The 144,179-nt window shown below is 42.6% G+C and overlaps 1 protein-coding gene across 2 annotated transcripts; it reads right to left on the bottom strand.

Moving 5' to 3' along the window:
- Positions 1-38,382: 38,382 nt before the first annotated feature.
- On the bottom strand, positions 38,383-143,647 carry MYOM2 (myomesin 2). 2 transcript variants are annotated; one of them, XM_054982628.1, is made up of 37 exons: positions 143,566-143,647; positions 132,998-133,133; positions 131,845-131,967; positions 128,919-129,057; positions 128,169-128,326; positions 126,472-126,564; positions 110,561-110,649; positions 110,427-110,477; positions 107,756-107,920; positions 97,189-97,350; positions 95,237-95,378; positions 93,816-94,015; positions 92,347-92,400; positions 89,476-89,603; positions 87,997-88,180; positions 86,144-86,318; positions 84,940-85,061; positions 83,610-83,797; positions 79,925-80,051; positions 74,878-75,056; positions 74,676-74,790; positions 71,548-71,704; positions 71,338-71,444; positions 67,251-67,295; positions 66,650-66,786; positions 62,107-62,251; positions 61,935-61,994; positions 61,366-61,433; positions 57,659-57,772; positions 54,340-54,427; positions 51,623-51,661; positions 50,337-50,442; positions 45,127-45,290; positions 44,791-44,827; positions 44,656-44,678; positions 41,035-41,090; positions 38,383-39,341 (listed from the first exon to the last, which is right to left on the bottom strand). In XM_054982628.1, the coding sequence occupies exons 2-37, from the start codon at positions 133,102-133,104 to the stop codon at positions 38,994-38,996; spliced, it is 4,395 nt and encodes a 1,464-aa protein (XP_054838603.1). In that variant the 5' UTR covers positions 133,105-133,133; positions 143,566-143,647; the 3' UTR covers positions 38,383-38,993. The 2 variants fall into 2 exon arrangements, with proteins under 2 accessions (XP_054838603.1, XP_054838611.1); XM_054982636.1 differs by having other exon boundaries at positions 143,562-143,646.
- Between the last annotated feature and the right edge of the window lie 532 nt (positions 143,648-144,179).

Here is a 144,179-nt window from a genome sequence, read left to right as displayed (position 1 = left end):
AAGCAGCTTATAATGCCATTCTCCCATCCTCCATTTTATCCTCACAAATTCACCTTGTGAGGTATGTTAGACTGAGAGAGGTGACTGCAGGAGTAGAGTGGTCCCTAGGGGGAAAGGTGGCTGGGGAACACTCAAGCTTACCAGAAGGGCATATATGACAAAGGAACCCAAGTTTGATCCTTCCAACAGGGGAAGAAGGTGTTGGTCCATAAGACAGCGTTCCCCTGGAGCAAAGGGGATCCGTGACATGGCCCATATGAGTTAACCTGCGTGCTTGGGCCACTCACCTATGAGGTTCAGTGTGGCCCTCGGGACAGGTGGTGCAAGACGCTCCACATGAATCCTTTGAAAAAGTTGCATGACCGGAAGGTGGGATAATGCTGGCTGGCAGAAGATACCCTGGAGCTTCCTGGAAGTGACCTCCTCTGGGACCTTGGGTTCGCATCATAGGTGGCCACCTATGACCACCCCCAGACATGGTGACCTCCATAGCAGATATCCCCCGCCCTCACTCCCAAAAGCAGGTGCACTGGTACTATGGCCAGTTCATCCTCCATTTTGCCTCCAGAGTTGCGCCCCTGACTGTCTCAAGAAGGGGGCACCAAACCAAGTGGCCTGCACCTCAGCCCACAAGACAGCCTTCCATGAGTTCTGAAGCACCTTAACCACCAGCTCTATGCTCTGGAACTCAAACTTTGAGAAGCCTTTCCAACTGGCCACAGACGCATCTGAAACCGGACTAGGGGCAGTCCTTACACAGGAACATGATGAGACAGAGGTTCCCATTCTTTTCATCAGCTGAAAGCTCTAACCCCCGGAGCAGCAGCAGCAGCAGCAGCAGCAACAACAACAACAACAACAACAACATCATAACAATAACAACATTTGATTTATATACCACCTTCAGAACAATTTAATGCCCACTCAGAGCAGTTTACAAAGTATGCCATTATTATCCCCACAACAATAAACACCCCATGAGGTGGGTGGAGCTGAAAGAGCTCCTAGAAGGTGTGACTGACCCAAGGTCACCCAGCTAGCTTCAAGTGGAGGAGTGGAGAATCAAACCCAGTTCTCCAGATTAGAATCCTGCGCTCTTAACCACTACACCAAACTGGCACTCAGCAATATGCCACAGTGGAACAGAAGGTGTTAGCAGTCAAGTGAGCAGTGGGGGCCTTTCAATATTACCTGGCAAACAACCCCTTTGTGTTGGTGACCAATCACAGCCCGCTGCAAAGGATACACCAGATGAAGGACCACGACCAAAGGGTCTTAAGGTGGTACCTCTTCCTCCTCCCTTACAGATTCTTGATTCGCTACCAGCCTGGCACCCACCACGTAGACACCATTTTAATATTTCACATGTTTGAGGCTGACAACCCGATGGCAGGGCCTGACCCTGGGGGGGGGGAGTGTCTGCAAGGGAAGAGACCTGGCCCTCCCTGACTTGAGGCGAGGTGATGGCTGGGCCAGGTCAGGAACAGGGGGGAGGTGACAGGGCGACTGAGCGAGACAGTTCCAGCATGAGGACAGCCAGGAAGAGAGTACCAAGCAGCAAGGAGGCCCCTGAACACACTGCTGCAGCGGTGCAATGTGCTGCAAGGTGTGGGAGTGGCCCATGGCCTGTGAGCATTCCAAGGGCCCCGGAAGATGCCAGGGGGACAGCCCAGCATGACGGTTTGGCGCAGGCCCCAGCAGATGCAGTCCAAGCTCAGGGCACAGTCCCACAGTTGGCCCAGGGACCCGGAAGTGACAGCCGGGAGGTGCAGGCCCCAGAGGCCCCAGCAGAGGGCACACTGCCCAGTGGCCAAGTCACACTCACTGGCGAGGGCCAGCCATCCCACCCTGCAAGGCAAAAGGAAAGGCAGGGAGTAGGGCCAGGGACCAGAGGATGCTTCAGCAGAGGCATGGAGAGGCCAATGAACCTGATCATCAGGAGAGCCCACACAGCATCCAACCAGACAGGGTGTCGCCTGGGGGAAAGAAGGGGGCTTCTTTCAGAAGGGCTATATAGGGGCAGAGTGCCAGGATGGCTGATGAGAAGTCGGTAGGAGTGGACCTAGGTACAGAGATAGAGCGAGGGTGAGCATGACAAGCAAGAGAGAGAGAGACCACTGGGAGCTAAGAGAGCCTGACCCACGGAGGGAGAGAGGGAACAAGGATGAATCCAAACCCCCTCCTTCCTCCAGTTGTGAGGCCATTCCTGAGCTCTGCCTGCACATAGGCCATGCTGGAGGGCCAGCCCCCACCCCACCCCCCAGGCTTCAATGACTGGCACCAGGAGCCTGACACTAGCTCTAATATTTTCAGGCCCAAAGATGTTTAGAATTTATTGAAACAAAAATCATTTTCAAAACTTATTGACAGCTGCTGATGAGGAAACACTTGCAATAAAACAGCTAGACAACTCAACAGCACAGCTACAGCAAAAAAAAAATGAAAGTGCCATTAAAAGTCAAAACCATCTGGTCTTCTATAGAACTGAAGTAAATAATGGCTGTATTTAAAACCAAGCCTCCATTGTTCGGTGAATATTTTACCATAAACATAAAATGTATTTGCTTCTTCCTGTAATTAATAGCAAAAATCTTGTACCATGGGGCGAAATCACAAGGACAAAAAAACCAAAACAAAACAGGAAAGTATCCTATAGACATTCAACGAATGGCAGGAACTATAAAGTGAAGCTCAGTTGAGAGAATAGGTGTTCAGCATTTAGATTTCCCCAAGGTCTTTAAATCAGGCAACTCTCCATGGGATATTTTTAAAGCCAAGGGCCCATTTCTCCACAGTAGCTGCACAGGGAATGTTATTTTTACAGCCTACAGGAGCCCATGGAGTGGGGGATGAGGGGTACCTGCCTCCCCAAAGCTAATCATGCTCTCAAACCAAAATGGCCCTGCTAGAGATTTCTTTGTTTTACATTGAAGATGCATGTTGAGCATTCTGTGTTCCAGGGACCTGGCCTTACTCATGAAAAATAGCCTCATGTAGTTTTGCCCTCAGTGTATTAACAAGACTATGGGGCCCTGCTCATCAGATTAAAGGCAAGTCCCAGCAACAAGAGGTGCCACAGCAAGGGATCTCAGGTTACAGGTCAAAGTCAGGTGACATAATCCAGAAGCACAGTCCAAGGTTCACAGTCCGGGGTCAGGTAACAGCTTCCCAAATTAAGGTCCATGGACAGCCCAAGGTTTAGGCAGCAAGGGCCCAAGATCTTAGCTACAGGCAGACCAAACAACTAGTAGACTCACCAGCAGAACTGCAGACAAATTAATCCCACTCAAGCACCAGCCTCCCTGTAGCTTTATATAGGGAATTTCCCCTACAAATGAGGCTGGATTCCTCATTAGGAGCCTACTGAGGAGTATTGGGGCCCAATTCCTGGAATGACTTAGGTCTCTCCGGGCACTTCCACAGCAGGGGCTGTGCCAGGCACGCCTTAGCTCTCCACCTTCTCTGCTCCTGGGGCTTCCTAGGAGACCATGAAGTGGCTGGCAGCAGGAAGCTCCATGCTTAGGCCTCGTGGCTTGAGGGCCCTGCTAACTCAGGGGACAGCGCTGGTGCCAGCTAAGGGTCGCTTGGGTGGGGAGGGGTTCTGAGGAACCTGCCTCACAGGAGGGCTCTGCCAAGTCAGAGCTTTTGGGCAGGTTGCCGTCCTCCTCTGATGAGGACTCCTCTTCTGACTCAATACTTGGGCAGTCCATCACATAGACAAAACTAACTGGATAAAAATCTGCTCCCAGAATTGCTAAGAAATTTCAGCTTTTCAACTAGATTTCACTTACCAATAGAGCAGGGACCACTCTTATCTCAGATTACCACCAGAACAGTATTTTCTCTTCCACTGTCTATCTGCATAGAGATTGATTCACACCATCACTTTCTGCAGGCCTGGCTGTGTTGGTTTTAAGCAGCCTGGACTACACTATGCATGCGGCTAATGGGTTATCTGAATAATTCCCCACACAAGTAGATATCGTGATTTTGATGCTCCTGCACAACCCAGATAAGAAAGGTTTGCCGTAGTTCACTGAACTGCAATTTATATTTCCAATTAATGATTCGGCTGGCTCATTCATCATGTGCACAGGGATGGCAAGGCATCCCAATGCTTGACCTAGACCACTCACATTTTTACAGGCATTTCTACCAAACACTCACAAATGTTCAATGGGCATTTTAAAATGAGCAACAGCACTTGCCCCTCTCTGTTATTGTGCATTGTCGGGAGACACGCGTGTGGTGCATGTGGCCTACTTACCAGCTCAACCCAAAGGCACACTAAAAGAGCCTCTGAATGAGGAAGAAAAACCTCCTTCTGTGGTTGTTGTGGGTTTTCCAGGCTGTATTGCCGTGGTCTTGGCATTGTAGTTCCTGACGTTTCGCCAGCAGCTGTGGCTGGCATCTTCAGAGGTGTAGCACCAAAAGACAGAGATCTCTCAGTGTCACAGTGTGACACTGTGACACTGAGAGATCTCTGTCTTTTGGTGCTACACCTCTGAAGATGCCAGCCACAGCTGCTGGCGAAACGTCAGGAACTACAATGCCAAGACCACGGCAATACAGCCCGGAAAACCCACAACAACCATCGTTCTCCGGCCATGAAAGCCTTCGACAAAACCTCCTTCTGTTGCCTCTCATTTGTATGCCAAAGGAATAGCATTACTCCGGTATAAAGGGAAGCTCCAAATCTGGGCAGGTCCTGCAAAAGTGTAATCCTAGCAACCAGAAAGCAAATAATTTTTAAATGATACAAAGAGATAATAAGAGCCCCATGGCGCAGAGTGGTAAGCTGCAGTACTGCAGCCCAAGCTCTGCTCATGACCTGAGTTCGATCCTGGCGGAAGCTGGGTTCAGGTAGCCGGCTCAAGGTTGACTCAGAGCTGAACCACATGATACGAATTACACGCGAATGACACGGAAACTTACTTACATGTGTTCCAACGTTGTTTTCAACTACACGAGCCAGGACTGCAGGACCTCCATCGAACCCGTGTTCGCGGTGGCATGAGTTTTCTCCGTGTACCTCCAAGATATTCCATCATGCATCTCCACTCTGCACAGATAGGAAGCGGAAGATATAGGAAATAAGGATGCTCTATATTGCCAACTTACTGATCATGACCGCGTACACGCGCCGTCGTGGCTACCCTGGAGCAGAAAATTTTGAATGCATGCCTGGACCAGGGCATGTGCTCATCAATAGAATGCTGGACACGGGCATTTGGGGTAAGACAGGACTCCTGACACTCGCTCTGTCTCATGTAATTCGTATCGTGTGCCTTCCATCCTTCGGAGGTTGGTAAAACGAGTACCCAGTTTCTTGGGGATAAAGGGCAGATGACCAGGGAAGGCAATGTCAAACTACCCCGTAACAAAAATCTGCCAGGAAAACATCGTGATGCGACGTCCCCCCCACCCATGGGTCAGTAATGACTTGGTGCTTGCACAGGGGACTACCTTTACTTTTTAAAAAGAAAAAAGGGTAAGATTTCCAAGAAGTTATGGCAGAGGACAAGCCTCTACACGAAGACAGTCTTGGGTCTTATGACACCGTTTCCTTTGTGTTTGTCTGGTCACTGCAAAGGTTTTCCTCTGCTGTGGTGCTCACTTCCTCTGCTACTGGTACTTCTGCATACATGAGGGCTCACTGAAAAACATTGCTCTTGTGCACACCGAAGTGCTAGCAGGAGAGGAAGTGCATTCCACAGTGGAGGAAAGCCTCCTCTGCAGCCAGAGAGAAGAGCAACTGGAACAGTGTCATAGGATCTAAGCCAGATGGCTTGGAGCAGGTCTTGGGAACGCCACAATTATAAAGTGAGAGGTACATTGAACTCCCTCACTGTCACTCTGAGTGGATTTATAGGAAATAAAGATCCAACTCCATCAGAATTAATCTTCGTGTAATCTGTCAGGCCTGGTTGTAGTGTCTGACAGGGCTTTTCATATGGCCTTTAATATGCCATCTTAATCTTGCATAATCAAGATTTGTGCCTGATAATAAGCAAATATATGTGACAAATTAGATTTAACTGCTTCATACCAGTTACCAGTCTGCTTTTGTTGTTGATGCCTTGAACTGGAACAAAATCCAAATCTACACATCTCAACCAGAATGAAATCGACACTTAATTAAAAGAAGCTTTCTGCTCCTGGCTCTTATTTTCAGGCTGACCAGTAAGCAGCACGTCCAGGGTTCTCCTGACAGTACAGAAGTCCACACCTATGATTATTTTCTGTACTAAATAATGATCTCCTGTCACAAAGTCAATGGATGCAACTCCAGTAAAGAAACCTCGACACGTGTTCTGCAGCATGTGCAAACCTCACACAGGCTAAGAATGGATCCACTCCTCATTTCACCTCTATTAATTAGCTGCAGGGGTGAATAGATCCTTTGTATTGCTGACAGAGATGCATAAACTCTTAACAACTCTACAAATTAAACCAAATTAAAACTCCAGCTATGAATTCCCTTGACCACTTCAGGCTATGCAGCCAACTCAAATTTATAATCCAGCGAAAAGCAAAGGAATTAGCTTTCTGTGAGGAAGGCATGGGGGCGGGGTAGAACGGATGCTTTTTTTCCTACGCAATCTCTCTCTAAAGTAACACGACAACATTCATTCTTAAAGCCTGCAAAGAATTTTCTCTATTTTTTGGTATTTTGTTTTAAACCTCTTTTTAAAAAGTGATGAATTCCCATCATTATAATTACCCTTTAGAAAAGAAAAAGGCAGAGTGAAACTGCAGTAAATTTCATTAAACTTTCAATACATTTTGAGTGTCTTATTAGCTGCATAATTCAATGATTCAGAGGGAAAAAAGTGGAAACCCCCTTAGCTCAATTTCACCATTTTCATGTTGAGTTATCAGCTGTATCACAGGACCTTTTCATGAAGCGGAAAATAATTTTATTTTGCCCCATAGACATTAACATGCTGTTAAGTGTAGATTCTTTGCTATTATATCATTATCTATAGCAGTAGTAAAAATGAGACATAATTCCTATTCCCAGGGAACTGAAAGTCTTCTTGCTTCAGCTATATTACCCAGTTGCAGGCTTTGTTCAATTAAATGTTTAGACAATCAAAATTCCTCGAGGTAGCTAACGTATTACAGAGGGCTGTCTTATTTAACAGTTGTTTAATATTGCTGTTAATTCATATATTTATGCTCTGTGACATTTGATCTTCAAGAATCAGCCAGTGACATTTTTCAATGCAGTTTTCAATCTACCTTGTAATGTCTGCAGATCGAGAAGCTGTTAAAGACACTGCAGCAAGGGCTGGTCAGCAGTGCTGTTAAGAGCACAGATTGTGTGGCCAAGGCATAGAAATGATGGTCATAGCCTGCCAACATAAACATTCACTGGGATTCTGTAAATTGCATATTCATCCCTGTCTCCAAGCCTGCCTCCCAAGTTCTCCGTCTTTGTAATCTAACCATTAGATGCCGCTGCTACACGCAGCTTCTTGTCATCTGATCACTGGCATTAAGCAGGAATCAGAAAATGCAAAATAAGTAGACTCAAATTTGAAACAAACCTTGCTGATGCATGATGAATACGAAAGCAAAAAAGGCTGAATCCATTTGAGACCTAATTTACAAGATAAAAGCCTATTATTTGGTGCATATTAAAAAGGGGTAGTTTTCTGTCAGCTCTGCAACACTGACAGTGCGATCCTATTTGGATACTACAGTCAAAGCCCATTGACTTCAGTGGGTTTCAACTGAAGAAGCTCTGCCTGGGTTCATAGAACCACGCAAGACTGTCAAATCACCAAGCTCAAGCATGTCAGTACTGCACAATACGCTACGCAATGCAAAGGCAGCAACAAATAAGAGACAGGAACCTGAATTACTCAAATCTACATGTGTAAAATAATCATTGCCTTTTATAATATGAAAATTATTTTCTGTCTTCTGTGGCACAAAAAAATACATTTTAAAAATGAGCAAAATGACTTGTTTCAGTTTCAAAAAGGAGCTATCAGTCTAGGTCGTAAAGAAGTACATCATTAAGCCAGTACAGAAATACCATGGCCAGCACCTGGCCATGGAGGACGTGGGGCAATATGCACTCCAGCATCCCCTACTGGGATTTCTGGCTGACTAGTAAAATAGCAAAGAGTCCTGTAGCACCTTTAAGACCAACCAATTTTATTGTAGCCACAGCTCTCTTCATCAGATGCATGTGGCTCTCGAAAGCTTATGCTACAATAAAGTTGGTTAGTCTTAAAGGTGCTACTGGACTTTGCTACTTTGCTACTGCAGACGAACATGGCTAACTCCTCTGGCTGACTAGTGGCACACCAAGAGTTGTTGTTCACATCACAGTGTACTGATGATGCCAGAAATTGAACTGGGGGACCTTCTGCAGGGCATGTGCTCTTCCATTGTTGCTTGTCTTCCATTGTATTCACTATTGTATTTACTAGCTACTACTTTCATGGTATTTATTATTTTTATTTATTTACATAATTTGTGGTCCACTGTTTTCATTGGGACACAAGATGGATTACATAAAGTAAACCAATACAATCAACAGGACTGTACATCCAATAAACAATGCAGTGTGGTGGTGGAGAGTGCCCTCAAGTCATAGTTGGCTTATGGCGACCCCTGGCAGGGTTTTCATGGCAAGAGACTATTGGAGGTGGTTTGCCTTTGCCTGCCTCTGTGACCCTGGTCTTCCATGGAGGAATCCCATCCAATTACTAACCAAGGCTGACTCTGCTTAGCTTCTGGGATCTGATGAGATGATCAGGCTCACCTGGGCTATCCAGGTCAGGGAAAACAATGCAGTAATAGTTGTATATTAGTAAATGATTACTACCTACTGATATAGCTGCCTAAACCCCTGTGAGTTCTTTTTTTCTTTTACATATATACACAGGGACAAAACTCATAAAGCCACAAATACTTTGCACTGGTGGCAATGGTGATTTTTTTTACTGAATTTTATACCACACAATACAATAAAGGGGAAAGGCCATAGTTCAGTGGCAATGCTTTACATTTCCTCTGCACACTTCTTTTGGTTTAATTCTTGGTATCTCTAAGTGCAAAGATCTTAGGACTCTGCCAGAGCTTGGGGTGCTCTGGCCCTGATCCACTCTATCGATGGCCTGATCCCTGCCCTGTACCCCAACTGGTACCCCAACTGTACCAAGGTGAGGAGATATACTGCACCTATTTCTATTTCTTCTTTGAGTCTACCTGTTCTGGTTCCCCTGGCCTCAATCTGGAAGGGGAGAGGGTTTATTTCACCCTTCCCCTCTGCCTTCCCTCTCTTCTAGCTTCTCACACCAGGAATCTGGAACATTACAGTCCTCCTTGGTGACCCACTGTGCCTGTTCAAATAGGCCTGGGCAATTCACACAACCCCTATGAGCCTTTCCAGTCTGTCACAAGAAATAACCCCCTCGTGGAAGATCAGAGAGAATGTTACTTACCCCCGCCTTACCTTCCCCCAGTCTCTGACTGCTGGCTGCAACAGCTGTGGGACTCCCATTTTTACTTCCCAATTGACACCAGCCTATACATTAGGATTTCAAAAAGCATATTACTAGTCATAAAGAAAACTCTGTATATCGCATGCTGTTTATATGTTTTAAGTCCACCTCTAGACAGAATAAATCATCTTGAATTTAATTCAAGTATTAATTAGACTTAGACTAATTGGCCCTCTTCCTTTGTGTGAGAAATGAAACAACTTCTTTCTGTTTCTTTCAAAGTGAAAAATGCCCTGTTCAATTTTAATGGCATTTTAAACATTTCCATTTAAGAAAAGCTGAAGTATTAATTTAGCGTAACTGCTTCTGCAAAAGCAAAAACTCTGCAAACAGATTTTAATTTACAGAGCTAAGGCTCTTCCAGATGATAGATAGATAGATAGATAGATAGATAGATAGATAGATAGATAGATAGATAGATAGATAGATAGATAGATAGATAGATAGATAGATAGATAGATAGATAGATAGATAGATACTATCTGTGAACTTCAATTTGATAAAGAGTTTAATGAACACATCTTGTCTCTATATATTTTTACTAATTTCTTTATGATAAGCCAAACATGAACTATTATAATTTTACAGGTTAATGCCTGCATTTGTTCTAAGGTTGCAGAATAATTAAAATCAACAATCAGGAAAAGAAGAGAGCAGATGTCCTTAAGAAATATAACATTGTAATAAAAGGGACATTTGCTTGGATCCACCCCTACATTTTCTATGGAAAGACGGATTTCCACCATCACAGCACAATTTTCTCTTCTCTCTCTTCCCATTGCAGCCCCAAATTCCCCCTGAAATGCTGTTCCTGGGCAACCCTTGTCCCAAGGAACAGCATTTTAAGGGGTATGTGAGAAAATCGTATGCACAAAAATCTTTCCATCTATGGAAATGCTCAAATGGATCCAAGCCACTGTATACCACACAGTGCTTTCCAACTTTCTTATTACAGGAAACAAAAACACGTTGTCCCTGATCCAGTTGTAGCTATGGGCAACTAGATAAAAAATGATAGATCTGAATGGGAATTGATTTCACAATATGTACCTAAAACATTTAGAGGCAAACAGTTTTTAAGCACTGGGAAGCCCACATACCACAAGTGGAATCTACCACAGTCACTGAAATAAGTGTTGGAGAAATTATTGTAAAGGGAGAATCTCCAGAATTTCCTTTATTTATTTATTTATTTAAAATTTCTATTCCGCCCTCTCTGCAAGAGGGCTCAGGGCGAATAACAACATATTAAAATACAAAATACAATAAAAACAACATATTAAAATACAATAAAATCCATACTCATTTAAAACAGGATGGTGGACAGCCTTCACAGGGAGGGTTAAGATTTTATGCACCCCTTTTTTTCAGGCTGGCAGAGGCCCAGCCTCAGCCATATGCCTGGCAGAACAACTCTGTCTTGCAGGCCCAGCGGAAGGATAGTAGGTCCTTCTGGGCCCTGATTTCAGCAGACAGAACGTTCCACCAGGTGGGAACCAGTACTAAAAAGGCCCTGGCTCTAGTCGAGGCTAGGCGGGCCTCCTTGGGGCCAGGGACCACCAACAGCTGTTTGTCTCCTGATCGGAGGGTCCTCTGGGGAATATATGGGGAGACACAGTCCCATAGATACGCTGGTCCCAGTCCACACAGGGCCTTATAGGTCAATATCAGAACCTTGAATCTAATCCGGTACTCCACTGGCAACCAATGCAGCTCACGTAAGAATGGTGTTATATGTGCCTTATTTGGCACTCTTGTAATAACATGTGCCGCTGCATTTTGTACCAGCTGTAATCTCCGGGTCAGGCTCAAGGGCAGCCCCACATAGAGCAAGTTGCAGTAATCCAGCCTAGAGATGACCGTTGCTTGTATCTCTGTAGTTAAGTCACAGGTTGACAGGTAAGGAACAAGTTGGCTGGTCTGCCACAGATGGAAAAAAGAGGACCTGACAACCGCTGTGACCTGTGCCTCCATTTGCCAATGCTTCTGTACAGAGTGTGGGGCCTATAAAAAAGGAGTATTCACATTGTCTGAAATGAAGAGATGGTTTCTGCTCATTAAAAACTCCTTACATCTTATTGATGGATCAGCAGATGAAAGGAGTTCCAAAGCTGGATGGTAGACACCAACATCTTCTTAAATGGCTCTGTAAATGCCTGGTTGCCTGCAAGACTCAATCAAGTGACTTACAGTGCAAACCTAAGGAGAGGTAAAACCCATCTAAATCCTCTCAAGCCAATAGACTTAGAAGGTGTAACTGCCTAGGATTGTAATGTCAGAGCACCATTTTTGTGTGTCAGTTTCTTCTCTCCTCAGTCTTATAACCCCTGGAGGGGGTGGGGAGGATGAATTTGAAAGGAATGGACCGTTCTTTTTCAACTCCTGAAGTTCTATCCTGCCAGAATTTGCTGAATACAATGAATTTGTAATCAAAGTATTATTTTTTTTCCTTTTGGTGCTAAAGTAATTAATTGTGACTGTTTTCTGAAGTTATTGATCATAGGATCAGAAATTGGTTGCAATTACTGTATTCCCTGAGGGAATGTCTGTAATTTTAGTAGAAATTCCATGTATACAGCAAATATAGAACCTATGTACATGAGAGAGCAGTCCCGTAGGTACAGGGAAACATATCTATAGTATGTCCCCTGTCTGAATTCCTAGTTTTCATTTTAAAATTAGGGCTCTGGCCCTTTGCTAGAGCCTTTTACAAATATAAGGTGAATGTGAAAATGGGGAGGGGGTGTCCTGAATTCTCAGAGAAGAAATGGAGGAAGGGAAGCTGCCAGAAACAGAGTCATTTAATCCTTAGCAAATTCATTTTCATCTGCTTTGTCCCATAACTTTTTCTTCTAGGCTGTTTACTTCATTCTTGTCCACAATGAGAAGTGTGAACACTGAAAACGAGAGAGAGAGATTAATATTATTTTGAGGTAGCCTTAGGATTGAGAAAACCTTCTTCTGGCAGAGATTCCTTGGAGAAAATGGGAATTTTAGGGTGGCATTATACACCACTGTATGACATTATACACCACAGAGCACTCTCTCCTCTAAACCTGCCTTCCCTGGGCTCCACCTACAAAATCTCCAGGAATTTCCCAACCTGGAGCTGGGAAACTCTACCTAGTTTATAGTGGGAACTGTGCCTTGGGAATTAGATGGATGAGGTAGAATAGACTGTTTCAAACACAAAAAATCTGTGTTTGTAATGGCTTTTTGCTATACTCAATAAATATTATTGTACCAAATAGTAAAATACCTTGTAGCACATAGAAGCACTCATGTCCCCACACTATAAAACGTCTGGCTATGGGCCTGCTTGAAAGCATGAACACACACCATGAACAATCATAGGACTTTCGGAGTATCAAGTGAAACAAATTTAAACTTCCATATTTACAGCAACTGTACAAAATTTGTAATTTAACAGTTCTTTAAGCAGATGTGAAAACTGATATTTTGGTAACATTTAGAAAGAATTTAGTATTCACCTATTTTGGCACAATTACAGCATACCCAAAATGCTTGTGGTAATACAAGTTTAATGATAAAGAGAAGGAAAGACAGGGAAAGGGATAGGCTTGCCATTTGCCTGCCAACAGAAGGTATACCTCCACCCCTGGCCCCAATCCGCCATCCTAAAGAAACTGAGACGCAGGAAGAAAATGGCCAGAAAATGGCCTCCATAGTGATGCTCTAGGAATTTCTGCACATCTCTGTGGTTTTTACATAGAGATTTATGGACATTCCTACAGCATCACTTGGAAGTGACTTCATATCCTGCCCAAACTCCACCCTTCCAAGCACCTCTTTCAAAATCTCCAGGCATTTGCCAAGGCAGTGCTGATGACCCTAGAAAGGGAGGACATGCCATTAGATACTCAGAGCCAGACCACACGATACGAATTATACATGAATGACACGAAAACAAATTTACACGTGTTCCAACATTGTTTTCAACTTCATGCGCCAGGACTGCAGGACCTCCATCGAACCCGTGTTCACGGTGGCACGGGTTTTCTCCACATACCTCCAAGATATCCCATCATGCATCTCCACTTTGCACAGATAGGAAGTGGAAGATATAGGAAATAAGGACTCTCTGCATTGTCGAGTTACTAATTGTGACCGCGTACACGTGCCGTCGCGGCTACACTGGAGCAGAAAATTTTGAACGCGTGCCTGGACCAGGACACATGCTCATCAACAGAATGCTGGACACGGGCATTTGGTGTAAGACAGGACTCCTGACACTCGCTCGGTCTCATGTAATTCGTATCGTGTGGTTCAACTCTCAGTTGGCATAATCAGGAAACAGGAGGTTGTGGGTTTCAGATGCCCAAAAAACAAAATACCTGTTATGAGGGAACCCAGATGGAAACTTTTTTATTCACGATGGAGACAATCCAATCTATGTATCATGAAAGAAGTTTTAGTGCGAGGAATATTCATAAAGGACATATTAGTCTTCTTCCAATTTCTCCTTGTCAAAGCTTTGCCAAGCCTCTGAAAGATTCCCCCACAGACTTCTGAAACTCTTTTTCAACATTTTCTTTGCAAGAATCTGGAAGAGAAACTAATGATGAAAATTCTCAGGAGCTTCTTTCCTCAGAATTCTACCATGCTAGAGTGGACTGATATCTGAAACTCTAAGCACCGCCTATGTAAAGAACTATTGTATTAGGTCACAAAGACAGGCAGGCATAAATTTTTCCAAACTGATATTATTCCTGGTGAGTTCTGCCAGGCCCTAAGGGCTTGAGGTTTGTTCCTTCAACAGCAAGGATTTTATTTGCCAAGGTAACAAGAAAACATTCCCTGCTAGGAATGCCCTGTTTCCTTCCAGTTTACCGCACATCTTCTCCACATTGGTATCCCTAGCTGCAGATGTTGCTTTCGATTCTTTGACCAGATTAATTTCAGCAAGTTTGTCATAGCAATTATCTTCAGATGATAAAGGCCAAAGTTAAGATCTTCAAAATATATTTGCAAAGCTACAAAACATACAGTGTTCCAACAGAAAACTCTGCAATACAATAGATAATACTTATCATCCAAAAGCAGGCATCCAAGCTGGCGGACAGCTTCTACATGTGATAATGTGATCACACTGAGACAAGTGATGGGAGGGATGTTGTTGTAACTGAAGGATAATTTCTGTAATAGCGTTGCTTTTCTGTTAAAACATTTTCCCAGATGAATGGCCCTTTGATACTGCTAAGGGGGCTGTCTTGGATCTGGCTTTTGCAGTTAAAACAAAATTAGCTCTTGTACTTAACTAGGCAAAATGGGATGTAAAACAGAAATAAAAATCTAGGAAAGGAAGAAGTTGATGTACAAGATCCTTATCCCGACACCTACATGATTTGTGCTGCACAGCAAGCAACATCTCTCATGGGGGTGTGATGCAAACTGATCGCTCATTGAGAAGCCATGTCCTGTTATTAGCATTTTCTCAGGCATAAAAGAGTAAGAGAATATAGTTTCCTCAATGAACCATCTGCTAAGCAATACTTTAGCCTTCCTCCATGTGTTTACTTTGAAGTGTTCTAATAGCTTGTGAGTGGGCTGATCCTGGTACACTTTCTATAAAACACAAGAAACACCACTACCAAGTACCCCTACAATACTGCTAAGAACTCCATCACCATCTACCAGTCACTGTGACATCCAATATGTCAGGTTCAGAATGCTGTGTTGTACTGCTTCGCTTAACAGACTCCATCTTTAATCCTTTCAGTGTTTAAGTGCTTTCTCCACAGGTGCCAAGGTTCCCAGGCAGCTATCTCACAGAAGAGGATTGTTTTGGCTACCGACGTTCCACCAAGAACCGGCCTTGGGAACTTTCGCTATCCTGACTTCAAAGGGGATGTTTTGAGAACTATGGGGGGAGGTTGGGCCTTCTGTGATCTGTTACTTTGTACCTCATGCTTTGCTAGTCATTGGTAACAATGCATATGTACCATCCTGAATATTGCATTCAGGCTAGTGGACTATAATGAACTATTTTTCCAGTAAAAGCCTTTTGGAAACAATGGACTGTTGTCTGATTGCAGAAGGTAGTCTGGAGTAAGGACATTATCTAGCCACAGTTCTGACACAATACTGATCATGAAAAGAGGGCACTGTATTGTTTTGCATATACTTAAGTTTGAATGTTTTATTTCTGCTGGTTAATACTTTATTGTTACTGTGAGTATGCAAGCCTCTAAGGAAAGAAGGAGGGGGGCTGGATGGGTGAATGGAGTCTGCTGTGATTGGCCGGTGGCTGTGACCTGGAGGGTGGAGTGAACTGCAGTTTTTAGTCAGCAGCGAGGGAAAGACTTTCAGTCAGGTTTTGCATACCTCAAAAAGAGGTTATTCTAGTTAAGTTATGCAAACTGTATGGAGCCTGAGAGAGCCTATGTCTGTGTGTTTCTAAGAGAGAGTTAACCAGCCAGGAGATTCTGGTTAAGACAGAATCTGAATGTCTCAGATAAAGGATTCTGGCTAAATCAGGCAAACTGTGTGGAAGCCTGAGAGCCTAATCCTGTCTAAGGCAAAGCTGTGTGAGCATGGGTCAGTTTGTGAGAAATTATTCTATCTAGATGAGGCAAACTGTGTGGCTGAGAAGAGAGTTTAGTCTGCTAGTGAAGACCTGTGTGGAAAATTACTCTGTGTGACAGTCTGAGAATGTACCTTTTAAAAAGATAAGTATTCTTGAAATCACCAAGTTTAAGAACTATTCTGAATAGAGATGGGCATGAACCAGAAAAAAAACCCAACTGTGCGGTTCGTGGTTTGTCGCATTTCACAAACTATGAACCAGGAACTTTCATGAACCTGCCCCGGTTTGTGAACCAGATTGTTTGGTTTGTAAAAACGTCACATCCAGGTCAGCAAATCGTCACTTCCAGGGCAGCAGAAGGCCACTTCTGGGTCAGCAGAAGGTCTGCAGGAGGTCCATCCCCTGTTGCCTAGGAAATTGATTGATCTGCACCAGGCTGTCTGCAGTGACGAACCAAAAAAACAAACCAACTGAACCAGCCTAAAGTTTGTGGCGGTTCATCAGAAATAGGCTCTGATAAACCGCCGGTTCATGAACCATGAACCGGCAGTTTGTCACGAACTTCGGTTTGTATTTTGGTTTGTGTTAATCTCTAATTCTGAAACCAATACTCTTATCAGGACTCTGCAACCATCACACTTATGTCCTTACGAGCAACTAAGCCCATTCTGTGGAAAAAATACAATGGGCTCTAGAAAGGAGAGGGCGGGAAGGCGGGCATTCCCTCTTCCTACATCACTGATCCTAGTTGGATGAAGGCAGGGGGCGGGCATGGTCACCTCCTCTGCACCTGATCCCAGCTAAATGAAGGGGGTGGCCATTGCCACCTGCCCTGTGCCTGATCCCGGCCAGGTGAATAGGGGGTGGACATTGCCTCCTGCTCCGCACTTAATACTGGCTGGGTGAAACATGGGTGGGCATTGCCACCTTCTCCACTCTGGATCCCAGCTGGCTGATGACAGGGGGCAGGCATTCCTACCTATTCCACTCCTGACCCAAGCTGGGTAAAGGCAGAGGGCGGGTATTGCCCACTGTTCCACACCTGATTCCAACTAGGTAAAGGGGGGACAAAATTGCCTCCTGCTCTGCACCTGATCCCAGCTGGGAGAGGGCAACAGGCCGGCATAGCCACCTGCTTTGCTCCTGATCCCAGCTGGGTGAAAGGCAGATGAGCATTGTGACCTGCTCTGTTCCTGATCCCAGCTGCGTGAAGGCAGGGCCAGACATTGCCACCTGCTCCGTTTCTAATCCTAGCTTGGTGAAGGCAAGGGGTGGACATTGCCACCTGCTCTGTTCCTGATCCCAGCAGGGGGAAGGTGGGGGAAGGGCATTGCCACTTGCTCTGCTCCTGATCCCAGCTGGGTGAAAGGCAGATGGGCATTGCGACCTGCTCCATTCCTGATCCCAGCTGCATGAAAGCAGGGGCCCCTCTCTGCTCCTGATCCCAGCTGAGTGAAGGTGGAAGGCGGGCATCTCTGCCTGCTCTGCTCCTGATCCCAGCTTGGTGAAGCCAGGGGATGGGCATTGCCACCTGCTCTGCTCCTGATCCCAGCATAGCCACTGGCTTCACTCCTGATCCCAGCTGGGTGAAGGGCAGGTGGGCATTGCCACCTGTTCTGTTCCTGATCCTAGCAGGGTGAAGGCAGGGGGCAGGCATTGCCACCTTCTCCACTCCTGATCCCAGCTGGGTTAAGGTGGGGAATGGGCATTGCCCCCTCTCTGCTCCTGATCCCAGCTGGGTGAAGGTGGAGGGTGGGCATTGCCACCTGCTCTGTTCCTGATCCCAGCTTGGTGAAGGCAGGGGATGGGCATTGCCACCTGCTCCATTCCTGATCACAGGTGGGTAAAGAGCAGGTGGGCATTGCCACCTGCTCTGCTCCTGATCCCAGCTGGGTAAAGCCGGGGGGCAGGCATAGTCCTCACTGTCCTCCAAAGACCCCCCAAGTTTCAGAGAGATTGTACCCCGGGAAAGGCATGATGCATGGGTCTCCCCCTTTGTTGTCATTTTCTCCTCACAGTGGCAAAAATGGGACTCTCTGCTGGAAGCTACTTTGAGGAGTTACAAACTGGCCTTCCCAATGTCCAATACCCACCAAATTTGTAGGGGACATAGTCCTCAGTTTCCTCCAAAGACCCCCCCCACACACACACACACACACACACTCAAGTTTCAGAGAGATTGCACTCCAGGAAAGGCATGATCCATGGGTCCCCCCCCACTTTTTTTGTCATTTTCTCTTCACAGTGGCAAAAACGTGACTCTCTGCTGGAAGCTACTTTGAGGGGTTACAAACTGACCTTCCCAATGTCCAATACCCACCAAATTTGCAGGGGACATAGTCCTCACTGTCCTCCAAAGACCACCCAAGTTTCAGAGAGATTGCACCCTGGGAAAGGCATGATGCATGGGTCTCCTCCTTTGTTGTCATTTTCTCTTCACAGTGGAAAAAACGGGACTCTCTGCTGGAAGTACTTTGAAGAGTTAAAGCCAGAAGGAAAGCCAGAAGGCGTTCAGACAGAGTTCAGTCCCTGTCGTTGCCAGGGGAATTCATTGAAAGGCCCCAGACTGTCTGGCTTGACAAATGGCTGACGAAGGCAATGAACGAGGCTTGCAATGACCACTTGTTCGTATAGAATGGAGCCTCACAAATGGCTTGTTCACGAACAGACGAACGGGCTGTTCATGGGTTTTTTCCGTTCGTAATGCTGTTCGTGCCCATGTCTACACATGACCACAGACAATGTCTTTCCCCACTCTGATATAGGGGAACATATGTAAATTGCTTAACAACTATCTCTTGCTAGACTGTAATGACCCCCTACATACCAAATGCCAGTTAAGTACCTACTATGCACAGGAAAGACCACAACCTCCTTTGTTGATGAACACCAAACTTGTAGCCAGCAATCTGTCTATGGAAGCAGCATGATTTTTTGACATATTCCCATCCCAATAGTTCCTTCCAACTTTCAGAAAGGTGCAGGAGCCATGTGGATAAACAGTCACATTGGTCACATTGGTCAAGGGGTTACAATGAGCAGAGGTGAAATCATCCTCTTCCATCAGTGAAGCAATTATGACAGAAGTGGGAAGAGGAGAGTGATACCATCTCTTTCCTGACTGCAGCCTCCAGATCCATGTGGCTGTTTGTTTATGTGCATCTTCTGACTCAACAAATCGACTTTTTCCAGAGGTCAGGAGGAACTGCTGGGGAGAGGGGAACATGACTTAAATTTGCACTCCTTCTCTTGGTGGATCATTGGGTCCTACATAAGCGCTCTACTCCATTCATTGCAAATATTGGCCACCAGCTTGTGACTCATTCTTCCTGGCAGGATCGAAGTCCCTTCTTCCAGCAGTCCTCGACCCCCAGAACATTGATTCCTAGAATTGCAGGACACACGTAGACCAACAGCCACTTGGTTCAGGGGAGAAGGAGAGGGAGAATCCCAGAAGTGACTGCGGAAGAGGGAGGAAGTAAACTCACCTATGATCCAAGGAACTTACCTTCCAGTTGGGACTGCTGAGGGAAGAGGAGAATTTCTTCTGTGGCTGAAAATCTTGAGTTTTACCCCGAGCTCTCTACTGCACTCATTGTTAATGTTGGCCAACTACTCATGACTCATTCTTCTGTGCAGGATCAGAGCCAAAGCACCTGGAATAGGGTAGGGGGAGCAGTGTCCAAAGACACAGTTTCAGTGCGATTCAATATGCTGGATAGATGAGTATTGTCTCAATTATGTAGAAGAGTCTACTTTAAATAATGGCTCTAATCAGTACATATGCCAGGTGGCTTCTCCGCAGAAGGCTGAGCTTCCACTGTGGTTATCTTGGCTTCTGTGAGGTAGAAGCATTTTCATTTATATTGTCAAGAAAAGAGAATGCTTCAATCAGATGTTTTTGAATTCAAGATGTCTGACACAAAATGTTGATAATTATGCTAATTAGTACCAAGTAATTTGTTCTGCAGTCACACCAACAAATGTGGGTAGAATAAAAAGGGCAACACATTTGTCTAGATAAAGAGGGCTTATTTATGAGTTTTCATCCTACAGATAAAAGGATGTCATTAAAGCTGTACATCATATTATTGTTTTGTCTAGTGTGTTGTAGCAGCAAGTAACTGTTCAGTGAATATAATCAAGAGGGTTCCTTGTGCTGATAAGACATTTTGTGACCAGAAAACAGATATGAATTTAAGATGAATGCTTTATTGTTAGCGTTTATTTTCCTTGACAAAAATATGTAATCCTGTCACAAATTTAATTATGACCATTTAATAATAACTTTGGTTTTCTTATAGTGTGATATTTTCTAATTTACCATTGCAAGAGAAAGAGAGAGAGAGAGAGAGAATTCTAGCAGAACTTCCAAGCTTTCAGATTAGAGCCTACATTCAATATATTGGTATCCTCAGTACTGAAGAAATTCTGTAGATGCAGCTGTAATTGTGTGTGTTTGTGTGTGCGTGTGTATGAAGTGCCATCAAGACAGCCAACTTATGGCGACCCCATAGGGCTTTCAAGGTAAGAGACATTAAGAGGTGGTTTGCCTTTGCCTGCCTGTTTCTGTTTCTTGGACTTCCTTGACGGTCTCCCATCCAAGTACTAACCAGCACTGACCCAGTTTAGCTTCTGTGACATCACATCAGGCTAGCCTGGGCTTCCCAGGTCAAGGCAGCTGTAATTATACTGCAGGTATTGTTACTTGAGATGGTTCAAATATATGTTTTCCCCCCACTCCTGCTGCTGGAAGGTCACTGACAGGATTACTACATCTCCACCAACTGATAGATGGTAACTAAAACAGGAGGAATAAACTGAACCAATAGAAGCAGGTTTATGATGCTGGCATTGTAGAAGGGACACAAAAATGGCTCATTTCTAGCCATGCTAGTTATCAATTCTGGTTATTCTTGGAAACATGGGATACACTACAATAACTGGACAATGGCTTTCAATAGCCCACCAATTCAATAGCCATGAAAAGCTAGAGGTAAAACAGCCCTTAAATCATCTCCCAGGGACATGTGAATGAAGAAGCAAAGCACACTCTTTTTAACCAAGAAAAATATCTTTTTAACTAAGAAAAAATCTATCATCTACACTAAGGCATGAAACAAGATGTGAATCCATCACACGTTCTGCCTACTGAAATGTTAAACTTATGACCAACAGGAAAGTGCTCTTCAACTTTTCCATTGAATTGGTAATATTAAATGGTCAACATGACTTCTTAATCTCAAAATAACTTACAGTGAATTAATTGCATTGCATGGATATTTTAGTTTTAAGATTCAATGTGAACTCAAGGTGGTAAAAGAAAAAAAGGGGGGGGGATGATCTCCACAGTGGCCTCACATGTGCTCCAGTCAGGAGAAATGTAGAGATAGCTCCAAGATAAAAGGTATAGAATTGACTAGAACTTTAGGGAGTAAGCCTAAGCAGGTGTCCTTAGAAGTAAATCCCATTTTATTCAATTGGGCTTAATCCTGAAAAAAATGTTCTTATGACTGTAAGCTTTGTCTCCTGTTTCCCTTGCTTATGAGCTTTTTAAATTGTATAATATACAAAGTATTGATTCAATGTGAGGGATCATAACTCCATAGCAGAATGCATTTTAATGAGTGTTACCATTGCTTTCCTTCCTTACAAACAACAAAATAAGGTTTGTGGAACCACAAAAAATAACAGATTTATTATAGTGTAGATAAATAGGTATGGGTATTAACCAGCGCTTGCATTCCATGGCTTTTTTAACACCTATGTTAGAAATTTTTCCTGTATCTGCAGACTAAGAATTCACTTCATGCATCTGATAAAATAGATTCTAGACATGAATGCTGAAAATACAATAAGACTTTTTTTGTTAACGGTGGCACATGATTCCCTCTTGTTTTTGCTGCAACAATATAACATGGTTACCGCTCTAGAAATCATCTCTGGAAATAACTACTCAATTTGTGTTGAGATTTCACTAGGCCTCAGTCCAAGAGTTTGTTTTCAACACTAGACAAAGTACTGGAAAAAAATACCCACAGAACGCCTTTTCCTCAACCCTAAAAGAACGTCTTTTTCTAAACCCTTTCCCCTGTCCACACACTTAATAATTCAGATACATACTTAAAGATGCAGAGAAATACATGGAACCACTGAGTTAGATTTTTAAGCCCTGCATAAAAATGAGGATAGGGTAACTACATGCCCTATACCTTTCATAAGAATAAAATGAGAGGCTTGCTGGACAAAACCAAAGATCTGTCTAGTATTCCAACATCGTATTTCCCACACTGGCTAGCCAGATGCTTCTGGGAAGCCTATCAGCAGGGACTGAAGACAACTACCACCCCAGACAGTTGCTTTAATAACTGGCATTCAGGAGTTTGCTGCCTCCAAACATAGAGGCTCTATTTAGCCATCACAGTCAATAGCCAAGTTGCCAATGGGCAATAGCATCAGCTGCCCCAGTGCCCCAACCACCATGGCCCCAACTTCCTGAAGGAGGGGGGAAAGAAGAAAAAGAGCAAGTTACTGCCACCACTCAAGCACGCCTCCCCTGGGGCTTGGGCAGCAGGCTTGTGTTGCCTCCAACCCACCCCACCTGGGGCAAGGACCCTGGCAGGGTGGTAGTGGAAGTGGAGTGTCAGTGGTTCTGGAGCCCCATCGGTGACTTTTGCCCAGGACCCAAAATCACTAAGACTGCCCCTGCTAATGGCCAATGACAAATGTATCCACCCCCGTAAATGTTTCTAGTTCCCTTTTAAAATCTTCTAAACCAGTGGATGTCACCTCTTATGCCCATTAATTCCATCATTGTGCAGCAATTTAGCTGATGAAGTAGGGATGTAGCTCCAAACACCTTCATGTCACAATGAATCTCTACTATGAAAATCAGTGAGAAATCTATTTCTTGTACCTTAAGGTAGCACAGAAGCAGAGACAAAATGGGGTGCTTCTTCTATAAGTGGTGCTAGAAGAAGCTGCACTGGGATAATTGGAGGCTGCCTGGGACACAAAGATAGAAGGCACAAAAAATCAGTATGGCTCTTTGGATTGGTCTTGATGCTGTAGTACTCACAGCTGTATCTATCACACTTCCACCAGTTCAAAAATCAACGTAGGTGTAACAGGAAAAACCAAGAGCTGGCTGGGCAAAGATATGACACAGACTGGAATAAAACGAAGAGAAAAAAAGGGAAGGGATAGACTGCACCCAGCCATAGTGAGATCCAGCTTGAGCTTTACTTTTCAAAATACAAATTCTGGCTACAGCCAGTCCATCAGAAGGTACCAGGGGAAAGGAAGAAGTCAGAACAGACAAGAAGGAGGAATACTCGCGGGCAGAACTGAAGATGGGATTGGATGGTGCTGTTGAAAATAGCCGTGAAAGGTATTGCTTCAGACTTTGCTCCAGGCTGTAGCTAGGCATTTACTGCTTTAAAGACCTTCAGTTGTGCTTGATGGCCTTGCCTTGCTCCGGAAGAGGCTTGGTTGATGGGTTTAGCAGAATCTTGTGATAGGCAACCATTTGCCTCAGCCTTACTCCACTGAAGTTTGTAACCGTTCTGCAAGCTTGCTAAAAAGGCACAGCAAGCAGGAGCTGGAAGTCACAGCAGCTGCTGTTTTCTCTGCATTAAATTCAAATGCTGCATTCAGCTGGAAGGAATCCTGTACAGTATTATATAGTTTTAGCTATCACATCCTGTTGCCAAGTAGGCCCCCTCTCATGCTTTAAGGCCTGCCATGGACTGTGTTAAAGTTTCCTGCATCGCTATTTTACTGCTGCACCAAAGACTGCCCTGCACGTGTGTGTTCTGGTACACGTGTCAGTTTCCTGTCTGCTGTTTGATTACCCTGCTGCTGCAATAGACTGTGTAGTTTACTGACTCCATGTTTGGTTAATTGCACAAAGGACTCTTTTCCTGGGCAACCCTGCCCAGACCTATATCTGGACTTCCCAGTATGTGTTTGGACTTTATTACAAGTGTGCCCCGTGCCTGCATTGCCATCTGCCACGGACCGTGCCTGTTCCCTGCTTTGGACTGTGTTTTGTGTGCTGTTTCCCCCTGCCTCCATGGAAGCCTGCCTCATATGGGCCCAAGCCGCTGCTAGCAGCCGGGCGCCTGCCGGGGAAACCTCCAGCGAGCCTGGCTAGGCGCTCCCTGGTCAGTTCCCGCCTGGAGCCTCCCGCGGGTCGGTCGCCGAGCTTGCCCTCGCTACCGGGCAGCCTGCTAACCAGCCCCAGCTATGCCCAGCCGGCATCCATGTTCTTAGGCAGCCAGAAGACCCAGAGGAAAAGACTGCTTTGGGAAGCCATTTCGGCGAAGCGGGCACACCACGTCCGCAGCGAGAGCACCTCGCCCCGCTCTGCATATCTTAGGAGCCGCCCAGGAGAAGGAACTAAGTGCCGACCATCCCAAGCACTTAGAGAATGCATCTCAAAGAAACCTCCGCATTCCAGAGCTGATGACATCAGGACAAGCCCTGTCCGCTGGAACATCCTTTCAGCCCACTCAGATTTCCCCCTCCCTCTTTTGTTCCCTCTTCCTGAGGTGTCACTTATCACAATCAGATTACCAAAGTGGCCCATCCAAGCCATTCAGTAGCCCATTAGAACCTTTGTTTTAAACTGTGAGAACCACCAAGTACAGCACCAGCCCCAGGGTACGTTTTGGGGTATTTAAGCTGGTCTCCCAGACCACTCGGTGCTTAGGCCATTCCTATCCAGACCCCCCCCTTGCTGTCCGTGGCTTAGGCCATTCCCATCCAGAACCCCTCGCTGTCTGTGACTTAGGCCATTCCTATCCAGACCCCCCCCCCTTGCTGCCCGTGGCTTAGGCCATTCCCTATCCAGACCCACTTGCTGTCTGTCTGTGGATCCATTGCTGGCATTGGACCACCCTTGCTGTTGTGTCTCTGCTTCTCTTCAGGATAAGTGAGTATTCCCTCTACCATCGTTGGGAACCAGCTAATGCGAAAGTCTCTGTATTTCCTACTCTGTATTTCCTAGTCCTTGTATGTTTCTTGTATGTATGTGCAAGCTCAGGCTTACGCCACACTATTAGAAAATACACGTGTTTGAACCTATTTGTAGTCTGCCTCTTTTTCACTTGAGTGTCTGGGATCGGGACCTCCGTAGACATAGGTTAAGATCCGCGCTAATTTTAAGTTACAGACTGCTAAAGCTAATTCCCCATTATAATAAAGAGCAGTTCTGGTAACAATCCTGCTGTACAATATTTGCTCCCGGCCTCCAGTGTTTCCCCACCCCAAGCAGCAGCCCTCTAGGAAACTTCCAGTAAACTCACTGGCCAACTGTGGGTTTATGATGTTGTGGCTAGAGATGGGCACGAACAGCAATATGAACTAAAAAAAAACATGAACAGCCCAATCTGCTGTTCTCAAACAAGCTGTTCCTGAGACCCCATTCTAAATGAACAGGTGGCCGTTGCAAGCCTCGTTTGTTGCTGTTCGTCAAGCCAGACAGTCTGGCACCTGCAATCAATTCCCTGGCAACTCAGGCAGGGACTGTCTGAACTCTGTCTGAACTCCTGCTGTTGCCCTGGAAACCCCAATCTAAGCCCAATTTAGCTTGATAGGCAGGTCTTCCTTCCAAGTGTGGGCTGGAGCTCCAAATTTGTTACAAGAAGAAAAGACCAGGGGGAGGGGGGGCTCCCAGCTTTGGCTTTCAGGGAGAGACAGCTGCTGTTAAAGACACAGGGTGAGTGCATTGGAGCTTGAATTTTCAGGTTCCAGGGCTGCTGCCAGGCTCCGGGGCCAAGCTATTATTTATTATTGGAACATTTCCTTCTGCATGCTCAGGTAGGGTTTCTGGGAGTGATGCAGTAGGGATCTTGATGGCTGGAGGAGAGCCTGCTGGCCCCCACGAACAATGAACTGTGAACAATGAACAACGAACATGTTCGTGACAGGATCACGTTCTTCAGTGTTCGTTGTTTGTGGATGGCAACATAAGCAAAGCCATGTTGGATCAGGCCAGTGGCCCATTCAGTCCAACATTCTGTCACACACAGTGGCTAGAAATCCAGTGCCATCTAAAGGACTGTCAGTGAGGCCAGGACACCAGATGCCCTCCCACTGCCTTCCTTCCAGCACCAAGACAACAGAGCACCACCTCCCCACAAAGAGAATACCATCTATCTCCTGTGGCTAATAGCCACTGATGGACCTCTGCTCCATATATTTGTCCAGTCCCCTCTTGAAGCTGGCAATGCTTGTAGCTGCCACCACCTCCTGTGGCAACGAATTCCATGTGTTTATCACCCTTTGTGTAAAGTAGTATTTTCTTCTATCTGTTCTAACCCGACTGCTCAATAATTTCATAGAGTGCCCACGAGTTCTTGTATTGTGAGAAAGGGAGAAAAACACATCTTTCTCTACCTTCTCTAACCCGTGCATTATCTTGTAAACCTCTATCATGTCTCCCCTCAGTCGTCTTTTCTCCAGGCTAAAGAGCCCCAAGCGCCTCAATCTTTCCTCATAGGGAAAGTGTTCCAACCCTTTAATCATTTTAGTTGCCCTTCTCTGTACTTTTTCCAGTGCTATGATATCTTTTTTAAGGTGTGGCGACCAGAACTGTACACAGTACTCCAAATGAGGCCTCACCATCGATTTATACAGAGGCATTATGATACCGGCTGATTTGTTTTCAATCCCTTTCCTAATAACCCCTAGCATAGCATTAGCTTTTTTTATGGCAGTCGCACACTGTGCTGACGTTTTTAGTGAGTTATCTATCATGACTCCAAGATCTCTCTCTTGGTCAGTCTCCGCCAGTTCAGACCCCATCAACTTGTATTTATATTTTGGATTTTTGGTTCCAATGTGCATTACTTTGCACTTGGCTACATTGAACCTCATTTGCCACATGGATGCCCACTCTTCTAGCCTTGACAGATCCCTTTGGAGTGCCTCACAATCCTCTCTGGCTTTCACCACCCTGAACAATTTCGTGTCATCTGCAAATTTAGCCACTTCACTGCTTAATCCCAATTCCAAATCATTAATAAACAAGTTAAAAAGCATTGGACCCAATACCGACCCCTGTGGCACCCCACTGCTCACCACCCTCCACTGTGAGAAGTGCCCGTTTATACTCACTCTCTGTTTCCTATTAATTAGCCAGTTTTCGATCCACAAGAGGACTTGGCCCTTTATCCCATAGCTACTGAGCTTACTTAGGAGCCTTTGATGAGGAACTTTGTCAAAAGCTTTCTGGAAGTCAAGATAAACAATATCTATCGGGTCTCCCTTGTCCACTTGTTTGTTCACTCCCTCAAAGAACTCTAACAGATTGGTGAGACAAGATCTTCCCTTACAGAACCCATGCTGAGTTTTCCTCATCAGCTTTTGGTCATCAATGTGCCCACTAATTTTATTTTTGATAATAGTTTCCACCAACTTACCCGGTATTGACGTCAGGCTGACTGGCCTGTAATTTCCTGGATCTCCCCTGGAACCTTTTTTAAAGATGGGGACAACATTAGCTACCTTCCAGTCCTCAGGAACAGATGCAGAGTTTAATGACAGATTACATATTTTTGTGAGGAGATCTACAAGTTCACACTTGAGTTCTTTCAGAACTCTTGGATGTATGCCATCTGGGCCCGGTTCATTTTTTTCTGTTCGTGCCCATGTCTAGTTGTGCCCATGTCTAGCTTGCAGGGAGGGTGGGATATAAATCCAACAAAATGAATAAATAAATAATAACCCCTGTGTGAACTGCATGTGGATCAGTCAGCATTATTCTTTTTCTTCTGCTTTTGGAGAGAAAGTATGTTTCAGCTAAAGGCAGAGTTGGACTAAATACTCAGTTCCATGCGCTTGAGACACTCTTATATACTAATAGCCATGGCTCTGATCTGAGGATACTTAAATCTGGAGGCTAGAACCATGAACAGACAAGACAGATATTCCTACGCACCTGAAAAATGCCTCAGGTTTGCAGAAAAATCTGAAATCTAAACAAAATATGGAAGCAGGGTTAAAAGATCCAAAATGATAAATGGAGTGCCTGTAGCTTTAACCAGGTACCCTTGGTGGCTGTTGCTAGGCAACCATAGTTCAGCCAGTATTCCAGGTTTGGTTTCTGTAAGTAAAAGTGGGGCAGGGCCCTTTGAGGGAGAACTTAGCAAGGTCAGGCCCAGAAGCAACCACTGGACAACTTGATACCACATGATTTGTATGACTCACCCAGGCCTGGCTGCTTGCTACTGCTCAATAGCAGCCACTCCCCTCAAAAGCTGCCCCTTACAAAAAAGCCAGTGTAGCATAGTGATTAGAGTTTCAGAGTAGGATGTGGGAGACCCAGGTTCAAGTCACAACTCTACTGTAGAAGGACATTGGATGACTTTGATCCAGTCACAGACTCTCAGCCTAACCTACCTCTCTGGGTTGTTGTGAGGATAATATGGAGGCAAGGAGAATGGTGTAAGCTGCTTTACATCCCCATTGCAGAGAAAGACAGTATATAAATTCAGTAAATTAATAAATATAGATGAAGGTGGGATGGCAGATAAAAGGTCAGATGTTTAGAGGGTTTAAGTGATATAAGAAAAGGTGAGCATATGGAGCCTGCCAGGAGGAAGGAAAGAGGAAATAGTGCAGGGAAGGGAATACAGGGGAAAGTGAAGTACCCCCACAAGTCTTTGCAGGTTCCCCAGCTTGTAACTGGGCCCGGCTTAGCCAGCATCATGCAACTAGGTCATAGGGGAGAGGCTTCCAGAGTCAGGGAGGGGGGAAAGGTGAAGACAAAGGAACAAAAAAGGAGGGTAGGAGGAAAGACGGAAGCAGGAAAAGGAGGTGAGGCTATGAGGGGGGCAGGGGAGGGAAAGAGGACATGATAGAGGAGGAGAAAATGAGATGCCCCACACATGTCCTTGTGGGTCCTCCACTTGTAAGGACTCTGATGCTGTTTCCACAGGAGAAAATGTGTACCCAGCCTCTACAGCCAAGTCTTGTGGCCTGCTGTGACAGGGCCAATGTCAGCACATAGCAAAGTGGGGCTGCTCCCAGGGCCCTCTGCCACTGACTCTCTACTCATGCATCCCCTCTGATGGCCATACTCACTCCCTTCCGCTGCTTGAGTGCTTTGCCGCTGCTGCTCCCAGATGCATATGCCTCCTAGCACTGCTGGAGAAGGCATGCAAGTGGTGCACAAAGCAGTGGCACTCCAAGCTGCACCCAGCACCATCAGGGAATGGTCCTGTGAGTGGTGAGAGAGCTTGCAAATGGGCACAGGAAGAACATACAGGCAGGAGGGGAAATCTTGGTGGGAGGGCAAGAAGGAGAGCGTAGTAGAGGTCATACGGGGCTCCTAAGCATCTGAAACCGGCCCTGGGTAAATTACATAAAGCAGTAAGAGCTGGCAGCGTGCTCTGTCTAAAAATCAAATGTATGTTTTGATCTTTCAGGAACTTTTATTTCTGTTTCACAATGAGCATTTACAATGGATATGTTGCATGCTATATTTATGTTATCTTCTCTGCAAATCTTCTCTGCAAATAAGAGTCCTCTAATAACTCACAGACGGTATTTTGATTTCACCTAACACGTATCATACAAAGATGAATAGGCTGAATTATTGCAAAAATCACCCGTTTCCTGGAAACCATCATTTGCTGGACCTGTCCTTGTCCCTGGCGCAAGCATAATGCTTTTAATAATCTCTCATTCCCTAAGTGATGTGTTTGCATCAAAACGATTGATATGAAAGAGCTGGGATAATTTTTTAAACTCCTTGTTATTTTGTTCTTTTGGTGCCATCTAGAGGCCGCAATAAAATCGATGGCTATGAAAAGAACATGCCGTGTTTTTCCCTCAAATTTTTCATTTCAGACCAATCTGTAGGTTATTATCATTTGGGATGTCATTACTTCAGAAACTCTTGTCCCTCTCCCCTGATTCACACGTTAATCACTTGACATAGAAGGCCTCTAAGCTGTGAAATAATCTCCACCAAAGGACTAAATAGTCTAAAGAATTTTTTTACCTGTAAAACAAAACCATTCCTTGTAAATTGTCCTTGTGAGGAGAGCAGTACAGGCCTTGTTTTAAGGATATCCTCCATGTACAAATCAAAGGCACAATAAATGAAACAGGTGCTTAGAGGGAAGACAGCTCTGTAACAGTCTGCCAACATGACCGCCAGAAGCAACATCACGCCCGTCAGCAAAACTGGCTGACTTCTTATCTGCCTCCTGTGAAGCCAGCCACGCTCCATTTCAGGCTGTGACTGCCTTGAAAAGCACAACAAGAAAGTTACCCAACATGTAGCTCAGTAGCAACAGAAAAACCGCAGTGTAATATTAAAAAATTGGAGCTGATAACTCTCTGTCATGGGCTGCTGGGCGGAAGGAGCGCCAGAATGCTGTCATTTACTGCAGCTTCATCACCTCGGTAGGTCTACGATTATTGATATGCACTATCTAAAATTATTCTCTGGTCTCTCACTCAACCTTAGAAACTGTGTCAAGAAGTCTAGGACTTGAATCCTAAGGTACTATTTCATTAACAGAGCAGCAGCTCCACTGATGATACAGCTTTTTTCTCTGTGGTAAGGTGTAATATTTTTGCCAAGTGCCTAATCCTGCTGCAGACTCCCAAATTTACTCTCTACCATGTTCTTCCAGGCCCACAGCCCAGCAGGAGCATAGTTTCAGGGGGCACGGAAAGCTGCAGTGAGAGTGGGAGGGAAATCTATTTATTTAGGTACACTCCATTTTCCTCTCCAATGGGGACCCAAAGTAGCTTACATCATTTTTCCCTCCTCCATTTTATCCTTTCAGCAACGCTATAAAAATAGGTGAGGCTGAGAGTGAGTGACTGGTCCAAGGTCACTCGACAAGCTTACACGGACGAGTGGGGATTCAAACATGGGCCTTCCAGATCATAGTGACATCATCGCATTGCCACGAGAGCACTCCCATGCTTTGAAATGGGTTTAATTTGGGCCCCAAATTGGCTGGATTGGGCCTGTTTGGGGCCTAAATCAGCCCACTATGAATTGCATGCACTCCAGAAGTGGTGTCATTGTGCAAGGCACGGGAGTGCTCCTGCGCTTTGCGTGCACACGAGTACTGAGGAGAAGATAAGTGCTGGGTCCTCCCTCCCACCGGGAGGGTAAGGGGATCTGGCAACCACCTCACCGAGCTATGTTTCATATCCCTGGTTAAACATTCTGGACAGCGTCTTCTCCACAGTTTCAGAAGGCCACAGATACAACTCCAGCAGGCCAGTCAATAGGTTCCTTGCAACTCTCCCCTTCTGCTGTTATGGCAATATTTGTTCTCCTTTCCAAGGCCCTGCCTCTGCTCAGATCTATCTAAATCTGGTGCGAGGCCCTTGCCTTTGATCTGTTCATCATATATACTTGTACTGTATTCCAGATCTGATTGAGTCCTCCTTCCCTCATTAACAGAGAATAGGGTTACTAACTTTTTTTTTTAATCTGTTGATAGGACGGCAAGGCTAGGAGGTTAATTTTTGGAAAAATCAAGGGTCTGAGCTGGGTGGTCTCTGGAGGAAGCTGAGTTAAAGAGCAAAAACTTTCTATTTTGCCCCTGGGATTGGTGCTGGAAGATACAGGGGACTGACCATGTGTTTGGAGTTTAGAGTAGAGATGGGCATGAACTGAAAAAAACCCGAACCATGTGGTTCGTGGTTTATCAAATTTCACGAACCATGAACCATGAACTTTCACAAACCTGCCCCTGGTTCGTGAACTGGTTCATTTGGTTTGTGAAAACGTCACATCCAGGTCATAAAATCATTATTTCTGGGTCAGCAGATGGTCACTTCCAGGTCAGCAGAAGGTCTGCAGGAAGTCCATCCCCTGTTGCTTAGGAAACTGATTGATTGGCACCAGGCTGTCTGCAGTGACGAACCAAAAAATGAACCAAATGAACCAGCTTAAAAGTTTGTGGTGGTTCGTCAGAAATGGGATCTGATGAACCGCAGTTCGTGAACCACGAACCAGCCTGGTTCCTGCTTAATTTTGGTTCGTATTTCAGTTCATGCCCATCTCTAGTCTAGACTGCAGTAAGCAGCACAGAGAAATTAAAGGGAGAGCGCTGAGTTGCCACTATGAAGTCAGCATGCTGTTCTGCCTACCTCCTTTGGTTCAACAGTATCTGTGAGTTGGATATAGCGGAAGTTCATAAATTGATGATCCAGAGCTGAGCAAAACAGCACAGCTCCTTGGAACAAGTATAGCTTAAACATGACCATTAAGTCTAAAATCACATGTGTGTTGTCAAGTTGAGCAAGTTTGAAATACCATTGTAAATCCACCTTCCTCCCTGGATGTCAGTTGGTTCCAAACCATATTGTAAGCACATTAAAAACTGCCTTTCTGTTTTTCATATGTGCACACCAAGAGCAGGAAAGAGGCTGTAAAGCATTTAATCAGCATATATGAATTTAGCCTAACTAGGCTGCAGTAATCTCCACTCCAAAAATTCTGGCTTGGATACACACAAAATGAATTTGCTACTGTCTCCTTAGAGGTTTTTTTAAAATAAAAAAGTCCAAACAAAAAATAACCTCAAATCCTTCAATTCATTCAAAAATGAATTATCAGGCTGTTGTTTTTCCGAGTTGGTTGACAATCCTATATTAGAATTAATACACATCTTATCCTGACCTTCACTCTAAATGATTCTAGCTCTCACAAATATCTCCCTTGATCCTGCTCCTGCTAAGTCTCATTAGGCCATTCCATATGACTTCTTAATACGCAGCATAGGTTAAGCTATCTGTCTCTGATCCAATAAATCATGAGCAGAGAAACTTTAGCCGTGCACAAGTATTCTTTTAAACAAAGTTTTATACTTTTGCCAATCAAGGCCGTTTTCACACGCTTCCGTTCCAGGAGCTCGGCGCAATGTTCTGTGGCCAGTATGCAGTGTGGAAACGGCCCAACTGTTTACACTAAGCCATCAACTGTGGCTTTGTGGCAGAGCATCTGCTTGGCATGCAGAAGGTTTCAGGTTCAGTCCCCAGCCATCTCCAGATGAAAGGATCAGGTAGTAGGTGATGCAAAAGACCTCAGCTTGAGAACCACTGCCAGTCCGAATAGACAAAACTGAGCTTGATATCCAAATGGACTGACAGTATAAGGCAGTTTGGTGTAGTGGTTAAGAGCGCTGGACTCTAATCTGGAGAACCGATTCCTCCTCCGCTTGAAACCAGCTGGGTGACCTTGGGTCAGTCACAGCTTCTAGGAGCTCTCTCAGCCCCACTCACCTCACATGGTGATTATTGTTGTGGGGATAATAATATTTATTTTTTTATTTTATCGTATTTATATTCCGCCCTCCCCTCAAGCAGGCTCAGGATAATAACATACTTTGTCAACCACTCTGAGTAGGCATTAAGTTGTCCTGAAGGGCAGTATATAAATCGAATGTTGTTGTTGTTGTTGTTACCTTCATGTATTCAAAGGAGAGGGGGAGACTGAATCCAAAGTACTATGTGTGCACAGGTCCTAACAACTAGAATAAAAAAGGGAATTGTACACCCTTTAATACAGACTTAAAATATGGAAATAGGCAGCTGAAGGTAAGTAACATCACTTGATAAACAACATACTACTAAGCGTCTCTCTATTTAAAAAAGACTGGACTTTTTTTTCTCCAGGTAGTAGGTAATCAGACATCCATTTACACAGACAAGTCATTTTTCAGAGCCAAACTAGATGGTTCCACATCCTCGAGTCCAACACAATGACGTTGGCACCATTTTAGAGCCTTTTTATGTTTTCATTTAAAATTTTAATCGGGTGTCTGATCCTGCCAGGGACTACAGCACAGGAGGCTGAGGAGATTCTCCCCTCCTCCTGCCATTTTCAGGAGTCAAAATAGTGCAAGGGGAGACAGGAGTCCCTCATCCTTCTGAGCTGTGGTCTCTGGCAGGTTCAGATAAGCCCTTGCAGCTATTTTAAAAATTAAAAAACAGGATCTAAAATGGTTCCATGTTCCTGTGGCAAACTCAGGAGTGTGACATCGTCTACTTTGGCCCTCAGAAAGGGATACTTGCGTAGAAGCTTTCTTTACCACATATATAGCTTGTAGCTGGCCTAGGAAACCCATGTATAATTTAATATTTTGAACAATTTTTATTGAAAGAGTAGGTCCTTTAACTAATCTCGCTGCTACTGGCAAATACTTTTTTTTTTAAATCACACAAAGTAGAGCTCTGCTGCCCAACTAAGTGCTTATTACAAATCTTCAGCCTTTTGAAAATAGCGTTCCAGCAAGTACTAATTCCTCTGCTTCAGCAAAGGATTAAATGCCACCATAAATTCTTTCCCCTCTACCTGAAAGGAAATGGGTAGAGCTTAGCTAGCTAAAAAGACTGACTAAAAGGCACAGCCAGGATGAGTCTAACCTTGCCAGCAGTGCCCAAGGATATTTCTGAAAAGCTGCAACTATGCACAAAAATCTCTGCTAAATATAATCTATACACTCAAGACCACAAGAATAGCACAAAATATAGCTTGTTTTGTATGTTGTATTGATCAGCATCTACAGTTTGTTAACTATATCCAGAAATATTTTAACATGCTCAGAAGTTCTTGAATGCTAAACAGGAATTGTTTTATTTAAGAAGAGACTGATTGAATATGTGATCTAAAATACAATGAAGCTCAAACAAGGAATGTGAACTGCCCAACACTTAAATGTAATTTACTTTGTAATGCTGTAATAATTTTCCAACCTCTGTATTTCCAATCTTCTTATACTGTACTTGGTGAATGGCAGAATGCATGTTGCCTTCTTGTAGGAATAATTCATGTATAAAATTTGCCTTAAGCTTAATTCCAACTATGGCCACCTTCAGATGTCATCCTTGAAAGTCACAAACACCATTTGTACTCACGCACTACATTGTACATGGAGCTCATTTGCAAGTGTATTGGTTGACTAAGCTTTCAGTTATACTCCAATTCAAATGATATCTGAATGCAAGCATTTAAGCAAATTGGAGTTTGTACCCTCCACCACAAACTGGGATTCTAAACCTTAATTTTCTCTCACTTAAAACTTTGGTTTGTGGTGAGAGAAAACCTTCAATTTGCCCAGGTGCATTGAGATGTGAGCAAACAGAGAACATGTGCACACTAACAAAAGGAGAACCTTCAGCAAACTGAGAACCTTCTGCATGCCGTCCACACATGAGGGTAGAGGGAGTGAGCATGGAACAATCTGGGTTCATGTTTGTCACAGATAAACAGAGGTATGCTGTTGGGATTCAATGTTTTTACAAGATCTTTCCTACACCAAGCAGATTCTGTATACTCAAGCTAAGGCATGGATTCTAAGCAGTGTGTGCTCAGCTATGCTGGAGGAAGGCAACTTCTCCATCATGAGCCTCCACCTTTTGTGACCCCCAACTATTGTTCCTGCAGGTCAGTGAAGCCGCAGTAACAGTGTGGAGAGCAAAGGGGATATCAGGGGCCGGAAGGGGGACATCAGGAAAAGACCCAACTCCCCTCATCTACATTACAGTGTCTTCAGCATGCACACTTATGCCTGGAATTCTGGGTGCTCAGTCCACAAGGATCAGATCCATTTGGGGCCTCTGTAATTCCACACTGAAGAAGCTGAACTGAAGTAATTTTTTTATATGCACTAGAAAAATGTCCTATTTCTGCTACAAGCTTTCTGTTTCATCAGTGGATCAGCTAAGGACAGGTCTGTTTCCACAGTTGATGGCTGAGGACAAGTCAGGCTGAGGAAATTTGCAAGGTTTCTTTTGTTGTTATTTTAAAATGCACCAAGGTAGCAGCATTGCCCATTGTTTTTTTAAAAAATTAAAAAGCGATTTACTTTTTACTGCCAAGGTTAGCGTGCATACTATTTAGTCCATTCGTAAAATTTCTTTCCGCCATATTGCAGCTGATAGGCTTAGGAAACTTGCAAGCTCTTTTTAAATCTACAAAGGTTGCAACATTGTTGTTTTTTTAAAAATTAAAAAGAAAATACTGGATTGGTTGCTGTTCAATCAATCAGGATGCACGGGGGATAAAGGGAAGGGTGAAAGGGCAGGCCAGGTCCAAATATCACATCAAAGAAAGCATTCTGCACTTCAAAAAAGCCCTGGTTTGACTTCACTGGGGAAAAAAATGGGATATGCGTGCAGGGAGAAAAACCTGGGGGGAAATTGACTCTGCCGCTGTTGCATCCTTTCACCATGCAGAACGCAAAAAAGTCTGGGTAGCAGGTTGGAGATTAAATCAGGGTATTTTGACCCTGCAGAACTCTGGAGAGAACTCTGGAGAGAAACTGATACAGTTTATACCAATAGAACAGCATCTTAGGATCCAAGCCTAAGTCTGGACATGAACTTTTACAAGGCAATTCTCGGCTGAGAACATGTGAACATAGGGGTCATTTCGTAGAAAAAGAGCTGGAGGAACTCATTAGCATAACTCATTAGCATATGCCATGCCCCTTGCCATCACTGGAAATGTGTCATTAGTAGAGATGGGCACGATCTGGATTACGATAAAAAAAACCCATGATAATGGCAATCTCCCAATCGTGACCTGGTGGATCGTTGTCTTCCACGGCAAACGATCCAGCAGTCAGGACTCCGGGGCGATCGTGATAGGACCGGGAAGCTAGACATTCAGGCGCCAACAATCTGTTCCCCTGGCAACAGAGGCAGGGGAATGCCTGAGCTCTGTTTGAAACTTGATAATATTTCCCCTAGCGAGGAAAAGCTCTTCTGTGTTAACTCTTTCAAAAACCCCTTGCTTTGAGAGCAGCTATCAAGCTGTTTTGCGCTCCTCTCCTGAGTTCGTTCAGTGCTGAAAGAGTTAACTGAAAAGAGATATCTCTCTCCTCCTGGCTTCTCAGCCTAGTGCCTGCTTTTTGCAAGAAATTGGTATGTGATTTGATGTTTCATTTGTGTTTTTCCTATTTAAAAAACCATAGGATCTGCGAGGATCCGTGTGGATCCTGGTTTTACTTTCTTCCTGTTTAAAATATGCTTTTGGAAGACTGGCTGCTTGCTTTTAAAATTGGGTGGGATGGAGGATTCTATCCCTGCTTTTTTTAAAAAGCTGGCTGAAACTTGTTGACGGGGTGTCTCTCTCTCTCTCTCTCTCTATTTGGAGGCAGGGATGGGTTAAAAACTTTCCCCCCCTCTGCTCTAAGTGCATGCGTGTGTGTGTGAGAGAGAGAAAACGCCAGGTTAAAAACTTTTTCCCCCTCTGCTCTAAGTGCGTGCATGTGTGAGACAGAAAACGTCCCCTCCCTGAGGGGAGGCGGCTCCTCGCAGGGTTAAAAACTTTTTTCCCCATCTGCTCTAAGTGTGGGGGGGGCCCTCCGATCCCAGATCCCAGATCGGAAATGGGACTTGATCGGAGTGAATCGGTGATCTGGACTCGTCACCAGCGTGGATCCACGAACAGCTTGATCGGTATTTTTGGGGGGATCGTGCCCATGTCTAGTCATTAGCATAACTGATTTTCATATGCCACACCCCCTGACATCACCTATCCTGGTTGCTTTGGACCCAATCCTGGCCATTCAGGGCCGAAATTGTGCCCAAAATGGCAAAAAGGAGCTGAAAATGGCCGAAAAGGGGCCCAAATGGTCAGGATTGAGCCACTGCGGAACAGGAGAGTGATCCACCACCCGTCAGAGGCTCGATCTGGGCCATTTCAACCCCAATCCAGGATGAAATGGGCGCAAAATGGCTGAGAGTCAGGTAGGCAGGGCCACCTGAAATGTGACCTCTTTGGGGAACTGCTGGAACTGCGTTCCTGCGTGTTCCCCCTCGAAATGAGCCCTGTGTGAACATATTATAGATTATTTGTGCCATCTGTAATAGCATGTTATTTTGGTAATAGTTACCCAACTAGTAGCTGATACAGGACACCTGTGTTAATCCCATTGAAAATATGCATCTGTTAGTGGTACAGCATTTGCAGAACAATGTTCAGAGTCAGCTGCTTTGGCTACGGAAACTTAAGAGAGTTTTGACTTTGACTTTCTGGGATGAGACCCAATTTGGAAGCATCATTATCCTAGGAAGCTACAGAATAGCCTAGGTGTCTCCTGGTACCAGTTCCTAACTGCACAGTGACCACACCATAAAGGGTAAAAATTATGTAGTAAATGCCACAGGATGACTATGATGATCCATAATTTGTTTTCTTTATTGTAAGTCCATTGTCTGCATGCTACCAGCTGTGAAATTGTGCAATAAGCCATAATTAAACAGTGAACGAGGGTAAATAGAACTAGTTAAGTGTAATTTGGTGCAGAGAGAAACACAAGGTGACTTTTAAAGTTTTATTAGCACAAAGCAGGGGGAGGGAAAAAAACAAACAACAACTGTGAAACTTATGGTTTAAACGAGTCCACGGTGATTGTAAAATACTACTAAAGATCAGCTTGCACTACAAAACAGCAATGCCACTAAGGATAGCTCAGAAGGTCATTTTTCAGCTCATCTTAATCATCTGAAGCCGCAGCTCTCAATGTGCTTAGCATCTCTCATCCAAACTCAATAGGGTTTTATGGAAGCACTGAGGGTCATGGTTCGTATTAAGAAGCAAGATTCAGTCCCCCAATTACATAACTGCCTATTTCAGTTGCGATAAGCAGAGTTGCATCCCCCCCAAATAAGAATGGTTTGGATGTTAAGCTAATGACAGATGCCATCCTAATGGCCTGCTGTTGTTTGCAAGCCACATCACATTTTTATTTGTAATGATCTAATGGCGTATGTGGATGGGACTGTTCGACAACTGAGTCTGTTGTGTGCAGTACACTCCAAAAACCAACCATTCCTTGGACATTGCCAGTTATCTACTGCAGAAACACTATCAGGGGGAAAAAACTCCTACAGCTTCTCTCTACCTTTTCTTTGTCAAAGCAAGCAAAGATCTACTTCCTGCTACTTTTTGAAGGTTTTGAGGCTGCAGATTCTTGAGCTGGGTCTGCTGGTATTAGCCTTGTTTTACCAGGTGCAGCAGGTTTAATGTCAGGCACCTCTTCACCATGTTTGTACACACTTACGGTGACATCTACCATCTCGCCACCATACTTGTTCTTGACATTTATGCTGTACTTTCCTGAGTCCTCTGATGATACCCCCTTGATTATCAAACTGGCGTACTTCCCTTGATCCAGAGCAACTACGTAATGGTCATTAAGTTCAAGAAGCTTCTCATTCTTAAACCAGACCACTTCAGGGTCAGGATTACCAAAGACGGTGCAAGTCAGGTTCAGGGTCTAGAAGGGGGAAAGAGTGGAGGAGATAATTAAGGGTCAATTGGAACATGTCATTTATTGAACCAAAATTGTTGCTACCAAAACAGTGAGCAAAGAAAACATGACAAAACAGAATGCCTGATTTGAGTTCACACACACACACACACACAGAGACATCTTCAATGGATTTGCTGTGGCTAGATAATGATGTACACATGCAAGACTTATCCTGTCTGCAGCGCAGAGGCATGAGACATATTCCTTTAAATGCACTTGTTTCTGATGCAAGCCTTCCTCCATCTTACCAGCTAGTACAACGTAATAATAGCCCAAGGGCAGCATTGTGTGAAGATGTCACTCGGAATGTCATTGCAGACTTGCCTGAAGCGGGCTCCCAACAAAACCATTAGCCTGACATGATGTTCAGACAACGGTACACTTAGAAAGCTCTTTGAAGTTTCCCCATGCCTAGCACTTGGGAAGACCGAGAAAACCATTTCCGAAAGAAAATTTCTCAGGGGATCTTAATTAATTTGAGTCACACTGAGGTTGTTGTGGAGTCATTTGTTGTGTTGATTTGTTCTAACATAAGCAATTGGCAGCCCAGTCTTCATTAAATGCCACAGCTCATGATGCAAAACATTTTTGTGAGGTTCGGGGGGGGGGGGCGGTTTGTGGAAATTGTCATTTCAAAGGGCATGAAAGGGTCTATGAAGAAAACCTTTACCTTCCGCTTGTTTGCATTTTTTTCCACAGTTCTTCCCAACAATAATTCCCCTGCTGCTTGTGTGCCATTTTTTAAAATTTAAATGGCTGCACTCCTTTTTCAATTATTTTTCAGCTCTCTTAAAAATTTTGTTTCTTTTTTAAAGCTTGTTGCTGCATGTAAGTGATATGCATGGGGAGATTTGTAAGCCAAATTATAGTGTGTTGTTGTGTGCTGGAATGTCTGTGCTTTCCATGTGTGTAGCCCCCCACCCCCTGCTAAAACGTGAGACACTTTTCAAGAGGTACAAAAATATTCTTTGAAATTCAGCTCCTTGGTTCAGGTCAACCCTAGCTACAAAATTTTAACATGAAAAAACGGAGATATATCTCAGCTAGGGACATTTCCAGTTTGTTACTACAAGAAATTATGTGTTCAAAGGTGCAGCTTTTGAGGAGAAGCCCAAGTTCCAAGATACAACTACTATAGTAAGAGTGCTGTTCAGTGCCCTCACTAGTCCCACTGCGTTGCCAGAAGTCCTGTACACAGCTATTAATTTCTGAGAGCGTGTGCCTATCTGCTGCTTTGCCTGCAGAGTGGACAGTCAGTCAGCCAGAAATGTGTGTGCCTATTGATGTATTTTTAGGATGAATCCAATCTTATTCATTTACAGAAGTTTACTTGTTCATAGCCCTTTTTTTACCAGCACCAGGGCTTGGAGCAGCACAGAGAGGAGAGAGCCCAAATATGCAGGGTTTGGCTGGCTGCTGACCTCTGGTGACATGGGAGGAGGCATAGGATACATCTGTCCTGTTTCCAGCCAGATCTCAGCTATACCCCTGCAACGCTGCCACCATCATGGTTTCTAGGCTTGCCCCCATCAACAAGCAGCATAGGATGAAGGGATGAGCATATATTGCTTGGGGTAGCAAAATATTTTGCACAGGCATTAACCAGCATTTCAGTCTTGCACCCCTCCCCAAATAATCAAGCACAGGATAGCCTTACCTTTCCTTCCATTATAGTCACAACATCAGGCAATCCTCCAATTACTTTACCACGATCTATGAAATTAAAAACAAGAAACTCATCATGCAAAAATGGCCAGATCTCCAACAACAGAATAAGTGTGTGGTATCCTATTCACAGTGTCCTGCATTCTACTGCAGATCAGGTTTAAATACAGTGACAATCAAGTCTTTGAGTTGGCAGCCTCTCCAGCATTGCATATTGAGGAAAACGCAAAAAGTGAGATAGCTCGGCAACATCAGAAGGCAAGTATATATTGCAAGTTGTCAAATAGTACAACCTATTTTGTATCATTTTCATAATCAATTTAATTCATGCTTTCCCAATAATTTCCATTTACAATATCTTATATACTGAAAAGTACCTCAAATTGAGCTCTGGATCCCAGTGTTGGAATATTTAGGAAAAATGATCTCATACATAGAGTCATCTCAAATCAAATATATTATGAAACTCTGAGTTATATGTAATATATTGTGCTCTCTTTCTTATTTGTTTATCTCTGCCTACAATCCATTTATACTTAAATATGTTCTGACTGTCTGGTTATTATGCTTAATTACCTATATTTGTCTATGGTTATATACTATTTGCTGTCAGGCTTTGTTACAAGTTCACTTCAAATTCTTTTTATATTAGTTGATGCAGATTTTCTGGGCTGTATGGCCGTGTTGTAGATTTTCCAGGCAGTATGACCACGGCCATACAGCCCAGAAAATCTACAACAACTAACATTCTCCAGCTGTGAAAGCCTTCGACAATATATCTATTTATATTGCAACCGAAGTTAAATAATTTTTTTTAAAAAATTATAGGAGATTCAAAAAAAAGTGATGAGAAACAACTAAGCTTTCAACATAGTGGAATGCAGGGGTTGCCATAAGTCAGCTACAACTTCACGGCAGTCTCCACCACCCCCAATTATCATACTATTGTATTCCATTTCAAATGACCTGGACTAAATGCTACTTCCAGCTTTCTGGGCATTATTACTCATATAAATTAGAATCCCTGTTTTGTATGCTGGAAAAAGGGGATAAAAACAAAAGTGCAGGCAGCATCTCTCTCTTTTCCCAAGATATTTACATAACTAAAGCAAGCACTCTAGTTGGATGCCTATTTCCTCTCTGTGGTTCGGCTGGTCCTGCATTCACAACAGCAGATAAACACTTTAGCTGACCATTTCAGGTAAAATGATTGCCAGAGGAAATAGGAAATTACTAGCCTCTTCAATGTCATCAAAATGCTTCAGAAATAATAATGCAATATGATGGAATAAGATGTCCAGACATTCTTCTGGAAGCTGCTATTTTAGTCTGCAATTCTAAACCTACATCATGGAAGTACAGAGTATGCATGCTTAGCGCTTGGGCTGCGAGACTTATTTCCCATAGAGATAAATGGTAAACTGTTGAAACTAAATTTCCATTAGTTCTGCATCACTCACACATATGCTTAGCTGAATGCCACTCATTCCATTCCATATTTGCTCCATAGTTCTGTTGTATGCAATGCTCCATTCATTTTCTTCTGATGCTCTCCTGTGAATGTCTATCAATTGTTTGTGTGGATGTGCATATAATGGGCATTTCAATACATATTTTCAGTACATGCAAGGTAGTTCCATAACGATAGCACATATTTAGGCTTGAATACTGCAGAGAATTGCCACGAACAGAAAGGGAAATGTTTGCCAATTCTCCCCACTCCTGCAGACTTTCAATTCCCCTGCGCTGTTCTAACGGGTTCCCTTTCCACCAGGAGCATCTGGGGAGGGGGGAGTAATTCACACTCCACAGCCATCCCCAGTAATCTCTGTCCCATCCAAGCCTCAATGTGTACATCCTCAAAAATATTTTTATTCATTTAGGCTATTTATAAACCACCTCTTAATTTTTTTAAAAAATGTTTTAATTATTGCTTTTTATATCTCTGCATGTTTTTATGTCTTTGCATATTTTTATGCTGTGGTTTTAACTTTTTAAATGATGTGTTTCAGTTACTTTTAATGCTTTTATAATGTGATTTTAGTACCTATGTTTTAATTTGTTAGCCACCTTTATGGCCCTTATGAGGGCAGAAAAGTGGGCTACAATTATAATAATGATAACAATAACAACAACATTCGATTTATATACCGCCCTTCAGGATGACTTAACACCCACTCAGAGTGGTTTACAAAGTATGTCATTATTATCCCCACAACAAAACACCCTGTGAGGTGGGTGGGGCTGAGAGATCTCCAGAGATCTGTGACTAGCCCAAGGTCAACCAGCTGGCTTCAAGTGGAGGAGTGAGGAATCAAACCTTGTTCTCCAGATTAGAGTCCCGCACTCTTAACCACTACACCAAATTGACTAAATTAGATTTTTGCTAAAAACAGCATCTGTTCAAGAAACCAACAGAAAATGGGCAACAGCCATTCTAGACACCACCTCCCTCAACCAGGGGGAGTGGAGGGGTTTGGTGGGGGCTAGTGAAAAGGGGGGGCAGCCAGCCCGATTCAGCATATGACTGCATAGATTCAGGGATGGGGGTGAAGGTGATTTAAGGGACTGACATCTGAATCCACCCCCTCTTTCATCTGCCTGTAAAAGAACATGCACACAGTTCTGATTTATGACATGAAACTTGAAAGGTAAAAGAGAATCCCTATAAAGGAAGAACCTGGAAGTATTCCTTCTCGCATGTTTTCCCATTCTTGCTATCTTCAACACCTAATTTGTCATTGTTCTTTTTTACCCACTGCTGACAGACATTTACTGAATTGTAAAAAGTTTTCTTTATCAGCTCTTCACACACAACTATCTCCTTGGAGTTAAAATTTGATGTCCTATTCCCACATATTAATCCACTTCCACAGAAAAAAACTAAACAACTAGATTTTTCACCTAAGACTGAACTGCTCAACCAGCTCTCCGTTGCAGTCCCAGACAGATAGCAAAACCAGATGGTTTATCAAGTCTCTCGTGGGCCATCATGCATGGCTGTGTTCAGCTTGTGGTTTTTATGTTGCACAGGCCTGGCCTAAGACAACATGCTTAATAAGCCATTTGCTCTGAAATTGTATCACGCCTATTTTCAAACGAGTGTAAAGAATGGATGGTCAAAACGGCCAGTTTGGTTCATTTCCCCATTCGCCAAAAGTGATCAAGCAGCCAATTAATCAATGGTCTGTTCAGCTGTTCACAACCTGTTCATGTGTCTTTGCAGAAATAGGCTATTTGCAGCCATTAGAAGTCAATTCCCTGCTGATGAAGGATCAGCCGACAGTTGGCTTCTGACCAGCAGGCAACTAGAGCCTTGTTCAGCAGTTGTTTGATGCAATCTGAACATATCCTGGATTGCTCACAGTCTGATTGTGAGTGTTGAACAAGGTAAGTTAAACTGCTGATCAGGTTCACTGAGAAACTTGCTGAATCCCCAGTTTTTGAAGGAAAACATCCTCTATATACCTTATTATTTCATCTTCATTGAATGGCTTTATACATGCATACTATGGCCGTCACCACCAGCCCCTCCAGCCTTTTCATTACATTACCAGCTCTTGGTCTTACATGATAATAATTAACGTTCTTCCTCTATAAATAATTTACTTACTCTTCTCAGCAAAAGCAGCTGCCCTGAAGGCAAGAAGAAAAAAAGGAAACAAAAAAATTAATATTACAATACATTAGAATGTCATTAAGAGTCAAAAGTGAGTAACTGGAATTAGTATAAATGTAGAGAGCTTACTTGAGTCGTTGGAATTCCGCATAGGCATCATCATAGGCTGCAAGGAAATATTTCAGTGTATTATAAAGTTTGCCTTGGATTCAGTCTAAAACATTGACACAGAACTTGCTTTTTTAACCTATAACATGGTACAGAAACATCAAATGAAATAAGAATTGCGATCAAAGTCAGCACTGATAAGAAGAGACATAGCATGAACGAAGGTAGTACTATACCCCTTGAAAACTGCTGGTGTGAAATAAATATCTAAAAAAATAATAATGTACTTTTCCCACTATAAAATGGCCTAAATGTTGTCTGTTTTCATTAGGCTGTATCATTGCTAAAGATTCCTACCTTGTCCAGAGAGATCAATAGACCGCTTATGGGCATCCTTTCCATCAAATAGCTCAAAAGTATATTTTCCTTTATCCTTTTCTGTGGGCTCACATATTTGCATCCAGGCAACTTCTTCACTACCCCCAATCCTCATTTTTTCACTAGACAAAATCTTAGATTCCCTGGGAAAATAAACAGAGGGTTTTTTATGTGCCTGGGCATAAAGAAAAACATACTGGCTAGGATCCAAAATGCCATTGCATGATCTCCTTCTAAGGACTTTGGGCTTCTGTTTTTCAAACAGTTGGATGCTGCAGAGCAATGCAGTTCTGAAACTGTGATATGGCATTGGGTGTGGGAAGGAGGTGTGCCTGTTCAAAAGCAAAAAAACAAACCCTGTCAGTTTCACTGACTAGGCCCAAATCTTTAGGCATGCCTAAGAAAACTTCTTAGAACCCAGCCGCTGAAATTGTAATTAAATAAGAAATATTGAATTCTGCTTCAAAGAGAAAATGACAATATGGTTTATTTAAGCATAGACAATGCATAAGCAATTAAGCGCAGGTAAACTAGGAGTAATCAGCTGGTGGGCCATTGTAGGTGGGCCACCTGGAAGTTAACAGTTTCCAGGTGGGGGCCCAAAATGTCCACTGATCTCAGACAGTAGGAATCATAATCCCTAGAGAAAATGGCTGCTTTAGAGGGTGTACTCTATGGCATTATACCCCATTGAGATCCCCTTCCTCCCCAAACCCCTCCTTCCCTAAGCTCAGCCTCTAAAACCTTCAGGGATTTCCCAACCCAGAGTTGGCAACCAGTGCTTCCAGGAAGGATGGGGAAAAGCCATATAGTGGCCTGAGTGACTACTCATAGTGGCAAATCTGGTGCAGACGGTCACATAAAAACCCTCTGCAGTATGGAAACTGAATCGGCGAAATTGACCCATGCAGACTTGGCTACTGATGGGCAGGTGCTTCTGGCTGGAAGTGTTTCTTTTGGAGGACAAAGTATCTGCCTTCATTTTCTCTTTAGAACATCTAACTCTCTCCTATTTCATTTTGAATTTATTTTACACTTATTTTTGCTCTATTCATATTTCAATTTAATAATATACATGAAATTTAAAGGGCTTTTTTTCCCCCAAGGAAGAACATCTGTCACCCAGGGAGGGTTCTATTACTTCTGCTATTTATCATTTATAGTGCTTTCAAGATGTGCATGGCATTCTCAGAGTGAAAGAAAAGACATATGCAAAGACACAAGACAAGCAAGGATGACAGCCAAGGGAAGGGGGATGAGGGGAGATAAAAGGGTATGCCATCTGAAAGCGAGAAAAAGTAATTACATCATATATGATTAGGTTAGCGGAAATTTTGTGAACAGAAGCGCAGACAGTGCAGATGCAGTGAGGAAAGATATCTGTCAAGGAAGAGGGTTTTTGAGATGGATCTGAAGAATGGCAGCAACACCTGTCCTAGGAAGGGCTATCTAGGCACATGTGGCACTGTGAAAAGAGGCACGGGATTTCAACTGAAGCACATAGTTTAGATAAAATCATGTATTTCATGTAGTTACTACCAGTGTAATCCCAACTAAGCGGAGTTACACCCTTCTAAGCTCTTTCTGAGCTTCTTGACTTCAATGGACTTTGAAGGGTATAAACTCTGTTTTGGAATGCACTGTACATCTGGCGCCTATGCCAACAGTGAGGAGCCTGGGCATGGTCCTGGATGCTTCCCTGTCAAAGGAAGTCCAGATCACAGCCATTTCCAGGTCTGTATTTTATTACCTTCGATAGATCAGGCAGCTTGTTCCTTACCTCTCAACTAGCAACCTGGCAACAGTGATCCAAGCAATAGTCATCTCCAGACTGGACTACTGTGACTTGCTCTACACAGGGCTGCCCTTGAAGTTAATCTGGAAGTTACAGCTGGTACAGAATGCAGCAGCACATATCATCACTGGGACTCCAGTTAGGACACACATTAGATCTATCTTATGCCAGCTGCATTGGCTTCCAGTTGAGTTCCTGGGTCAAGTTTAAGGTATTGACAATGACATTCAAAGCCCTAAATGGACTGGGACCTACATATCTGCAGGACCACCTCTCGCCATATGTTCCCCAAAGGGCTCTTCGTTCAGCTGATCAACATCTTCTGGTAGTCCCTGGCCCCAAGGATATTTGCCTAGTCTGAACTAGGGCCAAGGCCTTTTCAGCCCTAGCACTGGCCTGGTGGAACTCTCTCTCTCCATTGAGAACAGGGCCCTACAGGACTTATTATAATTCCACCAGGTCTGTAAGACTGAGGTGTTCTCCCATGCCTATGGAAGTGGTTGAAGTCTGAGCGGGCTACCTGGCCTGCCTTTCTGCTGTGGCCTTGGTCTGCTGTTTATCTGAAACATCTATGACCTGTTTGCCCTACCCCCTCCAATTGCTGAAGTATATAGTTTTAACATCTTTGTTGCTGTTAGATATGGTTTTATGGTTTTAATGGTGTGTTGTACTTTCTATTGTATTATTAATTTTATATTGTATTTATTGTTGTTGTAGTATAACAGTATTGTTACCCGCCCTGAGCCCATTCGTGGGGAGGGTGGGTTAGAAATTTAATAAATTAAATTAAGATGTCAACATTGGCGTAGCCAGTGTTAAAATTTCACCAATATCTTTAGCCCTGCAGCACTTCAAACTGTCGGTCTTGACTGACCTTGTAGGACCAAGGCATCAACCAGCACAATTGAGAGAGGGTTGTAAGATAATGCAATTGCACTGGCAAAGAGTTAGGCCTTTGATCTCAGGATACCAACCACTGTAACTGCTTCCATCCAAGCACCAGAGTGAGGGTTGCAAATGCCTACCTCGGGCTATGAAACTACCATCTCATGCATCATCTACCATGGCCAATGCACATGTTCAAAACTTTGAACTAAGTTTTCATTCAACATGTGAGTAAGTGCTATGAGATTTAAAAGCAACCAACAACAAATGAGATGTTTGTTTTGTTTTGTTTCCTACTTTATTTCTGGTCTGAGCATTACGTGTGATCACGTTTTTAATGTTTAAATCTTTCCATTTTGGTTCCAAAACACTTAACAAAAAATCTGATTTCCAGTTGTTGATTTCTCAGTTTCAAGGAAAGTAAACATGGCCAAGATGTTTTGCAGATATCTAGGCTATGATTCAAATGTTAGCGTAATCAAGTAGGTGTTCTTTACATCCTCAATCTGCTAACTCACTATCATGCTGTAAATTGTGCTTTACGCACAGGAGCCCCGATCTGGCTAGAGGTGACATGCATACAGAAGTAGAGTTTTATATATGTACATAAGGACTTTTTTTAAAAAAAATCACAGCGTTTAAATTTGGCGGATCCTGGGGAACTTTAGCAAATGTATCTGTGCAATTTTCCAATAAATTCAGAATTGCGGGCTCCCATGGTACTCAATACAACAAAAACAAGTGTGCTCCCATGGTACCTCAAAGCCTAACAACAACAAAAAATCTGATATCCATATTATCCAGACACTAGGAGAAAATGGGAGTGTGACATACAAAATGGGTTGGGATGGGAACCCTGGAAGAATCCTTATAGATCAGATTTCAATCCAATGGAAAGTTGATGATGGAAGGAAGAGCCCAGCTTCAATTTTGAAATCTAGTCTAATAGGATTTTGTGATCATTGTTAGTTGACATCTGGATATCTTTCTCCACTATCAGGACTCCATGATCTTTACATTTTTAATCCTTTTATATCTTTTGCCCTTCAGGTTGTGAGATTGCTTTTCTACTGAAGGCTTTGAGGTTATTGATGAAATCTGCCAGTGGATTTTGAAGCTATAGGGTGAAGGGTATGTTCTTCAGCTATAGGCTGAAAAATCAGTTTGGAAACAGCAGAACACTGAAAATTCAATTCATACTGGATATCACGGATAAATATTTTCATCAAGGAAGTGTCTGAGGACAGGCTATTTCAGTTTGTTGCTCTAAGAAGTTGCCTGTATGGGACCTGCAGAAATTGGAACATCAACAAGCCCTCAAGCAAGGCCATCTGAAAACAACTGGGAAGGAGCTCAGCATCGAATCCAGCTACATTCAGCCTGTGCTTAGAAATTTCTCTTCTGCTGTTTACTTGATATTTCGCCAGCTTCAGTTCTCTTCTCAGACTGCTGCTTGGACTTACTTATCAAGAGTTCGCTTCAGATTTCAAGACAAAGATTGCATCAGAATAAGGTTGGGTCCTCAAACAGCCCCGGCATGTGGATTTCTGAGTAAGCTGTTCGCATTGTTTGTATTCTTTTCTCCTGCTGTTCTAATAGAGCTGCATTTGCATTAGAAACAAGGTATGTGAAATGATGGGGGTTCCAAAGTGCCCTCATGGGGCAGATGACTTAATCTCCCTCCCTGCTCCCAAACAAAGCAAGATTGGAGATTTCTTTGCACCTGTTAACTCCCCCATGTATAATGTTTCTACTTCAATTCATACTGAAGAGATGCAATTAAAACTGGAAAGAAGTGCCCAACACTGATTTATTTATTAGTGTTTCTTTAGTGTTTCTGCTGAGAAATGACTAAACATCAGTGACTAGAATATTGATAACCTCACTTCAAATTCTCCATGGAGTTTAACTTAACTCTGTAATACAAAGACTACATTTCTCTTTGATCAGCTCAAAAGTAATCCAAATAGGGTGGCTTGGCTAATGATGACAAAAACTTAATATGAAAAATATATGCCTTACTCTACTATATGCCTTACTCTACTAGTTTCAGCTCACTAGACCGAGCAGACTTCTAAGATGGAAACTTGGTTAGATTCCCTGCAGTGCAATGAGTGGATGATTGCATGCCGGCTTTAGGATTTGTTTTATGCTCCCTGCTATGCAAAGTGCTGGGATGATTCAGGGCTGACTAGGGATTTGCATGCAATACTGCCAGCTGTGCAGATGACAGTATGAAAAACAGAGATTGGCTCATTTCTTATGAAAAACGTTCCCTGCGAATTTCATTTTTTTTAAGTGAAAAAGGAGAATCTGGAGTATAACTTTTTCTTCAAAGCCCACTATTGATGTTAAAATGTTTATTAGCAAATCTCTGGATACCAGGCATAACAGGATTTACAGTGCAATCCTAAGCAGAGTCAAACCTTTCTAATAATATGGACTTCAATGGACGTAGAAGAGCGTAACTGTGCTTAAGGCTGTGCCATTAAAGATGGCTCCCACTTACTTGTGATACCAGCTCACTTTCATTTCCTCTGTGTAGTATTTCAAGAAACACTGAAGTCTTATTCCTTCTGGAGTACAGTGGATCCTCAGCTCAGATGCAGATTTACCTGCAAGCATAAAAGAACATTGATATCAATTGTTTAGGTTTATAAGATCTTAAATTAGAATCTGAACATATTAATTATATGTTTTTGAAGAAGACAATATGCTCTTTACAGGAATTACCAATATGTTAAATACATACGTTATAGTAAATATCTGAAATCTAGATAACATTTTCTTAATAGGTCCAAAGGTAGTCAGAAAATTCTAATATTTATCACTAGATCTAAAAGAAGACCAAGGCTGTTCTCAGTAAATGTTCATATGTCTTCCTCGTCTCCACTATTTCTCGGTCAAGAACATTGGGCTGGACACAACCAATATTTCCACTGGTAAAAAGGAAGGGGTCCCCTTGGATCACCAAAAAGGCTATTTTGGGATCACAGGATCTGCATGGACAAAAGACGTGGCGTGGGGCTATCATAAAAAAAGGAAGACTGAGCAAAAAAGCTGATTGGATCCAACTATGCCACAGAGGCAAATGTCAAAAACTACCTTCTCCACACAAACATCTGACATTTTTCCATTGGGACCCCTAAAATCTCAAAAATTACTTAAACATTAGCAAGTTTCCTATGCTTCCCATAATGTGTATATATCTGTACAATGTAATCTGTAAAATCCAAGTTGCTGCTTTAGTGCATTGAACACAGTCCAGAATTCAAGGTGATTTTATAACTGATTTAATCTTTTGAAGGCTCTCCTGAGTTGCATGAATGGCCAAGAGAACAAAGACCTGCTCTCTCTTAGTGACTTCTTATCATAAAGCTAATAAGCTGCATTGTCCTAAGTCTCTTTCAATAAATGGCAACAAACAAGACAGGGAGGAAAATAATTCCTTCCTTTTAATAATGTCAATTAACAATTTATCAAGGACCTCGTCAGAAAGTTAACCACACACCAGCTCAAGGATATGCATCACCAGAGTCCTTGAGATTTCCTGTTCTTAATGACAAGTAACTCCCTCAGGATGAAATCACACGGCATTGCAAAGTTTGGAACACAACAAGAAGTCAACTTTCCTGCGCCACCAGAAAACAATCCAGAAGTTAGAATCAAGAGTACAAAATCCATCAGCAAGAGTGTAACTGAAAAAGGCTTTAAGTAGCATATGTGAATTTGATCTTAAGCCTATAGAATCATTATTTTTTTTAAAAAAATGAAGCATAAAATGGATTTACTCACCACTGACTCGACTCAACCCCAGGATCATATCATCATATACTGAGGAGAGACAATACAATATATTAATATAGGAAAGGTAATTCTGCATTATTCGCATAGCATTACATTAAGCGAGAAAAAACAATGATGATGTGATGGTTATTTCAGCTTACATTTATTATTATTATTATTATTATTATTATTATTATTTTAATAAAGAAATTTATTGGATCGGTTAACATACATTTCACAGATTACATATTACATCTTTTTTTTTAACTAGTACTAATTGTCTTACATTTATCAATTCAAATACACATTTCCCACCCTCCCTCCCCCTTTTACCCTAGACCCCCAACAGCACTAAAACCTTTATTTATTTATTATTGACTTCATTTATACTCCACTTTCCTCCCCAATGGGGACACAAAATGGCTTACACTATTCTCTTCTCTTGCATTTTATCCTCACAACAACCCTGTGAAGTAGGTTAGGCTGAGAGTATGTGACTGGCCCAAGTTCCCCCAGCAAGCCTTCACAGCAGAGCAGGGATTTGAACCTGGGTCTCCCAGATCCTAGTCTGACAATCCAACCACTAGCATCATGCTGGCTTTCATTCCTGTGTATCATTCCACTTTCCATCATTCCATCATTCCTGTTTGGTTCTACACCTTCTTTCCACTTGTGCTCCTGTCCATCTGTTGCAGAAGAAGTCCTCTGCTGAGGACCACACATTCCTCTGGTGCTAAGTGCTTCACTCACACCAGACCAATCTCTTTCAAGGAGCCCCAAACTGCCTAGGGTGAGAGAAAGATGCTTTGCAGTAGAGGACCACCTCTGCAACTGACAAAGAGGAAGGCAAATGGAAAGAAGGAATAGGATCTAAGCCATTGGTAGTAAAGTCCAAAGCAGGCCAGTTCAGACTTGAGATATGGAGAATTGGATTTGGTTGAGGATCTGGATATCTCTCATTCCCAGATTTATTTTGAATTTAACACTCGGGGATACATTTAAAATAGCAACAACGGCACCCATAGCAGCAGGCAGCAGTGGAAAGGAACAATGTGAGAAGCAAGAAGTTGAGGGTAGAGTGACTGGGAGTTGAAAGGGACATGTCTGGGGATGGAGGGAGCAGAACAGCAGCACCTATAGTCCACCTAGATCTTCAAACAGCCATGACTCACACTGACTTTAGCACATCTTCACATCCCTGTTAGAAAGTGAAATCTCTGGAGTACTCTTCATTTGTTAGTTCTGCATTTACAAAGACAATGATAACTGCCAACCTGGACCACTGCTATATTTTAAGTGTTAATCACAACAATGACAACACAAAGAACAGTACTACTTTTTTGAACACAGAAAATCTTGGCAATAAGTTGACACCTATAGGGACATGATCTTTACTAGCACTAAACAGTAGAATATAAGCTCAAGGTTAAGGGACTTGCAGGTCCTCCCCTTCCCCGTTCTGAAGATAACATGCCACAAATACAATCTGCCAGGAATGATGACAAATTCTTGCTTTAAACTTTTTTCCTGCAAATGTTGCCTTTTGAAAGTCAGCAATGGGGCGGGGGGGGGATAGAATTGCACTGGGATTACATGTTCCACTCCTGCATACGCAAAATGAAATCTTACAAAGCTATCAAGTCCCAGTTCTCATATTGCTGTGATGGGTCATGTTTAATTGCTTATACTTTGTTTCAATATTGTTTCAGCTCTATATTGGATTTCTGCTTGTTTTCAAATTTCTGCAAAGTTTGCATATGCATACCCTATTGCATTTTTAATAGAATGTCCCAGCAACAGATCATATTGACTTACACTGTGCAATCCACCTTGAGTCTCAGTGAGAAAGATGGACTATAAATCATTCAAATAAATAAAAAAGCTGTGCTCACATCTACTTATTTCTTGGATCCATCCTGAGAACAGCTGGTAATGTACATGCCAGATCCTGTGTGGAATTGCCCATCAATGGTAAAGAGGAACAAGCTTTCCTGTCATATTTCTCAAGACTTCCGAGCAGATATTTTTGGAAGAAACATCAGTTCTCTGGACTAAGAGGGCTTCAGTTTCTCCCACAGAGCCGATCTGCCACAGCCCTTGTATTCTCTAGGAGCAGGAGAACTTACAACTTGCAAAAGAGTCTTGTCCCCTTCTCTACCAACAGATGTGCAGGGAAAGCCCAGCAAAGTTGAGCTTGGTAAAAAGAACCTGAATACCTCCCACCTGGCCCTGCTAGCACATCTACTAACTCATGACTCTTCTGCTGATCTTCCCACCTGCTGGGGGGCATAAAGGCAAGGACAGGTGGTCTGCCAGGCCTCCTTTGAGAAAGAACTGATACGGTGTGCACACACTTCCTCATTAGCGCAAGAACATGCTGACAACACTACTTAAGTCTGTCTTTTCATATGATGCTTGCCTAAATGGTATCCTAAGGGAACAACTGAAATTAACTAGAAGACATTCTTCAAATGGACCACGTGGATCATTGGTGCTGAGGAGAACTGATTAATAAGTAGGGACTGTGTTAAACATTACAGAGGCTTGTATCATTGGAGCTTAGTAAAGACAGGTGGGTTTTTTTTTTAAAGATGGGGCAAAACCCTTCATAACTTCAGAATTCCTGAGAGGTTCTTCTACTTAGGGAAGTTGAGAGAAATGCCTTCCCGTGGTTTGGAAGGCTTAGTAAACATTCATTACTTCAGTGTAGCAAAATAGAGCTTTACCTTTCCCTGATACGTCGAGAGTAGAGACATCTTGACCTCTGTCATCACTCAGGGTTGCCTTATATTCACCCTGCTCCTTTTTGGACAGCTAGAAATCAAACATGGCACCATTATTATTAAAAGTAATGTCTTTTAAATGTGATGTAGTTTCTATAGCATAAAGAGAATTTATTTTGAATGTTGCCCAAACAATAAAGACGTAAGAGGAAATGGAAGTGAAAGCATGGTTAATGAGGTAATTTTATTGCATTCATACAGTTCACTATAAATAGTAGATTTCACTAAGTTATCAAGATGTTTCTATTCTTAAAATATCATTTTCAGTCTGTGTAAGTTAAAATTAGCTTTATAAAGCACTATTCATTTTGACAGGGATGTGATCATCTCTGGTTTTAACTGCTTATATATCAGTTGATCAAATAGCGCCTTCTCAGGTCTTGCTTATACCCATTATATTGAGTTTGGTCTCATTAAACATGAATCAAGAGACAAACATAAAAGAATAAATTAAGTAATGATGATCACCTAAGAAAACATGCTCCAGTTATAGAATCCTAAGTGTGGCTTCTTGAGACTAAGTCCCATTGATATCAGTGAGATTTGTTTTTGGAAAGGGGTATAATCCAGGTTTGGCCCATTTATTTAGGAGAAAGTAGAACCTGTACTGTACTTAACTTTACCACTGAAATCCATAGGACTGAATATGCTTAAGTTCGGCTAGGTCATCTTGCGCACAGTTCAGCATAATTGATCTGAGTATCAGCAAACTCTCTTTATGGAGTGGAGTAACAGTCCATTTTTGTGTTTAAAAAGCCATGCTTTCAAATTAAAAGTTGCTAGTCAAAAGATCAAAATTTTCAAATGATGTAACTAACAGTGCAAAACTTTATGCTGGAATAAAGTTTGTTAGGTTATAAGGTACCACAAGACTTGTTTTTTCTTTCCGATTCATTTTTTGTTTGTTAACCAGTTTCATTAAGATGATTCAAACTACCTCTATTCCTGGATTGAACAAAGACTTGAGATGTCTTATTCATTACACGTATTTTAGCAAAACATGGGACCCCTCATAACTTACAGGTGTTAACTACATTAGCATAATTAGTAAATACGTTTAGATTTTTCATGATGAGAATTTTACATAATTACACTGCACTCCATAATTCCTGTATTTCATGGACTCTTGTCTGTGTTGTGAGTGTTTTGTTAAACACTCCTACCCTAAAAAAAAATTGCATAGTGAGGGTTCAGTCATTGCATTGGAAGGAGTAAGATTTATTCCACAAAAGTTGAATGAAGAACAAATTACGGTTAGTCTTTAAAGTTCCACGAGACTCCAACTAATTTTTTGCTGCAACAGATTGCCATGACTAAGCTTCTGAAATTATTCTCTCAAACCACTTTATCTTTTAAAGAAAACTTCCTAGCCTAACTGTGGCTAATAGTCTAGTTCATGAAAGTGATTATGGATTGATTTAGAGCAGACACCATGCCTGGAGCTCTCAACACTTTCGCTTTTTAAAGAGCAACCACACGGGGATTGCAATGCCAGGGAAGTGGGTTCTTCCTCCTGATCTTTTCTTGACTTTTATTTCCCCGTTTGAAATATATACATAAGTAACACAGAGGCAGCAATGGGTTTAGACTGGAGTAACTCTGCTTAGGATTTCACTGAGAGTGTCTTCTGTTTGCACAACTGGACCAATAGCTGTTCCTCAGGACCTTTTCTGGTCAGAACAGCAATTTGGGGCAACCACTCCCCAGTGCCATTGTCTGGATCCAAATCAGACTCTGTGCCTCAGCTAACTGTCACAAAACAACACTTTGGAGACCCAAACATAGAACTCCCAGAATCTCACCTAGATTGACAATCCCACCGATAACAGTACATGCAATGAGGGTGCCCAGGAAACAAACTCATCTCTGCCTACAGGTAACTAGAAGGAGCTTTATATACCATTAGGCTTCACTATGAAGGGTCAGCATTTTTATATATAATTTTTATATATAGCAAATGGAATAGGCAATGTCAACTGAAGAGGTACTAAAAAGAAAAATGCATGAACAAAATGATAAAATATTAACAAAGAAAGCACATTCAACTGATATTTGCCAAGCTTTCTGAAGGAATTAATTTATGATATCACTGAAGAGACAGGAATGATTATGTATGTATGTATGTATGTATGTATGTATGTACCTTTAAAAATGCAGAGACTGTTGTTTGGGAAGAGGTGGAAATGTTCTCATAGGAATCCCTAAAACTTCCTGGCAAAACTTGAACCAGGCAATGATATTTTTCCTTGTGACTCCCTCTTCCACCTACCCTCCTAAAAAAAACATTTTTGAGAGGACTTGGTAGGTTCTAGAAGTTAAAAAGAGCAATTGGGTGACACTGCTAGCAAAGAGATAACTCAATGTACTAAACCATTTTAGTATATTATAGCTTTGGGGCATCCACTCTACAGGTTTCAGCCCAAAGTGGTATCAGCATCTGCTACTCCAAGCTTCTGCTTACCAAATATACTGATGGTTTACCTATATTGCTTTAAAATCCTCTTTCTAGTTACCTGTTTGACATCCCCCCCACCAATGTCTGTAATATTTAGTGGTCCAGTCCATATTTTATTATAGTTCTAAGGCAACAGAATCTGGATCAGTTCCAGACCAGGTTTTACTTAGGGCTCAGGATAAATTGTCTAGGAAAACTGCCATGAAGGGCTTTATAAGGCTTTGTGTTCCTTTCCCTATTCATAGTGAACAGGCTTATATCATATTTACTTAAGAAGACCCTCTGTATCTTCCTGAATGATTAGAGTATTTTACACTGTTGTTTCTTATCACTGGATTATGTCTGGATGGTGGCCAACTTGCATATCCTCAGAGGTCTGTCTGCTACCTGATTCCACCCATACTACTCCTTCACTTTGGAATAATCAAGTTTACTTCAAGTGGGCATGGTCAAAATTCATAAGCATTCCTTTAAATAAACTGCAGTCAGAATTATGTTAGCTAATGCCTGTGTAGGCTGTAATGACCAGTTTCCATTAACTTAGTAATTAACTAAGTGTTCATATCATAAAAATATACTTTAAACTGGCAACAAGATGCCACCTAGAAAAAATATCTCCAGTCTCAAAGCATAGCCCATAACATGAAACGGAAATAAAGGCTTGGGATGTCAGCATCAACAGGAAGCTTAGGATAGGAGAGTTCTACATTTCTGCAACAAACATTTCTATATGATCTTAAACTTCACAATGAGACATTAGGAAGGAAGTTGTTGACTATGTGTCCTTTAGGAGTCATCGTACCATACCCTTGGAATAGTCATGCAGATCAATTCCTTCTGCAGGTCAGGCAGCTCTTCAGGCACAATTCCAGCTCCATCTCTGTACCACTTGAAAGCAGTCTCCTTCTTCGTATTTGCTACCTAAACAACAGTACCAAAAGCTATTCAATATTAGAACTTATTATTGGCAAGTAGAGATGGGCACAAACTGAATTACAAACCAAAGTTCATCACGAACTGGGCCCATTTGTAGTTCGCAAACCAGCAGTTCGTGGGTGCTCATTTCTCATGAACCATATCAAATTTTACCCTGTTCATTTGGTTCTTATTTCAGTTCCTCACTGCAGACAGCCTGGCATCGATCAATCAGTTTCCTAGGCAACGGGGGGGATGGGCTCTCTGCAGAACTTCTGCTGACCCAGAAGTGACGTTTTCATGACACAAACCAGGGCAAATTCATGAAAGTTCGTGAAATGCAACTAATCATGAACCGTGCTGTTCAGAATTTTCCCAGTTCACACCCATCTCTATTGGCAAGTAATTTCTTTATGTGTCATTTGTCTTTCAGTAAATGATCTAATAACGTATGTTACAACACCATCTTCATTTATACTGGAAATAATCAGAAATAGTAGCTTAAAAACATATGGGAACAATTGAAGGTTATGGCCTAATTTACGTAATAATAGAGTGGAAAAAACCCTGAGGAATATTACAATCATCCATATAGCAGGAGAGAAACACAGTCTGCCCACTGTGTCTTCTATGGGTCCAAGTAGATCAGATACTAGAAAAAACTTCAGCTGCAATGAGGAACACCACCACACAGATAGTTTGTATGTTTTGTCCAATAGGAAAAATAGCTGTGGTAGGGGTATTATTATTATTTCTATTACTGCTGCTGCTGCTGCCGCTGCTGCTGCTACTACTACTATTATTAAGCCTTTCTCACTGAGATCCAAGGTAGATTATGAGCTGCAAGTGAAAATACAATGTTTTGTACAATTGTTCTGGGAGAAAGAATTAAACATCCTCCCAAACACTTCCTTGATCCAAATCAGTGTCAATCAGCAGCCGTTATTTACAAAGACAAATACACTAGGGACCCATTCACATAACAGATCTTCAGCCTCTCATCTGTTTTAATCCTAAAGTTCTGAGTGAAGCCAAACTGATCACAAAGAACCACATGGTATTTATCTTAGTCTGTTGTAATGGTGGGAGGGAAGGTGCTATGGTATAGCCTGATCTTGTCCGATCTCAGAAACTAGACAGGGTGGATGGGGGATGACCAAGGAAGACTGTGTAGAGGAAGGAAATAACAAAGTATCTCTGCTTCTCACTTGCCTTGAAAGGCCCTTGCTCCCCATAAGTCAGTTGTGACTTGATGGAACAGATGTACATATGTTGTAAAGATACCTCTGGAACTGCTATTAGAAATGTTTCAAACTGGACTCAGAAAGGATCCAACTTCACAATTCAAAAAAGATTTGGTTTAGGGACCAACGATGGCTTTTGGAGTCCAGGGTTGCTGTTAGTCATAGGTCCTTGTCTAGGTTATAATTTTCCAAAGCAAAGAGAAACTGTTTGAAGACAGACCTTTTGAAACACCAACTGGAACTCAGCTCAACATAACGCCAAAGCAGAAACAGTATTTTCAGAGTTGCTTTACGCTTGAAATATAGTTGCGTATCGGTTGACATATGAAATATCGCTCAATGAGTGAGTTTAAACTGTAACTTCAAAGAAGCAATTTTAGAAAGAGTTTTCAAAAAGAACAGAAGATGATTGCTTTTCAGAGATGCTCTTCTATGTTTTGGAACAGGCTGTCTATCAAAGAGCTGCTGTTTGTTCTGTAACCGCAGTTTGTCATTCTTGTGTTACAGAGACCAGAAAAATATGAGAATTAAAAACAGGTACAGCAAAAGTAAGCATCCTTGTCCTCAGCAGTATCAGCTATCAAGGACTGAATTATTTAGGAAATATGCAAGGCCAGGCAATGTAATTTGAATACGGAGACAAATTTGAGGAAGAACTGGCTTTTTTTTTTCTTGTTGATTGCAAAATATACTGCAAGCTCATTTGAAACTTGTAAAAAAAATCCAGCAGATCTGGTGCTTTGATACTAAATTATGACTTAAAAACAATTTCAGCAATTAATCTTTCATAATCTGTCATGGAGGGTTATATCTTGGTTTTAATTGGAAAGGTTTGAATCATTTTATAAACCATCTTGAATTCTGTGGGAAGGTGGGACATAAATGCTTAAATATTTAAAACACTTAAAACTAACTAATAAACAAACAAATTCAGTATAGATCATCTTACACAAGCTTAGAACTTGTGCTTTAGTCCTTTTATTGACAGAGCTATAAGGGGAAACGTACACACATTATAGTGCGATCCTAAAAACACTTTCATGGAAATCAGTCCCACTGAATAACATTAGGAGACCTTCTTGGGGTTGCTCCCTAAGTTTGTAGGTGAGGACGGTGTGGTTTGGAAAGACCTGAGTTAAAACTGCCACTCAGCTGTGATGCTCAGAGTGTGACCTCAACCCTTTCTCAGCCTAATTTGCCTCAGAGGGTAGCTGCAAAGAAAAATGGAGGAGGGAACAAACACGTATCCTTGGAAAAATTGTAGGACAAAAAATAGACTTCCAGTCTGAAACATGCCAGTGTCTGACTTTCAGCAAGCAGGCTACTGAATGCAAAAGCAATGGCACCAGTGATGGGAATTTGTCACATTTCCAGATTGTATTAAAGTGAATGTTGCAGAAAAGCTTCCTCTTTGAAAACTGCTACATGTTTTTTTCTAACTTTTCTAAGCAAACCGTGAAAGGTCAACTGGACTAATGAAGACTTGATGCAGAGATGTATTTTAATAGTAAAAGAAGGTTTCTGTAAATCGAAACAACTAAATTTTTCCACAATATGGTAGCCAACAGGGCTTTTCAGCATAAAAAGGAATTTATAATTCCAAACAAAACAAAAGGAAAACATTACTGTTTCATGATTTTGTGACACCCTACTGAGACTTTTTTCATTAGCTGTTGTTGTTCATTTGCCTAAGATAAGGAAGCTCTTTGTGTTGTAATGTCTATGTTTATGATATTTTGCCAATGTTTTTATCTCATGCTGATCAAAATAATCCAATATAAAAAGCCCTTGCATGACTTACATTTATCCAAGAACACATGTAATTTTTAAAAACATACTGAGACCTTAATCAGGAAAGATACAAAAGATGTGTTGTTGAATCTTTATTTTAATCGATTAATTTCATTTAAAAGAAGCCATTGGAATATAGCTGCAGTGCCGTTACCTATCCCATGGACTGTTCTGTGAATAGCAACTGACCCTTGCCAGCTGTAAGCAATACTTGGGAATAGAAAGCAGGTTACCTTATCTCGTTCATCAAAATCAGTGAGAGATACAGTGGACCCTAAGTGTATTACTTGGAAGTAAGTCCCACTGAGATCAGTGTGGCTTCTTCCTAACTATCCAAAGGATTATATTCTCAAATATACTTAAGGGTTTTTTAAAAAATAATGCTCATAATTACTTTTTTTTTACATTACTTCTGAAAATTAAAAACAATACAACCTGTCAGGATCAAAGACATGAACTATCTAAAAATATGGTCATTCCTTCAAATTTATCTTCCACTATAAATGCATTTGTTTACATTTCAGAAAGTCATTTTACTAAAATATACAAAAAAATCCTGTTCACCTTACAGAGAAGCAGTACTTCACATTCTTCTGAAACATCCCAATACAAATACTCCAGAAAATGAGGACCTAAAAACAAGGAAGATTTTCATATATGTCATTGAGTCATTATTGACCATTTCCACCACTTCGGAGAAATAATGGAGAGGATTCCACTACCTTACAAGTAGATTTCCTCTAACTTAAGTGGTTCTTCCTCTTTAGACTGGAGGAAGACTTTGTGCTTGAATAAATGACTAAACTTTGCTTAATGGAGTAGTAGGATCTGGATAGGATCCAAAATGGAAAACAAGCCATGCATTCAGGCTTACAACTAATGCCCAACTAATCTAGTCAGGTGAATGAAGACACATGAAAACATGAAAAACACAGTAAGTCTCACTATTGCACTCATAAGAAGGGATGAAAGATTAGCCATTGCTCTCTGCTACTTGTACATGTTGTGGTAAACTTGTATTTTCATACAATGTGAAGCAGCATCAAGGTTCTGTAATGAGAGAAGGCTCCATCCCCTCATCCCAAACTTGAAATGGAACTGGGCTTGGGAAAGCCTAGTCCTTCCTATTTTACCTTGTTTCCTCAGGTATTCTCTTCTCTGGAACTCAGCCTCAGCCAACACAGCCTTAAATGCTAAAAAAAAAAAGAGAAAAAAAGATTTTTTTTTTAAAAAAAATGTTCACTTAGGTATTCAGAACTATTTAAAATACATTATAGCTTAAGCCAGACAGGTCAGGTAACTTACCGTCACCAATGAGAACCAATGATGACTGATTCTTGGCTTTCCCATCTTGAATCTGCACTGTGTAGGTACCTTCATTCTCAATAGTAAAGCGGTCCATGACCATCTCAATAAGACCAGTTGGACGATCGCACTTAATTCTATGTTTCTGAAGATTTGACAAGTAAAGAGAATATTCACTGGATAGGTTCACTATGGATGAAAATGCTTACAATGTGCATCAGTGATTCAAAATTGGGAAACGAAATCAAATGGAATTAATGCCGTATGAAACATTAAAGATAATAAGAACACTATAAAATAAATACTATCTTTCTGCAAAACCAATAGTATTACCAAAGCATAATACATGATGAAGCTGGTGAAAACAGCTTCCATTCTAAGTTCCATGCAATTGCTATTTGCTGCTAGTTACCTATCTACAGGATCACCTACAGTAGAGATGGAGGACAAGTGAAAGAACAACAACTGCATATATGTAAATTGCTTTTCCATTTCATATTCTGTGTCTGGTAGCGGGCAAGCTTTCTCATTTGGAAGGTATGGTGATCAGGGTAGCTGACTATTTTACAGCGCTGGAGAGAAGCCAGTTCTATCTGGTATGTTGTATTACCTTTCTTGCTCCTGTCTACCACACAGATTCTTATTACTACCACGTCACATAGTGAAGCTATTAGAAATGTCTCCTAGTGATGGCCACTAGATTAGATGGCTTTAAAAGCCTTTTACAAATTCCTAAAGGATAGGATCTATCTATGCCTATTAGCCATGAAAGGGACTGCCTAGATTAGCTCCATGGTTTCATGGTTTCATGGAAAGAGCTCTGTGCCCTGACTAGCAAAGGAAATTCAGATCCTTGGTCAGATATGGGAGGATCAAGAATACCCTAACTTGTTCATGATGGCCCCTAGGGAGACATGGCACTTACTAATGCCCCTAAGAATTAGTTGGTATAGCCCAGTAGGGACAGAATTAATGAATGGAAGCAAGGAGTCTGCTGTGGAGATTGAAAAGGTTTTCAGGGCTCTTATCATCTTGAAATTGGAAAGCTATGTATGTGAAAAGCTATTGAGTAAAAGGCTGGGGACTAAATTCAGTATAAGTGGTATTAGTCCCATCATTATACTGTTATTACAGGTCTATGCCTTTCAAGCTGCAGGCTGGTTACTGGGCTGTCCGGTTTGCTGAAAATGAATTTCCTTTGAAAGAGCAGAAAGTCAATAGAATCCAGCAAACTGGTGGATTTGAGGAAAAACTAGACTTGACTCACCACAAAGTTTTTGCAAGCAAGAACATGTTATTTAATTGAACTCTCTCAGACTATCTGTCGCAAGTTTCGTTCTGTTACACCAATGTGTTAGCTATATAAATCTTTCTTGTATTGTTCTGTATGGTGTAGGGTTTTGAGTTAAAGACATTCCACTTTGCCTTGTAAGCTGTGTTCCTAATTTAGCCCCACAGAACCCACAGGGGCAGAGGTTATGCAAACTCATTTGATGATTAAAAAAACTTGGCCTTTTTACTTCCATGCAAATGCAATGAAGAGTTCAAAGGCATTTTTTTAAAGGAGCCTTGAAGATGGTTACAGAGGGTACAGAAATGTCTTACTGCTCCACATTCCAGAACTGGGCATCTACAGCACAGAGTCTTAAAAGCCTTTGTTATTTTAGAAGATTATCTTTTAAAAACAACATATTTTATCAGTCGCTATTATTATTTGTAAGGGGTTTATTTTAAATATATGTATTGCTTGTCTTACGCAATAACTTTCCTAATGACTTTACTCATTTTTTCAAAATCTTCTAAAGAAAGGCAAGGTGGCATGAAATATACTGCAAGTTTAATATTTTTGCAAAGGTTTTTAGCAAAACATTGTTTTTTTGCAAATATACCATTTTTTCCTCACACCTTCAATAGTCTTCTTTGCACCGGTCTTGTATAATTTCTAAAACTTCTATTATGCAAAATCCTTTGAGACTGACACAAATTGGTCAAAAGCACTTCTGTCTTCCCATTAGTATTAATAAGTTGGATTTGGCTTTCCCCTTCCTCCAGCCATCAAAAAGCTGAAAGTTGGGGTACCTTTCTGAACTATATTGTTATGTTTTATGGGGGTCTATGGCAAGATAGAAGAAGCAAATGCCACACACCTTGCTCTTGTGTGGCATTTAGTTCTGTTCTACTCGCAAAAGACCAATGGGAGGCAACTTCGTCCAACTGCTGTTGCCCTTTACCTTGCATAGCATATTGTCCAGAGGGGTCCCTGACTCCCAGCAGTGGCTTCGTAGGGGGGGGCACAGAGAGTTGCTGAGGGAAGGGTAAAACAGGGCATATCTGCTTCAGCAAACTCCATGGGTTTAAAGGAGTTTTGATACAACCTAATCTACATGTAGATGCAATAGGTCTGCTGTTCCCACATTCTGTACTCACAACTAAGGGCAAATTTCACATTTATTATAGGTCATTATTGAAACAGAAAAGTGAATTGTTTTTTCTGTACTGCATTGGACAGAGGGGTGGGGGGGATCTGTTACTTTGTACCACATTTGGAATGTACTGTATTTTCTCCCTTTCCTAGCCAGACTCTGCAAATAAAACGGCCAACTGTTGTTTTTTTTAAAAAAACACCTGAATTTAGTCCTGTTTTTAATGTGACATCATTTCAACCATATTTCTAAGAAAGTCTGAAAGAATTTGTTCCAATTAGGGCTTTGAAGGAAATTATCTATTTTTGGCCAATGTTGAGAACCAGACGATATTCTTGCTAGAATTACGGTCTATTGAACATGATCAGCAGCTGCAGTGCCTGTCTCTAAGCAGGTTTTAGAATATAATTAGATTTCTAGCTATTGCCATTATGCAGCAAGATGAAGTTCAATGGTTTTATGGCAGCCATAAATACAAGGCTTTTATGTGAATTTCCACAAAAATATCATCAATCTCAAAATGTAAACGTCACCTGTGGATTGCTAATTAAAGAGGTAAAATAATATTCCAGTTCCGTTTCTTTTTAAGTGTGCCTCTTCTGCCAATGCTTTCAAAGCATTGCTAAAAATACTAAGTTGGAGAGTGAAAGGGAGAGCATTCAGATCTGGAAACAGCAAAAAAAGTGATAGTCTTTGGACATAACTGTGGAAATAAAGAAAGAAAAATCACAACGTTCTAAATGGATAATGTTTCCTACTGGGCCTGTCTTTATATAAACAGTGACATTATCTTTGCTCGTGAGAGTTTACAAAAATGGAAAAGATCCATAGAATGTTTCTTTATTATGTAAGACCTTTGAAAGCTTTTTGTGTAAGGGGAGTTAAAAAGACACTACAGTGCAGATGAATAAGGAGGGATGGAGTTGTCAAATATGCTTCCACTCCCATTATAGCTATTACCAATATATTCAGTTCCAGGGGTGTACTAAGTGTACATAACTCTCAGAAATTACAAGGGCACAGTTTGCAGAACTTGATCGCTACACTGCATATGGAGAGTGTAGCGCAGAGCTGCTTAGCCCATAGTTTCACCCACAATAATACTGAAAGTTATCCTTTCCTGTCAAGGGGAGGTGGGGGATAGTAAGAAACAGAGATTGGATGGCATGAAGGTAGAAAAGAAAGCTGAGGCAAATGTTTTATCTATGTGTAATGGTGTATTTGTGATAACATTAACCCCTCTTTTGATAATATGTGACACTGAGGAAGACTATTTGCTGAAACATATTTGGCTTTTTGTGACATATATCACCACATTTTGTTTTGTTTCCTTTATGATATACAATGTTGCTTTTCGTGTGTAATTTTCATGTGTTTGTATTTATATGTGGTATAGTGATTCAGACCTTTTGAATTTATTGTTTCAGGTATGTATCCATGTTGGCCTGCAGTAGAACAGCAAGATTGGAGTCCAGTGGCACCTTAGAGACCAACAAGAATTTCAGAGTATAAGCTTGTGAGCCTTAAAGCTCCAGTATCTGATGAAGGGAGCTTTGACAGCCAAAAGCTTATACCTTGAAAAACTTGTTGGCCTTTAAACTGCCACTGGCAGTTTAAACTCATATGTAGTTCATACAGGGCCCTCAATAGACATGTTTTTATGATGGGGAATGTTCTTAAGAATTGTTAAAAATATCTGTTTGTTTATACTTACAGATATTTTAACTATTTTGTTTTTCTTTCCTTTTTTTCTCTGTCTTTTGGGTTACCTAATCTGTTTTCTTTGGTTGGGCTTTCTCTCCTTCTTTTTAGAGAGCAAGGTAAAACCTTCCAGATTTGATAATACCTACTCAGTGTCTACTCACTGCTAATCAACCAACCCAATGATGCTTTAAAATAATACATTGAAACCTCCTTCCATTTTTCACGTGAAGTACTTCACTTGCTAACCTGGCCATGTGACCAGGTTTCATATGCAGTGTGTGACTTTGTACCCACATCTATATATAGGGTGACGAGCCATGAAAAACAAAGTTCCTTCGCTGTTAGGGCTGATCCTTTTCAAACAAAAGTTGCTCTGTAAAGCCTGTCATATACATTCCTTCTGGGTATGTACTTACATCACTGTCAACAACTTCGGTGTCATTGATGACAAATCTGTAGCTAGCTTCTGGTGACAGGCTCTCAGCCTCAAGCCAGAAACGAACCTGTCCTCTATCCAAAATCTCATAGGCTAATTCTGCTTTCAGAGGGATTGCTGCCGGGGAAAGAACAAAGCATAAAGTCAACATTTGAACCTCGTTTGAAATAACTTCACAACATGCATGTCCCAGAAGGTTAAAGCTTTTGAACACATTAAGCAACAAGCAAGCGAAATGCAACCAAAGGGAAACTCAACTGTATTTGCACAGATGTTTATTAAAAGCTTCTTCTGTATGAGTTGAAGCACAAGCTGAAGTGTGTATTGATTGCACTATTTAGGGCTTTTAAATACATAATCCTGTAAATATTAGTCATATCCAAGCTGAATCCATTCCCCCAAACACATTTGCAGTGGTGAAGATAGCTCTTAAATAGAAACTAATATTTGCATTTAATTAATAGAAGGATAAGCAAGCTGCTTTATATATTTTTAAAAAGTTTTAATTACTTTGCTCCAATCAACAGTGTGTAAATATATTCCTCCTGGGACTGAATATTAGATTCAGAAGACCTACTTACTTGGATTCCTGATTTCATGGCTTAGTGTCATCAGACGTTCAAGCTCTGAAATGAAGAGTATTGTTGAAGTTTAGTTTATTCAGATCATCAAAATAAATGTTACAAACACTGTATGAGTCCATGAAGTGCCAACAATCTTTAGCTCAATAAGAAAAATGCCTATAAAATCCCATTTTTTATGAAGACTCAAACATGTCAGAATATACAGATAATTTCAAAAACTATAGCCCACAGAATTAAGAAGTCTTGATGATGACATGTACAAGAATTTAAGCAAGATGGAAAACTCACTTAGTAAGCCAATAAGAAGCCTGCATCTACCTTTCCCCTTAATCTGTTGACCCTGTTCCCTGGTGCATCATTTTGAAAAGGCTTTCTTGAAGAGATTACAAAAGGGAATGAAAGGTGGCGGACAAGAAGTATTTACAGAGATATATTATAAATGTCAGAAAATCCTTCTGGAACTTGTGCAAGAGGCTGGGTTCTACATAGCTGGATACAGAGATTAGCCTACTTAGCATATTAGAATTGCTAATAAGGACTCAGAAAATGGAACTAATTGTACGGTGTGCAAGTTTGCAAGCAACAAAGAGAAGACAAAATTAGTAAGTGAATAATCAAGAAAGGCAACAGATATTTCCATCTCATTCCAAAATATATTATGTGCAAGTAAGTTTCATACAGTTGAAGCTTCAGTAGGTTTTCAATAGGTGGTGGAAATGGGTGGGTTTCACATTAGGTGGGATGTATATGAATCAATGAATTATGAAGATACAGACACAATCATGTTCTATAGAATATACATAGAAATAATCATCATAGCTATGTAGAACTGAAGGAAAAAACTGATACAGCATGGCAATTTCCCTCTGTGCAGCATTTTTTTACTATGTAGTTTCTAATTTCAGTGAACATTCACAACATGCCAAAATGTACAATTTGAAAAATATTTTTCCCAAACATTTTTTCAGTGCTATAAAAGTTAAGTCCTTTTGGCATAGAAATAGTGATGGGTAAAATATATCCACCCTGACCCTGATAGCCCAGGCAAGCCTGATCTCATCAGATCTCAGAAGCTAATCAGGGTCGAGCCTTGGTTAGTAATTGAATGGGAGGCCTCCAAAGAAGACAAGCGTTGCAGAGGTAGGCAATGGCAAACCACCTGGGTTACTCTCTTGCCTTGCAAAACTCCAGCAAGGATTGCCATAAATCAGATATGATTTGAAGGCACTTTCCTCCACTGAAATACATCCGCTTGTTTTCAGTTTAATTCAAAATAATGTCAAAAGTTATTTATTGATTTATTTATTTTATTATATTTTTAACCTGCCCTCCTCACAAGTGGGCTCAGGGCAAGGTACAACATTAATTAAAATACAACCTAAAAACAATAAACAGAGCATAAAAACAGCAATCAATAAAACCATTCCAAGACGGGCAGTCCTGCACTCCTGCCCATTAGCATATAAAAAGGGGAGGTAGAAGCAGACAGATACATTACTGTACCCCTTTTCAGGGCAGCCAGCAGTGGACCCTCCATAACCCCTCATACAGGGAGACCGGTGGAAGTATCAGTGCTGATGGACTAAAATTAGCCATCATTATATTCCTGGTGGAACATCTCTGTCTTACAGGCCCGCCTAAATGATACAAGATCATGGCAGGCCCGAGTGTCCTCAGACAGAGAGTTCCACCAGGTTGGGACCAGGACCGAAAAGGCCCTGGTCCTGGTAGAGGCCAGCTGAGCCTCCCTAAGGCCAGGGACTACCAGTAGATGTTTTCTGGTTGAACAAAGTGTTCTCTGGGGCACAAACAGGGAGAGACGGTCCCTTAGGTATGCTGGTCCCAGTTCGTTTAGGGATTTATAGGTCAGAACCAACACCTTGAACTGGATCCAGAATTCTACTGGGAGCCAGTGAAGCTGCTGCAAGATAGGCGTAATGTGTGTCCTATACGAAGCTCCAGTTAGGACACGCACAGCAGCATTCTGGACCCGTTGAAGTTTCCAGATCAAGCCCAAGCACAGCCCTGCGTAAGCGAGTTACAGTAGTCCATCGTGGAGGTGACCATTGCATGGATCACTGTCGTTAGGTCCTGGGCCAAGAGGTAGGGCACCAGTTGCCGGGCCTGCTGAAGGTAGAAAAAGGCCGCCCGAGCCACAGCTGCAATATAGCCCTCCATAGACAAGGAGGAGTCCAGAATCACGCCCAAACTCCTAACCGATGGTACGGGCACAAGTGGTGCCCCCCCAAAGTTTGGGAGAAGGATCCCCGCCTCCCATAGCCCACAGCCCAAGTACAGGATCTCCATCTTCACAGGATTCAACTTCAGCCTGCTCTGTTCTACCTACCCAGACACGGCTTCCAGAGATCTCAACAGTGCGTCAGGTGCAGAGTCAGGTCGGCCGCCCATCAAGAGATACAACTAGGTGTCATCTGCATATTGATGACAACCCAGTCCGAAACTCTGCACCAACTGGGCAAGGGGGTGCATATAAAGATTGAACAACAGGGAAGAGAGTATCGCCCCCGTGGGACGCCGCACTCCAAAGGATGGCGTGCGGACAGTCTCTTGCCCAGCACCACCCTCTGTCCCCAACCGTGGAGAAAAGAGACAAGCCACTGCAAGGCTGTCCCACGAATCCCCACATCAGCAAGGCAGTGGGCCAATAACTCATGGTTGACCACGTTGAATGCTGCTAAAAGATCTAACAAGATGAGCAGCACTGACCTGCCCCAATCCAGGTGCCTACGGAGAGTCTGCGAGGGTGACCAATGTCAGGGCTTGCCGCCGCTGCCGCTGGGCGTGGCATTGGGCGGTCTGCTCCTGACGTCATAGGGGGGCCAGGGATGCTGCAGGACCCTGCTCTGTGAAAGGAGGGGCGGTATACCTCACCCAGACTCCCTCTCAGTCCCCTCGCTGGCCTGCTCAACCTGGCCTGCTTGCCCCCTGTGTCCTTCTTCATCCCCTCCTTCCAGAACTCTCCTCCAAACCTCCACTCTTGCATTGCACCGCTCTCACTCCACATTATCACTCCTTACTCACATCCACCACCACAGGGCTCTTCCCAGCCAGCTTTTATAGGGCTTCCTTCTACTGCCCCACCCCTCTTCCAGCCCAGTCTTGGGCTGCACCAAGCAGTTGCAGCTGGGGTAGCTGATCTGGCCCCACTGACCAGCACCAGCTGTGCCTTGTTCCCTGGCTGCCCAGCCTCCCTGCCTTGGCTGATTGCTGAAGGTCTGTCCAGCTGCAGTTCCCTGGCTAGCAGCTCGGCCTCCCTGGCTGAGCTGATGGCTGAAGGTGGGTCCAGCTGCGGCTCCTTGGCTGGTTGCCCAGGGCTTCCTGCAGAGTGCCTCCAATAGCCCCACCTGGAGTGGCTTGGCTTCTGGCAACTCCTGGGCCAGGCTACTATTTTCTAGCTGGGGCGTGGCTTTGGGCTGTTGGGGCTGCTGCTGCTTCTCCTCCTTAGGTAAGGTCTTTGGGTGGGTGACTGCTGGGCCCCCAATCCCTCTGCCCTTGCCCCCTTCTGCCTTGCTTAGTCCCCTTTCCTTCCCCAGGGGAGTGGGACTCGCTGGCTTCTCTCTGTCTCCCCCTGACTCCTGAGGCCCTGGGCCTTTGCCTCTTGCCCCTGGCGCCGGCAGGTTCTGGCTCCATTTGCCCGTGGGAGGGGATGACCTGCTGTCCCCAGGCTGCCCCCTCTGCTTGCCAGTCAGACCGGTTGACCTACTGCCTGCTGGCTGACCGGTTGACCTGCTGGCTGCTGGCTGCCCCCTCTGTTTGCCCGTCAGCCCGGTTGACCTGCTGTTCCCTCTTGTCAAGTCTGGGGGCTGGGGCTCAGACCCCGGACAACCAACATAGTCTCCGTCCCATGACCCGAACGGAATCAGGACTGGTTAGTTAGTTCTTCGGCCTTACAGGATCTGAGAGCTATAAGCAAAGAGTTGGCTATCCCTGCACTATCATATTTTAGCTTGCCTTTCCTTCAAGGAGTTCAGGATGGTGGTTTACCAATAGTCTTCCATTGCTCTGCTAAGTTTTATAAGAAAACTGAACATCTTAGCTAAAATGAGAAAATAGTTGTTCTTACCTTCTTCATCCATAATATAACTGGATGAAACACCATCAGTATCACTAACAGCAACAGCATATGTTCCCAAATCATCTTTATCAGGCTTTAGGAAATACAGTTTAGAACTAAAAAACAGTAAAAATGTGTGTGTATCAGTAGTTTGAAAAAGTAGGGATATTTTCAAAATACAGTTTTCCAGGATTTCAGTAAAAGGATTGTCAAACTTACTGATCTCCAATTGTTTCTACTTTAAATTTCTCATGATCATCTATCTCATCATAGAATTTACTCCAAGTAAAATGAGAAGCATCGGAAATCTCTTTGCAGTCAAAGGCAAGGTAAATATTACCCTCTTCATCCACACCTGCTGAGATTTCCTTGGTGTCTGTAAAATATGATTAGAAACATAATTACTAAGGAGACAAATGCATGTCTCTCTAGTTTTGATGAAGCATTTAAGCATGTACCTAAATTCTGAACAGTTTTAACTCATTCAACTTGTTGCTGAAGACAGAATAAATACACGGCTGGGAGGAAAAGCCCACAGTTTTCATTTTAGGGATTTCAGCAGGAGAAAATGGGGGCAAGTTTGCACATTATATATTAAGGTACATCATAGTCTCTAACAACGATAAGCCAACTAATTGTGCTAAGAATGATGAGATCAATTCCATGCATGTGGTGAGATTTTTCAGGCTTCCCTTCGTCACAGCATCTACATATGAGGGTCAAAGGACTCAGGGTCAAACCACACGAGACAAAATACACTTGACTTACACTTGAATTACACTCAAATTACAGAAGACACTCAAATTACCCATGTAATTCAAGTGTATTTTGTCTTGTATGATGAGATCCTCACCAGCATAGTATGTAGGATGGGGTTGGACCAGAACCCCAAATGGACAAAATTCCTATAAGCACATAGCACAAGCAATTTGGAACTCACATACATACATATATTTTATCTCCCTTGCCTTGACAGAAAAAGTTCAAATGCAGGAATAGCAGAATAAAATTTTTCATAGGCACAAAATTCAACAGGCATAAATGGGAAAAATTCTATTCAAAAGTATGTCATATTTTAAAATTTGATAGTAAGCAGTGCCAGTTCAGGTATGCTTTAACAATAGGAAGAAAATTGCCACTAGTAGGGACTGGGAAGGATATGACTAGTACCATCAGTGATGGCCCTGCCTGTTTTTCTTCATCAGCTATAGAAGTGACAAACACTCATTCTGGCCAATCAGAGTTAAGGTATATTGCAAATTATATATTCTATTCCTTCTAGCCAATTGACTCCTATAAAATGGCCTACTCCCTTCCTGTTGAAGGGTTGCGTGACAGACAGTTTCAAGTTCTCCCCTCCATTAGCCACAGCCAATCACTTTCAAGTGTTGATTTGGAATGCTGAAAAGAAAAAAAAGGAGGATTTTGACAGTTTAACTGCTGGCCAACTGACAGAGTTGGGGGTTGTTAGGTTTTGATGGGAGAAGGGTTAGGAGGTCAGCTGGTTAGCCTTTAGGGATTTTAGGTTATCCATTAGGGACTTCAGGTATTTTGAAGATTGGTAGGGATTGAGTGCTGTTCCTGTCAAAAACAGTTTAAAAGGAAGAGCCGATTTGCTCTGTGTTTTGTATTGTTCCTGTCAAAAAACAGTTAAAAGTTAAAAACCTTTCTGTTCTATGTGTGAATGAGCCAAACAAGAAATATGATTTGTAACTGTTACACATTCTCAAGCCCCAGCTCTCCAGTAACTGTTACTGTAATACTGAGAGGACTGGAGAAAAGGAAAACAAAGAAACAACCAAGCCACACATACCACTGAAATATACTTCTTAGTTGTTTTTATCAAGGCTACTTTGTGTTTCCTTCAAGCCTATAATCCTGTCATAATAGGTCAAGTGAATGTTGAGTGGCACCCTGAGTCCAGGCATTGCCCTTATTGAGGACTAGAAGACTAAGCAGCCCTAAAAGCCATAATTATTAAAATAAAAGTATCAGGGTAGGAAAACAAAATAAGTTTGTATAGCATGAACTTTAACTCCCTAGTTTCTAGGACTGGAGACAGGGTATTGTTGCAGGGTGTAGTAAGAGGTAACATCACCAAATTCTGTTCTGTGTTATAAAAGTAACTAGGCTACTGTTACCTATTCTCCATGTATAAAATATTATTTCTTATTATCAGCTGATTCCCATACTATTTATCTCATATATAACTAGTAGATTTTCCATATCATTAAAAATATCATTAAACACAAACATTATATATCTTTCTGCAGTTTAGAACACTGGATTAGAACCAAATTTAAGGATAAACTACAGTTTAAGGCATCACAATCTAAAGAAGAAGAAAATGAAAGCATCCCTATCCTATGCCATTGGTTGCCACCCAACCAGGCTTGAACCAACCACAGCAACAACTTATATTTTCAGTTTCCTTTTTGAGAGACAAATAAAATATAGACTGGGGGCTCATCATGTCATAATCTGGTCCTGGAATGAATCCAGTAGCTATTCGTTTATTAATTTCAAATATTTATAACAGCTTTCCTTTGAAATGACCAAGCTATCATACAACAAACACAAAAATATTAAAAACTCATTAATCATAACATTAAACAAATAACATATATAAATTAACATACTTGACTCATTAAGAGGAATCCTTAAATTATCAAGTAGAAGATGCTGTTATGTCAACATTTCTTTCGGAAAACCAAAATTAACAGTGCCCTGTGGACCGCCTCAGGCAGGCCATCCACAGAGACACGAACACTGTGAATTTGCTTTATACTGTGTCAAACCATTGGTTAACAAGATCAGTATAACCTACTCCTATTGAGAATGGGTCTTCAGAGGGTCAAGCTGAAGTCTTTTACATCACTTATTACCTAATTCTGGAGATGCCAGGAATGGGGCCTTCTACATGCAAAGCATATGCTCTGTCACTGAGCCATGTCCCCTTGTTCTTAATGGCAAAAGCCTCAGCTGAAAAAGAATAAATGTTTCTAGGGGGTACACAGTAAGCAGAGACTATGACGAGGAGTTTAATTGGCACATGGGTTCACACAGATTAACTCCTTTCTTCAGCAAAACAAGTATTCATCCAGCAGAAATTAGTCATTTAGTAAAAGGAAACCTTTGGATCCAATCCACAGAACATAATATCAAAGGAGCTTTTTCACTCAGTGTCACCCAGTTCTGCTCCGTCCTACAGCCCCCATTCCCACATGTATTTTGCCCGTGCGGATTCCATGATCTTCCATATAGCCTTTTTGTGGCTATAGGGGAACCCTATCCTTTCTTATTCATCAGTGGAAAAACTGGTTAGATTGCATGTTATATTTTCATACCTGGTTTAGACTGAACCAACACAGCTTCAGAAACATCAGATGCCTTGCCAATGCCAGCATCATTCACTGGACGAATTCGAAATACATAGGTTCTGCCTTCCTGTAACTCAGTAACCTTGAAGGAGATACACAATAATTCAATTGTAACAAATGTCGCCATTAAAATATATATATATATATACCATAGAAAATTCTTTTCTACCTTCAAATAACGGTGTGATGTTGGTTTCTCATTGAACGTGATCCATTCTTCACCTTCTTCTTGCTTGTAATCCACAAAATATCCACTAACAGGGCTGCTGCCAATGTAAATAGGAGCTTTCCAAAGAATCACAAGAGATGTATTTCTAACTTCACAAAATGTAAGGTCATAGGGAGGACCTAAAGAAGACCAGCAATTTAGTCAAAAGATATTCCTTGTGAAGCTTACAATTTCATATCATTTTTCTGTAGAAGTAATGGATTTTCCCATATAATCATTTTCGTGCTTAGTCTACCATCTGCTTCCTGATACAATTTCATTCCATCCTGATTGAATATCAATGAATTTACCACGTGATAACTTATCATAGTCTATACGTAAGCAATGTTGTCTGCAATGTTCTACCACGTCTTCACCATTCCGCAATTCAAAATCAGTTAAGTTTTCCTCACCATTTGGTAACACAACACAAGTTACAAGCTTACAAATTGGTCACATGCACACCTTCCCACTGGAGAGAAAGTTGCCAATTGGCACGTGTATGCACCTGTTGTATTCCTTAGGAAATAATTATTAATTAGTATTAATGTGTAATATGTTGATAGAGCATATATATCTAAACAAAGCCTTGTAGTTTCATTCTGAGATAGCAACTGTTTTAGCAGGAACTTTTATGAATCCAAACAGTATTTGTGTGAGAGAGGTTGGATATGAATAATTAATGATAAAGCAGTTTTATTTCATCGTTCTAATGTACCAAGCTGTACAATGAGTTTGGAATCAACTCTTTTATTGATTGTGAATGGTTTTGTGTCCAGCTATATTGATTTGGCTGTTTCCCCAGCAGTAGCACACATGAAATGTATATCAGGGGACTTTATATCTACCTGCTTATGTTTTCTGAAAAAGTATTTTTCATGCAGAGCAAGAAATGTATAGAGGAACATTCAGATTTAAATTTCTATAAAACTATATTCCTGTATTGAAATAGTTCCAATGAAACTTGCCTCACCAAAGTATGAAAACACTCTCATATACATTTTTGTAGCCAAGAATGAATAAGTCCACATATTCGTATTTAAACCCCGAAAGTAAGTATGTAGTGCCATCCTAAGCAAAGTTACACCATTTGAAGTCTATTGAAATCTATTATCTTAGAAAAGTGTAAACTCTGCTTTGGATAGCACTGATTCCCTAGTATTCACATATCCTCATTTCAGGAGAACCATAGTAGGCTTATGCCAATCTTCAAACTTAATTTAATACTGATTCATTTTTTAAAGTGGACAACAGGACAGAGCACCTATAAATCCAACATGTTTTGCAATTGAACTACCAGAATCTAAAGGTCTGGAATGAAATTTGAAGTATATAACAGTATGACATCTGCAAAGTATGGCATGTTTGACTAACACGCAGAAAGGCTGATAAGTGGAAGTTAGAGAAAGGCCTCCAAGAAATAAGGAACAATTCCCTTGACATCAGAATGAAAATAGCTGTTTTCTTTATACAGAGCCTGTGTGGTGCAGTAGTTAGACTGTCAGACTAGAAGCTGAGAAACCCAGGTACAAATGAATCCTTGATCTGCCATGGAAGCTTGCTGGGTGACCTTGGGCCCTTCATATACTCTCAGCCTAACCTACCTCACAGGGCTTTTATGAGGATAAAATGCAGGAGAGGAGAACAATGTAAGCTCCTTTGGGTCCCCAGTGGGGAGAAGGATGGGGTGTAAATAAAAAAAACCAATAAATAAATATGGTTCGAAAAGCCTTGCTGCTAAAAACACATCACTGAAAAATAAAGATCAAATGAATAGGGTTGACAGATGGTTTCTGGTAAAATACTGGACACAGGAGAGAGTGGGGCCCCTAGTACCCAGTGGGAGAAAGATTTCTGTGTGCGCGCTTCACGTATGTGCGTTCCTGGCCCCGGCACAATGATGCCACTTCCTGAAGTGGCTCTGCCAAGGTAGGAAGGAGCTGAGCATAGACTTCCCTTCCTACTCACTCACCAGCCTGGAGGTGGCCCAGCCCAGCTCACCGCTTCCCCTCCCTCACCCAGCCACCACCAGAGCAGAGGTCACCTACATGCCTAGCTCTAGGCAGTCTGGCCTGGGTGGGATGGGCTAGTCCTCAGGCTGCTGTTGCTAAGGGTTTTTTAACTGTAACAACTGGAATAATGCCAATGGCCTTCCACTCACTCAGGGCTGAATCTAGGGTTGCTGGAACCCAGGGCAACCCAAGTCTGGCTCCTTGCGTGTGTGCACAGTGTGCACACAATCCTGGCACTGTGTGATGACATCACAGGGAGGAGCGTGCGGCCCGTGTGGTTCGCCGGCTGTGACCCAAATGGCGCAGGTGGCCTCCCAGCCCCCCGTGCTGCCATTTACCTGCCCCGCAGGACAGGGGCGCACAGCAAGCCGGCCACCCCCTGTCCTGCGGGGCAGGCTGTGACCCAAATGGCGCGGGTGGCCTCCCAGCCCCCGTGCTGCAATTCACCTGCACCATAGGACAGGGGGCGTGCAGCAAGCCAGCCAGGGCAGGTGAATGGCACAGGCAACCTCCCAGCCCCCCGTACTGCCTTTTGCCTGCCCCACAGGACATGGTCCATGTGGCGGGGGGGCCTCCCAGCCCCCCCGCGCTGCCACCCACGCACTCCCGGCAGCTGGCAGCTGCACCCAGCGCCCCCTCTTTGGCAGCGCTGGGGGCAGACTACCCCCCTGCCCCCCATCTATCCAGCCCCGCACTGACTCACCCCCTAATAAAACATTTTTATTATTGTAAATAATATATTTGAATGTAACTATTCTTAACATTATTGTATTGTATTTAAAAATGATGCATAATAAACTTTCACTTATGAATTACTTATTTTAAAGAGACTGCAATAATCGTTGCCATTAACTATACTGTAAATATAGGCTGGGAGGAGGAGGAAGAGCACAGCACATATCCTCCAAGTTAGAAGAGGAGGAAATGGAGTGCCAAGGTTGCTCAGTCTGGAGGTTGTGCTGGATGTTGCTAGGGTTGCCAGATGACTAGCAGGAGGAGGAAATCCACTCCTCCTCACCACAAAAATATATTTATATGTCCGGTATTCTTACTCCATTTCCCTTGGACAGTCGAAGAAAATAATGGACTTTTTGGGTGAAAACCAGAGACCTGGCAACCCTACAAATAAACAAAACACATTACTCAGAAAGTGCTGTTTAATTCAGTTTGTAATGTACCCAACATTTTAAAATACAAATGTTTTAAAATACAAAGAGGATAAGCTACTTTGTAGGACCAAGTAAATGGCTTCAGACCCTCGATGGGGTGCCACTTGCGCCTGTACCAATGGTTAGAAGTCTAGGGGTGATCCTGGATGTTCCCCTGTCAATGGAGACCCAGGTCACAGTGGTTGCCAAATCTACCTTTTTTCATCTACGATAAACCAGGCAACTTGCCCCTTATCTATCAACCCATGACCTAACAACAGTGATCCAGACAGCAGTCACCTCCAGATTGGATTACTGTAACTCGCTCTACTCAGGGCTTCCCCTGGGCCTTCTCTGGAAATTACAACTGGTCCAGAATGTGGCTGCACATATCCTTATGGCTACACCATATAGAGCGCATATAACACCTGTTCTGCATTAGCTGCACTGGCTCCCAGTGGCGTTCCAGATTAAGTTCAAGGTTTTGATCTTAACCTATAAAGCCTTTAGCGAACGGAGACCAGCATATCCACAGGACCATCTCTCACCATATGTTCCCCAGAGGGTGCTCTGTTCAGCTGCTGGTGATTTCCAGCTCTAAGGATGCTCATTTGGCCTCAACCAGGGCCAGGGCATTTTCGGTCCTGGCACGAACCTGGTGGAACTCTCTGTCCATTGAAACAAGGGCCCAGCAGGATTTCCTATCTTTCCACTTGGCCTGCAAGACAGAGATTTTCTGCCAGGCATATGGCTGAGATCAAGGTCCAGGTGGGCTTCCATGCTGGTCTCCTGTTGGGGGGGAGTTTGAAGCAACCCTCTGTCCAGTTTCCCACCAGAATGTTAATATATTGCCACCCAGCGGTGATGGGCAGCCGGACGAGGGAGGGAGCAACAGCGAACAAATAACACATACACAGCCGGATGGAGTTAACAAGGCCACAACTTTATTGATAACAGTGACAGGAGCATTGGCCCGCATGGGGATCGGATCCCACATCGGCTGACCCGCCTGCCAGCTGATGCCCTCCAGCCCCCACAGCCCCTGCTGTGGGAGGGAAAACCGAGGGATGGCAGTTAGCGGGGTCAATTGGGTGTACACCCCTTATTGTCCCCCTGCCACCAGGGAGTGAGCTGTTGTAGGCAGGGCCCCTGAGCTGGGCACCGCCCCGTGGCCCTGCTCCCTGAATTCCTTATGGGAATCCCCTATAAATGGGGTTCGATGTGGCCTCAAGCCCCATCTCCCCCCAGAGGGATCGGATCCTGATGCCAAACCGCCCCCCAAAAGAAGCTGTGACAAGAAAGAACCAAAAAAACAACACTGTAAACCTAACCGAAGAGGGAGAGGAGGGTGGGAGAAGCACTCTCACCTCAGACACACTCCTTTGTATGATCCCTCTATTAATGTTGTAGACTCCTGTGAAGAACAGAAGGCATCCCTACGCAGAGAACAGTTACAAGTTGCTGCATTTCAAGGGACTGACCACACAGAAGTCAGAAAGACTGAGACCTGGGTCTGCTTGAGTAAAAAAGGCCTGTTTTGTTACATGATTGTTGTTATATATGATTTATTATTGTATTGTTCCGAATAAGATGGGATTTTTTCCAAGTTTGTTCATTGTTATCTTTTATAAATGTGAGTGTCACAAGGTGGGATCACACTGTCATAGACATGAACTCTCCCAGTTCTTAAATTAGATATATCTATTTATCTGATATTGCTCCTTGAACAAAACAGGTTACACAAACTGTGGTTAAAATCTAATGTGCTAATTATTGCCACTGCATGACAAACGATAAAACTACAATTCAAAAAATTGCATTAAGTTTACAAATAACCAAACTACTTACCTGGCTCTGGCATTGTCCACGCTTCACATTTGAAATGTTCACTGGGATCAGATGCCTGTCCTATGCCAGCTATATTCGCAGCAGCAATTTTGAATTCATAATACGCATTTTCTGTCAAATCCTCTACCTTTGCAGAACAGTGGACATTAAACAAAATTAATTCGGATAATATTCCTATGTCTTTCCAAGTGGCTGTAAAATATTCAGTCCATACATTTATTCAGATTTAACTTCAGTGCCATTTGAAAATGAATGTGCAAGGGGAAAGGTCTTGCTCTAAATACTTTTACAGAAATTGGGACAAGTGCCATCAAGGTAGTTTGGTTATCTATTGCAATTAAAAACAAAAAAAAGGAAAAAATGACCTGAGATACTTAAAATGGGTAGGTTTTGAGGCATCAACTTTTGTAGGCAACAGTCAAGAGATGTCCACAGAAGTTCATCTCTGAAGAAATTAATTGACAGTCATTGTTGCTTAATATTTGTGTGTGTGTATACATGCACATGTACTAGGGTTGTCAGTTCCCCTTACCATTCCCATGGGAGAGAGGGGACCTAGCACTCATCTTTCTTTTTGTCAACACACACGTGCTCCTGGGGTGGCATGAGGACATCACTTCTGGGAAGTGATGTCATTGTGCAAGGCCCGGGAACACTCTGGTGCTTCACCGCTGCACAGTGTTCCCAGGGCAGTGCACTGGGAGTGACATCATCACACCACCCCAAGAGCACACCTGGGAGGCCTGTTCCCGCATATTTCCCCCCAGCTGGCCAGGTGAGTGGGGAGGCAAAGGTGAGAGTGGGGGGATCCTCTGCCCCCACCAGGAGATCTGGGTCCCTAACAAGCACACACACAGATACAGATATGCACACAGTCAGGGCCCAGGCATTGTTTGGGGGGGGGGGGGCGGGGGGGGCAGTACAAGCTTGTAAAATGCTCCCACACACATCAATACCATAATTCCTCAACCCATAAATACAGTCTCATGAGAACCATGAGAAAAGTTTACTGTAGTTATGAAAAAAGATTATTGTAGTTATAAAATTACCGTTACATAGTCTGCATTTCTGGAAAATGCCCACTTCTGCAACTTTTTGTTTAATAATAACTTTTTCGCCACTAAAAAGGAATTATCCTGTCAATGTCTCTTAAAAATACTAATGGACTGACAAGGGTACAAAGATGAGGTCAATTAACTTAAAGTTTTATTTTCCTGACCTTTTTCATTGCAAAATCATGCACTAGCCCCCTTCTCCAGTCAATTTCTCTTGCAAGTTCACACTTAATAGACAAGATGGCTTGGTGGCTTAACCGTTCTGACCCCATTGTAGAACACTCACCGTTTTTGATGAGTGCTAGCTTGCTGAAACTTTCACCGTTTTCCACAGCTATTGGCGGTGTGCAAAGAATCTGTATAGCTATGCACACTATACTGAAAATTAGTTACCACAGACTCAGTTTCTACATTGAGATCATTTGTTCATCTGCTTCCCTAGTTATTGTATTGTTGCCTTACTGCAGAAAGGCCTTGTCTGATTTGAAAAACTGGTAGATTGGTTTCCTTTATTTTTGTTCCCTTTCTTTTATCTCTTTATGTTTTTGGCTGCTTGTTTTTTATTTCTAGCCACCACCAAACATAGCAGCATTGATCGTATGTGTTTGTGATTTCCTTCTTTACATACATTTTGGGCCTGCAAATCCTACAAGAAGCAGAACTTGCACCCGCTGTTTATGGTGTTTTGCGGGAGTGCACCCAGGGCGGCACATGGCCTACGCAATGATGTCACTTCCTGGAAGTGATATCATCACGCAGGCTGGGAGTGCACATGCACAGACCGTGCATGACAGGTACATCAGAAGGTAGATGCCAGGCCTCTAACCTCCCACCTGGGTGTAGAGGAACCTGGCAACCCTATCTCACCTGCTCTGAAAGGAAGACTCTATGGTATTATTTCCTGCTGAGGCTCCTCCCCTCCTCAAACCACTCCTTCCTGATGCTTCACCCCCAAAGTTCCAGAAATTTCCCAACCTGGAGCTGGCCACCCTACCAAGAGGCCCAGCAATTTAGAGTATTGCTTGAGATTACTATTCAAACACTGTTTCTGATTGGCTCCAGCAAAGTTCACAAATTCTGAACAACAGATACATAGATACAAGGAAATACGTTTTTATAAATATCCTCAGGCATGATCTGCAGTTTATCCTCATTTTTTTCCTTTTTTTCCTCTCATGGTAATGGGGATTGCAGCCTGGGCCTCAGTAAAGTATACCCTTCCCATATGGGGGTCCTGGACTCAACCAGTTACAAACCATGAAAAGAAAGGTATGAAAGAAGAGGAACAGAAATGGGTTTTAATGAATTCAGGCTCCACTTTGTGATTGTTTCTTTTTTCCCCCAGAGGATTGTCCTCCCCTATCTGAAGTATTGTTAATGTTAATTAATGGATCTGAAAATATGATCATTCAGCATGATTCCATTTAACAGTCAGTAGATTTTTAAGAAGCCTATACGGTCACTGGACACACCTCTGTCATTTTCTTCCCATTACCAACAGAGTCTGTTATCATCTAATTCCACACAGTATATAGGGATTATAAAGTCGTAAAGCAGTATTCAGTTAGAGTTGCTATGTGTTACCTACCACAAAACTAGCAAGAGAAATATTGGTGCATCATTATAAGAATTCAATTAAAGCTACTATTATTTTACTTACTAAGGGAAAAGATAAATCTATAAACCATGTTATATATTTGAATTAGGTTGACAGATACCCACTGGTGGTGGTAAACGCACAGTAGTTTGCCCCTCTGCCCACCAATTGCTGGTGATTAGCAGGAGGAGGCAGGTGACCTGGTGATCACCCACCATCAGCAGGCAGCCTGGACAAATGGGCACACTAAGTCCCAGCCCCCCACACAATCACATCACTTCTGGAACTGACATGCTGAGTGTGGGAGTGTGCACATGTTTCATGCCAGGGCCAATTCTTAAAGAAACCTATGTTTTGGGAAGTCTGGGTAAGTGCTGATCCCCCCTCCCCCACCCACCCTCCCGCCAATCACCAGAAAGGCCTGCTACCTGTTGAGGTGGATAGTCCTACCTGCAAACTCTGGGATACCTTGCTCACTAATCCTTAATATACATTATGATTATGTAATGTCTTCTTTAACACTGATGGAACTCTGCCTTCTATACATGACATGTTGATGTCCACCATGAACTAATGCAATGTCATATCACAGCAAGATGGAAGAATGGAGAATTAACTGGCCATCATAAATATATATAAATCATACTATGCACCATATTGCTGACTTGTTATGTATTGTAAAACTGTTATGTCCTTAAGCAGCTGAAAAATGATCTGTCTCACATGGACTACCTATGCAGCTGGAACATGAGCTACCTGTGCTTGAGACCCAATACAGAAAGAGCTAGCTGAGTCAGCACATGGTAGGGGCATGTTGCTTTGTACTTGTGCCAAACCAAGGGTTCCAATTGCCCCCTATGTTATCTCATCTAATGAAGGGAAGCTGCACAGATATAAGCATGGATGAAATTTTTTGCTTCTTTACTTTTCTTCCAGTAAGTAGTTTGGACCTGACTGGGTACAACAACCAAAGTAAACAGTAAAAATAAAACAAAATTAAATCTAAGTACTAAAACAGAGAAAGAATACTGACCGTATAAATTCTCTCTGTGGTAAGAGAAGAGTTGACTTCATGCCAGTTACGGTGATGAGCCTCCCGTTTGTCTATGTAATAACCCAGAATATTTGATCCCCCACTGTATCTTGGAAGTTTCCAGCCAATGGTCATTGATTGGCCATCACAACTGAGAAGTGTGATTCCATAAGGATATGATGGACATGCTAAATTTAAGAAGTCAAACAGGCAGAACATTAGACTACTGTCCAGAAATACAACAGCCCATACAAAGAATGTCAAGTTTCTTCTCTTCACTGGGGGGAAGCGGGGTCAAACTAGACATGACAAAAGGAAATCTGTGAAAGGTCCCCCCCTTTAAAAAAAAATTAACAGACTAGGGGAAGGGCATAATATCAAGACAAGTATGGAAGAAGTTAGATTAACTATTTTCACCATCTCAAATGAAGTCCTCCTCCCCAAATGCTATCTACATGCCAGGGAAAACATGCAGGGATGCACTTTGACACAACCTTCTTCTCAAAGAGATAAAATACTTTTATTGCACTAAATATATTACAGAGGACAGAAATACAAGGGAAATAATATCATGGTATAAAGGATAGTCAGAACTTTAAAAAGAAAAAAAAACATTCAAAGTGGTCTTACTGGAGATGCATTGAGGTGACCTGGCATCCCAATCCAAGCCGATGGGATAGATGTTACATTTCGAAAGCATAGGAAATAGAGGCAAAATGCTCTCCCCCCTGACCCCCACCCACACATCCTCTTTGCTCCTGGTCCAGGAGCATACAAAAAACATACAGATCTTTTTAACCCCTTCCCCTGAAGGGTGGACTCCCCAACCACCCATCCCTTATGTGTCCTTCAGGCCAGCTTGTACCCATGCCCACTTTGTACATAGTCTCTGGCTTAACTAGCTATCAAAATTCACATAAACAATAATCCTTCTGGCCCGGTATGACAGTTAAGCTTCATCTCTTCTCAGTGGCAATGTGAGAAGTTTATTGCCCTCTCTCTTGAGAAGGACAGTCTCCTCAGGGAGACTGGAGGGGGGGGGCTAAATTAAAGGTCATTTCATCCACAACAGCTTTTACTTATATAGGGAAAGTGTGCAGTATACTTGGCAAATATTTCCAAACAGGAAAAAAAATTAATATTCAGTGAACAATTTCTAATATCTAAATGAAAACGTGCTTGGCAACTGGATTATAACTGGGTGATAAATTTTTCTGCTGAGAGGAATCTACTGCTTTTACATCCATTTCTTTAACATTTCACCTGGAAATGGGCCCTGGTTAGCAAACTGTTTTATTTCAAACCTTAAGCTTTACAGAAAGTCACTTACTGAGGGCTGCCTGTACAGTTATAGGCTCAGACTCCTGAGAATTTTCGCTCATTCCCACTGCATTTGCAGCTTTCACACGGAAGATGTATTTCTCTCCTGTTTCTAAACCATGAACTGCAAACCTAAAAGAAATAAGAAGGGGATTTTTTACTTTCAATTTATGTTACACAGAGACAATCCCCATCCTATATATAAATCAAAATCCCATTCCAGAAAATGGGAATGAGACAGAAAGACAATAGAATCTAAAGCCAGACTACAGGGGTGTGGATTTTTACTTATCAAAATGACTTGCTCAAAGTTCACTATAAATTAATTAATAGTTGAATAAACAAGAATTATGTGAATTAAGTACTGTCCCTGATTAAATTGTCATAAATATTTCTTACAAATAGAGCAATATAATCAAAAATAAACAACAGCATCCAGAGGAGATGCCCTTAAATAAGACGTAACATTCTGCCACTGAAATCACTGCTTAAATTTGGATGAATTAGGACTGGAGAATATTTATGTCTTTATTAGATTCTGACAATTGGGAGACCCACAAGGACTATTTGCCACCTGGGGGACCCTAGTTCGGTGGAAAGGCAGCACAGAAATGGTAGTAGTAGCCATAGCTGTAGTAGCAGTAAGAATAAGAATCTGTGTCCAAATTCTGAAAACCAGTGAAGATTCTCAACACAAATATCAGGAAAGATGAACTCTGCATTCTGTGCCAGCTGTAGTTTCTAAAGGGTGGAAGTGAACATACCAAGTTGTCCACCAGTCCATCTAGCCTACTATTATGTACTCTGATTGGCAGCAACTGTCCAAAGCTTCAGGTAGGGGTCTTTCCCAGATTTGATGCATGATTATTTTAATGAAGATGCCACAACTGAGCCTGGGATCTTCTGTGTGCAAGGTTATCACACCTACTTCTTGGACCTTCTGAGATCCAATTTAAAATTACAACAATAGCTTAGGAAAGCGATCAAATTCTGTACGGTCAGGACAGAGGAACCTCATGAGTAAAGTCACTGATGTGGGTTCCCCCCCCCCTGCCAATATTACTTCCCTGTAGAAAGGAGTCAAAGAATTCTCCCTGCTCACACTGTCCTGCCATTTAGATATTAAATGGGGCTGTGTATGTTTCTGAAGCTATATTCAAGACAAAACAGACACTGAATTTAGTAGAAAATAAAAAATAAAGTGTTTTATATACCTGTTATACTTGATAGGCTTATGATTACACGGTTCCCAGCGATTTGAGCCCACCACAGAACAGTCAATATAATAGCCGAACAGATCTTCTTCATGTTTTGGCTTATCCCACTGTACAATAACAGAGGTCCTTGTATTTCTTGTTGCCACTATGCGTCCCGGAGCAGATGGAACAACTATGCCACAGAAAAAAGCATTTACTCTATTTGTAATTTATATACATACAGGGAAGTAAGTGGTTATGTGGTTAGACTACTTGTACCAGCAAACAAATTCTTAAAACAGAATATCCCAACTGCTGAACCAATGCAACACTAGTACAGTTCAGCCAAAGCTCAAAGCTTTAAGGCCCATTGATTTGAATGGAAATGGCTCTGTGATTATTACTTCCACTGAGACCTTAACAACACTTAACTTTAACAGAATCATGCTCCAAGACATTACACTGGTGGTCATATTGTGCCCTGTGGCTTTAAAGTGATATTATTATGATTCTTCAGAAAGGCACACTGATAACAACAGTGTGTTAATTAAGCAAGATTACTGATTAAAATATATCATGATCCCCAACATGGTGCCTGCCAACCTGTTGTCTTGATTCAAAATCCCCTGCACACTTTATCCTTTTTTCAGATAACTTTCTTCTCACTGTTCTTTTTCACCTATTAATACTCCTTCCTTCTCTTTCCTGCCACTTTCACATTCTGCCATTCCATTTTTTTTTGTTGAGTCTCTGAATCCTACCCCATGTCATTTCTACAGTGGGCTTTGAAGTGCACTAAAGATGATGAAAAGACAGACAGGTTGCAAGTGTGCTCATGAAATTTGGTGAGGAGGGGGAGCCAAGCATCAGCTGCTTTTAGGAAGTCTGGGCAGTAGGCAGAGCATAAAGTTTTTAGTTTGGCTCAGATTGTCTGTTACAGCATTCCTACAGCTTGAGACTACTTTGCCCTAACAGCTCCAGAAAAAGGGGGGACAGACCCCACTACAATCAGTAAAGGAAAATAGGAGAATCTCGAGAAGAGACAAAGATGAAGGAGGAAAGAGAATGGAAGATTTACGCTCCTGCAGCATTAGCCAAGGAAACTCATGTTGCTCTCCTAACACCTGTCACATCCAAAATACCTTAAAACTCATGCCAAATAAAATCCATTGTACACAGGATTATGTGGTCCCTAGTAATGGTTTCAACTGGATTCCTCTAGCAGAGGGCCCCCTGCTGTAAAATAGATGGTAACTAAGGCTACTCACCACAAGTTGTTTCAATTGGATAAATATTAATAGACTCAGGCAATTACACTAATATCTGAATCTTTTCTTGATTCCCTACTTTCCATTCCTTACTCCCTTTCCACAGAATTTACATTTAATGGAAGTTATTTTTTAAAATTAGAAGTATGAAAGAGATTAAGGTCCCCTACGGCAGTCATTTTGTAGTGATACTTACTGCCTTCTTTCAAAATTCTGAAAGTACTCACACATTCAACAAGGTCAGGGCCCCGATAACATTTTATAACTCTGATCTAAATAAATGGTTAAACGTTCCAAAAACACAACTTCAATTTGAAAGCTTTTATTTTATTTTTAGATTGATATATTTTAAGAATGATAGTTGCAAGGGATGACTAGGCTCATGGAACTCTGCTTGAGAGATTCCCTAGAAATGTTTTAAATAAATATACAAATAACTCTAGACTTGCGTACAACTAACAGTTACCCACAGTATTGCCATCTTCTTTGGTATGCTGTCAAATAGAGTGTGGTTTAAATTGGATACGTTGATGGAACAGCCTGCTTTTTAGCATCATTTCAATGTTTTGTCTGACTTTGCTCAGGCTTACAACACTACCTTACCAATGGAATCTTGAGCTTGAATAGGAGGTGTTATTTCGGAAGGATCACTAATCCCATGCTTGTTCGCTGAAAAAACTCGGAACACATAGGACTTCCCTTGGGCAAGATCAAACACTGCGTAGCGAGGAGATCTTACTGCCACTTGGTCATTGACTCTCTGCCAGCTTCCACTGCCAACAACAGACTATAAAAAAAAATGATAAAGATGATTACTATCTTGTGAGAGTTGCCAGAAGAATTCCTCTTTCTTGTGAGGAGGCTGCCAGCTATCTGCTTGGTTAGTATGATGTGGGATTGCTAACTCAAAGGCAACATAAGGCAGCCTTTTTATTTCATCTTGTGCTTGTTTGTCCATGCACAGCTTAATGAATAATAGAACATTAGAAGAAACTTCCTAATGGTAAGAGCAATTTGACAATGGAAAAAAATTACCAAGAGGGGATCTCAAATGAAAGCTGAACAGTCATCTGCCAGGAATGCTCCAGTTTGGATATCCTGAACTGAGCAAGGGCCTATTAAGCCCTCTCCAAATCTAGAACTTATGGGCTTGTCTCCTGCTTAAAATTTCTATGGACTGAAGGATTTCTGTTCATAGAGAGTACCTTCCTCCACCCCCTCCCACTGAAGCCCCAAATGCCCCTCAAAATTCTGCTCCTAGGGGATGGAGGACCTCCAGGAACAGCTTGGGTGGGAATCAAGTCTTCCTTGGGACAAGATAATCAGAAAAATTCAGCCCTGCTTCTGTCTGCAGAACATTTAGATGAGATTAAAGTCTAGGTCTATGTCTCTATGAATTATAGGAGCAGAGGGGTTTTTTTTAAAACTTACAAACCAGATACTTTTAAAAGCAGGCATTATTCTGAGAACCTGGAAGCTCTTTGAGAAAACTTAGAATGAACCCCATTCTGAGCATTGCTTAGTTGTGGGAAAGGTATTACTTGACTATCATTCATGAGAATCAAATAGTTTTGTTATTCACTTGTGCTGTTATATCTAATAGTAACACATCTTCCTCTTTGTTGACAGAAAATAAACATGAGGCACCAGAGTTGGGCTAAGGTTCCATGTTGCCCTAGTATAAGGGAAGTTAACCTCATCAAGAAAACAGCCCCATTGATTACCACTATCTGTTACTCACTCAAGGCAGCTCACTATATAATCCCTCTAGCACTTTGTAACAGGAAGGCTAAAGAGTCATAGTTTCTTAGTGGTGCCTATAGTAACACTACTGGCCACCTTGATCTCATTTCCCACAGAAGTAACTTAACATGAAAAATCTCTCTATCGTTGTGCCTTGTTTTTCAACACATATTAAATAATGCAACTCATAACTTCTCATGCTTTTTCTGTCTTCCCGCTGCAAAGCCTTGGGTTTGCTCATTTTATTGTTTTTCTTGCCTCTGCTGAGAATGATTTGAAAGTAAATGGTATGTGGCCATGAAATGCCTTGCAGCTGACTGCAACTATATGGCACAGTACCTTCTCAATGAAATATGATAATGGCTCTTTGCCACGGGGAACAGGTGGATCCCAGCTGAGTACAACATATGTTTTGCTGGTTTCTGAAGCATGTACATTGGTGGGAGGTCCTGGAATCTTAACTTCGCCTAGAGGAGTAATAAACTCAGTAAGTGTTAAATGCCAGATTAACCTCCCAGGTCAGCGCTTATGAAGGAGCTTGTCTTTCTGAACTCCCTTGCTAGAGTGCATTGGTTGGCTATTAAAGGGCTATAATATCAGCTTTGCAGTTTATTCAGAAGGCTGCCCCATTCTATTTTGAGAAACCAACACAAGCCAATTAAAAGGGGGAGCATTGATTTTTCACAGCCAAAGTAAAATTTTCAACGTGTATATTTGTCTCACAACATTTTTTTAATATTCCTTTGATCATATTGGAATTGCTTTAATCTGCTCTACTAAATGGCTTGATAGTCTTTGCACTTTATGCAAATACAAGAAAGGGCTGATCAAAGACATGAGACTAAGCGCTTCTGCTACTCAAAATCGAGCAAGGAAAATAATGCTCATGAAAGATCACAGCAATTAAATATAAAACAATACAAGTAAAACACAGAAATTGTAGAAGAAATCTTTGCACCAACATCAAAATGAGTAATGAAGGATCAGATTCTACTGTTTACAAATGGAAGCAGATCTTCTCCACTGCCACCCTCCTCCAGAAGCACTGTGTAACCCCAGCTCAGCTGCTACAAGGAGGAGAGCTGGAGAAATTGCCCCTTACATCTTGCACAAACAGAGCAAACCTTAAAGCAGAGCTTGCTTTTCCTGTGTAAGAGGAAGGAGACATTTTGCTCTATTCCCCGCTCTTCCTGGATGAAACCTTGCACAGTACCTGGCAGATGGTCCCACTACTCTCAAAAGAGGCTTATCTATGAATAAAAGAGTCCGCAGGTGGAGGAGAGGATCTACTTCTGCAATTGCCTTCCGTTTGTGGACAGTAGATCCAACCCAATGTATTTTATACCATAGGAATGAAAGATTCCAATAGTCCAGCTACCTTGGCTCTCAAATTACCACCAAGAAGCAATTCAAGATCTTGTCATTTGGTGGAACTGGAGAAGGGATGAGGATCTTGGTGTATGTCATCTGGCCAGATCACCTGGCCTGATTTACTCCTACAGCCAAAGGGGCTGACACAGTTTGCATCTCATTCCATGTCAAGCTGGAACTAGTCTTTATCAAAGGTGGGTCCTTCCGAAACAGGGAATATCTAGTAATGAGGTAATGTCTAGTAATAGAAAATGTGTGGTGGGACATCATCACACTTTGCATGAAACAGCAGGCTATGAATCAGATATGCAAATAGCAGGCACAAAAACATCTTACCATATCTACTGCATAACTAGATGATATAGAAAGAGCAAGAGTCCAGTAGCACCTGTAAGACTAACAAAATTTGTAGTAGGATATGAGCTTTCGTTAGCCACAGCTCACTTCTTCAGACACTTCTTCAAAATCTTCTTCAGATTTTGGTGGTTCCACTAGACTGGCCATAGTGGAACTCCTTTTATGTCCAATTCATATTGCCCTATCTGGGCTAATCATTCTGAGCGTAATTAGGAATGATTGTACCATTGGGTAGTAGCAGAATTAGTGTAGGTCACTATGATTTAAGTAGGAGATTATTGGATGGGAGACCTCCAACAAAGACCAGGGTTGAAGAGGCAGGCAATGGCAAACCTCCTCTATTAGTTTCTTGCTATGGAAACTCCATCAGGGGTCACCACAAGTCAACTATGACTTGAGAGCAGGATTTCATTTTCATTTTTAGAGGCACTCAGACACCCAATGATTAAGAGAGCTACCTAAACCAGCTGCTTATCAGCTGTCTCTGTTGCTATTGGTCAGCATCCACTGAATCACAGCTGTTCTCTGCAACTGGCAAAGAGCATGTGGTGCTAGGCACCTCTTGGCACATGGTTGGGTGCCAATGATGAAATGCATGGCATGGCAGTGTTAGCTGAGCTTAGTTTTGAGACAGGGTTGGGTTGCCCACATGCAGGCAGCCTTCCTCAGCTGCCTGTTACACAATGATCCATTCTAGGAGGATGGAGTGTATGCTAATAAATTTGATTAACAAATCCTGCAGAGCAGTCTTTTATAAATCTGGTCAACCTGTATTTGCATCTCACGTATTAATTCAGCAGCATATTTTTACCAAACACTATTGTAGTGCCTTTTTCAGTGTCCTTTGCATTTACTTGGGAAAACACTGAAATATATCCCTAAGTTATTATGGCCACTGCCACAATGCAGTGGCTGCTGTTACTACTGTAACTGTACTGTACTGTACTGTACTGTAACTGCTGCCACAGCCATTGTGGGAAAAGATGCCCACACTGGGCATCACCCTAGGGCATCTGGCAGGAACAATGGTTCTATATTCAAAGCAGCAGCCAAGAACTTTCTGGGAAGGGCACATCATGATACTAAAGATATAAACTGTTTTCAGATCTTGGAACTGTAGTTCTATGTAACAGAGGAAGGAACAATGGCTCTTTAAGAGCCTTGGCAAACTACAGCACCCAGAGTTCTTTGGTGAAAACAACAATGCTACTCCCATACACAGAACAGCAGTAGCTTACTTCATCCAGCACTCAAAATTACAGTCATTCAACATTCCCATATCCTTTCCCCAAAACTATCCACCCCAAGATTTTATCTACATACACAGAGATGCATGTTTAATTATTTTAAGAGACCAAGAGCCTGTATAGAAAGCAAATACACCAAGAAGAGCAAAGGAAAATTGAGAACCAAACAAAACAAAGCATGAGAAACAGCAATGGAGGGAGGTGTGGAGGTGAAATTATAGACACAAAAACATACCTTCAAGGTCATCTTGATAGATTACAATCTGCTTGCCTCCATCCAAATGAATAGCTGAGAAACCAAACAAAATTTAATTCTTTGTATTTAAGATTTCTGTGTGATATTTATTTTTATTTTATTTTACTATGTTTACAATTTGCTTTTCTTACTTACACTCAGACAGATTACAATTTAAATTGAGGTAATCAATGGAATCTAATAAACAATGTACTATGACTATGATTTACAGAAATCTGAAACAAACAGAACATTAGTGATGAAGTCAGAGTCACACTTCATGGAGATTACATTTAATGAAAAGCAACCATCTATCTTCGGGATTTATTCTGTATTGCTACCAAATATTGTAAGAGATCATCTACACTGGGAATATCATTCAATATAATATCGATGTGAGGAATCAGTCATCAAAATTGATAGTTACTTAAGAATGAAGAGAAGGAAATACTTCTTTAGACATCACATCAGTTGCATGTGGAATTCATAGTAGTAGTTTTACCTGCACATGTTGGTTTTTGGAAGGATTAGACAATTTCATAAAGGATAGATCTATTACTCACCACTGGAAGAGATTACTGGGAAATCTGATCTCAGCTAATGTCACAATCTAAACAGGGTTCCCACTCCCCTCAGACTTCTCATTCAATCAAAAGCCTTCCAAGGGATATTTCATGAGCAATCCAGCCAAGTTAGAGTTGGAGACTTGATTCTGGCACTTCTAGATGCAAGTTGTTTACACGTGTAGACATCCTGCACATGTTGCAGGATGAAGAGGTTTATTAGATGGCTACAAAGAACATTCTGACTTTCCTTGGGGGCTAAAGTTTTCATTGTACAACGGGCAATTCAAAATGGAGTTCAAGTGATGTGTATATGGTGGTTGTACCTGACTACTTTTAAACTCTGGACTTATTAAAAAGGAAATGCTACCTGCAAACCAACCAGTCATAGCAGCCATCACCAGGAATAGCACTTATTGGACCTGAGATAAACAGAAGTCACTCCTAGATGCCTTGGCAAGAATTTCATACCGCATCATACAGCCAACATAAAGACATACAATTCTGCAACTAAATCTCCATAATATGGAGTTGCTAGAAGAGCTTCTGAAGCTCATTAGGTACAATAGCAAAGAGAAGGATAGAAGAGACACCTGATAGTTGTAGAAAACCACTCTGCTGCATACATTCAGTGCTCTGTCTGAAAAGTAGATTATAATGCTGAAATAATAATTTAAAAATAAATGCACAGAGCCTCTTCAAAACAGTTAACCTTGATTACATACTTCAGTTCAGTAATCCAAATATATTGTGTGATTAGGATTCTCTTTTGACAGCGTTGGCAGCAATGGTAATTGTAGGAAGGAGGGGGAGACATCTTAGCTACACTGCCACACCGCAATAAGCTACCTTCTGTTCTGATAAATACTGAAGGTACATTCTTCAGTTCTTTAGTTGATGACTTACTTTGTAGCCTCTCCAAGTCAACAGGGTCAAGAGCTGCCACAGCTTCAGAGATTCTCGATGGTCTGCTGATACCAGCCTGGTTGACTGCCCTCACACGGAACACATAGGAACGTCCTTCAAACAGCCCCGTCACTGGATATATGCAGATTTTAACAGGAGCATCATTGCACTGAATCCAGTTTTCAGTGCCTACTTCACACCTGGTTTCAAAACGATCAGGGAGAAAAAAAAGCTTTTCAATTTTGTAAAATATTGATCAGAAGATGCTTCACAAGAGTCTGAGACCAGGATTGTCTAAATAATTAAAATTATGTGAAATCATATGAGAAGTTCCTCGTGCGTGTCTTTGGGCTGACCAAATGTGTTGAATGCCAAAATGTTGGAACCTACGGATGAGCAAAAGGAAGGAATTCGCTCAAAATGATCCTTTCCCCAGAGGTCCTCAGCAAACCATGAAAATCCTCCAGTGAGGGTCAGAGAATCATCTGGGTGAAGCACCATAGGGTGGCACCAGGGCTGCAATGAGGAGGGGGAAATCAGGTAAAATCAAAAATTCGCAACCACTTGATAAACTTTTAGACTTATGACATTACATCTTGCATTTAAAGAAAAAGAGTTTGGTTTTAAAAAAAAAATTTAAAGTTGTTTTATAAGGTAGGAGTTAATTCCAAAAATGATAGCACTGCAGCCTCTACCCACCTGATGTGCTCAGACAATATTCACCCAGACATTTATGCCCTTAAGGGATGCTAAAATAAAAAAGCACTCATTTAGTTACTAAGACTGTGAAGAGGGCAAGATACTTTGAGGCAATAAGAGGCAACTTCAGGAAGTTCTTAGTTATTTATAAGCAGGTGGTTATAAGCAGGCAAAGGTTTTGAAAAATAAAAAGATAGTTATTCAGAGATTCTCGAATGCACTGAAACACATAAGTTGGCAAACGGGTTATAAGAGTTTGTCTAAAACTCTTGATTTCCCCCCATTAATTTCTTTATAATCTCATCTGAAAATGTGGCAGTTCCATGAAATGAGGGCATCTGGCTATAGACCAAATGTAAAGGGTTGTCTGTACATGCACGTTCATTCAGGTATGGCTCACACATTCAGATGAGCCACCACAAGACCATAAACCACAATATGATTGCATGTCACTGCTCTTAAATGGAGTTAAATATTCAGATATGAATAATCAAGTGATGAGCCTGGATGTAGGAACAGGCTAAATCAGTCCGAGAAATACAACTGATGACCAGCTGCTTGTAGAGAAACAACAAACACCACACAGGAACATCAGCTAAGAAAGATACTGCTGTAACGTTTCCTGGGAAGGGGCTTATTGTAATACCTTCAGGACAAAAACAGCTTCGTTTCTTTAATTATTGCTCAAAGATTTCAAGCAAAAACAAACAAACCAAAAGTACCTGTCCACAAAATATCCAATAACTGGAGGTTCATGTGTTGTATTTGGTGGTTTCCAAGTAACAATAACATAATCTCTGTTGGCATCATGGCATTTCACATCCATTGGTGCTCCAGGTGCCCCAGTTACCAGGGCATCTGCATCTAGAACCAAGAGAACATAATTTACATGATATTATAAAGCTGGCATGTGCCTCACTCTGGGTCTCCGTTTGACTAAATGAAGGAGTTGATCCTATGGCATGGAAAAATTAAACCCTAAATATCAGAGACTGATATTTCAGTGAACTATACATCATATGAACTATATATCATGAGAACTACATTTTGCATCATTCATCCCCACCCCCCAAATTGCCATTTATGTCATGATGAAGCATGTGGTAATTTTAAAATGGATTATCATGTATCCAGTTAAAATCTCAAAAAGGACTTTGTGCAAAGATGTCCTTCAGTATCGAAATCATACAATTTCTAAGGGTCCCTGTACAAGTTATTTCTTTTACGAATTCTCCACAGACCCAACCTGTACTCTGCACAGACAGACATCAGCCTGGGAATTGGCTTCTATAAAAACAGAGAGTGCAATTGGGCTCGGAAAGCTGCTACTGGAGAAGAAAGAGCTCATTCCTTTCTCCCAAGCTTTTTTCCCTGTGCAAGACATTGTGTGTGTGTGGGCGGGGGGGGGGAGTTTAACCTTTCTGTTGCCACATGCACATATACTAGCTCCACGTGCAGCAGCAGAAATGGGGAAATGTCTCCCCTCCTCACTGCTTTTGCACGGGGGGAAAAAGCTTGGGAGAAAGGCAGGCAATCTGCCTCCCCTGGCAGCAGCTTTCTTAGCCCATTTGCACTCACTTTTTATAGAAGCCAATCCATGAGCTGACGTGTCTATGCGGAGCACGAGTTGGCTCCATGGAGAACTCGTAGAAGAAGTAATGTGTAGAGTGACCCTAAATCAGGATGAGAGAGAAAGACAAAGATCCCATTATCAACACCACCCCCACCACCCCAAGACGCCCCAGTTCAGAGATTAGTTAGTGGATATGACTTACAACCAATCACTCTGAATATTCAGCCTCCTCCTCGCTGTTCTGTTTCCCACCGTTTTAGTTGTTGTAAGACAAGAGTTTTCTCTTTCAGATTATGTATGAGGGTGAACAATTACATTGCAAAGATAATGCTAGCATACTTCAATGAGAAACAAACAAACAACACCCCCCCACCCACCAAGAAATTATTTTTGTGGGATAGTACTGGTGCTTGTGTCAGGAGGAAAAATGAGTAAGCTGCGTCAAGTCATGAAAACAACAGTATTTCAAAGGCCATCATCCTGAAACTCATTTAGACTTATTTACAAGTAAAAATGTTTATGATCAGGGCTCGATGGCCAAAGAATATAACAGAGCACCATTCCATTTGCATTTGGCAGGGTATGCTGAGGGTTCAGCCAGAAGTATTTAAAACGATATAAATTCCGCCATACAAAAATGTGCTTATTTAAAAGAAAGAGGAATCTAATGCTGAGTTTCTCTCCATAAGGACTTCTGTAACCTCATTCTTACCTGCAGGGGGATTGTGAATGCAAATATAAGGTCAGCTTAAAATCCTCGTTCTTACTTTTGTATATTCATCTCCTTCTCCTGTACATGTCTGAATTTTTATAAAAGCAAAGTTTTCCTTTCACTTTTTGTCTTCAGGAATTACAGAAACATGAGAATATTCTATGTTGAGCATGGACAATGTCATGTGTACACAAGGATTTTGCCCCAGGTCTATGTATCATGTCAGGCACAACCACAGCCTCTGAAACAGTCCTTGTAAAGTTTTTCCCAACTACAATGGTGATGGATTTGATCAAAGGTAGGTCAGCGTCCTATTACCTTTAGTTCTGATGATCAGACATATAAAACGGAGCAGAATTGTCCTGAGGAAAAAATAATAAAAGCCCTACCTCTCACAAACAGAAATGCACTGTATTCGTTCACTCCGCCTCTTGTCACTATACGCAGTGTATACAAGCCTTCATCATCCTTGTTCAGGTGGCAGAAAGACAATGTTGCCTGACCTTCCCCAAAATAAGGTTTTGTCCATTTGGTTTCTTTAATTAGCACATCTGGAAGAGAATTGAGATTAAGCATCTGTCATCATAGCAGGGATGATGGCTGACCTTCATTTGATTCTACCCCACATGTATCACTGAGGCAGCCATTTTAGGGCACATGTATTCAGGAGGGACTTTAAGCCTTAGAAAACTCTACCTCTCCAGAGACTGAACCGTCAGCCTTCAAAATTATGCCACCTCTGATTATAGAAAGATGAATGTGCTCTATTTTTGTACTATTCTGTACTGTCCCTCAGAGACCTAATGACTGGATGCTTCACCATCACCATATTTAACCAAAGGGAGCAGGGGGCTTTAGAAGCCATGTCATAAAAACCTAATCTAGGGCATGAGCCAGATGAAGTTAAACATTTTAAAATCCTATTGATTTCAACAGAACAGAGTTAAAAATGCATTTTGCTCTTGCATAGAAATTATTGAAATGTGCTTAACTTGGCTAGATTGTACCCCTAATCAAGAGTTATCACAGTATGTTCTTTTGATCCTTTTTAATAAACTTCACTCTTCGAAGCACATGTCAGACTAAACTGGAAAGAGGGGGGAAAGGGCAGATTTCAGTTTAATCTGAAACTTGCTATAAATACACGTTTAATTTAAAATCTGTTGGGTATTCCTGCTGAGCAGTGAATCAAATTAAGTCTGAATGTCTCATAGGTGAAAGGTTGTGACTCAAGATTAATGTAAATTAAATCTGATTGACTAGTGCAATTGGTGCAATGAAATGTGTGGAATATTTTTTCTTGGCCAAAGAAGTTCTTACCTATTCCTACCTATCACCTTAGTAATTGACTGTTTCTTTTGCCCAGGAGGAGAGTGTGTCCCAAGAGCTATTCTGTACAGATCTATTCTAATCAACAGTTGTCTTGTTATAATGAACTTTCTACTTCAGGACTATGCACGGGCATTCCACGGTTCCTGATACAAATACAAAATAACTATTTAAAGAATTACTGGCTGAGCATTTTGGACAGCAACCACATGTGCTGAACAATAAAGAGCTCAGTCATAACTGACAAATGTGCCATTTTTTCAAATAATGTGACCTGGTAACATGGAACCACTATCTGCATAAATAAATTAAAACTATCTGTTGCTATTTCTGTGGTGCCCCCCACCCTGCCCCATTATGAAAGTGCTTCAGATTGTAATGGCGCTACATCCCATCTCTCAGTCATCAGCATATTTTATACGTTGCTTGCATTCACTGCCTTTGTTCAAGTTTTCTGAAGTCATTTTGATCACATTTGAAAACATCTTCAGGTGGAAGACATCTTGAAGAAATAAATATGGATAACCCAAACCACAAGCTGTTTTGATTAATTACGTGAAGCTGCTCTACTAGAAAATGATGGCTTGGATCCAAAGGTTCTGTTCTGATCATAGTTGAGCCTTGTCTCTAGAGCAAGGAGTCTTCCTCTGGCAGAAAAGCTATATTCCACCATTGGAAGGTTCTTTGTCCCACAGGGAAGTTCCTCCTTTAGGAAGCTTTGAATTCAAAACCATATCATTTCCTCAGATTTCAGAATGATTTCCTCAGTTTTTCAGAGTGATTTCTTAAAGGGGGGGGGGGACTCCAGTTGCATTGATAAGGAGAGCTACAGCTTCTGGCCTTGTGGGATGCTGATCCATTATTATTTCCTTACACTGAAGTCCAATAACATCTTTTCAAACTGGCAAGCTAACAGAGCGATCCTATTCAAAGTCACTCCAGAATAAGCCCACTGAAATCCATGGGCATAGACTGAAATAACTCTGCATAGGATTACACTTATACCTAGGAACATGGAAATGAGACCGTTGTAAAATTATTGGTAGAGTCCTGGCTAAGTAAAGGAAATGCCAGCATTATATACTGATTTCCTATCAAAATACTACCACATTTTGAGGCTAACCCAGTTATGAGGACCAGCAGCAAGAACTAACACTCAGCACTGCAGAATAGCCAGAAATTCGGCACTTACCCGGCAGGCTGTGGGCCGGTTAGCCGGGTGCCGTTATTGCCTCCCTGGAAGGATTGAGGCAGCACCGGCTCCTCCCTCCTTCCTGGGAATAGGCTGCTGGGCGGGGCAGAGCGAGAGGGAAGAACGTGCTCTGCCCGGCCCAGCTTCAGTTGCGGCTCGTCGCTTGGTGTGGGTAGTCGGAGCTACCCGGGCGAGCGACGGTCGCAGCGGCGGCAGCGGTTCTCCGGCGGCGGCGGAGAGGCAGCGAGGCTGCGGCAACGTCCTGGGAGGCGTCGGCGCAGCAGCGCAGCGCACGGAGCCGGGCGTTTTGCCGCGAGCGCGGCACGAGCGGCGCGGCGTTTGCGGCGCGGCGTTTGCATCGCGGCCGCCTGCGTATTTGGTTCCGGGGGGCTTGGCTCCTTACGGCCTAAGGCCGCTTTGGGGGGTGGGGAGGTGCCTCCTTTACGGCCGGATTGTTAACCCCTCCCCCGGTTGGGCTGTATAAGTGTGGCCTTGTGGCGTTTTTTGCGCCGGGTTCCCCGGGCCTTGGCTGGGTGGCGCCTGCCGGTACGGGGGGCTTAAGGGAGTAAGGGGCCGTTGGGAATTGGCCCTGGTGAGTGGCTGCCTGCGCAGCGTGTGGGGTGGTGTGTGGCTGCGTTGGTGGGCCCTCCCCCACCTTCATCCTAAGCCTAATTTCTCCCTTGGGAGGGATTTTGGGGTACCTAAGTGGCCCTTGGCTCGAGCCGTTTGGCTGGGTGGTGTTGGGGGGCATTGCATCGCCTGCCTCCTAGGGCCTGCGGCCAATATCAGACTGCAGCAGGCCCACTCCTGCTTGGGCAGCCATCTTAGAGGCAGTTGGTGGGGCGGCCATTTTGTGGCTGGCTTATTGGCCTCCTGCATTTGCAGTGGCCTGTTTTGCTTGCCTTTTGCGGTGTTGGTGGATACAGCATGCCGCCAAAAAAGGGCAGGGGTCCCCCCAAGGGGAAGCAGCCTGCTGCGAAGCAGGCAGTCAAGAGGCCTTGTCCAGTTTTGTCTTCATCAGAAGATGAAGGGGTGGCTGACCAGCAGGATATTTTGAAGCGCCTACGCGCTTTGGAGCAGGGGAAAGGGTCTGTAGGTGTTCCATCACTGGAGGCTGATTCAGCGAGGCCTGTACGGAGGGCGTCCAGAAACGCAGTTAACAGAGATATTTTGCGGCGTTTATCTCTCCTGGAAGGGGCAGCTGGAGGAACAGCGAGCGGAAGCAGCAGCAAGAGCGGCGCTGGGCCCCCCGACCCGCAAGTGACGACTGGCGATGAGGTGCAAGCGTGGCAGGATGATTCTTCCCCTGTGGCTGTTGCGGTGGAACCTGTGGAGTGTGGAGGTAATGACACGACACCACATTCAGCTAGTACATGGCCTTGGGGGCCGTGGGGCCAAGCAGTGGCAGGCCCTCTGCCTTCTCTCTCAACGGGGGCTTACATGCCTTTTGGGGGGCAGGCAGCCAGAAGTAGCCCGGCTGGCACAGCTGCCGGGGCGGGGTCCCCGCTCCTGCAGGCTGTGCCCGGTACTGCAGCGTGGGGTACTGGAACTGCTATGCCCTTCCCCAACCCGTATTTGGGGTGGCCTGGGTATGCAGGAACCCAGTGGGGGTTTTACCCTCATATGGCGATGGCATATGGACAGGTTCCCTTCAACGCTGTTCCATTTGGGGACACAGCTTTGCCGTTAGGCGAGCACCTGACCCAGGCAACCAAAGATAAAATATTGAAAGGGGAGTACGTGGACCTTTTTTCTCTGCTTTTTAGAGAGCTGGAGAAAAAGAGTAAGGACGAAATGGATGATAGAGATAGGGAGCGGATCAAAAGGAGGAAAGTGGACAGGACGTGGAATAATTGGCTGCCCGGATTTTTGATTTATGCGGGGGTCATTGTTAGGGCTCAACCTAGCCGGGCTATCCAACTATTTCAATACTTGGATATCATATTCAAGGGGTACACGGGCTTCTCAGGTGCTGCATGGATGCAGTACGATGAGGAGTTCCGTATGCGGGCTGCCATGAACCCTAACATTCCTTGGGATCGGGTTCATCAGGAATTGTGGCTACAGGTGATGTCCCCAGCCAAGCCGAACGTGTTTGATAGGTCAGACAGTGGGCATGTTGTGCATCGGTCTTCCCAGGCCCCAAGCTCCCGCGTTGCCGCGGGTCAGCCGGTTCAACCCCGGCTCCTGTGTTGGGAGTTTGCGTACAAGGGTTCCTGTATGCGGAAGCCTTGCCGGTTCAGACATGAGTGTCCCTCTTGTGGAGGTTCCCACCCATATAATTCATGCCCCAGGGGTAAGCCGGGGTGGGGTGGGAAGAAGCCGGGAGGTGGCAGTGCAGGGGGTCAACACCCCCCTGGTAAAGGGCCCCAGCCCGGTAAGGTTGAGGGTCCTTAGGCGGCTTTTGCAAGGTTACCCCAAGCAGGAGGACGCAGCTTATTTGTTTCACGGGTTTCAGGACGGATTTAGAATTCCGTTTCAGGGTGCCAGGGCACCTTTTATGTCTGATAATTTACGTTCGGTTTTGGGAAAAGAGGACATAGTTCGGAAAAAGATTGAGAAGGAGTGTGCAGAGGGGCGAGTGTTGGGGCCATTTCCTGCCCCCCCAACCCCCAACTTCAGAGTATCTCCTCTGGGGGTTGTGCCTAAGAAGGCACGAGGGGAATTTCGCCTGATTCATCACCTGTCATTCCCTAGAGGGGAATCGGTGAATGATGCCATTCCTGAGCAGTTATGCTCGGTCCGGTATACCACTTTTGACCAAGCAGCCAGGGTGGTCCGTAGGTGCGGGGTGGGCGCTGAGATGGCGAAATGCGACATTAAGTCGGCCTTTCGTCTTCTGCCAGTGCACCCCAATGACTTTGAGCTCCTTGGCTTCGCCTTTGATGGGGAATTTTACATGGATAGAGCATTGCCAATGGGCTGCTCCATTTCATGTGCGGCCTTCGAGTGTTTTAGTTCTTTTCTTGAATGGGAGGTGCGGCGTAGGGCCGCCTCTCGCGATACGGCTCATTATTTGGACGATTTTTTGTTCGCTGGGCCAGCGGGGTCAGGACAGTGCGCTCGGCTAATGGCCACGTTCTTGGCCTTAGCGGAGGAGCTGGGTGTGCCGTTGGCGCATGAGAAGACAGAAGGGCCTTCTCAGGTGCTGACTTTTTTGGGGATAGAATTGGACACCGTCCAACAGTCTTTTAGGTTACCGGCAGATAAGGTGGCAGAGCTTAGATCCAGGGTGATTAAGATGCGCTCTCAGCATAAGGTGTCCCTGGTGGAGCTACAGCAGCTGGTGGGTTACCTTAATTTTGCTTGTAAGGCTATCGCTCCTGGTAGGGCCTTTTTGCGCCGCTTATGCGACGCTATGGCGGGTTTGCGTGCACCTCATCATAGGTTGCGGGTTTCAGTGGGTATGCGTGCAGATTTAGCAGTGTGGGAGACCTTTTTAGCAGAATTCAACGGGGTTTCTCTTTGGCGGGAGGTTCTCTTGCTGGAGGCGGAGCTGCAGGTGACGTCAGACGCATCTGGATCCACTGGTTTTGGAGTTTATTTCCGGAATCATTGGTGCGCAGAACAGTGGCCGCAGGATTGGCGGACATCTACCTTAGTGAGGGACCTTACCTTTTTGGAGTTCTTCCCGCTTTTGGTGGCGGTGCACCTATGGGGGCAGGAGCTGGCTAATCACACAGTACTATTTTGGTGTGATAACCAGGCGGTTGTTCAGGTGGTTAATGCCTTAACGTCCAAGTCCCCCATGGTTATGCGGTTGGTGAGGGAATTCACTCTGGTGTGCCTCCAGAGGAATATTTTGTTCAGGGCCAGGCATGTGTCTGGGGTGGATAACGGTAAGGCGGACGCCTTGTCTCGCCTACAGATGGAGCATTTTTGGAGCCTCGCTCCGGAGGCCGATCGGCTCCTGGCTCGGATGCCACCGGAGCTGTGGCAGCTTGGGAGACCGAAGTATGTCGGGCTATTCAAGCAGCCATCGCACCCAGCACACGGAGAGCTTACCAGCGAGCGGTAGGCCTGTTACGGGAGTTTAGGTCGGTTGAAGGTTTGGCCCATAGCTGGCCAGTACCGGTGGAGCATTTACTGCGATTTTGTATCTGGCAACGGGGCAAAGGGTTGGCGGTGCGATCCATTAGGGGGCAGCTGGCAGCGCTAGCGTTTATTAGCAAAGCCCAGGGGTTGCCTGAGGCCACGGGCGACTTCCGGGTGAGGAAGATGTTAGAAGGCTGGGCCAGGGAATGCCCCAGAGGTGTAGATTCGCGGGAGCCCATTTCCCCCGCAGTCCTAAAGGGGTTGAAGGGGGCATGGAAGGAGGTGTGTACGTCGCGGTATGAAGCGTCGCTTTTCCATGCGGCCGCTCTAACTGCCTTTTTTGGGGCCCTTCGGGTCAGCGAGCTAGTTGCGCAGTCAGGAAGGGATTCCTCGGGTCGTGCATTGATGGCCAGAGACTTGACGTTTGAAGGGGAAGCCGTTACCCTTTTGATTCGTTGGTCTAAAACAGACCAACAGGGAAAGGGGGCTGTTGTGAGGCTGGGTCCCTGTGCTGATGCGGAGCTGTGCCCAGTTAAGGCATTGAGCAGATATTGGAAGTTGAGGGGGGATGGTGAGGGCCTGCTTTTCTCTCACCAGAGCGGTGCTCCGCTTACGCGTTTTCAGTTTTGGGCGGTGACAAAGCGAGCTCTGAATAAACTGGGTCTGAAGGGGTTGAATTTTGGCACCCACTCGTTTAGAATTGGGGCTGCATCCACCGCGGCAGCCATGGGGTTTACTGGGCAGATGATACAGCAGGTGGGTAGGTGGAAATCAGCTGCTTTCCGTTCATATGTTCGTCCTCTTTCGCATGTTTAGAACGCTGTTAACTGATTGTTTCTTAGGTTCCAGAGCGCGCGGTGCCAGGCAACGGATCCTGATCTGCGGCCACAGTTATGTTTTTTGGGCAGCCCATCAAGCAAGACGGACTTCTGTGGGGTCGCAGCTTGGATTGAGCGAGAAGGCTGTGTTGGAGTGGCAGGGTCGCCGTGGCCTCAGGTGGTCAGGTCTCTTGCCCTTGCTGTTTGGATTGGGGTGTGAGCCCCCCCACATCCTAGTTGTTCATTTGGGCGGCAATGACCTGGGGATGCTCCAGGGTAGGGCGTTGTCTGCCCAGGCGCAGGCTGATTTGCGCCTTATTGCTGAGAGGTGGCCGGGGGTGCTGATTATATGGTCAGCAATGGTCCCTCGTTTGGTTTGGAGGGAAGCTGGATGCCGACAAGCCATAGAGAGAGCGAGGATGAAGGCCAATCGTGCCATTCAGAAGGCGCTGGAAGGAGGGTTAGGGGTGTATTTGCCTCATCCTAGGATAAGGGCCGAGGTGCCGGGCCTCTACAGGGGTGATGGGGTGCACCTTTCGGAATTGGGCAACCAAATATTTTTGGACGACTTGCGGCAAGGGCTACAGCTGGCCCTAGATTATCAGTGGGGCGCCAAGGCCTAAGCAGAGGCTTGACCTTGGCGTTGGCAGGTTTTGGGTAGTTAGGGTGCGGGCCGGTGAGCACCCTTGGCGCTTCCCCTTTAGTGGGAAGAGGGGCCTGCCTGAAGGGCTGGTACTGCTTTGACGGCTGCCAGTTGCAGGGGCAGGCTGCCTTTGGAAACCCCAGCTTGCGAGTCCTTACCTCACTGCTATACGGCTGAGGTGTTAGGAGCTTGAGAAGGGGGTGACCACGTTGCCTGGCCGGCCGGGTCCGCGCCGTCCTAGGGATGGGTCGCACCCGGGGCTTCGGGGCTCGCCCAGACAGGTCAGGGCGGTGGTCCAGGGGGACCCCGTGGCCTGACCTGTACCGCTTTAGGCCCTTGCCGCTGTGTGTGTTAATGTTAATATGTATAGTTAATAAAGTGGCCCTTAGTTCCAACAAGGTGTCTGCCTCTTTATTCCAACTAGGGTGGCAATTCGGCACTTACCCGGCAGGCTGTGGGCCGGTTAGCCGGGTGCCGTTATTGCCTCCCTGGAAGGATTGAGGCAGCACCGGCTCCTCCCTCCTTCCTGGGAATAGGCTGCTGGGCGGGGCAGAGCGAGAGGGAAGAACGTGCTCTGCCCGGCCCAGCTTCAGTTGCGGCTCGTCGCTTGGCCCACCCTCCTCTCCCAGTATCGGTGCAGGATTAGCCGGCTGCTGTGTCAGAGTCAGGTAGGAATTTTTTCCTCCCCTCCTGAATTGGCGAAGTGGAGAGGGGGTTTTTCGCCTACCTTGCACCGGTATGGGGGATTGAGGAATTTGGCTGTAGGGTGGTGCCAGTTAGTGTGTCCTGGCAGGTTTTGGGTAGTTAGGGTGCGGGCCGGTGAGCACCCTTGGCGCTTCCCCTTTAGTGGGAAGAGGGGCCTGCCTGAAGGGCTGGTACTGCTTTGACGGCTGCCAGTTGCAGGGGCAGGCTGCCTTTGGAAACCCCAGCTTGCGAGTCCTTACCTCACTGCTATACGGCTGAGGTGTTAGGAGCTTGAGAAGGGGGTGACCACGTTGCCTGGCCGGCCGGGTCCGCGCCGTCCTAGGGATGGGTCGCACCCGGGGCTTCGGGGCTCGCCCAGACAGGTCAGGGCGGTGGTCCAGGGGGACCCCGTGGCCTGACCTGTACCGCTTTAGGCCCTTGCCGCTGTGTGTGTTAATGTTAATATGTATAGTTAATAAAGTGGCCCTTAGTTCCAACAAGGTGTCTGCCTCTTTATTCCAACTAGGGTGGCAATAATATCATGATAATGTTATCGCCTCCTCTTTTATAGAGTACTGATTTATAAAGTTTGTATTGTAACCTTATTTATTCCTTATTTATTAAAATAATTCTGTCTCATTTTTCTACTATAATTAACTCAAAGCAGTTATGTTATAATTAGGAGAAGCCTACTCCCCTTTTTAAAAGAAATGCCAAGGTATTTCTCTTCAGGGATTCCTGTTGACCATCACGAAGGCCGTGTTTGGGATTGTGAGACTTACATGGACGAATGGCATGTGGGTCAGGGGCTGGAGTAAGGAGGGGAATTAAGTAAGATGGAGTGAAACAGCTGGCCAATTCCAACTCATAAAGGGGAACCAAAATATTTAGACTCTTTTTGCTTCATTATTAGCCTGTGTGCCATACGTGGAAGCAAGCTCCCCAGATACCCCCTCAGTTTTTCCAGCCCATCCAACAGTCTGGATTGCATATGCCCAACTTACCAATAGAGCAGGGCAGTTGTTCAAGAAGGAGAACAGAATTGGATTTAATCCTCCTGCTAGCCCTCCCTCACTGCCAAACAGTTGAGGATCCTCATTGCCAATTACCTAATCGTTCACAAGATTTCTAGTATTTTAATCTGCAGCCAGAATCTGAAGTATGTTTCTTTTTTATTTCCAGAATGTATAAACATACATAGGCTTGAATTCCAGTTTCAGCTGATGGAAAGATATCTGTCGGTAGGGTGTGAGTTCCTCATCTTCCCCCTTCTGCTAGAGATAAAAATGCCTCCTGAAATACTGTTCCTGAGAGAACAGGGGACTCACAGTAACAGCACTTGGGGAGAGATACTTTAGGCTGCAGCAGGAAGAAGGCAAAGAAGCCACATCCTGCTGAAGGACCTCCTTCTGTCAGCAGAAACACTCTGTGAGATTCAGCCCACAGAATCTGAGAGCCAAGCTACAAGTGACACCTGACACAGGTTGGACACTTGTCAGCTTCCCTCAAGTTTTGATGGGAAATGTAGGCGTCCTGGTCTTGCAGCTGTAATGGAGAGCCAAGCTGTAAAACCAGGATGCCTACATTTCCCATCAAAACTTGAGGGAAGCTGACAAGTGTCCAACCTGTGTCAGGCGTCACTTGTAGCTTGGCTCTAATTCAGTTGATTCCAGTGCAACACCCATTAAAATCCACTGGAGTCAATGGGCTTGGAAAGGCACAACAATAAACTGTTAACGTATCCTCCAGAGTTTAATAGACAGTAAATGCTTTAGACTACAATAATTTGGAACAAGCACTTCATTCCCCAGGGCCTAATTAGCAGAGGTAAATCACACATGTCCACCTCAGCACCTTATCATTCATATATTCAGAGAAAGGAGACAAAGGGAAAACATAATAAAAGGTGATTGTAATACCAGACAGAAAAGAAACATGACTCGCATGACATAATAAATGCAAATCCAAGCATTTCTATCCCAAGTACAACAATATGTATCAAATGCAGCCAATTAGTAAGCTTTCTTACTTTTCTACTGACCTTTTTCTCTAATATTAGTAACAATAGGATGTGGAGCCCCTTACATATTTGCATAGCAATAGGAAACAAGCTCTGGATGACTGTCGTTTTCTGAGAGTTGAAGGATCTACCCAAGGACACTTAAAACTGACATGACTATATTGTTATCTCTTCACAAATTCAAAACCAGTTGAAGGGTAACCACACAGACTTCCTCTAAAGGGGAAAAACTTACCATCTCTGTACCATTCAGCACGAGGCCGGAGACGAGTCAGCTCTGGTGTGACCAGGAGACCACATCGGAGGACAAGACTTTCACCTTCCATACCAAAGGTGACACCAAACCTCTCCAAAAACTGAACATCAAAATGGGTGAAGCACACATCCAGTGGCAAGGGTACTGCATGCAAAGCAAGAATGAGGACAATAAGAAGTAGAATGAGAGAGATAAAAATGATGAATAACTCAGATGCGCACCTTTATCATGGGCTGGCAACAACGCCACAGAGATTGAGAACCAAGCATAAATACAGACGTCAGACAATGTTTTTAAAAGAGCATTAAAGGTAGAGAATATACCTACATTCATCTCATTACACTTCTGTTAAACAAGTATGCAGGGTTTCAAAAACCTGTAAAAGCTGTTTGGTCAAAGCTGATTGAGGACAATACAATGTGTGTTCGGTTACACCAATAACAATGACATAGTTTTTAATTTTATCTCTCCCCCACACACACACACACACACAAAATTTTATGTCTCTATTCTAAGTAACATATTGTAGTCTGGGTGCTACTGAAGTTGCTGTGTTTTCTTTCTCATGTATGTTTTTGAACAACTAGCCCAACTGCCAGATAGTATTAAATGGTTATACCAAATAGGAATGAGGAAATCACACAATGACAGCCCAAATTGCTCTGCCTTTTCACACCATCTTTTAATTTGTCCCCTAAGGTCTTATCAGTTTCTAGGGGTAATGTGCAAAGACTTCACTCATTGCCATTTTTTTTGGCAAAGTAAAAGCATCATGGATAACATGCAGGCACCCATCCACTGTGAGGTCTACCAACCACTTTTACTATGCCAAAGCCATTCCCAATCAAAAATGGTCGACCCTTGTTCTTGAATAAGACTAAAACCAAAGGTTAAGATGTGTTTTGAACATTGTCTGTGTTTTTGTTGCACTTTTTGAACCAAAACCAAAGAATTTCTCAAGCACATAAATATATAAACTGTCAATCCTTGGCAAGTAAATCTCCAGGTTCTCCACAACAATCACACAGGCGAATTGGTTGAAGTAACTTTTATTAGAGATCTATCAGGTTCAAGGTGCTCAGACAGTGGAATTGGCAGGAGTGACGTATTGAGGAAAAGCATGGTTAGCTATAGGTTAATTTCCCGCCCCCAGGTTAGTAGCCTGTTGGAATTCTGGCGCAAACGCCAGAGACAAAAAGTATCAGAGTTTAGACTACGATAAGCAATAATAGCAATTGGGAATGAAATCATCCTTGTTCTCAGGGAAGATACATTTCAGACTGGCTGCATCTGGTCTCAAGGCCGTTGGCTGCAGAAGTGAAAGTGTTTAACTTCAAAGCAGAGATAGCACACGGAACTTCTAAATAAAAGACATTGAATGGTACTCAGAGCTCTGCATAGTGTCAGAAGACCCACAGGTTGCATATAACATACACACAGCATGTACTGCAGGCAGGCATACATGACATAAACCTTAAAGTTAAATTTCCAGAGGAAAAACCATGATAGTCTATTGTGGCAAAACAAAACAAAACTTGGAGTACCTTAAAATTGATCAGATTTATTATGGGATGAGCTTTTGTGGACTAGACTGGACTATGCCATAATAAGCATTAGAAAAACAGTGTTTAAAAACAGCATTTAATAACTAAAGCCAGTATAGTTTTGACTTGTTAGCAGGAACATAAAAGCCTTGGACACTGGTGGGTTATTTTGGAGAATTAATTACACAAGGCAAGGGCCACTCTAGATTAGAGATGGGCACAAACAGGAAAAAAACCGAACACGATGTTCGTTGTTCGTTGCCATCCACGAACAGGGAATCACGAACAACCACGAACATGACCCTGTTCACGAACATGTTCGTGGTTGGCTGTTCATGGGAGGGAGGGGGGAGACTTGGAAGGGAAGAAAGTTCCCTGCGCCATTTGCAAACAGCATGGGGAACCACCTTCCCTTCAAAGTCTCCTGCCTTCCAGCCGGCTGGAGGGAGGGGAGACTCTGAAGGGAAGAAGGTTCCCCACACCATTTGCAAATGGAATGGGGAACCACCTTCAAAGTCTCCCAGCTGGCTGGAGGGGGGGGGGAGACAGAAAGGAAGAAGGTTCCCTGCGTCGTTTGTAAATGGCATGGGGTTTCCAGGGCAACAGGAGTTCAGACAGAGTTCAGAAAGTCGGTGCCTACTGTTGCCAAGGGAATTGATTGAAAGGCGCCAGACTGTCTGGCTTGATGAATGGCTGATGAACACCACGAACAGGGCTTGGAATGAACACATGTTCGTAGGGAACGGGGCCTCATGAACAGCTTGCTCGCGAACAGCTGATCGGGCTGTTCGTGGCTTTTTTTGTTCATATTGCTGTCCGTGCACACCTCTGCTCTAGATAAGGCACTGTTAGTAGTTCCTGCAGATTTGGCAGGGACAGGGGACCTATAGCTTGGACCCTCCTGAAAACCAAATAAGACAGACGAGCTTGGAGAGAGAGAGAGAGAGGGTATTCCTGAGATGTGCTGTTCACAGGCTGTTTGATAGTATACAGGTTGAACTAGTCTTCTAAATTGGGCACAGTAGCAAAGTGAAAGCCAGATCCATTTTTATGATAAAGTACCCTTGAGTTTTCTGACCCCCTTGAGCATTACAAAGCGAACTTACAATGAATGGGTAAAACTCCAGCAGGGTATGGCTCTTCATCTCCTCTGTACCCTGTAAAATAATGAGGTGCGATATAAGTGCCAAAAACATCACTGTAGGAAAGTCCAGTTGAAAAGAATCCAAAGCTGACTTACTCCTCACAATTACAGCAGCATTGGTTGATGCTTGCCCATGCACATTTGTCGCAACTGCGGAATATGTAGCAGTATCATCATAGCTGGCTCTAAACAGGGTGAGAAACAGAGGGAGAGAATCCTAATTGCTTAGACTCTCATTCAAATACTTACACATTAAAGATTCTATGGATTCTATCGCATTATACCCTTCTGAGGTCCTTCCTCTTCCCAAATCCTGCCTTCCCCAGGCTCTATCCCAAATCTCCAGGAATTTCCCAACCTCAAGTTCACAACTCTACCTGAGAAGCAACCTGAAGTCATTGAATTTTGTACCTTCAGTCCCTGACTCTTGACTGGTTTGGTCGTGGGATGCCCAGCAGAACATCTTGGGGCATTTTGACCCTAAGGTGTCCAAATTAATTCATAGTTTAAACCAGTTAAAATGGTCAAGTAGCAGTTGATTTGAAAGACCTCTTCTGAGACCCTGGAGACCCACTGCAAGTCAGAGTAGAAAGACAGTACTAACCTTGATAGATCAGTGGCCTGACTCAGTATAAGGTAGCTTCATGCATTCAAGGATCTACAGTGGTAGACATTTGCTTCTGTTGGGTCTGTCCTGGACAGAATATGACACCCCTATCTAGGAAGGTGGTGTTACATGTGGTTCTACAAACCACATTACTACTGAATCCAGGCAATAATCTATGTGAAAGGGGACCTATTTGTATACAGTTGTGTCTTTCTACAATGGCTCTAATTTCATTACAGGCCAGAAGATGGGACAGCAATGTGAATGCATTGGTAATGGTCCCTGAAGGACTTTTTACCAGCTAGGTCTAGCCAGTGACTAGCTGATGCTTATCATCTTTTGTACACTCTGACGGATTCTCTGTGGAGACAGATGTTAAAGAAAGCTTCATCAGCTCTCTGTTTGCCTCCCTGGTGGAGAGCGCTGGCAGCTTCTACGCCTTCTGCACTAATTCAGCAGCACAATAATGGACCAAAGAACTTTACTAGTACTGCTTTTTAAACAAAATTGACCAAAATCATACAACACCACAAGATGCTTATATAATGATTTAAATTATAAAGGGGACTAATGGTGGGATCATTTCCTTGGTTGTATCAATACTGTAGAACTACTATGGGAGTAGTAAGTAATATGGGGCTATGTAAACATAGGCTGCAGCGCATACATATCACATTAAAGGGCAGATGCTGGTTTTTTCCCTAGCATGGAGTGAGTCTAGATGCCTCCTGTCTTTGCTGTGTAAAAAAAAAACTCACATACTAGATTTATTTGACTCTTGTTTATTCAGTTGCCCCACTTCCAGCTTCTTAAAATTTTTAGGTAAGTAGCCATGTTAATCTACACTAGAACAGCAGGACAATATTCAGTCTGCATCAAGCTAGCTCACAGTTTCTAATTCCATGCCAAGAACCCTTTTTGGCTAGTAGGCCTTCTGGAAGTTGGCCTTAAGGCAATGTATTCTTCATAGGCCCAGCTGCAAGCCAAGGGTTGCCAACCTCCAAGATCTCCAAGATTGCAGCTGATCCCCAGACTATAGATCAGTTCCTCTGGAGAAAATGGCTGCTTTGGAAGATGGACTCTATAGCATTATACTCTGTTGAGTTCCTTCCTGTCACCAAGCCCCACCTACTCCAGATTCCATCCCCAAATATTCAGGAATTTCCCAACCTGGAGTTGGCAATCTTATGCAAAACTCTGGCACCAGGAGTAGAGAGACTAATATTAACAATAAAATGCTGTGCAGAGTTTTTCCAGTCTGTTGGTTTTGCATTCTCTTTTGCTGCTAGAACTCGCAACATGTGGCCTCAAAATATGTTCCCACATCGCTGTAATGATCCCATATTAGGATCAAGGCACAGACTTGCCATTTCAATAAATCTGCTCAGCCAAAGTAACCCACAAGTAGACAGAGAGGGATGCATAAGCAGAATCAAACTCTCCTGAACGCTTTGTAAAACTGCACTTCCATTTTTGCCTCTTAAAAGATACTTTTGTGATTATAGATTCCAAAATATTTGCTTGCATGCATTTGTATAAAATCCACTTTCATCATAACTTCATCTTTCTGTTTGTTGTGCAACCTTTCCCCCCAATTCTATCCAAGAAGTATCAGAGGCCACCACTTTGAAGTTTCTGTGTCTATAATAGAGCATTTAGCACACCTGCATTAGTTTTCCTCTTCAAAGATGAAGTATATTTTATCTTGGAAAAGTCAGGTGAAAGAGATACAAATATTGTTTGCAGTTGCCTGTAATGTTATGCACCCTTTACGTGGCGGACATAGACTGAGATACAGGGAGTTTGGATACCAAGCGTGACGGGGGATGCAGATTTTGTCGTTTGCTTTCTGTGAAAGCAGACAAGTAGGTCTCAGCCACGTTTTTCTCCATGAGTGAAAAGGCTAGGAAGAAGACGGAGGGGGAGAAAAAGGATAGAGCTGCAGCCAGAATGCTTACTGCAGACTATGCCACCCAACATTCAGAGGTGGAATATACACAACTTCATTTTGATTGCTTGTCTACAAAAGACAGTATACCTGCAGAGCTAGCAAAGGCATCGCTTTTGTGATGTGTAAGGATTACAGCTCCTCCTAGAGGCAGATCATTGCAAAAAGAAAATAACACAGGCAAGAAACCACAATTAGTCATGAAAATCTGTACATTGTGCATTACCACAAAAGTGTATTATATAGGCATGGGGGGAACTGTGTGCTGTATGTGGATATAAAGACTTTGCATTAAATTGGCAAATCTCTCAGAGAACTCCTGAAAAGAACAGATTCCTAGATTAATATTTAAAAATGAGTTGTTACTATGTCATCTAGTGAGGAAGTTTTATTTTTATTTTATTATTTTATTTTTATTGTTTATTATTTATTTTATTATTTTAATTTTAATTTTATTATTTTTATTTTAGTTTACTTCATTTATACCACACCTTCCTCTGCAATGGGGACTCAAAGCAGTTTACAGTTTTCTCTCCCCCATTTTTTCCTCACAACAAACCCTGTGAGGTAGATTAGGTTGAGAGTTTCAGATGGGTAGCCATGTTGTTCTACAGCTGAAGAGTAAGGTCTGAGTCCAATAGCACCCTAAAGACTTCTAACAAAGAGAGCTTCATCTTTGAAAGCTCATACCTTGGAAATCGAGTTGGTCTTTAAGGTGCTATTGGACCTGGATCTTGCTCTTAGGTTGAGCGTGTGCAATTGGCCCAGGGCCACCCAACGACCTTCAATGGCACAGCGAAGAATCGAATCTGGGTTGCCTAGATCCTAATCCATCACTCTAGCCTAGCCACTGTACTACATGAACTCTCAATTCAGTTATAAAAATGGTTTTGAAATCTATTGAATTCCCTCTGTTGTTGTCTTCTGCCAGCAGGTGATTATTTGTTGTTCTGTTTGGCATACCCCCAAGAACTGTTATTGGCCTCTTCCCTGGTTTTTGATGCTATAAATGTTTATATTTTTTTATTGATTTATATATTTTATTTTAAATGTTTTTAATGCTGAAATGTTTTAATGTTTGATATTTGCCACCTTGGCTAAGAAAGTGGCATAAAATTGTTTTAAATAAATACATTCTGTCAGATTAACGCAGCCTGATTAATAATATATTGCGTCCCATTTTTAATTTAGTTTAATACAAACCCAATTGTACACCATACAGAAAAACCATCAATATTGACATATTACTTGGATTTAATGAGTCAGACTGCTCTCCTCATAAGAACTCCCTTTCTAGATCAAGACCTCGATCTAGATCAAGTCCAGCATTCTGCAGCAGCTGCAGTCTGGAAGTTCCAAAGCAAGCCATGAAAACGATGATGTTTTTCACAACAACCTGCTACTCAGCGCTATGCTGCATCTGAAAATGGAAGCTCCACTTAGCCTAAAAGCAGTCTGTGTACTGCAGTGGCATTTAAACATAAGACTAAACCACAATCTTAGATCCCTCTTAGAATTTCCACGGGTGCAAGGAAAGTGGGCGATTGTTGTCATCTCCCCCCCGCCCTTTCACAGCAGCCCAAACACCCCACAAAATGCAGTTCCTGGGGGACAGGGGCCCTCCAGGAGTAGTCCAGGGAGGAGAATGAAATTCAATAAGAATCCTTGCATGCTAAATTAAGAACAATCTGTCACAGATGGAAGGGAATGTCTGGGGGGCCAAAAGTGGTGTGGAAAAGGACTTAAGAGTCATAATAGTCAAGTTGAATTTAAGTTTAAATGGCTTGCCCTATATTTTTGTATGTTTTATATCATCTAGTTAAGGTGAGCTTTTGAATGCATGTTTACTGTGGTTAAAAATGCAGGCCTCTAAAGCAAGAAGGAGTGGGGCTGGATGGGTGAGTGAAGCATGCTGTGATTAGAGGGTAGATGTACCCTGGGGGGCAGAGTGAACTGCACGTTTTTAGAGAGTGTTCTGAAAGAAAAAGTTCAGTCAGTTGGTGTCTGCACGTGTCACAGAAAAGAGAAAGTTATTCTGTGAGTGAAATGCTGAGAGAAAAAGTCAGCGTGTTTGATTTTGGGGATTAAATTAGCCTAAGCGGTACATAGAGAAAAATAAGTCTTTGTGACGAAGTCCTTTTATAAATGTTTGAAGAGCCATACTTACCTTGAAACAATCATGCTTATGAACTCTTCTGAAACCAACATGCTTCAGAATTATTCTGTAACTATTACACATGTGTATTTATAAATAAACTGTCGTGGGCCAGCCTTGGCTGGGATCCCTGCCTGATGGCGAGTTCTCCTCAGAGGATGAGGGGCTGGAAGAGCCAGTGGAGCTGGCAGGACATCTGTCCATGGAACCAGAGGAGCCATCCAGTGACCAACAACCAGGTCCCTCTGTGGAAGCTGGTGAGTGTGAGGGGTCACGTAGAGAAGAGGAGGAACCAGCGCCCCAGACATCCAAGCCTCTCGAGCCAGCAGCAAGGCAGAAGGCTTGAGTGAGGGAGGCTGTTTGGGAAAGGCGTAGGAGCGCGCGCCTGCAGGCTCAGCGTTGGATGGAGCTGGGCTCCAAGGGCAAGGCGCCACAATCAAGTGAAGGGGAAATACCTGGCCCTTGCCCTCTTACGCTGACCTGAGCATAAAAGGAGCAACTTTGTTCACCACTCCCCTGCGTCCAGCAGCTCCGCGCCTGGAAGCTCTCCATTCCTGCCCTGCTCCTTGCCTGTCTCCGGACTGAATCCTCACTACTCGACCATGGCCTTGTCTTGGACTCTCACCTGCCTGATCCTCTATTGGTCTGTCAAAATGGTTCCTGACCTGGCTATAGCTCTTTGGATGCCCACTTGCACACTCCCTTGTCAGACTGACCTCTTCGCTCTGAACCTCGGCTTGACTTTGGACTACACTACCTGCTTTCTGTGTGACTGTTTGACCAACAGGGGAACTATCCCCAGTGCCTCAGCGCCTGGGACGGGTGCCCAGAGCCCTGAGCATGACATAAACTGTCTCTGGTTAAGCAACATGCCTGTTTTTTTACCTCACAGCCACTCCCACAAGCTGACCATTCTATCATTCTACCAGCTATAACAAAGCCCTCCTATACTACAATTTAAAATAAGAGAACTAAAAGCAAAGCTAAAAGTGACACCTGAGTTGGACCCATGTCAGTTTCCCTTAAGTTTTGATGGGAAGTCTAGGCATCCTGGTCTTGTAGCTTGGCTCTCTGTGTAAAAGCTCATTTAATTGAAGTTTGCAGAGTGGTCAGTCTAACACATTAGAGCTTTGCTCTAAAGTGGACCAATTGGAATGGGAGGGAGAACATGCAGTTGGGAGGGGAGTGCAGGCATTGGGCTCTTGTCAGGCACTCCCCTTCCCCTCCACTGGGTGTGTGTGGGGGTTTCAGGGCCCCACTCCTGCCCCTCCTGAACCAGGGCAGTGCAGCAGCTGACCAGAGCATTCACCCTTTGTTCCCCTCTCCCTCTTCGCACCACAGCTTTGGGCCCAGCTCAGCCTGGCTGACGCGTCGCTGCCTCTTTCTCCCTGCTTGCCCAGCCCCCACTGGGCGATGTGGCTTTGGGCTGCAGCCCAGCCTGGCCACTGCACGCATGAGCCCCACCTGGTCTCTGCAGCATGGCACGGCTTCAGGCCACGGCCTAGTGGCCACCTCTCCCTGCCAAATCGAGAGACGCTGGGAGCACTGTCACTCTGCGGGGGCCGGGGAGGGGGAGGTAGCAATGCTCCAGCTCATTCTGTCCACCACAGGGTGGCCCATAGCGGCCTGGGCATACACGCAGCCAGGCCAGGCTATGGCCTGAAGCCCCGTCACTCTGTGGGGGCTGGGCTGGGGAGGAGGAGGCAGCAACACTCCAGCCCTCCCTGTCTGCTGCAGTGCAGCCTGGAGCAGCCAGGCACGCCTGCTCAACCAGGTTGAGCTGGGCCTGGAGCCGCAGTGTGGGGAGGGAGGGGGGAGCAAGGGGCAAACACTCCAGCTGGCTGTTGCACTGCCCTGGAACAACCAGGCACACATGCTCAGCCAGGCAGCAGCGAAGGGGAAGCGCTCACCCCCCCCCCCCAGCCATCAGCAGCACCAAGAATATGGTCCTGATTCGGGGAGGAAGAGAGGGGCCCTGAAACCCCCACACACCCAGTGGAGGAAAAGGGGGCACCCGGTGAGAGCCCGACACCTGCACTCCCCTCCTGACCACATATTCTCCTTCCCATTCCAATTGGTCCACATTAAAGCTTTTGTGTTAGACTGCCCACTCTACAAACTTTAATTAAATGGGCTTTTACAGCCAAGCTGCAAGATCAGGATGCCTACACTTCCCATCAAAACTAAAGGGAAACTGACACGTATCCAACTTGTGTCAGGCATCACTTGTAGCTTGGCTCTAAGTCTTTGGTGGCAGCAAAAACCTTTTGGGAACATTACAGAAGTCAGGAAGGCAGCAATATATAGGTCTCATAAAGGGGGCAAAATGCCACAAAAGTGAACATTATATTACCATCACATATGTTCTAACTTTGACAATGTCCTAGTTACAATCCTTCTTTTCTTATAACTGTCCCTGGGAAAGCATTATCCTCGTTTTAGCATTTAGAACAATTGGGAGAGGGGCACTTTTTTGGAAAATGATGTTAATGTGCAATTATTTCCATTCCCCACCACTTCATAATTCATTATCCAGATAGTAAATGTTACTGAATGTGCTTGAGTTTCAGCTATTGCATTATATGCATGTGTGTGTGCAGAAATTGTGGTCAGTTTACTAAAACACTTATTTTGAAAACCAATGCAGAACAAACTGTTGCAGAGCAAATGAATGCAGCATAGAGCAAGAAAAGAAAAGAAAACGATGTAAGCATAGGGGCACCCCAGGTACACAAATGTCCCTATTTTCATTTGAGACATATTGAAGACTATGCACAGCTTCACACATCACAGGTTTCATTAATAGGAGAATAATGCCAACTTGACATTGAAAAGGATTTTACCAGAGAACTGAGTTTGATTCTTGGTATTACGCTTCAATAAATTCATAAAACGTCCTGAACATAATGTATGTACAGAAACTATCAGAGAATTGGAGAATTTGGGCATACAAGGGAAAACATAAAGGGTTGGGTTTCTTGGGGAAAACAGAGAACTTGATAAGCAGAGTTTGGATATATGGTGGAAACTACTTTGTAGTTTCCATATTCTCTGTAAGAAAGTGAACACTGTTTTGGAAGACCTTTTGAATGGATAGAACAGTGGATACAGTTGCATAGAGATGTGATGGAATGGAGCAGGTTAGGCAAAAGGAAAGAGATGACCTTGTCCTATTTCTTTTTGGCAACTGATCAGAATGTTAAGAAGCACTGGATAGAATGACCCACACCACAATGTCCTTTCCATCACTATATTTCTATTTTTCTTTCATTCTACAATTTGAATGTATAGATCTATAGCTTTCCTCTGAAAAGACATTTTATTTCTCTTGATATATGAAGAGGTTTAAGGGGGAAATCTAAATTAAGTTAAAACCCACTGAGATAAAACCCTATGAGCTATGTATGGGAGACAAAAAGCATTCAATTCTGTACGCCATTGCAAGCTACTCATAGGCATCTTTGGGATGAACCACTGAGAATAAGGACCAGGTATTACTACAGTGAATAATTTTAGGTGGACTATAAATAATGTAAATTCAATAAATAAATAAGTAATACATAGAGGAAATCCAAAGCAGCTGGTCTTAGAGATTCATCGGGTACATCCAGGGTTTTTTTTCCAGCTGGAATGCGGTGGAATGGAGTTCCAGAACCTCTTGAAAATGGTCACATGGCTGGTGGCCTCGCCCCCTGATCTCCAGACAGAGGGGAGTTTCAATTGCCCTCCGTGCCACCAAGCAGCATGGAGGGCAATCTAAACTCCCTTCTGTCTGGAGATCAGGGGGCGGGGGCCACCAGCCATGTGACCATTTTCTCCGAGGGCAACCCACTGAGTTCCACCACCTCTTTTCCCAGAAAGAAAACCCTGGGTACATCATAGGAAATGATACTGGAATGAAACCAAGATAATGCATAGAAATCTCACGTTTAACTCCAGACTAAACAGATTAAGATTCAATTTTCTGACAACAAGAGGAAGCAGAAACATGGAGGAAATTACAAGGCAGACAATCCTAATGAGAAGTTAATAAATCTTCTTGTTAATAGTAGGCCACTGACTGATTAAAGTGCCCTGGAGCCCAGACCAGAGGGCATCAGAGATGGTAGCAGAGCCAAGGGAGCTCCTACTTCAGGACCAGGTAGGTACAAGGCTGTTGAGTGGAAAGAAACACTTAGCAGGCACAGGAGGTTGCATCACTGGCCCATGCCAGTAGCCACTATCCATTCAGCATCCCTGCCAGGACATGGTTAGAAGCACATAATACAACCGGTCTGGGTCTAATCAGTGCCCAGGTAGGAAACCCCCTAGCAAATTTATATGTGCCACTTTGAGTTCTATGATGATGGAACAAAGGCAGGATATATATGCAACCAACAAACTTCCTGTAGAGTGCTGAAATATCAGCCCCAGTGCCTCTGATGCTGCATCCCGAAGGCCTTCAATAAGGGCATTAGATCCTCTACCCCTATTAAGAGGTAGAATGTGGTAGTCTAGCAACCAACTGTTACGCAAGTCAACTGCTTCCTGAATCTGGTCAAAAACAAGATACATGAAAACCAAGAGCTCATGGACTATGGGAAAACTTGACTGTAAAAAAAAGACGGATAACTGACCCATCAATCATTTTCTAGATTTTTGTGCAGGCATACAAGTCGTCTGAGACAGAGAAACGGAGAGATGAAAGAGGATCTAGTTGCAACTCTAAAAAGAAGGGGTTGATGCCACATCTTTGGCTCCTCGAGAATTTTTCCACTGGAGCCAGGGAGCACCCATCATATTCACAGGAATAAATGCCACACTTGCATCAGAAGGAAAAGTTCCCTGCATAAGCTTCAGAGCAGTGCTAAGATGACAGCCAAGAAATTCTTAAGCTGCTTTAAGTGGTCATGTATCAGATGACTTGAAGCTCAGCATATTGGTATGAACAGCTGAGAAGAATACAGAAATAGGTAGAGAAACCTAACCAAAAATTAACACTATAACTAGTGTTACATAACTATTTGAATCTTCCCAGTAATTCTAACTAACTAACTGCTGCCTGCTACTCAGCAGCACCTTCTGCCTCCCCCCTCTCCCCCAAAGGAAACACATTTCTAGGCCTCAAGAAAATATAGGTCTAAAGGTTTTGGAAGCCCAGTCTTAAATTAAAAGAAAACTGCAGTAACATTTCATTTCATCCAGCAATGTCATTCAAGTAAACTTCATACATCTGATTTGGAAACCAATTAATTTGATTGTGGTCTACTTGATGAGGTTTTAAAAGCAGTGAGTTATTGGAAGAAATAGGTATCACTGAAAGCACACAAGTACTTCAACATCCATGCTACCTTGTTGGGAACAGCTCAGGATTTCATAGTCTCCATGACAACTGTGGGCCTGTTTCAGAGAATAGCAGGCCCCACACACTGTACAGGTCACACACTTGATGTGGTGTTTTGCTCTGGGCAGGAAGAAAGTGACCTGAAGGGGGAGGGGATCTGCGAATGGTGCCCATGCTATGGGAAGACCACTACTTCCTGAGATTTAGACTTCAGGAATACAAAGACTCTGCAGGAGTGGGGAGGTCAATTAAGATGATGTACCCCCATAGCCTGATGGAACCACTTAGTTTTCAGACAGCATTAGGGGATTTTCCTGCTGATATAGTTGGCGCTCCCATTAATGCTCTGATTGACCTTCAGAATGAGGAAATAATCCATGCAATTGATATAATTGCACCTAGGCACCCAGGTTACTAAGGGGGTACAGATGATGAAAAGACAAGGTAGACAGCTAGAGTGACAGTGGAGAAAGACTTGGGACAAATCTGACATGGTACGTGCCAGAGCTCATTTTAAAGCCTACTCTGTGAGTCTCTATAGGCCAGACATCTAAATGAGGATGCTCGAGTGAAGAAAGATGCAATGTTAGCCGGGAAACTTAGGAGACAGAGCAGAAGGCTTCATCACTTTCACCTCTCTATAAAGAGTCAGGACGGTTTGTTTATTTCTTCTTTGCCTCTGGACCAGGAGGTGAAATTAACATAGCCTTCAGGGAGGAGAAGGGGGAAGGGGAAATTAAACCCTCCCAGGAGTGATCTCCGAGCTCTTTGCCACCCTAATCGGAATAATGAGACAGACACAAGGCTTGGAACTAAAGGGCCACTTTATTAAACATAATATCAACCATTAAAATGGCAAGAGCCAACTAGCGGTACAGGTCAAGCCATGGGGCAGTACAAGGTAGGCGAAAAACCACCTCTTCCCCATGCCAATTAGGGAAAAGGGGGGGGGGAATTCCTACCTGACTCCGTCAACAGCAGCCAGCTAATCCTGCACTACTACAGGGTGAGGTGGGTGGGCCAAGCATGCAGAGCAACTGCCAGCCAGCTGGACGGAGCTGCCTCATAAAGCTCCTGTCTCAGCCCCACCCACCCCCCGGCCTGAAACCCAAATGCCATGGAAATGCACTATCTCCTCCTTTCAGGGAGGCAAAGAGAGGCCCCTGGCCTTATCAGCGGATGCTGATGGCCCGAAGGGCCGTATTGTAGAAAAGTGAAAGTGACGAAGCCTTCTGCTTTGTCTCCTACGTTTCCCAGCTAACACTGCGTCTCTCTTCACTCAAGCATTCTTGTGTCAGAGGTCTCGTCTATAGAGATTCTGGGTCTCTGTTGGCAGCAAAGAAACAATATTTCTCCATCACCATTGCACCTGCACAGTGTAGACATGCAGAACTCTTCCAGGTGGTTGGGGGCCTATTGGGCTCTTGCCTAAAAGAGGAGGTGGACTGCTCTGCAGCCCATTGCAATCATTTTGCTATGCACTTTGAGGACAACATTTCTAGTATCTGTTCCAACTTGGATTCTACATTAGTAATGACAGGATCAGATGGTCCCAGAGTGCTAATTTGTCCAGCTCTTTGGGATATCTTTCAGCTTGTCCAGCCTAAGGATGTGGTCAAGATTCTTGGAAGTTTGAGATCTACTACCTGCTTATATGATCTTTGGTCCCCCCCAACAGCTAAAATCTGCTGGGGGAGAGGACTGGTGGAATGGGTCCAGGAGACAGTAACTGCCTCCCTGAGAGAGGTGGTGGGTGCTCCTGGTGTGAAGTGGGCAGTGGTTTGTCCACTCCTAAAGAAACCTATCCAGAAGAGCTGAGTAACTACCATCCAGTCTCAAATGTACCATTCTTGAGTGAAATTATTGAACCAGTGGTGGTTAGCCAGCTCCAAGGATTCCTTAATGAAGTGGGTTGTTTGGATCCATTCCAACCTGATTTCAGGCCTGAATATGGGACTGAAACGGTCATCCTAGTAACATGCATTGGGAGATGGATGGGGGAGTGCAACTCTTTTAATTCTCCTGGACTTCTTGGTGATACTATCAATAATGGCATCCTTCTGGACTGCCTTTTAAGATTGGGACTGGGAGGCACTGTTCTGAGGTGGTTCTGGTCCTGGGACAAGGTTTCAGAGTGTGGTGCTGGGAGACTGCTGCTGCCCCCCTTGGCCTCTGGCCTATGGGTGCCTCAGAGTTCCATCTTGTCTTTCATACTTTTCAAGTGGCTGGGATCATCCAGAGATTTAGGCTGAGTTGCCAGCAATATGCAGACGACACTCAGCTCTAACTCATGCTTCCATCAGATTCCAGGAAGGGTATGAAACTGTGAACAGGTAATTGGAGGCAGTTTTAGAATGAATGACTCCTCTAACAAACTGAAACAATCCTGACAAAACAGAGGTGCTCCTGATGGGGATATGGTATGACCCAGGAATTGTGATATCTCCTGTTCTGAATGGGGTTGCATTCCACCTAAAGGAGCAGATTCATAGCTTGGGGGGTTGCTTCTAGACCCAGGACTTCCTGTTGGATAAACACATGGCAGGGTTGGCCAGGGTTCTATTTCACCATCTGTGGCCCTTCCTAGGTGGGAAAGATCTTGCCACTGTGATGCATGTAGCGACCATATCATCAGTCTTGGTCCATCTATACTAGCTCCAAAATTGTTTCCAGGCCCATTTCAGAGGGCTGGTATTGACCTTGAAAGCCATATACAGTTTGAAGTCAGTGCACCTTAAGATCACCTTCTCCCATATGAACCTACTTGTCTGCTCCAATTATCTTCAGAGGCCCTGCTTCAGATGTCCCTGCCATTTGAGCTAGACAAGGGACAACCCAAGAAAGGGCCTTTTTGGTTGTGTCACCAAAACTCTGAAACTCCCTTTTCGAGGAGATTTATCTGTTCCCTTCCACCGTTGTCTTCCACCACCAGTTTCTTCTGTTTGGCATACCCCCAAGAAGTATTATTGGCCTCCTCCCTGGTTATTGATGTAATGTCTGTTTATATATGTTTAATTGTAGTATTATGTCTGTTTATATATGTTTAATTGAACTATTATACATATACTTTATTTTAAATGTTTTTAATGTTGAAGTGCTGATATGTTTTAAAGTTTGGTGTTAGCCACTTTGAGGACCTTACTGGAGTGAAAAGGCAGCACAAAAATATTTTAAATAAAATTATTTCTAGGGCAAGTATTAATACGTGGCCTGGTGGCCAGCAGAGAGACGATCCCTCCCTGGATGTCGACCGCCTCAGGACCCTGGGAACTCACATAGCCCAAGGATGGTACAGGAGGATCTGCCACTTGGGGAGGCTCTGGAAGCCACAGGGCTGCTGCCATGGCAGACAGCAGCTGAGAGAGCTTCCCTGGCAGCTGCTGGTACAGGGTTGCTGCCACCCCAAGAGCCACCCTTGCTGGCTCTTGGGCATGAGCATGCCAGTCTGTGTGGTGGTACCGGCAGAGCCCAGCAGCAACATGGGCTAGTGCAGCAGTACAGCCAGCCATGGCAGTCTTCAGCAGCACAGGGACAGAGCTTGCAAACAGCAAACCCCATCCCTGGACAAGTCTCTCAGGTAAAATAGATGTCTATGGATACATGCACGGGGAAAATTGTGTTTCATTTAAGAAGATGTACATGTGGGATTATAGGGGATGCGTTTTGGATTTTATTGTGCAAACACATATACAATATTGCTGACAGCCACAGGAAATCTCTTGTTGTCTGGTTCAAGGACATGAGACCTTGTCCTGATTTTAGACTTACATTTGCTGGCCAATTATTCCCATTCATCTTCAGGACCTTTTCCTGTAATATGGTGACAGCAAAGCTGGCCGATCTTGCATGGCTGTTGTTGCAGATCATTGAGAGGTGAAACTCTTTGAACACTTACAAAAAACAAGGAGCATGTGCCCTTCTGGACACAGTGGTACAACTTAATTAATTGATCAAGCCATAATAGGGAGTAATTGTATTTAATTGTAATTAAAAGAGTCCAGGAAACAATGAATAAATATGCTAATATGGCCATCAACCATTGCCCTAGAACCAGAGGATTACTTTATCAGTTAATATAATCTAGATGTCTAGTTGAGTGTGTTTGTTGGAAAGTGCTCTTGGGGAAAAGGGGAGAAAAGAACCTTTTACACGCAGATATCATAATAAAATGGAATTAAACAGTGATCAGGTATAAGCACAGTTATTCTTTTTTGCACTGCTTTCATGGATTCTGCTTGAATACTTCCTGACTTGATCAGATTCCAATTGATGTTGGAATGCAGGCCCCCTTCATGAACTGGAATTTGTTTACTCCACACAGATGGGGATTATAAACTGGGATTAAATTAAGATTAACAGTGCAATCATCTGGCAAATTACTCCAGTTTTTACTCATTGATTTCACTGGTCTTAGACTGGAATAACTGTGCAAAAGATTACCCTGTAAAACTCTCCAGTTGTGTGAAGTAAACAGGCTCAAATTTAGTGGCATTACCGCTTGTTCACTGGTACCATTAAATTATGACTAAAAATCAAATATAAATATCCAAGAGGGGTTATGGTTCAATGGGCAATCATCTGCTCTGCATGCAGAATGTCCCAAGTTCAGTCTTCACCATCTCCAGCTAAAAAGATCAGGTAGAAAGTGATATTAAAGGGCTCCACCTGAGACCTTGAAGAGCCACTGCCATTCAGAGCAGTAACCACGATAGACTGACCTTGATAGACTAATGGCCTGATTCAGTATAAACCCGCTTTCATTTAATCGGAAAACTTTCCACCAACCACCAAATCCGTACCACTCTCTTGTCATCTCACTCTTTATTCAAGCACACCCAATAATGCCAAACTCCTCCAAAAGTTTCAGATTCACTCAAGATACACTCCAATATCTGGCATCTCCAGTTCAAGGCTCCTCATAGATCAGCAAAGACTTTTCTCAAACTGAAAACCTGAACAGCCCTATCAATCAAATTAGAAATACTAAGTGCTAGGTGAATGTCTGATTTGGTATTAAGCAATTTCAGAATGTCAGTCATGCAGACACCATTCACTAGAAGCGAAGAAACCCAGAAGAAAATTACATTTTCCAAATATATCCAAGAGTGTGGGCATTTTTTTTTCGAATTGGTCTAAAAGCCAGGAAGAGTGATAATATTAATGAGATATGGAGGTAGCCAAGAAGTGGCTGCCTGAACAGAAAACCATGCAAGGCCAACAGCCTTCCTACCATTAGACCATACAAAAATAATTTTGGCACAAGCTGTTGTTAGACAAATTTCTGTTGAGAAATAGATGACTTTCATTTCCAGTCAGGAATGGATATATGGCATGGGAAATTAGCATTTTCTTTCATTTACCAGTAGAACAATTTCCAGAATTTACTAGAATTTTGGCGGCTGGGGGGGGGGGGCGCTGTTCCGGTCCCTCAAATTATTATGCAGATACTCAAACCCCTGCACATAACTTCTGCCAGGCCCTGAAGTTTGCAGCCAGATTGTTAAAATCAAACTAGCTAGCCAAAAAAAAAAATCATTCATGTTTTCTAAATGTGGCAGCTTTTCCACTCCAAAGTAAAATTAAACATTAATCTTATCAGCTTCCATCCAAGTAGGGATAAAGCAAGGAATGCTTTTCCCAGGAACAGCTGGCCTACAGGTAAAATCAACATGAGGAAGCGGAAGGACAGATCTTCGCAGGTAAGAGAAAAAAATACTTGATATGGACTTACAGTGCCATCCTACACAGAGTTACATCATTCTTTGCATCATTCTAAGACCCTTGTTTTCAATGGACTCTCTGCTTAGCACTGCACTGTTAATGCTTTAAATTGTATTGGTTGCTACAATATTCAATATTTTTTCTAGTAAGAGGGTAATATAGTTTTATATCCCATATTTTCGCTACACATCGTACTATTTTTACAGAGATGAATTATTGATGTAATGGTTGGTAATATCTCAGAATAATTTACCTGTTTATTTCCAACACATGCACTCCATATTTGCTTTCAATTCTGTATTTTCCAGGTTCACTTGCAGGAGTAATCAATTCTTCATTTTTATACCTAACAAAGGAAAAGAAAACATACTGTGGTGGTAAACAAATGGCAATGGCAAATAAGGTGGAATTAGTACTGTTTGCACACAAAAGAGAAAGAACACAGGCTCTTTGTTCGGGTTTTAATGACCTTTTGCAGATAAATAGAAAATAAATTATATTATAGGAACAGGGAAGAAATTATGACATTGTAAAATGATTCTTACTGGCCCTTTTCTCAGAATTTTTCCTCACAAGGCAATCTAATTAGGCTTCCTGTACCTTGTTGTGCAGAAAAGGAAATTCAACAGGGTCAGCTCCTCTAACACTTCCCTGACAAGATCTGCCTACTGTAATTGCCTCTCCTCTTTTCAGTTAAAGGAACGGTACTTTCTAATTGCATCCATAGCATTGCATCTAGTTGTGTGAATTTTCACACAGGAGGGAAACCATTTGCCGCCTCCCTGTGCTTTAATGACCAACAGAGATGGGGGCCATTAAAAGCTTACAATACCAAGTCTGTATCATGAGATATTCATCTCTGGCCTCTAGCTCCATGGTTAATGGTAAAACCCAATGGTCAGAGAGTTCAGGTAACCACCTCCCTATAGGGTTACATATACCACAGTCATAGTTGCCAACAGCCACTATCAGCTCCCAGACAAAGATTCCCTCTTGATCTCAGAACTAAGAACCAACCCATACATTATATGAAAACTTACCCAGCTCGATGGGCTCTAGAGTTTAAGTATCCAAGAAGGACCCTTTCCATTTGGATTCATACAAATTTTGATTTTTGCTCCCTCTCTTCCCCCAACTGACATTTTTTGAAAATAGTGACCAGAGTTACATAGAATAGTACAGCAGTTAACACTGGCTTTGTTCATACCAGAATATCTGGCTGCTGTCCTCCTTTATTACAGTTCAGTGGAGTTTTAGCTATTCATTTAGAATTGTGTAAGACATTAGAATAGACATCATATGGAAGATTTCATGGTACATCTCTACTTATTTATTTCTAAGCAATTAGATTAATGTGTATTATTTTTATATTAATATAATTAAATTATTAATACTTTCAAATATTTTACATTTTAATGTCTTATTCTTTGAAAACAAGGAAGCATTCCACCACAGTTCCAAAGGATTTTGCCCCCAACTTGGTTTGACCTTTTAGAGCAAAAAGGAGATTAATTTTTTTAAATCATCCTTTTGAACAAAGAAAGGGCGTCCTTATCCTGTGATTTGTGTTTGATGGATTACAAATGGACTTATGCATTGTCCTTCATCATTTATTTTGTTTTTGTGTGATTTCCAAGAGTGCTGTCTAAATTATATGTGGCAATGTTTCCTTTCTGGAATTAATTGGTTTTGAATTAGATTTGAAGTTAAGAGTGTTGAGATTTTAAGTTCAGAGTTCCGCAATATCCTCTGTGAGTTTGCAGTATAAAGTCTAAAACCTTTTGCTCCTTTAACTGCAGTGTCAACAGTGGCCGTTCAGCATACCAGGGAGGATTATAAAAGGTTTTTAGCATAGCCATTATATATGTGACACTGAATAGTTGGGCTACAACTACCAAACGAAAAAGCTTAACAGCATTTTGAAATACTTGGAAAGGATCAAAGTCTTACCATTGTACAACAGGGGTGGGAAATCCTTGAACAGTGAAGAATAACTTCACAGCCATCTTCTCCCAAACAGTATGAGACCGGAGCCGTACCAAAATTTCAGGGGCTCGGCTTATACTCTCTTCCACTGCATATCTTTCCAGAGCCATCTTTTCCTCTACCTGTGATGCAATAGAGAGAGAAAATATTAAAGTAGACACAAAAGAATTAGTTCAGATGTATGTAAGAAGGAAAACAAGTATTTGTTGGATTTTTCTGAGCATGGCAGAAAAATGATCTTAAATATGCCCTGTTTTCAGGAAAGGTTAAAGAATCTGGGACTTTTCACTTTAGATAAAAGATGACCAAGGGGAGAAAGAATACAGATTAATAAAATTAAGCAAGGGGTAGAGAAACAGACAAAGAATTTTGTCTCTGACTCCCATAACACTAGAACCAGGGCTCCCAATGAAGTTGGTGAATAGATTTAGATGGAAAAAAGGAAGTACTTTTTCACTCAATGAGTGATTAAATTGTGAAATTCATTGCCAATGATTGTAGCAATGACTACTAGCACAGACAGCTTCAAAAAGGGATTCGACTGATTCCTGGAGGATAAAAGCATCAACGGCTACAAACCATGAGGACTGAAGACTCTGGTTTAATTTGCACAAGCGTGAAGTGACCTCGAAATACAGCTGAAGCCAAAATGAAGAATCACCCTTAAGCTGAAATGTGTGGTCTTGGTTAAGGATGGAACAAAGATGCATTTACCATCCTCTGTATGGTGACCTTATCCAGTTGTTCTCTAGCAAGGAGTCTGGCTAAGCGAATCTCTTCTTCCAAGGCAGACAACTCAGTAGAAAACCGAGTTTTTCTCTGTTCGCTCACACTAGCGGTTTGTTCATGACTTCTGTATGACCAAAATAAAAAAAAAATATTCAGGATTTGCCTCAAAGCTTTATATTATTATTGAAATGCTGTAGCAAGCAGGTTATCATTATCATTAGCAGAATTAAGGAGATATTGATCCTTTACAATGAACTATTTATCCCTCTCATTATAATGTAACAAAAAAGGATGTTCAGAGTTCTTTTTCTTTCCTTAAGCGTCTGTTTCAGATATCCAGGAGACACAGCCCCCAAATCTAATTCATATATGCATTTTCCAAGGGTCAAGCAGAGGTTAAACAGAGTTTTAAAAAAATTAAGAATTCCAGCCCCACCCCCCCTCAAATCTCCTTCACCTCCCTTTTTTACCTCTGAATAAGTTTCCATGCTGTAGCAGGAGACGTCTCTGAAATAAACATTGTTTATTCCTTTGTGTCTCAACTCCCCTCTGCCTAGCAACAGAGAACATGGTTATCACTAGTACACCACTTTAATTTAGTCTGAAGTAAGTTGGATTGTCTGGTTGAATTCTGCAAGGACAAGCGAGTAATGGCAGTAGTCCTATAGTGAGAGTCTGATGAGAGCATGTTGCAGTGTTTAGACTCCTTACTGGACATGCTTTAAGCTGTGCTTTATTTTCAACTCTTCAACAATGCATGTGGCTGAAGAATAAGAGTAAGCTAGGTTATAACCTGAAAAAGCCGTGTCACTAAGAATGGTGGAATACCTGCACAAAGAGTGGGTGGTATTACAAGGTATTGAAAAATATAATTCCAGATTTCTTAAATATCAAGAGTTAGTTTAACAGTGTAACAGTTCAGTATAGCCAGCCTATTTCTAAATCAGATGTCTAACATGAGTTTGAACTTCAGTGATCAGAGAATGATCAGAGAATGATCACTGGAACACAGATAAGAGAAACAAATCCCCATGTTTCTTTAAAGAGAAAATTCATCTTGTTTGGGTTTTGTATTGTTTAACCAGGCTTCTAAGTTAAGTACAATTCATAGCATGTTTCCGGTGTTATGTGGCTTCAACAAAAGATAACAATGTTTACATGACACAGTTAAATCAGATCATGTGATAGCATCCCCTCACCAACATGCATGACAAGTGCCCATCTGATGCAACCAGCCTGTGTGGTCAAACCATTCTTATTTTACTGGACCAAAAGCCAACTACAAGAGAAAAACAAAGTGCTGCCAATAGCGCCGGGCATGAACCAAAATACGGACCAAAGTTTGTCATGAACCAGGCCAGTTCATAGTGTGTGAACTGGTAGTTCATGGGAGCTCATTTCTCACAAACCGTGATGAAATTTAGCCCAGTTCGTTTGGTTTGTATTTTGGTTCGTCACTGCAGACAGACAGCACCAAGCACTCAGTTTCCTAGGCAACAGGAGGTGGGCTCTCTGAAGAACTTCTACTGACCCAGAAGTGAAGTTTTCATGAACCAAACAAACCGTTTCCTGAATCACGGCAAGTTTGCGAAAGTTCATGGTTCATGGAATGCAATGAATCACAAACCACCAGTTCATGTCCATCTCTAGATGCCACCACTCTATGAATGAATCATATGAAATTGTAATGTATCTTGTTCTGATTTTAATGAATATCCTCAAATCTTCAAATATGAATTATCTATTTTTGAAGTGCAATTAACATTTGTCTTTCATTCATTGAAATCTTGGTGTTGCCAACTGGCAACTTGAGATCTTTAACTTGTGCAAAGGGGGAAAATGATGATGTCTCCATAATTCTACCTTCATCATACATCGTGTTCATGTTCTTGTATTTGTTGTACAGTACGTCAGTGGGCATACAGCCACTCACAAAACAAGAATAGTGTTGTCAGCATATTTATTATAGGAGTACATCTCTCGGCTGAAACTGAGAAGTCACCTTAAACCCCCTGGTGATAAATAGGATGTGAGGAAGATAACTATATTATGAGTAAGTTGCCAAATTACAGTTTAGGCATTTAGTAAGACCACAGTACATTTGCTGAAAGGGGGAAAGAAGAACTTGCATTGAGTACTGATTCATATTTACTCCACTTTTTAAAAGTCTATTTTCAGTATTGGCATAGGGCACTATGAGATTTATGAGACAGCTGATGCTTTGGTATTCCAGACATAGTAAATTAATAAAGAACCTGATGAAATAGAAGTGCCTAATCATGTTGAAAATTTTGCCAATAACCCTGAACTTTCAGAAGATTTTGAAAGTTTTTTTTAAAGGTAGACAGTCTGGTTTGGGAACTTCATTGCCCTGCTGTCACCATAAAACTGTCCCCAATGCACATTCAGTGATGCGCATGACAGCATAATTCTCCATCATTACAGAGATAAGATGGCATTTCATGTGAGAATTAAGGAAACCAGATGCTTACTGTTAAAGATCTGGTTGGTAAATTTAAATCAACACGTGTACATCTTGGTAGCTTCTTGACTCATGAATGTCTCTCTTCCCACAGTCTCTCCTAGTTTTGCTTGGATATCATTCCCGCTGCCCTTTTTCTCATGCGTCTGACAAACTGCATTCTTCTGCAGCTCTCCTTTTTCTAGCCCTCTCCTTGTCCCACTGCATCTCTCTTGGCCTTCAAAGATCCCTTTCTCCTCCTTTTCTAGCCCCTACTGCTTCTCACTGGGACAAGAATAGTTCAGCCAGTGACAGCCAGAGATTTCTTCTTCCTCAGCCTTCCTGTGATATTAAGATAACTCATCCAATCATTGGTAGATGATTCATCATCAACACTCCTATGACTCCCTTAGTGCATTACAGTAAGAAAATGGCTGAAACAAGAGTTACCTTCTCTGGAATACCTGTGACTCCTCTTCAGATGAGTCATGAAACCTCCGGGCACAAAGTCGACAGGTTGTTTTTCCAAAGCTGGAAGATGGCTGATAGTAAATTGCCTGTCTAGAAGCAGCCCTTTTAAAAATCAAAGCAATAGTAAATTAACATAATGTGGACTTGAGGTTTCTATTTCTTCCTGGGCTCATTGATTCATTTGTTTATGCACAAGTTTAGTATCTTAGAAAAAACTGGCCTGGTACCTAGACTGATCACAATTGTAAAGGAAGCAGGTTCAGACAGCTTAAAAGAAGAAAAGGCCTACATTTGTTTAATGACAGCTGGATTTAAATTGAGAAGCTGAAGAGATCCTTTTTTTAGCCTGAATTTGAATTGAGAATTTACTCAGCACCTCTCCAGCAAAGAAGTTTTGTTCAAATAGACTAGTAGTACAGGATATGCAAAAGATCACGGACATCTCAATCAGAAGAGATTTTCCATTAGCTCTTCTTAACTATTTAGATGAGGAGGAAAGTGTCATCTGAGGCATGTGATATGACACCAACATTCTGAGAGAGCAGGGCACCCTTCTGCTCCAAATAAAGCATGATAACCAAGTACAACCCCACCTCCAAACTAAAATTCCAAATTTTGGGTAATGCTGTGGGGCCTCTTAAACTTCGTATCATTTAGGGCCCCAGTGTACCTTAATCAGGCCCTGCCAATAATAGAGTTTCTGGGTCATTCAATGACCTTCACACTGCACCCAGGTCAACCAGACCCTGATTCTTTCCCACTCCAGTCAATGCTAAGCATAAAAATCTTTCGATGGCATTCATGTACCATGTAAGTAACAAGGGAGGCACAACTACATTGGAACCCTTAATATCAACCTTATCACCCAATATGTTTATGCTGATGATCACCACAGAGTTTGGCCATCAGGACAGGCATGCATCACTTGTGACAATCAAGCCTAAGACAACCTACAAGTCTGGTTTTGTGGCCACTCCTGTGTTTTAATATGCATGCACAAACACACATGCCATATCTGAAGTCTGGTGGCTCTAATTTGACTTTATAGGTCAAACGTTGAGTAGGCTTGCATTAAGCCAAACAGAATTCTGAAAAGCCATTTCCACATGAGGGTAAAAAGTGTAGTACTTACTTTCTTGCTGCATATTCCTGGAGCAAATACCTTGTCTCAATATTACGATAGGACTGGTCAAAGTGCTTGAGCCTCTTTTGGTAGAATGGCACTCTCTTAGACGACATGTTGGAATCTGTTGCTGTTTATTGCTCCTCTAAATGAAACAGCAACAATTCTATTTAGCCAAGGCTTTCAAGTTCACTTCATTGTTTCCCTCACAACTTCATGCTGAAATGGGATGCACCTCCAAAGTAAGTGGCTTACATCAATAATACCCATTGCTGTTACAGTATAACAATAGGCAGATTGGATTAAGTAGTTAGGATCATATGCTAAGAGCCAGGTCTTTCAACCTCATGCAAGTTTACTTGGAAGTAAGTCCAACTAAATCCAATTAACCCTACCACAAAGTAAGTAGATTTGCTATGCCTCCCCACCGGAGTTACACCCTTTGAAGTCAATGAAGTCCAAAATGCAGTGGCGTGTGTCATCACTAGAGTGCCCAGTACTGCACATATAACAGCGGTACTGCACCAACTGCATTCGTTACCAGTGGAGTACCGAATCAGATTCAAGGTTTTGGTATTAACCTATAAAGCCCTATGAAGACTGGGACCTGCATATCTTTGGGACTGCCTCTCCCCATATGTGCCCCAGAGGATGCTCCGATCTGGAGATAAACAGCTATTAATGGTCCCTGGCCCCAGGGAGACCCGCCTAGCATCAACCAGAGCCAGGGCCTTTTCGGCCCTGGCTCCAACCTGGTGGAACACTGTCAAATGAGATCAGGGCCCGGCAGGATTTGTTATCCTTCTGCCAGGCCTGTAAGACAGAGTTGTTCCACCAGGCATATGGTTGATGCTGGGTAGGGCCCCCGCTGACTGAATAGAAATAGAATGGAGCCCTCCCTATCAGAGCATCCACCTCCAAAACCTTTCCCTTTAAGAATTTTTCAGTGATGGTTGGATGAAGAATTCAATTACATACTCCGTAACATACATATTTTTTAGTATATTTACTGTGATTTTAAATTGAGAAACGGTACATTTTAACGTCTATGAATGTAATCCACCCTGAGCCTGCTGGTGCAGGGAGGGCGGAATAGAAATTGAAATAAATAAAATAAAATAAATGGTCTTAGAAAAGTATAGCTCCACTTAGGATTAAACTGGTACTGTGCTATTTATAAGTTGTCCAGTATATGACAAAACAGAAGGAGCAGCAAACTTCTAATCCAGGAGGGCGTTGATAGTATTGAAGGCTTATGAATTGGTTCTTTTTCTGTTATTGACTTACACAATATTTACTATCTTCTCTGAAAAAATATGGTGTTTGAACTGATGCCAAGTAATACACGTGTGTTAGTGATTAACTTATGCTGGATCATTCAGTAATACTTATTATTCATTGATATTACAGTCAGTACCAAAGCCATCTAATGACTTACAGTGCAATCCTATGGAGAATTACTCCAGTCTAAGCCTAAATTCAAGGGGCCTAAACTGGAATAACTCTGCATAGGATTGCACTGTTAGTCCCATTGAAAGCAACAGAATTTAAGTTTGTTGAGACTAACTGATGCTGATGGTTCAATGGAAATGTTCATCCTAACTAACTGATCAGGGTCACTGAGTAATAAACAAAAATGTAAGAATTTCATTTGAGGAGACTTCAACTATCACAACTAGGGCTATGTGGAATACATCATAAAACAGATATGTGTGTGGTTATCAGATACAATTATTTACGTGGGAGGGTTACTGGTCAGCCTTTTACCAAAGCAGAGCTTTCTGTCCCAAACTTAGGGCTCAATCTTCATGGAAAACAGACATAGAAAAAAATAGACAAGCGAACTGACACTGAGTCTACAAATCCAGAAGTACCACAACTTATTAGCAGTGTGATATTCTCAACAAATTGCCAGATGAAGTTCCAAATGTAGGCTATATTTATATTTTAACAGAGAGCCATCGCTTGATTGGCATTGCAACTTTAATCCAATGTGTCAGAAAGAGATATGGCGTCATGAACATCATTCCGCTTAAACAGGTAGATAAAGATTCTCATCAGGAGAAACATATTCATTATGAACAACTGCCCCATCCAAGAGACTGGTCTAGCATTGCACACACAATTCACAATTATCTGAAATTTTTGCATGCTTGTTATGACAGTGCTAACTGAAAACTTTTTGTCTTTGGGGAAAATAATCAGAGTGGTCTTTCTAGAAACTGTTCAGTTCCTCGGGCATGAGCCAAAGAGCAAGAACAGCTGTTAGGTAGCTGTTTGGAGCAATTTTGGGTCCCTTTGAGGATAAAAGCGGGGTACTAAAACCTCAATAAATAAATAAATGAGATACATTACATCTTTCTCACTCCATCACATACTTTTAACATAGCAAAATAATATTAATCCTGATGCACACTACACAATTTTCACATTTTTTCCTAAAGTGCTCTCTGCATAGATGATGCGCAATGCTAATGGGTTTTATAATTCTGAATGACACAGAACTTCAGATGTGGATGATGCCGGTCTACCATGAGCAAATAAATCAATTTTTAGATAGTGCAGCTGCTGGCAGGACTCTGCTCGATTTCGTTCATCTTCAGTGCTGAGTCTATTGTACATACACACTTTTAGAAATACTTTATTACGGACAATGATGATGAATTCTGTGGAATGCATTGCATAAGCTCCATCCCAAAACCAAAGAGTTTGAGAAACAAAAGAAGGGCATTATTGAGGAGCTTTTGGAACCCTTTACTGACAATGTTTGATATTATGATATTTGTTCCTCTCATATTTTGTAGCAATTTACTTTGCTTTCACTATACTGTATTAATGATAGTATTTTTGGATATCGATGGCCATTCACTGTTGTTTGTTCTTGGAGTTTTCAGTCAGAGATATATTACCTCTGAATGACAAGGCGCCTCTTCTCTGCAACCAAACACCATCTCTCTTTCTTATCAAATGCTCCTCTACTGAAATGATCCATTGTCATCCGTGGCCATATATCTGGAGAGTGCTCCAGCCAGCCAGGTGTTGCCAAGGCAGGAGATTGCTATGTAAATTTTCTTACACCTCTTGTAAGAACAGAACAGATTTTATAACTTCTCCAGAATTCTTCAAAACAATCTTACACCGTGAAATCCTAAGCAGAGTTACTCCAGTCTATGCCCATTGCAATAATCACCATGGATTTCAATGGACTTTGACAGGAGTAACTCTGCTTGGGATTTCACTGTTTATCAAAACATATGCACAACAAAAATAAAAGTATTGCCTAATTTCATTCCATGAAGAAAGCATTCTGCCCCTCATCTCACAGTATTTTGCTCCTGTTTAGAATGCTTACTCAGTTCCAGTGGTTAGAGAGCTATGTTACAAATTGTAAGCTCACTAATCACATTTGTCACTGGGCAGTCCCTGGGTATACCTGCAGCTTCTTCTGCTTCTGCTCACTGGAGGAGGGAGCTAGGTAAACAGGACTTTCAATAACCACATTAACTCAAAGGACATTACAGATCAAATTAATGGCTGTTCCTTCCGTCATTCAGCTCCTGAATCCACAGGCAGGCTTTTTCCACTCCAAGAGATAAAACTTCTATATCTTGTAACAAAGAGCCAGTTTGGTGCAGCGATTAAGAGGGCAGGACTCTAATCTGGAGAACTGAGTTTTATTCCCCACTCCTTTGCTTGAAGCCAGCTGGGTGACCTTGGGTCATTCACAGCTCTTCCAGAGCTCTCTCAGCCCCACTCACCTCACAGAGTGATTGTCGTGAGGATAATGATAACAAAAATTGTAAACTGCTCTGAGTGGGTGTTAAGTTGTCCAGAAAGGCAGTATATAAATTGAATGTTGCTGCTGTAATTATTATTATTATTATTAAATGTTCACTTATATGAAGATGCCATACTTTATAAGTTATGCTTTACTTCCTATATTCCAGCCTTACTTTTTTTCTTCCCTGCCTGATTCAATCCACAGTCTCATCTATAGTTAAATTGTAAGCTTTCTGAAAGGTCTTGTTAAATTCCATGTAAAGTGCTTAGTTTAAAGTGCTATATAAATCACCTTCATCATAAAGCACGATTGGGTTTGATCAATATTAACTGCTTCCTATAGGTAGTAGACTTCACATTGAATCAGAACTAAACTAATTCCTGTGCCTGGTGTTAAAGGAAACTACTTTGCTATTGGTTTGTGTACATCCAAATCCTATAGCTTGGATTCAAAAGGCTCCATGGATGAAGATTCTTTCCATCAGAGGAAAGATCTCTGTTCATGAAACTTTGGATCCCACCCAATGATGGGGGGATGAATATGGAAATGTAGATTCACCTGGCCAAATCCCAATATATATAATCACATCCTGCCTATTTAGAGTCCACCTGAATTTGTAATTGGATGTACTAGTTCATCCCTTCCTGTTCTAAATAGCTGGGTTGCACTGCAGTAATCACTAGAGCAGACAATATATAGTACAGCAAAGGTAATTGTGTTACTGTGGCATGCAAAGCCATTTCTAACCCTGAAAGGAACTCTGGGACAAATTTCTCCTTAGGTTAGCTTCCCACACGATATGATACGGCTACATTGGTTTCATTGAAAAATCCACATCAATAGTGTACAGAAGGAACTTGATAGCTCATCGTCATCTCTTCACGAGGGACGGAAGGCCAACTTTATTTCTCAGATAACTGCAGAAGAAGAGGCAAGGTCATCCATCTTTGCCTTCTAAAAAACCAGAAAGGGACTAATACTTTCACTGACTATTTTTTAGACCACAAAGAGACGTCATAGATTTTTTCACACCTTGGTTTGTGTGAAAATTGAAAGCCCAATAAATATCTTGCTTGAGCCCCAAATATTTCACATCTGTAGCTTTCTAGCTAACTTGAGGGAATATTAGTTAACAGTCATTTTGTTGCATATGAGGATTTCAGATAGAAAGGAGCATACAAGGATTTATATAATCAGGGCTTTTTTTCAGCTGGAACGCGGTGGAATGGAGTTCTGGAACCTCTTGAAAATGGTCACATGGCCGGTGGCCCTGCCCCCTGATTTCCAGACAGAGGGGAGTTTAGATCGCCCTCCGCGCCTGGTGCAGAAGGCAATTTAAACTCCCCTCTGTCTGCAGATCAGTGGGTGGGGCCACCAGCCATGTGACCATTTTCTCCAAGGGCAACCCACTGAGTTCCACCACTTCTTTTCCCAGAAAAAAAGCCTTGTATATATTTATATCTAAAAGACATTCTTAAATAAATCCAGTTTCAAAAACAAAATCTATGATATGTAGTCAGCCATTTCATGTAGTTATACTACAAAGATATTAAATATTTCAGTCTTTAAAACCAATCAGCATCAAATACCAGCTTGAAACACTGCACTAATGCTTTTGCAACACTATAATTAGGGTTGCCAACTTCCAACTGGGGCCTGGAGATCTTCGATAATTATAACTGATCTCCAAACAACAAACATCAGTTCCCTTGGAGAAAATGGCTGGAAGATGGACTCTATTGCATTATACCCTGCTGAGCTTCCTCCCCTCCCCAGAGGAGATGGCGACTTCTGAGGTAATCTGCCCTCTAGAATTATGGCTGTCCAAATTCCACAGTCTGGCTTCCACTTTTATTTGTTTAAACTCCCTCAGCTACCCACAATCAGTAAAAGAGGAGACACACGCTTTATCTAATTGGTGGGTAAAGTGTAAGCTTTGTGTTCCCTAAAGAGTTCTTATTTGTGGCCCTACACAAATAATATGGTACTTAATGGTGAGGTAAATATAACATCCTTTACACAGCTATTTAGACTTGACAGACAAAATGCAGATGGAACTGAACAACAAATATGTATTTACAGCAAATAAAGTGGAATACATTAAAGGTTTAATGTAGAATACAGGCTATCAACTGCAATCCAGAGATTTTATGCCCCTCCGCCCCTGTGCATTAACACATTGACCTGAGCCTAAGTGAAACTTCTTAAATTGAGGCTGAAACTGAGGCCTTAAATCGAGGCCTTCGTTAACCTCCTTAAATTGAGGCTGAAACTGAGATCTTCAATTGAGGCCTTCCCATCCGGTGGAGTTCCAGGGGCTCTGACTGGCTGGCAAACTGGATTTGGAAAAGGCTTAGATCACCAGGATTAGTTCTGAGCCCTGGAGGATAGGTGGGATTTTGGGGTTGATTGCCACAATACCCCACTGAGGTTCTTCCCCTATCCAAATCCCACTGTACTGAGGATCTGTCCCAAACCTACAGAAATTTGTCAACCTAGAGTTGGCAACTATAATAGAGTTGTTTGCTAACTCAACGTGATTGAGAAGCCAAGTCCTAATGAAGTCCTAATGCCAAGTCCTAATGAAGAAATTCTATCACATTTTTATTTATCTTAGGTGTCCTCCACAGAGTTTTAGGTGGCATATATGGTTCTAACCCACCTCAATTTTATCTTCACAACAAGCCTGTGAAATAGGTTAGGATGAGAGAGAGAGTCACTAGCCCAAAGTCACCAAATGAGCTTCATGTTTTAAGTGGGAAAATGAGACCTTCCCAATCCTAGTCTACTATTCTAACTATCACACTGCCTCTCAATTCTGCTGAAATCTTTGTGCAGAATGATAAAAAAAATACTTGGTGTATGTTCTATTGGTAGAACTTAGATAAGTTTCATGGTGGTGAAAAGTGCCGTCAAGTTGCAGCTGACTTATGGCGACCCCTGCTGGAGTTTTCAAGTAAGAGACTAATAGAGGTGGTTTGCCATTGCCTGCCTCTGCATAGCAATCCTGGTCTTCATAGAAAGGTCTACACTAGCAAAAATAAAAAATCACCAACAACAACTATTGCCATTGTTCTGCCCATGCCTTCTTGAGAATTCCACCACCACAATGTGAGCAAATCCATATAAAATAATAATGCTTTCAACTTGCAGTATGCTTCACGCATTTTATACAGAGCCACATAAAAGTTTCAGGGATTGAGTTAATTTGGCAATCTGGAAATTCAGTCAAATTTATTTGAGAAACATAATCCAACTAATCCTTGATGCATCCCAGCTGATGGGTTTAGGATCCTTAACTACTTGAAGTTAAGAAGGTAAGGACACATAAGCATACACAAGAATGCAATTTCAAATTAGTAACTGCAGTAAAAATCATCGTATGTTCTAATAAAAAAGATAAATATATCAGAGAAGCCACATGAAATAAAAGACATACCACCTAAAAAGTAGTCTTTAAAAATGTATGTATAATCCATGTGCTTTAATTAGCACTTTACCTGTGCACAGTGGACATGGTAGAGAGCCAATGTAGTGGAGTGGAATGCAAATACATCCCCTGGGGCAGGTGCATATAGCAGCATCCTCACCACTTGCCAAGTATGTACTTTTAGAGCAGGCCACAATGATGTAATGCCAAACCCCAGCTGGGAATCCTCAAAGCCATAACCTAGGAGGGTCCTTAGGTTACTTCTGCTTACAATAATCCTGGTTGTAGGCAGGGCTTGTAGGAATGGCATCCTATGCTGGAGAGGGAACAGACAGCCCATCCAGTAGTCTCCTACTTATGAAATACTAGCCTCAGAAGGATTGGAAAGGATCAAATCCAGATCTAGACCACCATAAACAATTATTAATGTGAAGAAAATAGTAATCAGTTGCAGAAGTATAATAAGAATATAGGAGAAGAAACCAATGATTGCTTCTGGTAGGCAAATACCTCCATTGTTTTCACGGTTCACTGTAATTTGCCAGTTTGTGTTTTTTCCCCACACAATATTTCTCCCTAGGTTTCCCAGTATACTCTGAGATACCCAAAAAAGGATTCACAAATGACTGGGGAAAACTCAGTGAATCAACTGCTCTTGTGCAGAATATCTCTACTGACCATAATGGATGGATCTGTGCATCCAACCCATTTGAAAGAATACAGTCAGCTGGACAGTTGTTATTCAAGAATCCAGATCAGTAGACCACCAGTATCAAACTCAAGGCACTTTTGGATGACTGCCAACTTTTTACAATAATTTGTGTCACAGGGAATATACTAGGACCCATTCTTCTAATGCAGAGCTTCTCACCCTTATTGATGTCTATGCATGTCTTATTTTAGATATACATACATATCTTATTTTAGATATTTGCATAGATATACAAATAGGCAGGACTTTGGGTAGATGATGCTCACCGGTACTGAGCACTGGCACATTTGGGTGGGAGGGAGGATTGTGGAAATCAGTGCAATCTTATATGAGAACCAGCATCTTTCTGATCATTTTAAAAAATTATGTGCAAATAGGGGCCCATAATAAATGGATGGGGAGGACAAGACTTACACTAGCCTATTCAATCCACCATAAGAATAAACAAATAGTTTCAGAAATTTGCATGTATATATATATATGCCACACAAACATACACAAACATCATGACATCTTGTTGTTGAGGACAAAAAGATGAAAATTTTCTTTTTGTTACTATCTTGCTCTGTATATTTTATGGCATATAGGTAGGAATACAGTTGTTAGGTGGGGCAAAGTAAAAGGAAACCCTTGCTTCCTTTGTGTGAGAGCCAGTTTGGTGTAGTGGTTAAGAGCGGTGGCACTCTAATCTAGAGAACCGTGTTTGATTTCCCACTCCTCTGCTTGAAGCCAGCTGGGTGACCTTGGGTCAGCCACAGCTCTTCCAAAGCTCTGTCAGCCCCACCCACCTCACAGGGTGATTGTTGTGGGGATAATAATAACATACTTTGTAAACAATTCTGAGTGAGCATTAAGTTGGCCTGAAGGGCAGTATATAAATTGAATGTTGTTGCTGTTGTTATTCTCTTGTCTTCCTTCCTGACACATACAAGGAAATCTACCCTTTCCTCTTTCCCTCCACTTACCTCAGGCAACAAAGTGAAAGGGGAGAAAGGGACGTACGTGTCACCATTTTCTCCATTTCTCAGCTTGTACATGGGCATTGACTGAGCATGCTCAACCAGCATTTGCCCCCAAGCGATGGATGGGTACACCTGCTATGCGTAGTCATCACTTGCTACATGCTGATCAAGCCCTCCTCATCTAACCCATACATATTACACATGCTAGTGTGAAATAGACTTAGTAGAAGATCATTGCCTAGAAGCACTCTGCATTTCCTTGATAAAGCTTTTAAAATGCTACTATTCATGCCAGCTCTTAAAATAGTGAGCTATTTGATCAAACCAAAGGCCCTCCTGAGCTACTTGATGCTGTGTTGATGCTGAATAATAGTTAAGATGAGATGTTGCCAACATCCTATACTTATGGGTAGGGTACTGTGGAGTAATGGCCCCTAAGAGGCAGCAATGGGACCAGGAACCATTCTATTATGGATATGCAAAATTGGCAATTCACTTGCTAGATACATATCTTCTTAAAATAAGTCCCTTTGATAACATATAAGGGAGAGGAGCCATGGATTTGGGGGGAAAGACAGTACTTCTGTCAGGATTGCAGGAAGTTTATATGCATTATGCAGAGCCAGGAAGAAGTGACCTTTTATTTTCCTCTTGTGGCCTACAAAAGATCGTATTAATACATGCTGACAAAATGCTATAAATGGCGTCAATTTTATTTGACTACATGCACTTTAATAGGGGCCCAGAGGCTAGCTTGGTCTACAAATTCATGGCAGACTAATTTGTATTCATCTGAAAAAGTAATCCACCCAGCTCTTCACGTTCAAGAGGGATTTGCAGCAGATGCCTTGTTAAATTTGGAGATCCCAGATACTCCCTTTCCTTTTCACTAGACATCCAAGAGAATCAAACAAGGAGGCAATGAAAAGGGGAGCTGTTTCCAGTCATCCATTAGCCTTCATTACAGCACTTTCATTGGCTCATACCTATGCCTTCTTCGTTCACGTCTGCTGTCTCTTTCTATAAGGCATCAGAGATCAGACATTATTTCCAACACACTGGGAATTTTCAAAGATACTAAAATGTATCAAGCATCAACAGAAGACAACAGTGGATAAGAAATCTATCTTTTATAAATCAAAACTCAAAATATCTGACAGTCAGAACCTGGAGACTTTTATTATAGACCAATGGCTTTTCACTTGTTGCTTGAAAATAATTCCTTGACAAAAGTTATAAACTTATGCCTATTCAAATATCTATACTATTAAATTAATAAGCCACAAATATTAATACATTTCCTTGAATGTATTATCTTGAATAAAGAAATTATGTGTTTGTCTTTTGTATGCAATATATATAGCATACAACCTCTCATGTTAAGTTCTCGTTGACTTTACCCTGGATTACTTTGGTCCATTAAATTGCAACCCAACTGATAATTAATCTGTTTAAATCCCACTGACTCCAAAAGGATTTTAGCAGCCATCCGCATGCAGCGCTGTGGTATTCGTGTATGCAAAATGAAGAGGAAAAGATTACATAAGATTTCCCATGATAAAATGAACAATTAAGTTAATACTTATTTACATCATTTCACCCAGGAAAAAATGCAGTAAATGTACTTCCTTATAAAGCACTTCATTTCTCTTTGAATAATGCATATAGTTTTTAAAATGAACACACACCTACCAGAAAGATGTTAAAGTGGCCAAGCAGAGGGGAAGAGCAGCCTTGCCCAGCTTAGCAAGTTCAGGGCTGAGGAAAACAAAAATAATGTCCAACTCTAAAAGAAGGCTCCTGCCCTTTCCCTCCCATTTATGGACAGCCATGGTGCTATATATAGAATCCATTGAGTTGCTTCCACAAACCAGAGATGTGTCTAATAAGCATCAAAGTGTGATTTAAGCAAAAGGACATCCCCCAGGTTGCTACGTTTGGAAACCTGGTACCCTCTCATGGTGGAATGAGCAACAAATATAAACATGCATTACTGGCCTGTATTCTGTGTTACAAGTAAAAATGTCCTAAGGAAAAATTAAAGAATTTTTGTAGATGCCCCTTAATATCCAGTTGTTGAATTTGCAGCGGTTAAAAAAAAACCAATGAAGGGTCATTATGTTTTAAAAATCTTATTAGTATCGACATGAGATCCGCCTGGTGCCTTGAGCTGTAAATTGATCCTCCCTGAAGGCTCTTTAAGGGCTGCCTGGATTATAAAAAACATTGTTGCCATATGTTAAGCCATATCATCTAAGTTAAAAAAAGCCTTGTTAACATGGGAAGAAATCAAGGCCAGCTCCTCT

The sequence above is a fragment of the Eublepharis macularius genome, chromosome 1, assembly GCF_028583425.1.
Source record: "Eublepharis macularius isolate TG4126 chromosome 1, MPM_Emac_v1.0, whole genome shotgun sequence".
NCBI classification, from domain to species: domain Eukaryota; kingdom Metazoa; phylum Chordata; class Lepidosauria; order Squamata; family Eublepharidae; genus Eublepharis; species Eublepharis macularius.
Note: the sequence above shows the minus strand (reverse complement) of the source record. Positions and strands in the feature narration are given on the sequence as shown.

Bases quoted from the DNA above. Each gene is read 5' to 3' on its own strand.
- MYOM2 (XM_054982628.1), bottom strand. From the start codon at position 133,104: ATGTCGTCTAAGAGAGTGCCATTCTACCAAAAGAGGCTCAAGCACTTT. The intron at 86,319-87,996 runs GTAAGGTAGTGT...TCTGTGGCATAG, and splicing joins TCAAGCTCAAGATTCCATTG to TTGTTCCATCTGCTCCGGGA. The intron at 61,995-62,106 runs GTAAGTTACCTG...TTTTTTTTTTAG, and splicing joins ATTGGTTCTCATTGGTGACG to CATTTAAGGCTGTGTTGGCT.